Source organism: Heterodontus francisci, chromosome 19 (genome assembly GCF_036365525.1).
Source record: "Heterodontus francisci isolate sHetFra1 chromosome 19, sHetFra1.hap1, whole genome shotgun sequence".
Classification (NCBI taxonomy): Eukaryota; Metazoa; Chordata; class Chondrichthyes; order Heterodontiformes; family Heterodontidae; genus Heterodontus; species Heterodontus francisci.
In genome coordinates this window covers 86,014,935-86,129,738 of record NC_090389.1, presented here as the reverse complement: position 1 = coordinate 86,129,738, position 114,804 = coordinate 86,014,935, and the positions used below count along the sequence as shown (strand labels likewise).

General features: G+C 44.1%; 1 protein-coding gene across 2 annotated transcripts; it reads right to left on the bottom strand.

Moving 5' to 3' along the window:
• Window positions 1-24,075: 24,075 nt before the first annotated feature.
• On the bottom strand, window positions 24,076-107,729 carry abtb1 (ankyrin repeat and BTB (POZ) domain containing 1). 2 transcript variants are annotated; one of them, XM_068052153.1, is made up of 12 exons: window positions 107,517-107,729; window positions 80,498-80,560; window positions 72,305-72,360; window positions 70,677-70,821; window positions 65,923-66,082; window positions 63,686-63,731; window positions 59,908-60,024; window positions 58,426-58,541; window positions 54,015-54,113; window positions 49,294-49,461; window positions 45,521-45,721; window positions 24,078-30,962 (listed from the first exon to the last, which is right to left on the bottom strand). In XM_068052153.1, the coding sequence occupies exons 1-12, from the start codon at window positions 107,570-107,572 to the stop codon at window positions 30,756-30,758; spliced, it is 1,434 nt and encodes a 477-aa protein (XP_067908254.1). In that variant the 5' UTR covers window positions 107,573-107,729; the 3' UTR covers window positions 24,078-30,755. The 2 variants fall into 2 exon arrangements, with proteins under 2 accessions (XP_067908255.1, XP_067908254.1); XM_068052154.1 differs by lacking the exon at window positions 80,498-80,560 and having other exon boundaries at window positions 24,076-30,962.
• Between the last annotated feature and the right edge of the window lie 7,075 nt (window positions 107,730-114,804).

Below are 114,804 nucleotides of genomic sequence, written 5' to 3'. Positions count from 1 at the left end.
AAATGTCACTGAGGAGTTGAGCAGCTAATTGAGCTGCTGGAGGTGAGCAATACTGATGACAATGAAGAAGAGCAAGGGAAAATGAGCCCTCTTTTTAAATTATTTTCATTAGTTCTGAACTTTCTCACTGACATTGTAAAATCTGGGAAGTCATCTCCTGCAGGGATTCTCAACTGGAGTTCTGATGAAAGGTCATAGACCTGAAACATGGAGTCATAGAGTTATACAGCACAGAAACAGGCCCTTTGGCCCAGTGTGTCTGTGCCGGCCATCAAGCACCTAACTATTCAAATTCCATTTTCCAGCACCTGGCCCATAGCCTTGCATGCTAGGACGCTTCAAATGCTCATCTAAATACTTCTTAAATGTTGTGAGGGTTCCTGCCTCTACCACCTCTTCAGGCAGTGCGGTCCAGATTCCAACCACCCTCTCAGTGAACATTTTTTTTCCTCAAATCTCCTCTAAACCTCCTGCCCCTTACCTTAAATCTATGCCCCCTGGTTATTGACCCCTCTGCTAAGGGAAAACGTTTCTTCCTCTCTAACCTATCAATGCCCCTCATAATTTTGTACACCTCAATCATGTCCCCCTCAGCCTTCTCTGCTCTAAGGAAAACAACCATAGCCTCTTCAGTCTCCCTTCATAGCTGAAATGCTCCAGCCCAGGCAACATCCTGGGGAATCTCCTCTGCACCCTCTCCAGTGCAATCACATCCTTTCTATAGTGCAGTGACCAGAACTGTACACACTACTCCAGCTGTGGCCTAACTAGCCTTAACTTTGTTTCTGTCTCCACAGATGCTGCCAGATCTGCTGAGCGTTTCCAGCATTTTCCTTTTTAAATTTTCAATTGGGAGATCACCGACACCTAGGGGACCATGAGAAGATTTTAAGGGGTCGGCCAAATTTTCAGATTGTTTCTAAAATGATTTCAGGTTGACTATTGTTTTACATTGCATGATCACTGTGGGTATTACTGTCAATGACACAGTTCCCAGAACCGATTATCTTTGAAGTCAGATGCAGGGCATAAAGGATTGACAACTTCCTCTCTGTCAAGGACAAAGACAAATTTTAGTGTGTGTGTTTAGAAGAGACGAGGAGGTCCACTTGTGCAGAAGCAGCCTGCTGGTCAGGTGGGCGAAAGAGGCGATCTTGCTGCTTCAGTCTCCTTTCAGCATCCTGTGATACTGGAAGACAGGCTTCAGGGAGCAGCGAATATCACTCTTGTAAAGCAGCTTATTAAATAAAATGATTAATTCCTGTATACGTCAGAGCAATGCAAAGGAAATCCCCAAGCGTCTTACTCTGAGGCATTTAGTGATTACTTGTGTGTGTCCTTGCAACACTTCTCATTTTAATTCTACACACTAGCCTGAAGCCCGTGAAATGATTATCCAGTCAGTCTGTGTAATGCAGTAGTGGGCTTCTTGGCTTTAAATAGGATTGCAATGTCAGGGGTATTGATTTCCTGGGGACAGCTTGACAGACATTGACGTGCAATCTGCTTGATCTTTCTCTGGAGAAGCAGTTGATGTAAAAAGACATTTCATCTGAAAGAATGGCATCACATTTCTTGATTTTATAAGCGTTGATTCCTAGTTAAATACGTGACAGTCTAAGAACATTAAACTATAATTTTTCTGCTTCAAAGGCGCAAAACCACCCCGTCAAATGGCCAATCCTACTTCTGCATCATCCCGTTCAGTTCACAAATATGAACACTGAACACTGTGTTATTCGGCTCAACGGGTTTGGTGTTTCAGCAAGTTTTCAAACCTCAGAAGGGGAATCCCAATTTATCATTGTGAGACTACTGCAAGGAGTGGGAATTTAAATATTTATCCAAATGGGAAAGATTTGACAGTGGTATGGTAGTTATAAACCATTTTAAAGGTGCAAATTATTAATACACATAAAGGTTTATCTTACTGATATTGATGCAATTCCGTTTACAAAGAAGCGTGAATTTAACACTGCAGTTGCTTGCTTGTCATATTTTCAATAAACACAATCATGAAGAATCCTTCCAAATATAACAACCTTTTGCTTCTAACACAGATCTGTAAGTAAAACTTGTGAATTTTAGGAACTTGAAACCATACATATGGTTAAATGACTGTCCTGCAGGTCAACTAATCCTTTCCAATACATACATCCTGACCTCAACATGCCAGAATTCATCAAATCTTTGCATAAGTCATGTATTATTTGGAAATAAATGCTATCTACACATAAAGTCATTTGTTTAGATCCAAACTCAGACAGGGAAAAGTTAGAAAAACTTGCTCTTGTTCTTTATCCCCTTCCCCATTTGACCTACTTAAAACCTATTACATTTCTAACTTTTCCCAGTTCTGATGAAAGGTTACAGACCTGAAACATTATCTCTGTTTCTCTCTCCACAGATGCTGCCAGACTGCTGAGTATTTCCAGCATTTTATGTTTTTATTTCAGATTTCCAGCATTCACAGTATTTTAATATTGCCGGAAATTTTAGTGCCTGGCATGGGGACTGTTCCAGAACCATCATTAAATTATGGCAATATTCTGCTGTTGTTTCTGGATCACACAATTCCCTTTTATTACGATACCTGGTGAGCTGAGGTGGGGTTTCTGCGTATTTGCACCAAAATCATATACATGCTCTTTCTAAATGGATTCATGATATTATTACATGAAGTACTGAGGGGAGTCTTCCAGGTGAACTGTTTGAAGGATGATACCAGTTGTACTCAGACTGTAAAAAAAGTGATGGACTACTTTTCATAGAATCACAGAGCACAGGAGGCCAATCGGCCCATCGTGTCAGTGTTGGCTTTTTAATTGTATAACTAATTTTTACACAGAAAAAAATAGTGCGGTAGAGGGGATTGGTGAAGGATCTACTATGCTATCCACAACTGTTATAAAACACAAATTTACTAAATCTAATTTTATTTCACATTTTAAATATAGAACCTTTTACGACCACAAGGCATCCCAAAGTACTTTACAGCCGATTAAGTACTTTTGAAGTGAAGTTACTATGGTAATATAGGAATTATAACAGCCAATTTGAGAGCAGCATACTCTCACAAACAAAATATGATAATGATCAGGTAATCTGTTTTTGTGATGTTGATTGAGGAATAAATATTAGCTAGGACACCAGGTGTAACTCCCTTGCTCGGCTTCGAAATAGTGCCGTGGGATCTTTTACATTCTCCTGGAAGGGCAGATAGGACTTGAGTTTAACATGGACGTAGAGACATTTTAAAAAATTACAGCACAGAAGGAGGCCATTCATGTGCCAGTCGAAAGAGTTATCCAGCCTAATCCCACTTTACAGCTCTTGGTCTGTAGCCCTGTAGGTTACGGCACTTCAATTGCATATCCAAGTGTTTTTTTTAAATGCAGTGAGGGTTTCTGACTTTTCCACCCTTGCAGGCAATGAGTTCCAGACTGCCACCAGACCTCAATTTTATAGACCTCAATTAAATCTCTCCTCAGCCTCATTGGTTTCAAAGAAAACAACCCCAGCTTATCCAACTTTTTTCCATAGCTAAACCTCTCCATTCCTGGCAACATCCTTGTAAATCTCCTCTGTACCCTCTCTCATGCAACCACATCCTTCCTACGATGCAGTGACCAGAACTGTATGCAGTATTCTAGCTGTACCCCAACAAATATTTTATACAATTCAAGTGTAGCCTCCTTGTTCTTATATTCTATGCCTCGACTAATAAAAGAAAGTATCCTGTATGTCTTCTTAACCACCTCATCCACTTGTTCTGCTACTTTCAGGGATCTGTGGACATGCACTCAATGTCCCTCTGTCCCACTACACTTCTCAGTATCCTATCATTTATTGTGTATGCCCTTGCCTTGTTTGCTCTCCCCAAATACAGTACTTCACACTTCTGTGGATTGAATTCCATTTGCCACTTTTCTGCCTAGCTGATCAGCCATTGGTATCTTCTTGCAATTTATTGCTTTCTTCTTCACTATCAACCACACAGCCAATTTTTGTACCAACTGCAAATTTCTTAGTCATGAGAACAACATTTAATAAAATACTTTTATATACACAATGACTCCTGGCCCATACCAAGTCCCCTTCTCCCATCTCCCATACTTGTTGACCTACACTGGCTCTCGGACCAGCAAAGCCTCAAATTTAAAATCCTCATCCTTGTGTTCAAATCCCTCCCCATCTCTAACCACCTCCAGTCCTACAATCCTCAGATCTCTGCTTTACTCCAGTACATCTCATCTGAAAGACAGCATCTCCAACAGTGCAGCACTCCCTCAGCACTGCACTTGGAGTGTCAGCTTTGATTTTTGAACCCACAACCTTCTAACTGAGAGGTGAGTGAGATACCTGAACCCATTACGCCAATGTGACTTTTATTGTGGGTAGGTGAAGGAGGTAGATTGCTTCATTTGTTTCTACCCTCTTCAACGTTTAAAGTACCAGGTTGGCACAGTTGGTAGGGCTCTTAAGAGATCCAGAGCTGTGGGCTCCAGCTATGCCACAAAATTGAGCCCAGCATCCAGGCCAACAGAACAGAGGTTCTGTTCTTTGAGTGAGATATAGGCCATTCACTTAGGTGGATATTGAAAGTCTCTTGGCAATATTTGAAGATGGGTAAAGTTTTCTCCTAGTGCACTGGTTGAAACAGGACCTCCTTCAATCAGCACCACCAAAAGCTGACTAATTAGTCACTCATCTCATTGCTGTTTGTGGGATCTTGCTTTGTCAAAAATGGCTTATGCTTTGCAAACATAACATTATTGCAGTTCAAAGTAATTTCTAAGAGACATATTAAGTGCTATACCATAGCAAGTCTTCCTTCAAAATTAAAAGAGATGTAGAAAGTTTCTCTGTTTGCTTCCTGCAGAAAAAAAAATTTGCAAGCAGGAATCACAGGATAGTTTCTTTTAAAATTACTAATTTTCAGGACCTGAGCATTGTTGGCTAGGCTGGCATTAATTAGCCATCTCTAGTTGTCATTAGAAGGTGTGGGCGCATGGGCCTTCTTGTTACGACACATTGGCTAGCTAGAAAAAGAACATTTACATAGCATCTTTCACAACCTCAGAGGATCCCAAAATCTATGAATTATTGAAGTGTAGCCACTATTATAATGTAGGAAGAACAGCAGCTAATTTGCACACTTCCGAGTGCAGTTAAGAATCAACTAAATTGTTGTGGAACTGGAATCACATGTAGACCAGACTGGGTAAGGACAGCAGGTTGGCTTCCTTAAGGGACGTTAGTGATCCAGTTTTTTTTTTAACTATCATCTGAGAGCTTACATGTCACTTCTAATGATACCAGCTTTTTACTTCCAGATTTTAAAAAAAATTGAATTCCAATGCTCAACTACCTTAGTTGAATTTGAACTAATTCTCTGAATTACATGTGCAGCAATATAATCACTACATTGCTATACCTCACAAATCAGTGATCAAGTTAAATAAATCTGACTGATTTCCCCACTCCCTCCCCACTCCATTCCCCAATTGTCACGCAAGCCAAAATTAGTTAATGAAACAGACCAAGGCTTGAATCTGGCCTCCAGGGTATGTTATGACTTGTACTGGGTGTCAATTGTCACAATTTTCATCAGTGAGTGTGAACACACCTGAATTATGCCAGACAGAAAGAGCCAACACAAGGTAAATCATTGCTTGAACATAAGCCCTGTGGCTTTACCATATTATTCTCTTTGCAACAGGATAGTTTTGCAGAATTGCAGGGGTAAGGAAACCCATTAAACCTATTGTCTTTTCCATCTAAACAAATACTTCTAAAACTGGGTGGACAGTCAAACTAATTTCCTCAGGTACCAAGTTATCGGCCAGCACGCCAAGCTCGTGCAGCATCAGGCACACCAATTACCATGCACATCAATGGAGAATTGGAAGAGAGCTTTCAAACCCAATGCATTTTGATTGCTGACAGTTTCCAATTATCTCTAGAAGTTCTGGCAAATTGAATTTCCCAGGCTCAGCTAAACGAGTCAAAAGTGACAAGCACTGTTCATTCTGTCCAATGTGATATATCCCACATTGACCACTCGGAGTAAGCAACTAAATTATTCAGCAGCAGCTTGGGTGGGTCTATAAAGCACAAAAAGGAAATAGGGTGCAGGCATAGAAAATTTTAAAACTGCAAAGTTTAGATACATAAATGTGCAAACGTCATCATTTTTAAAAATTCTTTCCTGGGATGTGGGCGGTGCTGGCTAGGCCAGCATTTTTTGCCCATTCCTAATTGCCCTCGAGAAGGTGGTGGTGAGCTGCCTTCTTGAACCTCTGCAGACCATGTGGTGCGGGTACACCTACAATGCTGTTCGGGAGGGAGTTCCAGGATTTTGATCCAATGACAGTGAAGGAACTGGTGATATAGTTCCAAGTCAGGATGGTGAAAGACTTGGAGGGGAACTTGCAGGTGGTGGTGTTCCATGCATCTGTTGTCCTTACCCTTCTGAGTGGAAGAGGTCATGGATTTGGAAGGTGCTGTCAAAGGAGCTTGGTGAGTTGCTGCAGTGTATCTTGTATACGGTACACATTGCTGCCACTGTGCACCGGTGGTGGACAGAATGAATGAAGGTGATGGATGGGATGCCGATCAAGCAGGCTGCTTTGTCCTGAACAATGTTGAGGTTCTTGAGTGTTGTCGGAGCTGCACTCATCCAGGCAAGTGGAGAGTATTCCATCACACTCCTGACTTGTGACTTGCAGATGGAGGGCAGTCTTTGGGGAGTCAAGAGGTGAGTTACTCGCCATAGAATTCCCTACCTCTGACCTGTTCTTGTAGCCACAGCATTTACATGGCTCGTCCAGTTCAATTTCTGATCAATGGTAATCCCCAGGTTGTTGATGGGGGAATTCAACAATGGTAATGCCATTGAATGTCAAGGGGAGATGGTTAGATTCTCTCATATTGGAGATCGTCATTGCCTGGCACTTGTGCGGTGTGAATGTTACTTGCCATGCATCAGCCCAAGCCTGAATGTTGTCCAGATCTTGCTGCATTTGGGCACAGACTGCTTCAGCATCTGAGAAGTTGCGAATAGTACTGAACATTGTGCAATCAGCAGCAAACATCCCCACTTCTGACCTTATGATGGAGGGATGGTCATTGATGAAGCAACTGAAGATGGTTGGGCCTAGGACATTACCCTGAGGAACTCCTGCAGCAATGCCTGGGGCTGAGATTATCGGCCTCCAAAAACCAGAACGTTTGTATTAAATGTGACTCTAACCAGTGGAGAGTTTTCCCTTCGACTCCCATTGACTTCAGTTTGGCGAGGGCTTCTTGAGGTCATACTCGGTCAAATGTGACCTTGATATCCAGGGCAATCAGTCTCACCTCACCTAGAGTTCAGCTCTTTTGTCCATGCTTGGACCAAAGCTGTAATGAGGCCAGGAGCCGAGTGGCCCTGGTGGAACCCAAATTGAGCAACAGTAAGCAGGTTATTACTGTTTAAGTTGCACTTGATAGCATTGTTGATGACACCTTCCATCACTTTGCTGATGATCGAAAGTAGACTGATGGGGCAGTAACTGAGTGGATTGGATTTGCCCTGCTTTTTGTATACAGGACATACCTGGGTAATTTTCCACATTGTTGGGTAGATGCCAGTGTTGTAGCTGTACTGGAACAGCTTGGCTAGGGTCACGGCTAGTTGTGCAGCACAAGTCTTGTACTACAGCCAGGATGTTGTCAGGGCCCATAGCCTTTGCAGTATCCATTGCCTTTAGCCATTTCTTGATATCACGTGGAGTGAAATGGATTGGCTGAAGACTGGCATCTGTGATGCTGAGGACCTCAGGAGGAGACTGAGATGAATTATCCACTCAGCACTGCTGGCTGAAGATGGTTGCGAATGCTTCACCTTTTCCTTTGCACTGATATGCTGGACTCCCCCATCATTGAGGATAGGGGATATTTGTGGAGTCTCCTCCTCCTGTTAGTTGTTTAATTGCCCAACCTTCACGATTGGAAAAGGCAGAACTGCACAGCATTGATCTGATCCATCAATTGTGGGATTGCTTAGCTCAGTTTATTGCATGCTGCTTCCGCTGTTTGACATGCAAGTAGTCCTGTGCCGTAGCTTCACCAGTTTGACGCTTAATTTTTAGGTATTCCTGGTGCTGCACCAACAATGCTCTCCTGCACATCTCACTTAACCAGGGTTGATCCCCTGGTTTGATGGTAATGGTAGAGTGGGGGAATATGCTGGGTCATGAGGTTACAGATTTGGTTGCATACAATTCTGCTGCTGCTGATGGTCCACAACACCTCATGGATGCCCAGTTTTGCCACATCCATACATACACACAGACACACATGCACAAATCCTAACACATGCATACACACAAACCTCACCCTTCAAGTAGCAAACTGTAGACCTTTAACCCTGACACTGCCAACAGATAGAAGGAAATGACCATCGGTTAGTTTAATTTTAGTGCCAATTTCTCCGCTGCCCTCCTGAAGTGGGTGGCTGCCTGGGTTATGATTGCGGGCGTTGCACACCTTCCGGTAACTTCCCAAGTAGGCGTCCTTCATATCCCAGCTTAGTGAGCACTATCTGCAATCACAGCTAATGCCTGATCCTGTCCACACATATTCAGTTTGTAGCAGGTTATTTCAGATTTCCAGCATCTGCAGTATTTTGCTTTTATTTTTGGCTAGCCCATTGTCTATATTAAAACAGTGCCTACACTTCAAACAATTAAAGCACTTCATTGGCTGTAAAGCATTTTAGGACTCCCAAGATCATGAAAGACACTATGTGCAAGTCTTTCTTTCTAAACTGATCCCCCAAAAGAGTAAAAAGGCAAGTTTGTCCAATGGGATTTTTGGTTGATCTCAGCACTACAAACCACTCAATCCTTTCTCTGTTGCCTTTTGAATGCACTTAAAAATAATGTTCTTGGTATAGGGGTAAGGGGCAAGGCAGCATTTACTGTTGGTTCCTAGATGCCCTGAGGGCATTAAGAATCAATCGTGTAGTGTGGGAAGTAGGTAGTTTTGGGGCAGTTAGAATTAGCTTTACTTTATACTTTAATCTGATACTAACACATTAGTTAAAGGATATTTTATATTTTGCATTAATGTATTAAAAGTGGTCACAATAAATCTGAAAATCTTAATTGAATTATGAATTTTATATGTATTGGATTGTGTATGTCTTAACTATGTAGCTTTAATAATGAAAGTGTTTAAAGAATCATTTTCTGTGTAACTCACAGTAAATGTCAGCAAAAAGGCACTATGGACTGATAACATTCAACAGCTTAAAGCTAACAAAGAATCAATTTTTGTACAAATTCCATATTGTCAGCATAAGGAGATAATAATTAAAATGAATAGAGCTCTGCATAGTTTTTTTCATAATTACTGGCAGGTATCCTATCACAAGTCCCAATTAGAGTAGGGAAGCAACCAACATCACAGGGTCTGGACCCGATGGCCAAAAGGGTTAAAAGTCAGGGTCAATAATACCTCGTTGTGCAGATTCCAAAGAAGATCCACAGAAGTAGGAGAACTCCAGCATGTGAAAAATCCTCAACTCCAGCACGTGGCGGAGAGAGGACAAAAGAACTTAAGAGTCTTCACATTGTCTGTGACCAAAACTCAGTCGGAATGCGCAATTGAGAGAGCTGTAAAGTCACTACTTGAATTTTGTTAAGTATAAATTATTTCTGAATAAAACTTTTCCTGAATTACTACACCAAGTATTCTGTTACCATATTGGTTTTGTCAGGACAAGAGCTAAAAGTGAGAAAGACCCGATAAAAAGAAAAATCTCATCTATAACTGGTGAGCATGGCAGGAGAGGGCTGAAACAGGAACATACGGTTAGTAAGGAAGGATCTTAGTGCGTTTGTCTGGCCAAACAAACACGGTAAGAAAGGTGCCAGCTCATTGCGAACCCTGCCATCTCCACCAAAATTAAGGGCCATATCCCGCCGCCATAATTAGTTGTGCGGCAGGCGGCCCCATCACCGCAAAGGAAGAACTGCACGAAAAACTGTGCACGTTGCTTCCCGGTTCTGGTGGAGGAGGGGAGGGGGGGGTCCATGTTAAAAGGCACTCTCCAGAGACTGACTAATGAGGGCAGATTCTAATTTTAATCTGTCTCTATTGTTTCCTCCTATTTTTGGACTGGAAGGTTGTTTCTGCCCCTTTTTCTTAGGCAGTCCCTCGAGAACAAGGATGACTTCCTTCCACTCCAGGGTTGTGGGTCCTTAGGTGACTGAATAGTCCAATTCTGGATCCGCACACTCTGCCACAGGTGGGGGCGGTGGTTTTTGGTGAGTCGAGTAAATGGAATGTTCGAATTTTCGGACGCTTCTTCCACTGTTTGCACTTGGTTGCTGCCTGCACGTGTCAACGTTGTTTAAACTGGCTGGCATCTTCATGGATCCGTTTTCTCCATTTTGGGCGGTATCGGGCAATGGAGATATCACATTTTTTCAGGGAGGCTTTAAGGACATCCTTGTAGTGTTTCCTCCGCCCTCCTGGTAGCTTCTTGCCGTGACAGAGCTCAGAGAAGAAAGCTTGTTTTGGGAGTCTTGTATCAGGCATGTAGACGATGTGGCCCGCCCAACTTAACTGACCAGCCATGACCAGTGTCTCGATACTTGGGGTGTTGGTCTGGGAGAGGACACCGATATTGGAGAGCCAATCCTCCACTGAATTTGCAGGATCTTGAGGAAGCACTGCTGGTGATATTTGTCCAGGGCTTTGAGATGTCTGCTGTACAGTGTCCATGCTTCCGACGCATAAAGGAAGGCAGATAACACTGTGGCCCTGTAGATCATGAGCTTGGTGCCAGGTTTGAGGTCTTTGTCGTCAAATGCTCTTTTCCCCAGACGACCGAAGGCTGCGCTGACACACTGGAGGTGCTGCTGAGTTTCATTGGCGATGTCTGCCCTTGCTGAAAGCAGGCTGCCAAGGTATGAGAAGTGATCCACATTGTCCAGTGGTTCGCCATGGCTCATGATAGTCGAGGGGCAGTGTTGCGCTGGTAGAGGACCTTTGTCTTCCAGATGTTTAGCTTTAGGGCCGCTGACTACCTGGGCTTCTGAAGTACTGCTCTTGCTAAGTAAACATTTTTTGGTTCAAAGTGGTAAAAACCTTTTAAAAGATTGCTTAAGTTTGCATTAGATTAATTTGGGTGAGAGAAAGGATTTCCAACATTTATTAATGATCAATAAAAGTTTATTCTTGCTAAGTGTTTATTTTACCAAAAAACATTGCTCGTAATTAAAGTATGTTTCTATGGGGTAATTAGAATCTCATGTCTTTATCTTTATTGAAATGTTTATTTATTGCTTAACCTTAAACTTAACTGTTCACTGAGGTTTGTAACAAATGTGTTTGAAGTTTCCTAATCAGTGGAAACATTACCTGAATGAGACAACTGGCACTGGGGAATCGGGGAGGCCCACTGACAGCCCCTATGCCCTTGCTAACGACCCCCTTACACCCACCTCCTCTGTGACCCCCACCCAGCAGGACACCTCCCGCCCTCACCCACCTGGTCCATGCGACGCACCTGGACCTTGGTTAGGTGCGCCACCGGCGGCAGCCACCGCCTCCATGGTGGTCGTGCTCAGTGGAAGAGCTGCTGGCCTCTGATTGGCCGACAGCTCTCAGCGGGCGGGACTTCTGTCATTGGTGTCCTTGGTCCTGTGGAAGGCCCATTGCTGTCCACTTAAGTGCCTAATTGGCACTGGATTCAGCAGGCCCTCCATAGAAGAGGCAATGCTGGGATCTCAGCTGCACTTTTTCCGGACATCGACACCCCCATCGCCAGCATAAATCCCAGCCAAAGCATCTGACCCCAAAGTTCAGATATTACAGAGTGTTCAACAAAGGAAGAATGAGTCCCATTCGGAGAAGTAATAGATCTTATTCAGGAAGGAGGAGACAGTAAAAAGTTGAGGGGCTCAAAGAGCTCTTCTGGTGTAGAGTGCATATCATTATGCGGTAAAAGATGATGAGTTCATTATGTTACGACAGGTGAGAAAGGTGTCTAGTGATACCTCTCAACCTTCACCTGGTCTTACAGAAGAGGGTTTAATTTTAAACACATTGTTTTTTTTAGCTCCCCCTTGGTGAATCCTTGTTCACTGCTGTCCAATTATAAGGCAAAGAAACTAGCACAAACAGGCTTTCTTAGATTTAAAGAAGAAACGTTGAAATTTATTAAACTTGAACTTAAACTCTAATTCAGTTGACGCCTACAGATACACAATGCGCCCACGCTAGCATGCATACATGATACACACATGAAAATAGAAACAGAAAAGAGAAGTAAAATAAAGTGGAAAAGGTTGAGACAATACCTGAAGAGTTTTTGTTACGGTTCTTCGAGCTCACTGTAGAATCCTTGATTGTAGGTAGATCTTGCTTTTCATTGGAGCTGGGTCATTCTTCTTAAACCTTGTTTGCTGTAGGAGACTTTTCTCTCTTGGGGTTCATGTGTCTTCAGTGGATTGTGAGAAAGAGATGGGAGCAGGCAGGAGAGATCTTCTCTGTCCAGGAGCAAACAGACACGCTCTCTGAGTTCAAACTGTTTGCACAATTCAGAAAACCCCAAGTTGCCAAGCAGCTTAGTCATGTGACTCACTGGTCTGACCACATCTTGGATTGTATTACCTTAGCAGTCTCTGGAATGCTCCTCTTACATACAATACCTGGTTATCAAGGTCCATTGTGGGTTGAAAGTGTCAGGGAATGGTCCTTTGTCCTTCCAATCACTGCCTGTTAATATGCAAATATATTTTCCAGCCGCAGCTGATCTGTTTAATAAGTCCTTTCTTCACTCCAGTAAAATCAATGTTCATTACAAAATTCATGTGCCTCATTCTTGGCAGGCGGGAACCTAGCATGACACTTACACACCCAGCGAAATGAAATGCGATTTGAGAAAAGGCGTATTTCATTAAAAGGGTCAAGAGAAAACAAGTTACAGAACAAAAACATGCATTTCTCTTTCATTCACAAATCCTAAAACTTATTAAAATCGCCCCTTTTTTGGCATCCCAATAAACATGTCTCTTTTGGGGGGGGGGGGTTTCTCTCCCGTTTGCCAATCTCCATGGCTGCCTAGGGTCTTTGTTCCTGCTGAGGTTCCCTCTGCCCCCCTAGAGATCTTTTGTTGTCTCTGCAGGTTCCTGTACATGCTGTTGGCAACTCTGGTGGGGTGCTTCTAAAGTCTGCATTTACGGAGGAAGATGTGGGGTCTTACTTTTCACATTTTCCAGGGTTGGCTGACCAGACAGTAAGGGTTTTTATCCGGTATTCCTCCCGGACGTCCATTAACCTGCCCTCTTGGTCGCTTTTTCCCCTTCCCTTTCCTAACTTTTGCCAGCCTTGTGCCTGCCTGTCCCCTTTTGTCCTCGTCCGGGGTCCTTTACAGTTCACCAACCCTCTGCTGGAGGGTCCGCCTAATACCAGTACAGGACTTTGGGGTGCAGGTTTCACCGTAGGTTGGCGTTTCCCCTCAACCTGGCACATGTGGCAAGTCCTGCAGTACTCCACCACATCTTTGTGAAGTTTTGGCCAGTCAAACTCCTGTCTTATGTGCACTTTGGTCATTCGTATACCAGCATGTACAGCCACTGTAGTCTCGTGGGCCCTTCTTAATATTTCTCTCCAATACCTCTGTGGCACCACTAACTGGTGAAGTACTGTCCACTCCTTGCTCTCAGGTCTGTGAGGAGAACTCCACTTCCTCATCAGTACCTCATTCTTTAAATAGTAACAATCAGGGACTCTCTCTGCTTCACTTTCAGACTGGGCAGCCTGTGCTAACACTTGCCACACTGGGTTTGCTTGCTAAGCCTCACCTCGGGGAAAATCCATTTAATTCATTCCCTGGGTCTCCTAACTTTCCAAAGAAAGTCTCAGACAGACAGACCTGGTCATCTGCCTGCAGTGCCAACTCAGTCTCCTCTGGGGGAGCTGGCTTGATCATGGCCTGATCCACTACACATTCAGGGAAACTGCAGAGTTCTGTCTCCTGCTACTTCCCGGTCTCTGACCTCCTGCGGTCTTTCTTTCACTGCTGGGGGGTGGGGGGGGGGGGTGCTATCACCTTCACCCCTGCCACATCATTACCTAGAAGCAGGTCAACCCCGTCCACAGGCAAACTAGGGAAAATCCCAACTATCACCGGTCCCAAAACTAGGTCGCACTCCAGGTACAAGCATACACTGCCCTCCAATACCATTCACCACCAATTCTGGTGTTCACTGCACTCACTGGGGGAAAGGTCAGGCCTTTTCCCAGTAAAAGGGATCTAGTGGCCCGTGTCCATGAGAAGCACTATGGGCTTGCTTGCCCCATTCAAGGGATATGGGGTTACTTTCCCTTCCGACACAAAACGCTGATAACCTTCAGGAATCCTATCATATTTTCCTGCACTTGCAGCTGTAGACTTCTTGGGGCTCACTCTTACTGCAGTTAACGCCACAGCTTGTTCTGCTGTGCTTTCCATCAGGTTCTCTTCTTCACGGAGCGGGTGTACCCTGATTAACCCTACAGGCTTTCCCTTTAGTTTCCAGCAGTCAGTTTTAAATGCCCTGCTTTATTACAATGGAAGCACACAGGTCTCTGGGTCTCAATCTTACTGCTCACAGCAGCTTCCTTTTTGGCTAGAGGAGGGCCCCCTGTGTCTCCTGCTTTTCTTTCTTTCACAGGACTGCTTGGGCTCCTATCACCTTCCCACCCTTTGTCCTTTTCGGATTTGTGAAGGTGATTTGGAAAGGTTTTCTCCGGGAAACCAACTTATAAATTAAAGCAAACTCATCTGCCAAAACGGCCACTTGCCGGGCTCTCTGGACCCACTGTTCCTCTACGTGTGGCTTTATGGAGAGTGGAAGAGTGTTCAAATTTCTCTAACAGAATTACTTCTCTGAAATTCTCATAGCTGAGCTGTACTTTAACAGCCCTCAGCCACTGGTTAAAAGCCAGCTGCTTACTTCTTTCAAACTCCAGATAAGTTTGATTAGCTTGCTTCTTGATAGTTCTAAACTTTTGGCGATAGGCTTCGGGTACTAATTCATATGCCCCAGGGATAGCATTTTTGGTCAGTTCATAATTTGATGAACTCTCATCTAGCAACAGGAAATAAACCTCATGGGCTTTTCCAGTTAGCTTGCTTTGTCGTAAAATAGACCAGGTCTCAGCTGGCCATTTTAGCTGCCTTACCAGTTTCTCAAAGGACACAAAAATCTTCCTCATTGAATTCTGGAATTAGTTGAGCTAGTTTTAACAATTCTGTACCCAGCCCTGAATTACGCTCCTCCATATTGGCCATGCTTGTACTGGGGTTACTCTGTCACCCCGAGTTAACTCAAGTTGCTTCAGCTCTCTTTGCTTCGCATTCTTTCTGGAATATTCTCTCTCTCTCAATCCTTCTCCTGTCTGTCTTTCTTTCTCTCTCTCTCTCTCTCTTTCTCTTCAAGTTCCTTCTGGAAAGCTCTCTCTTTCTCCAAATTCAAGTTTCCTCTGTTCCAATTGTATCTTTGCTAACAATACCCTGTCTGGGTCTGCTTCTAAGCCTGTTTCTGCTTCTTCAGATTCAAGGGAAAAATGGTTGGTCACTAGCCTTAGCAGTTCAGACTTCCTAGCCTTGCCACATACAGTGATCCCACACTGCTCAGCCATTTTCCTCAACTCCTCCATAAACAGTGCTTTTAAACTTATCCCAAGTTATTTCACCCTGGCTTGGAGAGCTACTAGCTTCAGTCATCTTAATATTCAAGCACACACAACCACAAGAAAACCTATACTGAAATCTTCCTCTTTTTTGATTGGGAACAATTTGGCTTCCCACTTCCAATTTCTCTTGTTTGTCTGTGGGTCAATTCCGGATGCTAGCACCCAAATTTCTGTTATGACCAGATGAGAAAGGCGTCTAAGGGTCCCTCTCAACCTTCCACCTGGTCTTACCGTAACAGGGCTTAATGTTAAGCACACCAGGTTTTTAGCTCCCCCTTGGTGAATCCTTGTTTACAGCTTTCCAAATATAAAGCAAAGAAACCAGCACAAACAGGCTTTCTTAGGTTTAAAGAAGAAAAGTTGAAATTTATTAAACTTGAATTTAAACTCTAATTTGGTTGATGCCTATGGATACACGATATGCCCATGCTAGCATGCATACGTGATACACACATGCAAATAGAGACAGAAAAGAGAAGAACAAAGAACAGTACAGGAACAGGCCATTCAGCCCTCCAAGCTTGCGCCGATCTTGATGCCAGCCTAAACTAAAACCTTCTGCACTGCCAGAGACCGTATCCCTCCATTCCCATCCTATTCATGTATTTGTCAAGATGCCTCATAAACATCGCTATCGTACCTGCTTCCACCACCTCCCCTGGCAGCAAGTTCCAGGCACTCACCACCCTCTGTGTAAAGAACTTGCCTCGCACATCCCCTCTAAACTTTGCCCCTCGCACCTTAAACCTATGTCCCCTAGTAACTGACTCTTCCACCCTGGGAAAAAACTTCTGACTATCCACTCTGTCCATGCCACTCATAACTTTGTAAACCTCTAATATGTCGCCCCTCCACCTCCGTCGTTCCAGTGAAAACAATGTGAGTTTATCCAACCTCTCCTCATAGCTAATGCCCTCCAGACCAGGCAACATCCTGTAAACCTCTTCTGTACCCTCTCCAAAGCCTCCATATCCTTCTGGTAGTGTGGCGACCAGAATTGCATGCAATATTCTAAGTGTAACTAAAGTTCTGTACAGCTCCAGCATGACTTGCCAATTTTTATACTCTATGCCCCGACCGATGAATGCTAGCATGCCATATGCCTTCTTGACTACCTTATCCATCTGCGTTGCCACTTTCAGTGACCTGTACGCCCAGATCTCTCTGCCTGCCAATACTCCTAAGGGTTCTGCCATTTACTGTATACCTCCCACCTGCATTAGACCTTCCAAAATGCATGACCTCACATTTGTCCGGATTAAACTCCATCTGCCATTTCTCCGCCCAAGTCTCCAACCGATCCATATCCTGCTGCATCCTCTGACAATCCTCATCACTTTTCCCAATCCGCCAATCTTTGAGTCGTCCGCAAACTTACCAATCAGACCAGCTACATTTTCCTCCAAATCATTTATATATACTACAAACAGCAAAGGTCCCAGCACTGATCCCTGCGGAACACCACTAGTCACATCCCTCCGTTCAGAAAAGCACTCTTCCACTGCTGCCCTCTGTCTTCTATGACAGAGCCAGTTCTGTATCCATCTTGCCAGCTCACTTCTGATCCTGCGTGACTTCACCTTTTGTACCAGTCTGCCATGAGGGACCTTGTCAAAGGCTTTACTGAAATCCATATAGATAATATCCACTGCCCTTCCTTCATCAATCATCTTCGTCACTTCAAGAAACTCAATCAAATTAGTGAGACATGACCTCCCCTTCACAAAACCATGCTGCCTCTCGCTAATAAGTTCGTTTGTTTCCAAATGGGAGTAAATCCTGTCCCGAAGAATCCTCTCTAATAATTTCCCTACATAAGGCTCACCAGCCTATAATTTCCTGGATTATCCTTGCTACCCTTCTTAAACAAAGGAACATTGGCTATTCTCCAGTCCTCTGGGACCTCACCTGTAGCCAATGAGGATTCTAATCAACTGACGTTTGAAAGACTCCCACATGTCAGATGTTGATTTATCCTCAAACAGCCGCCCCCAATCTAAATTCTTCAGTTTCTGCCTAATATTGTTATAATTAGCCTTCCCCCAATTTAGCACCTTCACCCGAGGACTATTCTTATCCTTATCCACAAGTACCTTAAAACTTATGGAATTATGGTCACTGTTCCCAAAATGCTCCCCTACTGAAACTTCGACCACCTGGCCAGGCTCATGCCCCAATACCGGGTCCAGTACGGCCCCATCCCTAGTTGGACTATCTACATATTGTTTCAAGAAGCCCTCCTGGATGCTCCTTACAAATTCTGCCCCATCCAAGCCCCTAGCACTAAGTGAGTCCCTGTCAATATAGGGGAAGTTAAAATCATCCACCACTACAACCCGGTTACCTTTACATCTTTCCAAAATCTGTCTACATATCTGCTCCTCTACCTCCCGCTGGCTGTTGGGAGGCCTGTAGAAAACCCCCAACATCATGACTGCACCCTTCCTATTCCTGAGTTCCACCCATATTGCCTCGCTGCATGACCCTCCGAGGTGTCCTCCCACAGTACAGCTGTGATATTCTCCTTAACCAGTAATCCAACTCCCCCACCCCTTTTACATCCCCCTCTATCCCACCTGAAGCTTCTAAATCCTGGAACATTTAGCTGCCAATCCTGTCCTTCCCTCAACCAAGTCTCTGTAATAGCAACAACATCATAGTCCCAAGTACTAATCCAAGCTCTAAGTTCATCTGCCTTACCTGTTATACTTCTCGCATTGAAACAAATGCACTTCAGACCACCAGTCCCGCTGTGCTCCGCAACATCACCCTGCCTGCCCTTCCTCAGTCTTACTGGCCTTATTTACTAGTTCCCCCTCATTTATTTCACTTGCTGTCCTACTGCTCTGGTTCCCACCTCCCTGCCTCACTAGTTTAAACCCTCCCGAGTGACGCAAGAAAACCTCGCAGCCACAAAAATAAAGTGGAAAAGTTTGAGACAATATCTGAAGAGTTTTTGTTACGGTCACTGTAGAGTCCTTGATTGTAGGTAGATCTTGCTTTTTGTTGGGGCCCAGTATATTATTCTTAAACCTTGTTCGCTGTAGGAGACTTTTCTCTCTTGGGGTTCATGTGTCTTCAGTGGATTCAGAGGCTTGTGAAAGACAGAGATGGGAGCAGACAGGAGGAAACAGTTTATTTTTAGTTCAAACTGTTTGTACGATTCAGAAAACTCCAGGTTGCCAAGCAGCTCAATCATGTGACTCAAAAACAAGAAATGCTGGAATCACTCAGCAGGTCTGGCAGCATCTGTGGAAAGAGAAGCAGAGTTAACGTTTCGGGTCAGCGACCCTTCTTCCGAAGAAGGGTCGCTGACCCGAAACGTTAACTCTGCTTCTCTTTCCACAGATGCTGCCAGACCTGCTGAGTGATTCCAGCATTTCTTGTTTTTGTTTCAGATTTCCAGCATCCGCAGTATTTTGCTTCAATCATGTGACTAACTGGTCTGACCACGTCTTGGATTGTATTACTTTAGCAATCTCTGGAATGCTCCTCTTACACACAATACCTGGTGATCAAGGTCCATTGTGGGTTGAACGTGTCAGGGAATGGTCCTTTGTCCTTCCAATCACCATCTGCTAGTATGCAAATGTCTTTTCCAGCCACGGCTGACCCATTTAACAAGTTCTTTCTTCACTCCAGCAACAATTTAAAATCAATGTTCATGACTAAATTAATGTGCTTCATTCTTGGCAGTTGGGGGGTCTAGCATGACAATTAAGAGGAGAGAGAGAGAGATTATGGATTTAAAACATTTTTACAATAACAAAAAGAGCAGAGTGATCAGTAAGTATTAAACTTGCAAAGCTGGGTCCATGACCTGGAAAGAGACGCCGATCGAACGGCATCCATGCTGCGACAGCAGAGATATTCTAGTGCGACTGCTAGAGCCATAGCAGTAGAAGCGCAATAATTAAAAGAACTTAAATGCAAGGTTGAAAACGAAAAGCTCACACTAGACCTGGGAGACACTAAGGGTACTCTCCGACAATACATTAATCAGCACCTCTGAGGGGTAGAACACAGTGTTTTTGAAGGTTTAGGAGTTGGAAAGGAAATTAGGTAGACAGCGAGCTGTGATCACTGCCATTACGTGGGGAAGTGATTTTCTGATGTATGGCAGGATGACAGAGGCTTTTGTTTCTGACGAAGAGGTGGTTAGCCACTACACTCAACAGAGTAAATGGTCAGAAACGACTGAAACAAGGGATCCCCCTCTAGCACCATCTTATACCCTTCCCGTGGTAACACATCCCCTGAAGAAAAATCTGAATCACTTCCGTCACTGTGGTATCAAGAGTGACTATTAAAAATAAGAATGGTGTGTGTGAACGAGGAGCAGCAATCTGTTCCTCTCACCACCACTGAGATACAAGCTTATAGAAGAGTGTTGGGAACGATCCAGGATGGAGAGGATCCCCTTGAGGTAAATAGGCGAAGGGTAGATTTTAGACAGGGTCATTCAGAATTAGAGGACGAGGACCTTAAGCAAATCCTTTTGTCTTCTTATGCAAGGGATCTAAGAGATAATGCACACCCAGAAGTGTTTAATTCACATATGGTTGCGGAAATGTTGGATCACATTCTACATGCCCTCAACCTTATGAGCACATTATTATTTTATCTCAAGGAGGATATACTTGCCATAGAGGGACTGCAATGGAGGTTCACCAGACTAATCCCAAGGATGGCAGTATTGTCTTATGAGGAGAGACTGCAAAAACTGGGCCTGTATTCTCTAGAGTTTCAAAGAATGAGAGGTGATCTCAATGAAACTTACAAAATTCTTACAGGGCGTGACAGGGTGGACGTGGATAGGATGTTTCCTCTGGCTGGTGAGTCTAGAAGAAGACGACACAGTCTCAGAATAAGGGGCAGGCCATTTAAGACTGAGATGAGGAGGAATTCCTTTACTCAGAGGGTGGTGAATCTGTGGAATTCTCTACCCCAGAGGGCTGTGGAAGCTCAGTCATTGAGCATGTTCAAGACAGAAATCGATAGATATCTGGATACCAATGACATCAAGGGATATGGGGAAAAATGGCATAGAGGTAGATGATCAGCCATGATCAATTTGAATGGCGGAGCAGGCTCAATGGGCCGAATAGCCTACTCGTGCTCCTATTTCCGATGATCCTATCAATTTCAGCGAAAAGTGAATCAAACTAAATGCCCAGATGAGTAGCCTTTGCTAACCGGTTATAACAATTGTACGAGCACCCCTGAAGTGTTGCCCATTAACCAGTAACAGAGGGAAAAATTGAACTAATATCATTTTTTAAAGCAACTTCATCCACAAGTTTGGAATGCTCTGCGAATTTCAACTAAAGCAAGTGGTGTCAGGTAAAAACTAGTGCCGAGGCATGGGTGCCTGTAAAAGATACCTTAAATGCTCAATCAAGAGCATCCCCTCCCAAGAAACATATTGCAGCCGTGGAAGGGCCAAGATAGCCCTAAAATCTGCGTGCTCCGAGAGGATCAATGGTGTCCTGTTACAACTGCAGGAAAATGGGCCATATAGCTCAAGAATGTAGAATTCCACACAAGCCTTCCCCCTTGTTTAAAGAACAAGGTCCCCCAGACCTTGGACCAACAGGTTCAGAACATGAGGTAAAACAGTTAGTGTCTGAAGAGATATCTGAGATTATGCCCCTGATTGAAAACACATTTGTGAATGGGCAGTGAGCACCAGAGGTGAGAGTGGCAAAAGACCAAAAGGTCTGAAATTAGTGGCCAAAGACAAAAAAGTCTGAAATGTTTTCTTTGACAAGTAATCATGTAACTAGGACTGTTAATGCTTCCAGGCCTTTTCAAACGTGCAGTTTTCCCTTTGTTTACCATCGATTACTGTCAAGACGGTGGACCAATGCATTTGTATAAAATCACCAAAGTGACCTCAGCATTCCAACATTTCAGCATTTAAAACAATTAGTCTGCGCAATTTTAGCTGGTCAAACTCCAGCACTACTCCTGCATGTACCTGAGCAATCCTAAAAGCTTAGTTAAGAGGGATATTGCTTGACAGCGATTTCTTTATTAGGCAGAAACCATGTAGATTATACATTAGTTTGAATGGGAGACTCAAACATGGTGATGCATTGCCATGTGTGAAACATAGCTGATTACATCCAAAAAATGTCACAAAAGTGGTAAACCTACCTCAGGCACACAGACAATAATCATCCGTCAAGCATCAATTGCACAAAAAAGTCTCAATAGAAATCAAAAGGAGACACTGGAATATTATAGGACAAGTCGTTTCAAATTAAGGAAAGTACCCAAATAGAGTAAAATTCCAGATTCTAAAGTTTCTCTGCAAAACTGAGATTTCTACTGTAACGATTCATCAGGCGAGCACTAACTAGGTACTGCTGCTTCAGAGTTTCGGGGAAGCTTCGTGATTTTCCGGTCAGTTCAGTTTTTTTTTTTAAAAAGCCCACCAGAAAACCACAAAGCTGCCCGAAGGTCAGAAGCAGCAGTTGCTACTCGCAGCAACTGTCAGCTGTGAAACTGACAGTTGCAATTGTTTTTAAAGCCGGTCTGGGTCGGACAGTAAGAAGCCAATGGTGGATTTCCGAAACTCCAAAGTTGGAAATCCGCCAATAGATGGAAAATTTCTCATCTCTGGTGAGCACAATCCAACCAAGCCCACCTTTTTCTGAGGGACCCCAATCAGGGTCCAAATGAAGGAGTAAGGCCCCCTTCGCCTGGTCAGAAGTGAGGTTCCAATGTGATTGTGATGGGTGACAGATCATTCCTGTTGTTCTTAAAGGGGGCCAGATCATATTAATTGATATGGGTTCTGCCGTCACAATTATTCACATTCTGCAGCCTGAACGCAGCAGGCAAGAGTCGCACACTGCTTACAGACATTAATGTAATGATGCTTTTGCGTTTATAGGAGAGGCTTCCAAACTCTGGTTGGGAGGTCTCGCCTGCATTGTGCCATCGGTATATATGACCATACTGACAGAAGATGGAATATTGGGAACCGATGTGTTAGATCGGTCTGGGTCAATTATTGATTACAACCGAGATTGCACGTGGCTAGGGTCAGAGAGTAAGAATGTCATAGAAATCTCAGACACTCACGTTGTTTCCGCAGTCAAAAAGGCATGTTTGTATGAACCTTCTAAACATGATAATGGACAGATAGCACAGCTTATTCAGAACCACTATGTTGTCTTTGGCACTTGCAAACATGATTGTGGGCAGATGCAAGGAGAGGAATCCATCAATGGACCTCCTCATCCATTTGTTAAACACTACCTGATCCCCAAAGAACGCCACCTCTACATTGGGGAAACAATTCAGTCCCTCATTAAATATGGCATTGTAAGGCCAGGTACTTTCACAACTAACTTGTCCCGTAAAGAAACCAGATGGCAGTTGGAGATGAACTGTCTATTACGTAAGCTCAACTCCGTAATACCAGCCTGTTCTGTTGTGCGGGAAGCCCCCACTCTTGTATGGAAAGTACCTGTTGGTTCAAAGTACTTCTCCATCCTGGACATTTCTAATAGGTTTTGGAGCATTCCTGTTAAAAAGGAAGATCAGTATAAATTCGCTTTTGAGGATCAGAGTTACACTTGGACTTGCCTGCCACAGGGATTCCATAACACTCCTACAATTTTTTTTTTGTAAGCGAATGGCAGTAGCCCTGAAAGGTTTTTCTAGACCTGAGTGCCTGTTACAATATGCAGACAATGTGCTTCTAGCAACCGAGACCATAGATGGACATTTGTTATTGCTAGACGAATGACTAACAAATCTGACTCAGGTGGTCTTAAAGTTGATCCACAAAAGGCTCAATTATTCCACGAAAAAGTCTTGGGTGTTTTAATCTCTGTGGAAGGAACAAGCCCAGATGCCCAAAAAATAGAAATTATACAAGAGATTGCCAATTCCCAGATCTAAAATTGCCCTTCAATCGTGTCTAGGTTTGGTTGGGTATCAGTGAGACTTTATTCCTGACTTTGCAGAGATGGCAAAACCAGCGTATGAGCTTTTAGAAGTTCCAGGTGATGACATTCAGCCTGACTGGACAGAGCACCACACCGAAGCCAAAAGCTTAAAATGCAATTATGGAAGCTACTAGTTTAATAATACCTGACCCTTTTCAACCACTCCACCAACAGGTCGCATCTACAGAGCAAAGTTTAACTGCTGTGTTTTGTCAGGAATATGCTGGAAGACTGCAGCCAATTGCATATGCATCACGAGTCCTGCAAGGGGCAGAGACAACGGATTCTGCGTGCGAATGTCATCTACTGGCCACGTTTTGGGTGATCCAGCAGTTTCTGAATATCACAGATTTGCAGCAAATCATTTTACATTCACCACCCACGCCACTGAATTTATTGATAAAGCCAGGAGACTCGGTAGTCTCATCTCAATGACTGTGCAATAATTCTAAAATCCATTTACTCAGAGACATTGATATTACAACAAAAAAGACAACTTTGTTACCGCAGCTGATGTCTTATGAGGTGATCCTCCCAAATGTCCCTTACCTCTTATTAATTTTGATTTGCATCCTGTCATGAAAGAACCTGTCGAGAATGCCCTGAATGTGTATGTGGACGGTTCCTCCTGCCACCTACAAGGCTCACCCAACACAGGCTATGCTGTGATACTGCCTGGAAGAGTTATTAAAAGACATTGTATCAAATATTCTTCCCAGTATGCAGAGATACTTGCTCTTTGAATAGCTGTCATAGACTTCTGAATAAACAGTAAATAACTGGTCTGACAGTACCTATGCCATCAACACTATGTTAGCTCTTCCCCGTACCACAAAACTTCGTACTGTACCACAGAAGGTAAACCTTTAGTTCATAGCCCCTGGTTGCAAAAGATATGGAAAGCACTTAATAATCGTAGTCAACCCTGATACAGTGGGAAGGTAGCTGGCCATAAGGAAGGACAACCCCACAGTGAAGGCAATGCAAAGGCTGACAAAGCAGCCAAAGAGGCTGCAATGTCAGAAGAGTTGGAAACAGAATCTATTGACCACTGCGCTAATGTAGCTGCAGTGACAGTCACCGACCCCACAGATTTAAAAACTCTACAGCAACAGTACAAACCATATGCCGCTGTAATTGAATGGCACAAGATAGGCACCTCCCATAGCCTACCCCTTGGGCTGCAGACATTACCATGCTCGAAACACCTAGTTCAGGTCAATTGTTGATGCACCAATCAAGGGACAAAACCCCGCTGATTTATGAAGTGTACCACTCCCAGATGGGCCATGGACCCATTTCAAATTCTGACGAAATGTCACAGACCTGAAATGTTAACTCTGCTTCTCTCTCCACAGATGCTGCCTGACGTGCTGAGTATTTCCAGCACTTTTGCATTGCAATTTTACTTTATTGGCCCTCTGCCAAAAACTCAAAGCAACTATGAGCATGCATTAGTCAATTGATCAATCTACCAAGTGGATTGAGGCCTTCCCCTGCAGAACTAACAGTTCTAATTGCTGCTAAAATCTTATTGAGTGAAGTTATCTGTAGGTGGGGACTACCACTACAGGTGGACAGCAACCAAGGTTCACATTTTACAGGTAACATTTTCACCCAGTTGCAAAAATTGTTGGGAATCAGTCACAAGTTACATATCAATCATCGCCCCCAGTCTTTTGGAAAGAAGAAACTTTAAAAACAATGCTGAAAAAGTTATGTACAGATCACCATACTCAATGGGCTGACATGTTACCACTACGTGTCATGGCCATAAGATCTACACCTCACAAGACGACAGGAATTTCCCCATATCAGGCAATGACAAGTAGACTCATGAAAACCCCCGGCCATGACACTGTGACTGTAGTGACACAGGAACTATGCAGTTCCAAGTGGTTGGAACAGATGGTGGAACAAACAGCCATTATAAATCGCTTTGCAGCAAAGAATTTGGGAAGATCAAAAAGACAGGTCAAGAAGTATTTTGATACAAAAGAAAGACCATATGAACACCAAGTAGGGGACATGGTTATGGTACTCAATTATAGTAAAAAGGAAAATGTGTTTAATCCAAAATGGAAAGAGCTATTTCTTATCTTAGACAAGTTAAATTCAGCTGTATATCTGGTACAGACACAGCAAGGAAAGAAAGCAAAGTGGTACCAAATCAATCAGTTGAAGGCTGTGAAAGAGTAAATACTGTACTTGCTTTTTTTTTTAAAAAGATGATGGAACTATGGAAGGTCATCATCACGTTCTCCATCTTGGGGACCACGGACTATTCAGCAATCACTATTATCCAATCAGGGATGGACATGCCAGGACCATACAATGGAAACAGCAACACATGTTCTTCTGACAATTTTACTGGTTATCAGTGCAATCATTGTAACATGATAATCTTTTGTGATAAATGTGACTGGGCTACAGATGATGATGGTAATAAAAACGATAATTAATGATGAGGGAGAGGGATTAAGGGCACAATGTCAGTGCATTAGTTTTGGTATACCAAGACTACACACCTTTGCACTACAGGATAAAATATGTATTGGGCCAGCAAGACAAAAAGTGGGAATTCCTTATGTCAGCAGAGACCTACAGGGACCAAAAAACTGATAAAGAAAGGGAGAAGAGAATATCAACGTAAACTATCAAAAAAACATAAAAATGGACTGCAAAAGCTTCTATAGGTACATAAAGAGGAAATGTTTGGCTAAGACAAATGTGTGTCCATTACAGGCAGAGTCAGGAGAATTTAGAATGGGGAATAGAGAAATGACAAAGAAAAATCACATCCCAACTTTCATTAATGGTAGCATGATCAAGAAATGATTTGGAAATTGAGATAACGTAAAGAGAGCCCAGCAACTTGGGCTAGTCTATTTAGTAAAGGGAGATTGAAATTACCAAGGTAAGACCGTGGTACCTGCGGTCACCCCATCTAGAAGAGGGTACAGAATGGGAAGTCTTTAAAGGTAGAATCTATAGGAACCCTGGAACAAGATGTCCTGTATCCTATACATCTCATCCAACAATTTAATCCATCCAGGCTATATCATACAGACCCTCGAGCCTGCTCTACTATTCAATACCATCATGACTGATCAACTGCCTCAACTCAACTTTCCTGCCTGCTCCCCATATTTCTTAATTCTGAGAGATGTTACTATATATAGCTATGTAAAAATATATAAAATGAATTCAGTTATACTTTTTTTTTAAAATGGTGGGAACCAAAACAAATTGGTTGTGACACCAGTTCCGTGATCATTATTTCAAGCCAGGATTTTGATCTTCCCTGTTCTGGTACTATGTAGAAATGCTGGACTACTTAAATTTATACAATTAGTTAAAGTTTGTTAGTCTGTAAGAAGATCAAATTCCTACTCCCCGCTCCCAAAAAAAATCAACGCCGAAAATCTCAATGATTTTAAGACATCACAAGTTTTGTTTTGGGGGAGGAGCGAGGGAGTGTATATGTGACTCTTGATCCCACCTCCCCCAGTTAGTCTCTCATCTCCTTAGCTCCCATGCTGACAGCTGGTGACATTATGCGGAAGGGTCTTGAACTAATGCTACTCTTTGAAATAGACCAGGCAACTTGGTGATTACTTTCAATCCCACTCCTGTGGGGAGGCACCTGGCCTGTACACTGCAATAACTCAAAAAGGCATGTACAGCCACATAGTCCACTGGTGTAGTGGTTATGTTACTGGACTAGTAAACCAGAACATGGGATCAAAACCCCACCACAGTAGTTTGAGAATTTTTAATTTAGTTTTAAAAAGCTGGTATCAGCTGATGTAACCATCAAGTTAACACATTGTCATATGAATCAATAATATAAAAGCAAAATATTGCAGATGCTGGAAATCTGAAATAAAAACCAAGAAATGGTGGAAATACTCAACAGTTGAGTATATCCAGCATTTCTTGTTATATAAATCAATGTCCCTTAGGAAAGGAAACATATCATCCTTACCTGGTCTGGCGTTTTGTGACTCCAGTACCACACTAGTGTGGTTGACCCTTAGTTGCCTTCTGGAGGTGGCCTCGCAAACCATTCAGTTGTACCAAAAAAATTACCATTGATTCACAAAGGCGGCCCGCCATCACCTTCTTAGGGAAACTAGGAAATCCACAACACTACTTCAATATAAATCCTAACAGTAGCAGAGAAAATAGAGGAACAGGTCAAATTTGAGAAAGGCAAATTTAGGACTGATATCAGGAAGAAATTTTTCACGTAAAGAGCGATCAAAACTTTCATACTGTGTGCAAAACCACCCAGCAGGACCATTATAGATTCTGGCTCCGGGCTGTGTCTGACGAGTGTTGAGCTGCAGAACACTAGCATAAAATATTGGCAATTACTGCTGGTGACAGGTGGGTTTCATTTAAAGGTGGTGATGAATTAAAAGCATCACACAACTGTCATGCTTAGGCTGGAAGTATATTTGCATAAGTGTTACTTTTCCTAGTGTATTGATACCAATGTACTAAATATGTTTAGAAATCAAAATTTGCACATGCAAAGATTTCCAAAACCACACAGTCTATATAAAACCATGGAATTTGCAAGGTAAGTTTCAGCCATCACTAGTACTCGCAATGTTTGAGTGCATCAAACAGACACTTCCAATTTAATCACAAAGTGCCCACTCGGAACTGCACGGATTAGACTACCCAGTATGACCCAAACCCATTTTATACAAGCCCCTTTACAGCCAACAGGTCCCACTGGTTTAGGGTGAATTGTATCCTGTAATATCACTCAGTCTCTTCACAGTCCATTAAATAACTACCAATGAGAAAAGCAGTTTCTTCATCCAGGAATACATACTTCACAGTTTGTGCTGATAACAACATATTGAGGTTTATAAATAACTGAGCTTATAACATTCATTTGCATGGAGAGCAGATCACACTACATTTTAAATGTGAAGCCACCCTGGCTTATCTTTGAATTTCATTGCTTGAATACTACCACATATGTAACAAATCTGCATTAAAGTGAACCGGGAAGGAAGTACTGAATAATTAAGTAAGAGAAAAGTGCAACAAATGCTCTTACATGTAATCTGTTATCTAAACTGAAGGAGCGTTCTAATATTTTCAGCAGCTGCAATTGTATCTGCTGCTGGAAGATGGTCAAAATAGAATTTTATATACATATATATTTCATATATATGCATACATACATACATGCACGCATACACACATTAAATTAGATAAAACAAAAGTGTGATACTCTCTAGCTGCTTTGTGATAACAAATAACTATCTTAAAAGCATTCAAACTCTGTTTTTAAGTATGAATTTTAATTTTGTGAAGTATAGACAAACTAAACTGCACTGCAATAAGTTCCAAATTGTAATTTTTTTTTTTTAAAGTCTCACATTTTGTAAGCCTGCTTAGACTGAATTCTCTGTAACTAACCCTGCTGGTTTAATGGGGAAAGGAATGGAGTGGAGCTAGTATTGATGCCTCCAAACCAGTAAGATCCCAGGTTCAACCACTGCCACCTGCTGAGACAGCTCATCCAAGTTGGGTTAGAGAAAGGAAAATATAAGCTTATACGTGAAGAAATGGTAGAGAAGCAGGAAGACCACTGGTGCATATAGATGGCACCCTAGAAAGAATCAGCATCATCAGGCTAGGGTGGGAAGGGCATGGGAAGGAATTATCTTAAGTGGATTTACACACACCTTTCTATCAATGTTTTTTATTACAGGAATTGATCCAGAAAAGTCTCTTCACACAAAGGGGTGGTGAGAACGTGGGATGCTCTATCACTCAGTTTACAAATGGAAAGTCCATTGATGCGTTTAAAAGGGAGGCAGATATTTACTTGGAAAGCAAGAATATTAAGAGATATAGTAGGCAAGGTAAAGATTAGGATTTTAAAAAAGGATAGAGCTGCGACTAACAAAATGGCACAGCAGGCTCAATAGACCAAATGGCCCACTTCTGGCCCTATGTAAATGGCAGCAGGGAATCCGGGACAAAGTGCTTGATCAAAACATTTCTCATTTATCAAGAAGTTATACTAAACAGGTACAGGTGCAAAAGTCAATTTACAGGGAAGACATATTGTTGTCCTGAGAAGAAGTAGGGACATTCTAACCTCCCCCCATTTTGTCTTTGTTGGTTACATCATAAGAGCCTATCTCCAGATTAGATCAGGTTTTCTGCTTCTTTCGGCATTTTTTAACCTTATAGTAACACCACTGACATGTGACACATGGGTCACATGCAATACACGCCGTCACCAAAAATGAGCTGATCAGCATAAATCCCAACAGCAGAGACCCAGCTTTTCCAGGGCCTCCCCATTTGCCAACAGTCTCGAGGCCCCTAGGTCTTTGTGCTGAATTATGCAACTTCACAGGAGTTTAAAAAAAAGACTGCAAAGGATTGGAATCAGAATTTTAAAAAAACAAAATTGTTGCAAACTCACAGCAAGTCAGTTGCTGATGAAAGAAAACAGAAAAAATAAAGAACATTTTGGGTGAGGGCCCGTGATAATATGTTCACCCTGACTTTTCTCTTACAGATGTCAACAGATATGCTGTGAATACTCAGCATTCTCTATTTAAACAGTAGTTAAGATTCTTGTTTCACACTGCCAGGAGTTAGGATTCCAACATTTGATGACATTTTAGTAGTGTTTCTCAGGGTTTCTTTCAGTTCTCAGTGGTTTCTGACAAGTAAATTAAAATACCAGTCGAGATGCCGAAGTTGCCTGAATGGACACATCTAATGGGGAGCTGGGAAGAATGAGAGCTGCAAAAGAATAAGTACTAGGTCAGAAGGATGGAGAACACTTGCATGGGCTCCATCTTATTGCTTTAAACTTTCATTTAATGCAGGCCAACAAAATGGGACACTGTCTCTTGAATAAATGTCCTTGATCCTTACCACATTAAGATGTAGTCAAGTTTTAAAAAAATGAACCGTACTGCCAGAGCAAAGGGTTCATTGTTCTCAGTGCTGCTCTCCAACATGATCTACGTAACTAGTCACAACGGAAAAGTAATTATTGTCTTAACACTCAAGTTCCAATCTAGCCAAGAGTTCTTCAAGAGCTTTTAGTTTCTGGTTAGCCTCCTCGATGGCACTGTAAGTCTGCACATTGCTGGTGACATGGAAGCGTATATCATCCACGAGGGGAATAGAGTCAGTCTCCTGTCGGGCCTCCACAGCTGTAGCATCCTCTTTTACCACTTCAGCAAATTCTTCTGACTCCACAAGCTAGAAAAGTATGAACAAAATAAAATGCTGTTGAAATTGATGTAATTTCCTTCCCCTCTCCATCACAGCCAAGCCCAATTCTATCCTCGCCCTCGGCTCAGTGGGCAGCACTCTCGCCTCTAAGTCAGAAAGTTGCAGGTTCAAGTCCCCAATCCACTTTGGCAGGAAGAATAAAAAAGCATATTATCTAAATGATAAGAGATTGCAGAGCTCTGAGATGCAGAGGGATCTGGGTGTCCTAGTGCATGAATCGCAAAATGATAGTGTGCAGGTACAGCACGTAATTAGGAAAGCTAATAGAATTATCATTTATTGAGGGGAATTGAATACAGAAGTAGGGGGGTTATGCTTCAGCTATACAGGGCATTGGTGTGACCACATCTGGAGTACTGTGTACAGCACTGGTCTCCTTATTTAAGGAAGGATATAAATGCATTGGAAGCAGTACAGAGAAGGTTTACTAGACTAATACCTGGAATGGGTGGGCTGTCTTATGAGGAAAGATTGGACAGGCTAGGCTTGTATCCGCTGGAATTTAGAAGAGTAAGAGGCGACCCTGAGGGGTCTTGACGGGGTGGATGTGGAAAGGATGTTTCCCCTTGTGGGAGAATCTAGAACTAGGGGTCACTGTTTAAAAATAAGGGGTTGTCCATTTCAGACAGAGATGAGGAGATTCTCTTCCTCAAAAGGCAGTGGAAGCAGAGTCTTTGAATATTTTTAAGGCAGAGGTAGATAGATTCTTGATAAGCAAGCGGGTGGAAGGTTATCGGGGGTAGGTGGAAATGTGGAGTAATCAGTTCAGCCATGAGCTTACTGAATGGTGAAGCAGGCTCGAAGGGCCGAGTGGCCAACTCCTGCTCCTAATTCGTATGTTCGTATGTAATCCAGAGATTTGAGCATATAATCCAGGCTGACACTTCAGTATAGTACTGAACGAGTGCTGCGCCATTAGAGGTGCTGTCCTTTGGATGAGACATTAAAACGGAGGCCCCGTCTGCTCTCACGGGTGGATGTAAAAGATCCCATGTCAATATTCGAAGCAGAGCAGGGGAGTTCTGGTGACTGCGTGCCCTAATAAAATCTTGTCGATCTCAATTTTGAAAATTTCAATTGACCCTTTTAGGGGAAGGAGTTCCAGATTTTCTCTTCCCTTTGTGTACAAAAATGTTTCCTGATTGTACTTCAGAATGGCCTAGCTTTATGATCATGCCCTCTTGTTCTGGATTCCCTTATTGAAGGAAATCACTTCTCTTTATCTACTCTAGCAAATTCCTTTACTGTTTCAAGCACCTCAATTAGATCAGCCCTGAACTGTCGAAACTCAAGAGAATACAAGTCAAGTTTATTCAACCTATCCTCACAATTCAAGCCCTTAAGCCTGTATATCTTTCCAGTGAATCTGTGCTGCACCCTCTCCAAGGTCAATACATCCTTCCTAAGGTGCAGTGCTCAAAACTTGCAGGGCCATAGGGATAGAGGAGGGAATGGTACTGATTGGATTGCTCTACGAAAAGCCCACATAAACAAGATGGGCCGAATATGTACAAACGTACATACGAATTAGGAGGAGTAGGCCACTCGGCCCCTCGAGCCTGCTCCAATATTCAAAAAGATCACAGCTGATCTGATTGTAATCTCAACTCCACATTCCTGCCTACCGCCAATAATCTTTTACCCCCTTCCTCATCAAGAATCTATCCATCTCTGCCTTGAAAATATTTAAAGACTCTGCTCCCACTGACTTTTGAGGGAGAGTGCTCCAAAGACTCATAACCCTCAGAGAAAAAAATTGTCCTCATTTCTGTCTTAAATGGGCGACCTCTTATTTTTAGAGAGTGACCCTTAGTTCTAGATTCTCCCACAAGGGGAACCATTCTTTCCACATCCACCCCGTCAAGACCCCTCAGGATCCTATATGTTTCAATCGAGTCGCCTCTTACTCTCAAACTCCAGTGTATACAAGCCTAGCCTGCCCAACTTTTTCTCATAAGACAACCTGTCCATCCCAGGCAATAGTCTAGTAAACCTTCTCTGAACTGCTTCCAATGTATTTACATCCTTCCTTAAATGAGAATACTGCATACAGTACTCCAGATGTGGTCTCATCAATGTCCTGTGTAACTGAAGCATAACCTCCCTACTTCTGTATTCAATTCCCTCGCAATAAATGATAATATTCTATTAGCTTTCCTAATTACTTGCTGTACCTATATACGAACCTTTTGCCATTCATGCACCAGGACATCCAGATCACTCTGCATCTCAGAGCTCTGCAATCTCTCATCATTTAGATAATATGCTTCTTTTTTAATCTTCCTGACAAAATGGACAATTTCACATTTTCCCACATTATACTCCATTTGCCAGATCTTTGCCCATTCACTTGACCTATTTATATCCCTTTGTATCCTTCTTATGTTCTCTTCACAACTTACTTTCCTACCTATCTTTGTGTCATCAGCAAATTTAGCAACCATACCTTCAAGTCCCTTCATCCAAGTCATTTATATAAATTGTAAAAAGATGAGGCCCCAGCACTGATCCCTGCAGCACACCACTTGTTGCATCTTGCCAACCAGAAAACGACCCATTTACGCCTACTCTCTGCTTCCTGTTAGCTAGCCAGCCAATCTTCTATCCATAATAAAAACAAGAAATGCTGGAACCACTCAGCAGGCCTGGCAGCATCTGTGGAAAGAGAAGCAGAGTTAACGTTTCGGGTCAGTGACCCTTCTTCGGAACTAGCTTTTAATCTTCTATCCATACCAATCTGTTACCCCCTCACACTATGAGCTTCTATTTTCTACAATAACCTTTGATGTGGCACCTTATCAAATGCCTTCTGGAATTCTAAGTATGGTTTCCCTTTTATCCACAGCACGTTACTTCTTCAAAGAACTCCAATAAGTTGGTAAAACAGGATTTCCCTTTCACAAAACCATGCTGATTCTGCCCGATTGCCTTAATTTTTTTCTAAGTGCCCTGCTATAACATTTTTAATCATAGCTTCTAACATTTTCATGAACATTTTTGTTCATGCATTGGAACACCTAACTCCCTCTGCACCTCGGAATTCTGCAGTCCTTCTCCGTTTAAGTAATACTCTTTTTTATTCTTCCTGCCAAAGTTAACAACGTCACATTTTCCCACATTATACTTCATCTGCCAGATTTCTGCCCACTCACTCAACCTATCTATGCTGGTCTGCAACCTCCTTATGCCTTTGTCTCATCTGCAAATTTAGCTACCATGCCATCGCTCCTCTCATCTAAGTCATTGATATAAATTGTAAAAGGTTGAGGCCCCAGCACAGACCCCTGTGGACTCCACTCGTCACATCCTGCCACTCAGAAAAGGACCCATTTTTGCATACTCTGTTTTCTGTCAGCCAGTCAATCTTTTATCCATGCTAATATGCTACCGCTTACACCATGAGCTCCTACTTTGCACAATAACCTTTCATGTGGCACCTTGTCAAATGCCTTCCGGAAATCCAAGTTCAGTATGTCAACGGGCTCCCCTTTATCCATGGCACATATTACTCCTTCAAAGAACTCCAATTATTTGGTTAAACATGATTTCCCTTCACAAAACCATGCTGACTATTCCCAATTACCTTGAGTTTTTCTAAGTGCCCAGTTATAACCTCCTTAATGATTGATTTTTAATACCTTCGCCACGGCAGATGTCAAGCTAATTGGCCTATTGTTATCTGTTTTCTGCCTCCCCCCACCCCCACTTCTTGAATAGAGGGGTTACAGTTGCTACTTTCCAGCCTGATGAAACTTTTCCAGAATCTAGCGAATTTTGAAAAGTTAACAACAATGCATCAACTACCTCATTAGCCACCTCTTTTAAGACCCTAGGATGAAGTCCATCTGGACCCGGGGACTTATTAGCTCGCAGTTCCATCAGTTTGCTTAGTACCGCTTCCCTGGTGATGGTGAAATTTCACCAAGTTCCTTTCTTCCTTCCACCTCCTGATTTACAGCTATTACTGGAATGTTTTTTGTATCCTCTATATTGAAAAACAGAAGCAAAATATTTGTTCATTTCATCCACCATTTCCTTATTATCTATTAACTCCTCATTCTCACTCTCTAGAGGACCAACACTCACTTTACTTACTCTTTTCCTTTTTAAATACCTGTAGAAACTCTTGCTATCCATTTTTACATTTCTAGCTAGCTTCCTCTCATACTCTAATTTCTTTCTCCTGATTAACCTTTTAGTCATTCTCTGCCGTTCTTCATATTCTGACCAATCATCTGACCTGCCACTCATCTTTGTGCAATTAAATTCAGTTCAGTTGCATGGAAAAATAGGAAGTTAAAGGAGAAGGTAGGAGTGCAGGTTAGCAGTGAGGCTGTTTGTTACCAGAAAATAAAAGGAAGGGACAGAACATGTGAACATCATATTGCAGCAAGGAATCGTACAAAGTAGAGAAAATTAATAATAGAACAAGCACTTGGAGTTCTGTGCACAGTTCTGGTCGCCGCACTACAGGAAAGATGTGATTAAGCTAGGGAGGGTGCAGAAAAGATTCACAAGGATGTTGCCTGGTTTGGAAGGCTTGAGTTATAAAGAGAGATTGGATAGGCTGGGTCTGTTGGATAGTGGTTCCAGCATTTCTTGTTTTTATTTTGGATAGGCTGGGTCTGTTTTCCCTGGGCGAAGGAGGCTGAGAGGGGACATGATAGAGGTATATAAAATTATGAGAGGCATAGATAGACTCTGGCTATCTACCCTGTTTCCCATGGTAGGGGTGACTAAAACTAGAGGGCATAGATTTAAGGTGAGAGAGAGGAGGTTTAAAGGGGATCGAAGAGATAAATTTTTCACACAAAGAATAGCGTGTATCTGGAATGAGTTGCCTGAGGAAGTGGAGGAGGCAGGAACAGTAGCAACATTTAAGAGGCATCTGGACAGGTACCTGAATGAGCAAGGCATCGAGGCATATGGAATTAATGCAGGCAGGTGGGATTAGAAGAGATAGGCATTATGGTCAGCACGGTGGGCCGAAGGGCCTGTTTCTATGCTGTACAACTCTATGACTCTATAACAAACTTAAAGGCTTTGCATCTGAATGCACAAAGTATTTGGAATAAAATAAATGAGTTAACAGCGTAAATGGAGACGAATGGGTATGATTTAGTGGCGCTTACTGAGATGTGGTTGCAGGGAAACCAGGTTTGGGAATTGAATAGCCAAGGGTACTCAGTATTTCAGAAGGATAGGCAGGAAGGAAAAGGAGGTGGTGTAGCTTTGTTAGTGAAGGAAGAGATCAGTGCTGTAGTGAGAAACGATATAGGCACTGGAGATCAAGGTATAGAATCAGTCTGGGTAGAAATAAGAAATAGCAAGGGAAAGAAGTCCCTGGTGGGAGTAATCTATAGGTCCCCAAATAGTAGTTCCGCAGTGGGGCACAGTATAAACCAGGAAATACTGGGCGTTTGTAAGAAAGGTACAGCAATAATCATGGGTGATTTTAATAAGCATATAGACACTGGATTAATCAAATTGGCAAGAGTAGCCTCGAGGGAGAGTTCATTGAATGTATTAGAGATTGTTTTTGGCGCAATATGTTGTGGAACTAACCAGGGAGCAGGCTATTCTAGATTTGGTGTCGTGTAATGAGGTGGGATTAATAAATGATCTCATTGTTAAGGATCCTCCAGGGAAGAGTGATCATAGCATGCTAGAATTTCAAATTCAGTTTGAAGGCGAGAAGCTGGAGTCCCACACGAGCGATCTGGAGTTAAACAAAGGTAATTATATAGGCACGAGGATAGATTTGGCCCTAGTGGACTGGGCAGAAGACTACAAGGTAGGACAGTTGAATAGCAGCGGCAGATGTTTAAGGAGATATTCAATTTATCCCAACTAAAATATATTCCAGAGAGGAAGAAAGATTCTAAGAGGGGGATAAAACATCCATGACTAAGCAAGGAAGTTAAGGATAACATAAAGACAAAAACTAAAGCATACCATATTGCAAAGGCCAGTGGCAGGCTGGAAGATTGGGAAACTTTTAAAGATCAACAAAGGGTTACTAAAAAAGAAATAAAAGAGCAAAGGTAAATTATGAAAGAAAACTAGCGCAAAATATAAAAACGGATAGCAAAAGCTTCTATAAGTATATAAAAGGGAAGAGAATCGCTAAAATGAATGTTAGTCCTTTGGAGGATGAGACTGTGGAGTTATAGAAGGGAACACAGAAATGGCAGAAACACTAAATCAGTATTTTGCTTCAGTTTTCATGATGGAGGACACTAGTACCATCCCAATAGCATCAGGTAATGCAGAGGTTATAGAAAGGGAAGAACTTAAAACAATCATCGTCGCTAGGGAAAAAGTACTGAGCAAACTATTGGGGTTGAAGGCAGACAAGTCCCCAGGGCCTGATGGCCTACATTCCAGGGTCTTAAAGGAAGTGGCAGTGGAGATAGCGTATCCATTGGTTATATTCCAAAATTCTCTGGATACGGGAATGGTTCCAGTGGATTGGAAAAAAGCTAATGTAACATCCTTATTCAAAAAGGGATAGAGGCAGAAAGTAGGAAACTATAGACCACTTAGTTTAACCTTGTCGTTGGAAAATTGTTAGAATCCATTATTAAGGAAGTAATAACAGGACATTTAGAAAGTCAAAATGCAATCCATCAGAGTCAGCATGGTTTTATGAAGGGTAACTTGTTCTTTTGTTCTTTTGGGCCTCCTTATCTCGAGAGACAATGGATACGCGCCTGGAGGTGGTCAGTGGTTTGTGAAGCAGCGCCTGGAGTGGCTATAAAGGCCAATTCTGGAGTGACAGGCTCTTCCACAGGTGCTGCAGAGAAATTTGTTTGTTGGGGCTGTTGCACAGTTGGCTCTCCCCTTGCGCCTCTGTCTTTTTTCCTGCCAACTACTAAGTCTCTTCGACTCGCCACAATTTAGCCCTGTCTTTATGGCTGCCCGCCAGCTCTGGCGAATGCTGGCAACTGACTCCCACGACTTGTGATCAATGTCACACGATTTCATGTCACGTTTGCAGACGTCTTTATAACGGAGACATGGACGGCCGGTGGGTCTGATACCAGTGGCGAGCTCGCTGTACAATGTGTCTTTGGGGATCCTGCCATCTTCCATGCGGCTCACATGGCCAAGCCATCTCAAGCGCCGCTGACTCAGTAGTGTGTATAAGCTGGGGGTGTTGGCCGCTTCAAGGACTTCTGTGTTGGAGATATAGTCCTGCCACCTGATGCCAAGTATTCTCCGAAGGCAGCGAAGATGGAATGAATTGAGACGTCGCTCTTGGCTGGCATACGTTGTCCAGGCCTCGCTGCCGTAGAGCAAGGTACTGAGGACACAGGCCTGATACACTCGGACTTTTGTGTTCCGTGTCAGTGCGCCATTTTCCCACACTCTCTTGGCCAGTCTGGACATAGCAGTGGAAGCCTTACCCATGCGCTTGTTGATTTCTGCATCTAGAGACAGGTTACTGGTGATAGTTGAGCCTAGGTAGGTGAACTCTTGAACCACTTCCAGAGCGTGGTCGCCAATATTGATGGATGGAGCATTTCTCCATGGAGTTTTATGAAGGGTAACTAGTGTTTGACTAATTTGCTAGAGTTCTTCGAAGCTGTAACAAGTAAAGTGGATAACGGGGATCCCGTAGATGTAGTTTATCTGGACTTCCAGAAGACATTTGATAAGGTGCCGCACAAAAGGTTAATACACAAGGTACGTTCACATGGGGTTAGGGGCAATTTATTAACTTGGATAGAGGATTGGCTAACCAACAGAAAATCGGGATAAATGGGTCTTTTTCTGGTTGGCAAGATGTAACTAGTGGGGTACCACAGGGTTCAGTCCTCGGGCCCCAAATATTTACAATCCATATAAATGACTTGGATGCAGGGATAGAAGGTACAATATCCAAATTTGCAGATGACACTAAAATAGGTGGAACAGTAAGTTGCAATAAAGAAATAAGAAATCTACAAATGGATATGGATAGATTAGATAAATAGGCCAAAATTTGGCAGATGGATTTTAACGTGGATAAGTGTGAGGTTATCCATTTTGGTCAGAAGAATAGAAAGGCAAATTATCTAAATGGATAGAAACTTCAGTGTGCTTCGGTGCAAAGGGATCTGGGTGTCCTCGTGCATGAATCGCAGAAAACTAGTTTGCAGGTACAGCAGGTGATAAGGAAGGCAAATGGAATTTTGGCATTTATTGCTAAAGGAATAGAGTATAAAAGTAGGGAAGTGTTGCTGCAACTGTACAAGGTATTAGTGAGACCGCACCTGGAATATTGTGTACAGTTTTGGGCCCCTTACTTGAGAAAGGATGTAGTTGGATTGGAGGCAGTTCAGGAGGTTCACTGGATGATTCCAGAGATGGGGGCCTTGTCTTATGAAGAGAGATTGAACAGTTTAGGCCTTTACTCTCTAGAATTTAGAAGAATGAGAAGAGATCTAATTGAGGTATATAAGATGATTAAGATGATTGGCAAAGTAGACATAGAGAGGATGTTTCCTCTTGTGGAAGAATCTAGAATGAGAGGTCATAGTTTTAGGATAAGGGGCAACAGATTTAAAAACAGTGATGAGGAGAAGTTACTTCTCTCAAAGGGTCGTGAATCTGTGGAATTCACTACCCCAGAGTGCAGTGGATGCTGGGACATTGGGTAAATTTGAGGAGATAGACAGATTTTTAATTAGAAATGGATTGAAGGGTTATCGAGAACGGGCACGAAAGTGGAGTTGAGGCCGAGATGAGATCAGCCATGATCGTATTGAATGGCGCAGCAGGCTCAAGGGGCTGAATTGCCTACTTCTGCTCCTAGTTCTTATGTTCTAAATGCTTTCCCCTTAAATTTGATGCTTTCCTTAACTTCTTTAGTTAACCACGGATGGTGGGTCTTCCCCCTTAGAATTTTTCTTTTTCGTAGGAATATACTTATTCTGAAATATCCCCTAAAATGTCTGCCACTGCTTCTCTGTTGACCTATCTCCTGGCCTAGTAACCCAGTTCACTTCAGCGAGCGCAGCTTTCATGCCACACAGTTGCCCTTATTTAAGTTTAAAATACTATTCTGAGGCGCACTCCTCTCTTTCAAACTGGATGTAAAATTCAATCATATTGTGGTCGCTGCTACCTATAGGTGCCTTTTCTCTCAGGTCATTAATTAATCCTGTCACATTACACAATACCAAATCTAATATAACCTGCTCTCTGGTTGGTTCCAGAACACGCCGCTCTAAGAAACTCTCGAAAGCATTCTATGAAGTCCTCATCCAGGCTACTATTGCCAATATGATTTTTCCAGTTTATATGGAGATTAAAATCACCCATGATTATTGCCATGCCTTTATCACAACCACCCAAATATTGCTTCTTGTATACTTGGTCCTACGTTGTGATTACAGTTAGGAGGCCTGTAGACCACTTAGGGGGACCTGTACTGAAGCCCCATCTGCTCTTTAAGGTGGACATAAAACATTCCATGGCACTATTTCAAAGAAGAAAAACAGGGGAGCTCTCCCCAGTATCCTGGGCCAATATTGTTCCCTCAATCAAGATCACTAAAAAAAGATTACCTGGTCATTATAACATTGCTGTGTGCAAATTTTCACATTTCCTACAACAGTGACTACACTTCAGAAATACTTCATTGGCTGTGAAGCACTTTGGGACAGTCTCAAGTCATAAAAAAGGCTGCATAAATGCAACTCTTTAATTTATTTGAGACTTTGCTGAGAGATGCAATCAATGTTATATAAATGCAGGTATTAAGTATCAAAAGTATTAAGTTGCATTTTGAACCCAAACGGTTAATAGTTCCAGTTCTGTGTAATGAGGGGCACAGCTGGGGATTTTCTACAAGTCTATTTGATAGTTAATCGGATTGAAAGGTTTTTATGGCTTAGGCAAGTAACTGCACGTTCGCAGCAAACAATATTTCCCGTCCAGAACTAAGTAGCCTTCAAATGAAGAAATTTTTCATTTTAAAACATTAATTGTATTTGCTTGACACATCCTTTCGTTAAATAATTTTCAAGCATTGCTACACTGCCTTACACTTTAACAAGTGAACTCTTAATAACTGGAACAATAATTTTCGAATTTAACATTAGTGCCAAGCATTATGTACCCGTTCAGTTAACTAACTACCTGATGCTGTGCCAGGTCTTAATGAGGTCTGAACATATAATAACCCAATCACTGTAACCAGCCTTAGTTTCCCAAGAGACACAGGCCTTGTAATGAGAAGTATAATAAAGAGGCTATTTAAGTTGGAAAGAGAGCACAGAATGTGAAGAGACAACTGCAAAGTTCATAAACCTCAAGCAAGATTAGAAATCGGAAGATTATCTGTCCTTTCACTGCATAAATGGACAAAAATGTCGTTTGCCTCGTGATGGCCCCATGCAAAAATTAGTTTGGGTCCCCTACGGCAATAAAGTTACAATCATTAAACAATAGCACAGGGCTAGAAATGCATGCGTGGAACAGACTACAAGACAAAGTAGCTCATTATGGGTCAGCTGGCGACTTTACAATGGAACTGAAATCAATACCCATTGAGTTGTTGTGTGGTGGAGTTCATGATTCATGTGATTGTGTATGGACTGTGGAAGGAGTGGGGTTTTGTGAGGCAGAAGGCCTTTTCTCAATTCAGGCTTTTTTATGGGAAGGCAAACTCCACTACAATCCTCCCTCCAGCCCGAAAAACATCCATTAACCACTACTCTTTGTTTCCTGTCACTCAACCAATTCCATATCCATGTTGCTACTGTCCCATTTATTCCATGAGTTATAACTTTGCTCACATGTCTGTTGTGTGGCATTGTATCAATCGCCTTCTGGAAGTCCATGTTCACCACATCAAATGCATTGTCCTCATCAACCCTCTCTGGTATCTTTGCAAAAAACTTTTGGGCGGCACAGTGGCGCAGTGGTTAGCGCCGCAGCCTCACAGCTCCAGTGACCTGGGTTCGATTCTGGGTACTGCCTATGCGGAGTTTGCAAGTTCTCCCTGCGTCTGCGTGGGTTTCCTCCGGGTGCTCCGGTTTCCTCCCACATGCCAAAGACTTGCAGGTTGATAGGTAACTTGGCCATTAGCAATTGCCCCTAGTATAGGTAGGTGGTAGGGAAAAATATAGGGACAGGTGGGGATGTGGTAGGAATATGAAATTAGTGTAGGATTAGTATAAATGGGTGGTTGATGGTCGGCATGCGTTCAAGTCTTCAGAAGAAGGAATTTTCCTCCACACAAGATCAGGTGGCAGGTTGTTCAACCTTGCCCGTCACAGACTCGGTGGGCCGAAGGGCCTGTTTCAGTGCTGTATCTCTAAACTAAACTAACAAGCTCCTCTGCCTCAGCCAATACTGCTCTTTCACTGATAAGCCAGTGCAAGTTAAGAATGGTTTCTCTTTGCTATAAAGCAGTACCAAGTTTGGGAAGGCTCACTATGTAGGAGTGGGAGGCAGGAATTGTGACCACAGCCCCACATTCCCAGCTTCTCCAAAGAATGATTAAATGGGTCAAGGCACCACCCAGTGCAGCACTAAGCCATATAGTTTAGGAAGTCCAAGGTTTTCCTGGTCCATATCAATTTAGCTTATGTCAACTAAGACAGTAGGTAGGTTATTAAGACCAGCTTCAGCCTCGAACAGAGATCTTAGAAGTATAAAGTAACTTCTATGCCCTACGTTCAAAAGTACCAAGATACCAGAACAACACAAGTTCAGAACTAGGAAGGATAAATTTACAACAGACACAGAGAACAAAGAACAGTACAGCACAGGAACAGGCCATTCAGCCCTCCAAGCCTGCGCCGATCTTGATGCCTGCCGAAAAGGGTGATCAACAATTTGAACGGGAAGGGTAGTTGAGACTAGAACACCAGACCCACAATTACAGTCTTTCATGGGGAAGACGGTAGAGTTGGCATTTTGGATAAATGAGATCAAACGGACTGAATGGTCTTCTGCATTTAGACACATCTTGTGGCCTTCCTTACTGGAATAGACTAGACTACCAAACTAATTAACACAGCACTTTTCCTTTCCTCTCCACTGTCACTAAACTAATTAGAATTTTCCTACATCATTTCATCAAAGCTCCTAAAGAAAACACTTAACATTACAGAAAACTTTACCAATGCCTTTCCAGACTAGACAACTAAACAATATGCAGCCAAAAGACTGGTTACTTCATATTGAAAGGTCTCCAACTGAATAAATGAATCAAGATCACGATTCCCTCCAAGTCACACACCCTCCTAAATTGGACACCATTCTTTCAGTGTTGCTGGGTCAATATCTTGGAATTACCTACCCAATGCAGTCACATTGGCAGAGGAATGTAGTGGTTCAAGAAGGCCCAATACCAAGGCTGATAAGAACGTACACAGGAAAAACACAGAAAAGGCCATTAGGCCACAACAAGCCTATATGCTTTTGATGCACTAAATCTATCTATCTATGCCACTACATGCCTCAATCCAAGTCTTCTCTTTCTGAGCATTTAACTGTATCTTGAATCAGCTTACATTTCAATTATCTTTCCTTCATTACTTTTCTACCTGACCCCATCTTCTCACTCTTAACATTCCAATGTTTTACTTGCGACCCCGAGCATTTGAACTCTTAATGTACAGTGAATCATTTGCATGGAACTATTTTATTAATTGCTTTAACAATCTTAAACTAAGGTCATCTTGAAGTCATTTCCTGTTAAAACAAAATAACTGTAACTTTCTAAACCTGTTCTCATAACTAAATCCCCCAGTACCCAGAACCATCTTGAGGGTTTGAAATTGTACACTCAAGGGCAACAAAAAGCTTCATGTGATTAGGTGATCAGAACTACACACTATTCTGGTCACCCAATACAGCTGGGATCTGAACAGCATCTGATATTTAATTTTATACACCAACTGAGAAAAAAAATTGGTTTGGTATTTAAGCGAAGTTTTGCTTATCACCAGTTTTATATTTCCTGATTTTGCATTTTTGAGCTAATAAACGTTATTAATTCTCACCAAAGCCTATGACCTCGTCAGCAGACGTGGTCTCTTCAGACTACTAGAAAAGATTGGATGCCCACCAAAGCTACTAAGTAACATCACCTCATTCCATGACAATATGAAAAGCACAATTCAGCATAGCGACGCCTCATCAGACCCCTTCCCTATCCTGAGTGGCGCGAAACAGGGCTGTGTTCTCGCACCTACACTGTTTGGGATCTTCTTCTCCCTGCTGCTCTCTCATGCGTTCAAGTCTTCAGAAGAAGGAATTTTCCTCCACACAAGATCAGGTGGCAGGTTGTTCAACCTTGCCCGTCTAAGAGCGAAGACCAAAGTACAGAAAGTCCTCATCAGGGAACTCCTCTTTGTTGACGATGCTGCATTAACATCGCACACTGAAGAGTGTCTGCAGAGACTCATCGACAGGATTGTGGCTGCCTGCACCGAATTTGGCCTAACCATCAGCCTCAAGAAAATGAACATCATGGGACAGGACGTCATAAATGCCCCATCCATAAATATCGGCAACCACACTCTGGAAGTGATTCAAGAGTTCACCTACCTAGGCTCAACTATCACCAGTAACCTGTCTCTCAATGCAGAAATCAACAAGCGCATGGGAAAGGCTTCCATTGCTATGTCCAGACTGGCCAAGAGAGTGTGGGAAAATGGCGCACTGACACAGAACACAAAAGTCCAAGTGTATCAAGCCTGTATCCTCAGCACCTTGCTCTACGGCAGCGAGGCCTGGACAACGTATGTCAGCCAAGAGCGACATCTCAATTCATTCCATCTTCGCTGCCTCCGGAGAATCCTTGGCATCAGGTGGCAGGACCGTATCTCCAACACTGAAGTCCTTGAGGCGGCCAACATCCCCAGCATATACACCCTACTAAGCCAGCGGTGCCTGAGATGGCTTGGCCATGTGAGCCGCATGGAAGATGGCAGGATCCCCAAGGACACATTGTACAGCGAGCTCTTCACTGGTATCAGACCCACCGGCCGTCCTTGTCTCTGCTTTAAAGACGTCTGCAAACGCGACATGAAGTCCGGTGACATTGATCACAAGTCGTGAGAGTCAGTTGCCAGCGATCGCCAGAGCTGGCGGGCAGCCATAAAGGCGGGGCTAAAGCATGGCATGTCGAAGAGACTTAGCAGTTGGCAGGAAAAAAGTCAGAAGCGCAAGGAGAGAGCCAACTGCATAACAGCCCTGTCAACCAATTTTATCTGCAGCACCTGTGGAAGAGTCTGCCACTCTAGAATTGGCCTTTATAGCCACTCCAGGCACTGCTTCACAAACCACTGACCACCTCCAGGCACTTACCCATTGTCTCTCGAGACAAGGAGGCCAAAGAAGAATTCTTACAATGCCAGCCCACCTGCCCCTTCAATTCTCATGTTTGCTTCCAATGGATCCCATAGTGTTGGTCACTCTGATTAGCTCATGTCGGTGCGTCAGAGATGCTGGTCCCTTCTGAGGATACCTAAAGTTAAAAGTCACACCTGTTACATTACCAGTCTAAACAAAAAAATCACCTTTTCTATGATTTTAGCCATATATTCCGTGCACTGGTCCTCAAGTCGGGAAAGCCTGAAGAGCTTTGCAGTCTTCCAAATGTTAACAACGTTGTCCTCGGTCAGCATCGTTGCAAGGGTCTTCCCACACAGCCTCTTCAAGCCTGGCAGAAGATACATGTCAGCAACACACAGCACCTCATATACGTTTTCTGTGGATAACTGTAAGCAGGAGAAAATAAAAAAGGGCTATAATAGTCTCTCGTCAAGATGCAGTGACTTTTTCCTTTCTTAATTTTTTTCGTTTACTTTTTCCTTTTCTCTCATCCTCCCCTTATGAAGGCCCACTGGTGACATTAGTTCAATGGTGCCTTGCCCAAGAGGTCATTCTTTGACAGCGAGCATTTTCTAGTTTATGGATCTATTCTACCCTGAAAGGTGGCCTGGGAGTGCTCGTAAAGTCTTTGAGTAGCTTCTGGTTTACTCAGGGTATGGTTATGTAGAAATTATGGTCCTAGACTAGACCAGATGTCACTAGTTCAAAGTCCACTTGTGGCAAGTTATGAAACTGAATTTAGTAAACCTGATTAACGTGTGGGCTGGCCAGGAAAAATAACTAAAAAGCTGCAGGATTGCCCAAAAAAACCCAACCAGTTGACTAATGTCCTTTAGGTCTTGACTACACAGTTGACTTTTGCTACCCTCCCATCTACTCAGTTGTAAAAGCAATCCCTGTCGCACCTTCTCAGGACAGATGGGCGGCACAGTGGGGCAGTGGTTAGCACCGCAGCCTCACAGCTCCAGTGACCCGGGTTCAATTCTGGGTACTGCCTGTGCGGAGTTTGCAAGTTCTCCCTGTGTCTGCGTGGGTTTTCTCCGGGTGCTCCGGTTTCCTCCCACAAGCCAAAAGACTTGCAGGTTGGTAGGTAAATTGGCCATTATAAATTGCCACTAGTAGAGGTGGGTGGTAGGGAAATATAGGGACAGGTGGGGATGTGGTAGGATTATGGGATAAGTGTAGGATTAGTATAAATGGGTGGTTGATGGTCGGCACAGACTCGGTGGGCCGAAGGGCCTGTTTCAGTGCTGTATCCCTAAACTAAACTAAGACAACTAGGCAGAGGCAATACATTTGACTTTGCCTGAGTAGCACACATCTTGCAAAAGTCTTTTTCTTAAAAAAGATGTGCTTGCTTGCATCTTGGCAGGAGAGCTGCTCTCCAAGAAACTGCAGTTTTTTGGATCACCTTGTATGACCCATCACACTCTTAATTGTCTCCTAGAATCACTAACACAATTAGAATGGGTGTAGTATTCTGCTGTTTCAGCCAAAGTCCCTCCAGCAGCCAGCCTTCCCCGCACCCCACTAACCCCCAAAAAAAGAGTGGGATCAGTTAAGTGTCTTAGGGGCATGGTACATGTGATAAATTTCCCCAAAATTACTTTACTTCCTCTGCAACTACAGCCTCAAACACTCACTTTCTGCAGCTAAACAGGTGGTCGGCAGACCTACTCCCAGAGTTTCACCAGTGCTACCCTACATTCAATTATTAGAGGAGTAAAATCAGGAAACACTTCTCCCTACACAAAGGGTAGTAGAATTTGTTCTGCTCCAAAAGATTGTGGATGCTGGGGGTCAATTGGAAGTGAATTGGAAATCACTAAGATTTTTGTTAGATAAGGGTAGCAAGGGATATGGAGAAAAGCTGGGAAAATGGAGTGGAGGTACAGATTAGCCATGATCCAATTGAATGGTGAAACAAATACGAGGAGTTGAATGGCCTCTCTCCTGTCCCTACTTTCCATATTACAGTGCAGGCTTTCAAACTAGGATCTGTGTATCTGGGGTTGCGCATACTGTAGTCTGCATTTTTCAATTCCTGCTTTTGTTGATGAACTAACATATTCTTTCTGCTGCTGTAAACTAATAAGCATTTTCTGAAATGATAACTGTTTGCTTTGGGTAGCTGACACTATCTTAATAAATGAGAACTGGGTCTATAGATCACAGCAATATATTTAACAGGCAATACATTCTAGTTACTCAATCTGAAAGCTGACTTGGGAGACTCTGCAATCTGGTTCAAGTTCACAAATCATTACTGCTACCTAGTGGCAAACTGAAATGCCGCACTGTAAAAGCGCCACAATTCCTTTTAAAACAAAGTTGGTTGTACCTGTCTACATAGGGACCATTGAACCTGTTTATTTTGTTCCTTCTCACTGGATTATGCCCCTGTTTTCTCCTTTCGAATTGCTGTTTTCTACAATACAGCCACAATGCCATTCCCAACCCAGGCTCAAATTGAGAGGGAAGCATTTAAGTATAGTGTTGCTTTAAATGTTGAATCCTGAGGATGGTGCATGATCAAATTGTTCCCAAGAAAAAGATAGAAAGAAAAAAACATTTTTATACAGCACTCTTTCATCCTTAGGACTTCTCAATGAGTTGCTTTGAAGCATATTTACTGTTATGTAAGTAAATATGACAGCCAATTTACGCAAGGCAAAGTCCCACAAAGGGCCAATGAATGAACAGCCAGTTAATCTGTTTCTGTTATGTTGGTTGAGTGAGGGATGTTGGTTAGGACATTGTGAGAACACCCTGATCTTATTTGAATTGGTGCTGTGGGATCTTTCACTTTTACTTGAGCAGGCACGCAGAGCTTTGATCTAAAAACTCATCCAAAAGATAGCATTGGAGTGCCAGCCTGAATTACTTGCTAAAATCCTGGAGTTGGACTTGCAACTACAACCATCTGATTCAGTGGACAAAGCAACTAAACCAAGCTGAATAGTCAAGATTGATTCCAACTTGCAACTCCACTTCCACCACTATTGGCATACAGGTGCCTGTGCCACAAAGCTCAGATTTAATTTAAGGACCAATTTCACACCACATCCAGTCCTGTTCGTGCTTCGCTTCTGGCTCTTCCTTGCATTAGAATATAAAATTGACAAGAAAATGCTCGAAACCTTTACAATAGCATTTTCTGAATTAGAAATGCCTCTAGCATATTTCTCTATAGTAGACCCAGTAGCACAGCTCCACTTAGTATTTTTCCATAGGGCGATTGAGTTGCTAATTTTGATGTTCCCCACAACGACCAATAAATGCTTGTCCTCTCTCCCTGATCCCTTCCCTCAACGGTTCTGTTTTTGTAATGTATTCTAATTGTTTACACCAGCAACATTGCTTTCATAGGATCTTACAGCACTGAAGGTGGTCATTTGGCCCATCACACTTGTCAAAGAACCATTCAACCCTGTTTGCTATGTCTGAATTCAAAAATAATCGGCAATGATTCACGTTGATAAGCTCTAGAAACACTACCATTATACAAGTTTGGAAGGTGATTTGAATAAAATGCCTGAGTTTTGGTCACACAAAGTGATTGCAGGGAACGAAAGATGCAAATTAGATTGTTCTATTCTTTTTGATGTTTTAATTTTCATTATAAAAGCTATACTCAAAACAAATGGTAAACAGGTGTACCCCCACCGTACAAACTTTTTTTTAAGTGTGGTATATCAGTGGAACTAATTTATTTCCTATCTACGTGCACTGGATGAGGAAAATACTATTTAATTACCTCCCAGGAACCAACGGAAAAAAAAACTTAATTCACTGTCTTTGGGGAAAATCTGTCAGAAACTGTTCCAACATCACTTTGCAAAAGCACTCCTGATTTACCTCATCTTCCGCTGTGCTCAAACAATCTTAGTGATATTGGTCTTGCCCCTGCCCCTCAGCTGCATAAAACATTTCTGCTGGTTACTGTACCCAATCTTACCTCAGTATCATCGCTGTAGATATAGTAAAGGATTCTGATGAAGATTTCCTCTGTCATGTTGTGGAGTGTCACCATGGGGATACTGGGCTGACTCTGAAGTTCCTCGCTTTCAGAGAAATGATCCTGCAGCAATGCTCTGAAATAATCACTGCGACTGCAAAAAAATGCCTGCAAGTACAAAAACAAGATACCAACATCAATCCTGCGCAACCACACAGTATTTACAGCACAGATGAAAGTGATTCAGCCCATCATGTCTGTGCCAGTTCTTTGCGAAAGCAATCCAAAACTATTCCCACTGCCTTGCCCTCCTCTCTATAGCACTACTAGTTGTCAGGAGGAGCAGTGCATGAAGTTGAACAGCCTAATTCAGGAGTTCTCCACAGAGTCTGCAAGAAGATTTCAAGGGGTCTGGAAGGGGACTGCGGGTGCAGGAGGACAAAGAAGGAGCAGTCCCTGTTACCACGCCCTTTCGCAAAGGCTGCACTCATTAGATCCCTGTTGCCTCCTCTCCGGTGACCACAATGCTGCTTTTGCCTGGGCTTCCTATGCGTGATGCGTCATTAAAGCTGAGGCACACGGTGGGGACCAGCCGGCTCTGCGCTTTCCACCATCCCTCATTCACTCACTATTGGCTGCCTGCACCCTCCCAGGCTGCTGCGTCAGATATTGGGAGGGGAAGCAGCAGCACCGAGGCAACATTAACCACCATAACAGTGGTGGGACTCCAGCGGGGGGACTTCCAGCGGAGAACATTGAAAATAACACTGAGAATGAGCATCGAGAGAAATTAAACTTATTTTGAAATTAAAACAACACTAAAGCAGTTTTAAATACAAAGTGACACCTGACAGCGCAGAGCATGCGCAGAGCGATTGCGGACATTTGCCAGCCCGCCAGCGTGAATGTGCACATGACCTCACCACACAATGACGTCCTCACCCCTCATAGACATATCCATTCACCCGAACAGTACCCCGCTCTCTCCCACCATTGATGCTTCAATCGCCACTTAACTCCGCTTCCTGCCACGCCACTGTCTTCCCTCAGCCACTCGCACCCCCCCACCCGCATCCCCCTCCACCCCCATCCCTCAGCCACTCGCTCCTCATGGCCCGCCTTGCTTCTTCGGGCAGCATGGTGGAAAACGATCGAACGTGGGAGCAAGTGGTCGAGAGGAGGGAAGCGGGGCGGCATGGAGCTAGCGGCTTTGTGGGGGGGGGAAGCAGCCAGAGGCAGAGGGAAGTGGCGAGGCTGGAGTGAGTGGCTAAGGGAAGGCAGCAAGGACCCAGCAACAAGAAGACGGGTGGAGGAGAGAGCGGCAAAGAGAAGCACAATGGCAGGAGGGAGCGGGGGACTGCTGGGGGTGGGATAGAGGTGGCGATGGCAGCCATTGAGGGAATTTCGGGTTGAATTTGTTTCCGGTAATAAATTGAGCAGTGCCATCTTTAACCCTGGCAGCTGCCTGAAACATCACAGACAGTGACTTTTCAGTGGAGGAGGCTGCATTTGCGCACGTGCTGGTAAACGCCTGCTCAGGTCTGCAAAAAAAAAAACCCGACCTGAGCCCAACAGAACCACATCAGACACGAGCCTGACCTGGCCCGAGTCCTTCCATTTTTTCCCCGTGCCCGACCCGACCATCAGTTAACTTACCTTTCGTTTTGCACTTTGTTGCTGATCTGCACAAGCTTAAAATAACTAACAAAACGACCTTTCTCGTCCAAAAATTAAAGTAGCATAGGAGCCACTTACCTGTGGCCCGACCCGAGCCCCGGACCCGGAAGTGCAACCCAACCCAACCCGACCCTGACATGTCGCAGGTCCCGTCGGTTAGCCAGCCTTTATGTGCTGGTACTGCGCCACCTAGTAGTTGCGTTGTCAGCAAACTCAGCCTTTTAAATATAAAACAGGGCTGGTGCATAAAAACTGCCAAGCCCAAATAGAAAAGGGGCAGGGACTGAAAGGTCCAATCAGAATGTGCATCATTTTGTGACCTGGCACAGAGGCATGCTGGCAGCAGTTGAGCACCTGGCAGGTGATGTGTGGGATATGTTAAACATTGGCCAACCTGAAACTCTCACCAGTCCTCCACGTTCTGTCACAAGAAAAAGACAGCAATGCCTTGGACGGTGCAGGCATTGCCAGAAAAAAAATTTTTTTTTTCAATTTATTCATGAGATGTGGGCATCACTGGATAGGACAGCATTTATTGCCCTTCCCCAACTGCCCTTGAGAAAGTGGTGATGAGCTGTCTTCTTTAACCACTGCAGTCCATGTGGGGTAGGTACACCCACAGTGTTGTTAGGAAGGGAATTCCAGGATTTTGACAGTGAAGAAACTGCAATATAGTTCCAAGTCAGGATGGTGTGTGACTTGGAGGAGAACTCCCATGCAACTGCTGCCCTTGTCCTTCGAGGTGGTAGAGGCTGTGGGTTTGGAAGGTGCTGTCGGAGGCTTGGTACGTTGCTGCAGTGCATCTTGTAGATGGTATATACTGCTGTCACTCTGTGTCGATAGTGGAGGGAGTGAATGTTTTTGGATAGGGTGCCAATCAAGCGGGCTGCTTTGTCCTGGATGCTGTCAAGTTTCTTGAGTGCTGTTGGAGCTGCACCCATCCAGGCAAGTGGAGAGTATTCCATCACACTCCTGACTTGTGCCTTGTAGATGGTGGACAGGCTTTGGGGAGTCAGGAGGTGAGTTATTCATCGCAGGATTCCTAGCCTCTGACCTGCACTTGTAGCCACAGCATTTATATGGATACTCCAGTTCAGTTTCGGATCAATGGTAACCCCCAGAATGTTGATAGTGGGGGATTCAGCGATTGTAAAGCCATTGGATGTCAAGGGAGATGGTTAGATTCTCTCTTGTTTCAGATAGTCATTGCCTGGCACTTGTGTGGCGCGAATGTTACTTGCCTCTTATCAGCCCAAGCCTGGATATTGTCCAGGTCTTGCTGCATTTCTACATGGACTGCTTCAGTATGAGGAGTTTCAAATGGTGCTGAACATTGTGCAATCATCAGCAAACATTCCCACTTCTGACCTTATGAGTGAAGGAAGGTGATTGATAAAGCAGCTGAAGATGGTTGGGCCTAGGACGCTACCCTGAGAAACTCCTGCAGTGATGTTCTGGAGCTGAGATGATTGACCTCCAACAACCACAACCATCTTCCTTTGCGCTAGGTATGACTCCAACCAGCAGAGAGTTTATCCCCCGATTCCAATTGACTCCAGTTTTGCTAGGGCTCCTTGATGCCATGTCAAGGGCAGTCACTCTCACCTCATCTCGAGTTCAGCCCTTTGGTCCATGTTTAGACCAAGGCTGTAATGAGGTCAGGAGCTGAGTGGCCCTGGTGTTAAAGGAGGTCTGTGGAACTTTTATTACATGGAAGAGGAGGGCGGTGCCACAGAATCAAAAAGGTTCTCATTGATAATGCTATTTCTTACCCTTTATTTCATACAGTTGACTACCTCACTGGACTCCCGGTGTATCTGGGAGCATACTGGAGACCAGTTTTCAACTTCCAGTGTTGTAGCAAATCTCCTGATTGGAGCTGGGAAGAGAACACATTACCTGGAGTGCTCCTGGGTGACTTCAAGGATATAAAGCTGTCTAGGATCAGTTAGCACACATCAACGAGATCCCCAAATAACTATCATTGTACTTTTCTTTCTCGGTGTGACTCCTGACAACGCAGAGCATGCACAGAGCTATCGCACCATCAGTGCATGCGAACATTTGCCAGCTTGCCAGTATAAATGCGCACGCTGACATCACCACGCAATGACATCCTCACCCCTCAATAGCTGCGATCGCCAGCTCCATTTCCCCTAACAGTACCCCGATCCCTCCCACCATCCCTGCTTCAATCACCGCTTTCCCACCTCGGCTGCTGCCTTCCCTCAGCCACTCGCTCCAGCCCTCACTGTTTCCCCACCTCGCTGCTTCTCGCCCCCACTCAGCCACTCTCTCCCACACCGCCCCCCCCCCCCAGTCGCTCTCCAACGCGCCACCCGAAGAAGCAGTGGGGGTTGGGAGGCAGGGAACGAACCGATGAAGCAGCGAGGAGGGCAGCAAGTGGCCGTGGGCAACGGGGGAGCGTGGGTGGGGTGGTGGGATGAGCGGGGAGCGAGTGGCCAAAATGACAAGACGGGAAGCGAGTGGCCAAGTGGGGGGAAGTAGAGAGGCCTGAAACGAGTGGCTGGGGCCGCGGTTTGGGGGGTGAGCGGGGAACAAGCGGCAAGACAGGGAGCGAGTGGCCAAATGGAGGCAGCAACGAGACGGGGAGCAAGTGGCGAGTAGACGGGCACGGGAGGGAGCAGCAAAGAGAAGCACGATGGCAGGAGGGTGCAGGGTACTGTTGGGGGTGGGATGGAGGTGGTGATCACAGCCATTGAGGGAGTTCGGGGGGTTTTTTGTGATAAATTGAGCAGCGCTATCTTTATTACTGTCACCTGCCTGAGACGACGCAGACAGTGAAGTTTCAGTCGATGAGGCTGCATTTGCATCGGTGCCAGTATTGCCTTTCTTTTTAAAGTGTGCACAGAAATGTGCATGCAATTGTCTTTAAGCGGGACACACTACATGCTAAAATAGGTATATTGGACGAGCGCTAAATTAATTTGTAATGACTTCTTAAAAAGAATCAAAAATTCCAGCCAGAACACATATTTTAAATAAAGGTAACTAATAGGCAGTTTCAGCATCATCATACAGACCTTGTGACACAGGAAAATGTAGCCTTCCACTCTGAAACTTAGATCAGGGTAACTGCTAACGTTGTCTGTGCTGTCGAAAGGCAGCTCACCAAAACCAACCTGGGACAGAAAGAGTAGGAGAAAATCAACACAATTTTATTACAAGCAAAACAAAAAGACTGACATTACATTTCCAGGCAAATGAAATAAACAAAAAGGGCACAATACATTCTGCAGGGGAGGCTTCCCTGACTAGAAAGAGCTCCCTCTCTTACCCACCCCGCCAGTCTTTGCTTCCCCCAACCCCACAGCCAAAATTCAAGCCTGGACCTTCACCTTCTAATTATAAGTTCCATTGCGGGATATAAGCATTTATTGTCCACCCCTAGTGAGAAGGTCGCAGTGGGCCTCCTTCTTGAACCACGTCAACCAGCGTGCTCAGTCGCAGTTTGATACAACAAAGTGGCTTGCTAGGCTACTTCAGAGGACAGTTAAGAGTCAACCACATCAGCTGTGGGACTGGAATCACATACAGGCCCAGACCGGGTAAGGACAGCAGGCTTCCTTCCCTAAAGGGACATTAGCGAACCAGTTGGGTTTTGAATGACAGTCTGCCAGCTACTTGGTCATTTGTAGTTCAACTTTTTAAAAACTCCATTCAAATTCTGCCATAGTGCGACTTGAGTTTACATTCTCTGGATTATTAATCCTGGTCTTTGCATACAAATCCACTATCACACCCCTTCCACATCAGTAAACTAGGATTGTGCAACACTAAGTTATTGAAGAGCAAAGCAACCAAAGAAATGAACACCAGGAAACAAGGCTGCACAGATCAGAAATACTTACAAAGGAAGAAAGAATTTTAAGGGGAGAGCGATGAATTGTAGTTTTTTTTCAATTTAGCAAAATGAGGCAGAGTAAAATTTTAAAGCCAGGTGAATTCCCAAAATTATGAGATTAGTGCAATTGATTTGCTTGGTTACACTTAAATGGCCCCTTTCATGAGCTTTCCTGATCTCGTGCAACATTGCAGTACATGGCAGCAAAATATACTACATGCAGTGAGTGTAGAGATTGGCAGAATCTGCTGCACTGTGTCAAATTGCTGGCTTTTCACAAGATCCAGCATATAAAACCAATCCCCTACATCACAGCTGCCATTTGGAACATGTCAGGCAGCACCTTACCACATTCAGTGGGTAGAAAAATATGTACAAAAGTATCACTTACATACCCACATTTAAGGCTTTAAAGAACCTTCTATATGTGGCATTACAATGTATGAGCTAGTGTGAATTATATAGGCCAGTAAAGTTATAAAGCAACAAGGGATTATGGATTCTTGAATAAATTTTCCAAGGATTCTAAACTTTGAACAAGCATAGAAGCACAAACAGAAACATTCTAGATCCAACTGCAAACATCTAGCCAGTACTGTTTTACAAATGCAAACTAGGTGAGTATCTCGAAATAGTTCATAGTCAGCTCTTAAATCAAATTGTTCAAACCTTAGTGAATCACAGACATTATTTGCTCAGGACTACCCTCCTCAAGAGTTTTCTTTACCACATAACTTGTTTGGGATTTTTTGAATGTTGCTCTCAACTCCAAAATGAAGAGTGAAAGCAGGGAGGTTGAAGGTAGAAAGATGAATGAAAGGTTTTAAAATTTAGACTGCATCTATGTTGGCACTTTCACATTGATGCAGAGTAGTTTTGGATGTGCATCAAAAGCAATAGTGGCAGGGCAACTCAAGACCAAGTGCGCCAAAGCACCTGAAAATGGTCCCACTGCAGGTGGTCATCTCACATGCGACTGAGTTGCTAAAGATAACAGATCTCAAAAAAAGAAATAAAAATGATTAAAACAAGTGCAGGGGAGAATATTTGGTTTAGCTGGTAGCTTTTTCGCCTCTGAGTCAGAACACTGTGGGTCCAAGTCCTACTCCAGACACTTGCGCACATAATCTGGGCTGACACTCCCAACACAGTACTGACAAAGTGTGGCACTGTTGCAGGATGTGTTTTTTTGGATGGGCACGTTAAACCGTATGCCTTTCATGTGATGTAAAGGATTCCACGACACTATTCAAAGGGCAAAGGCGTTCTCCCCGGTGTCCTGGGCCAATATCTACCTCTCAATCAACATCACTAAAACAGATTATCTAGTTATTTACCTCATTGTGGAACCTTGTACTGTGCAAACTGGTTCCTATATTTCCCTACATTATAACAATAACTACACTACAAAAGTAATTTATTGGCTATAAATTGCTTTTGGAGATCTTGAGATCATAAAACGTGCTATATAAATGCAAGTGATTTCTTCGATTTAGTTAGAAAAAGTAAAATTACAGTTAAATTAAACAAAGAAATATTGTACATACACTTGCAAACATTGGATTTTTGAGACCAATTTGTTAGGCTTAAATTGGAGGGCGGGGGGGAGGGGGGAGTCGAATTTTGCAGGAGTAATATTTTCAAGGGGTTGAAATCCATGCTCACTTTGAGGTCACAAAACATGAGCAAAAGCCCAATTGACATCAAAAAGTGAGGGGTGCATGCTGGGGGGGGGGGGGGGGGGGGGGGGGAGAAAGAGTTGGGTATGTGACTATCAACAAGACAGAACTCAACAGTAGGTCTACACCCGCCACCCCCCAACACCACCTCTCTCCACCGATGTCCATGGGATTGTTGCTTGCCATTTTTCTTTCTCATTTTTATTACCTAATTTACATTAACAAAATAGCAGCCACCATGGAGACATAATTAGTGTACACAAATTTAAACAAAGGTCATATGCAATTTTACATACTTTTTGTTACATTACATGGAGCAATTTAATAATGAAAACTAGTCAACACTGAACGCACATTAAAATGCATCAAAATCATTCTCATCGTTGTCTGCAGCTCTGAATAATTCTTCCCAATCACCTGCTGGAATTGCATCATCACATGGACCATCAGCAGCAGTTACGCATCATGTATTTATTGTTCTTCCTTGACGCCATATTGACAAAATGTGGGAGTCCTAGTTGAACGTTTGGGTATTTATACTAGTGTGTAATTAGAATATTCTGTCTGCGTTCTGAAAATGTAAGGTTACTATCACTGAAAAACTACGGTCAACCTTTACACGAGATATACGAAAAATTAAAGATTTTTTGGCCAAAAGTCATGGGTCAACTTTTACACAAGATTGATTTTTACTCAAGTATTTACGATGGAGCGTGTCCAAGGAAAAGATGAAAGGGACAACTACTTGAGCTCAAGCAAAGTATTTACATTTTCGAATTTTTATGTAAAATGTTTATTTTAGTAGTTTGGGATTAATATTGCAATACATATTGTAATCTTTACTCATATTCCTGTGCATTCATGGATCATTGATTCCCCAATCACAGAACGATACAGCACAGAAAGAGGCCACTTGGCACATGGTGTCTGTGCCATCTCTTTGAAAGAGCTATAGAGTTAGTTCCACACCACTGCCCTTTCCCCATAGCCGTGCAAAATTTTCCCGTTCAACTATTTATCTAATTACTTTTCCAAAGATATTATTGCATCTGTTTCACTACCCTTTCACAGTGCATTCCAGATCTTAGCAACTTGCTATGTAAAAAAAAATTCTCATCACCTCCCCCTGGTGAGACCACATCTGGAGTATTGTGTGCAGTTTTGGTCTCCTTATCTGAGGAAGGATGTTCTTGCCATGGAGGGAGTGCAAAGAAAATTTACTAGGCTGATTCCTGGGATGGCAAGATTGACGCATGAGGAGAAATTGGGTCAACTAGGTCTATATTCACTAGAGTTTAGAAGAATGAGAGGGGATCTCATAGAAACCTATAAAATTCTAACGGGACTAGACAGGCAAGATGCAGGGAGGATGTTCCTGATGGCTGGGGAATCCAGAACCAGGGGGTCACAGTCTCAGGATACAGGGTATGCCATTTAGAACTGAGATGAGGAGAAATTTCTTCACTCAGAGGGTGGTGAACCTGTGGAATTCTGTACCACAGAAGGCAGTGGAGGCCAAGAGATTAAATATATTCAAGGAGGAGATAGATATATTTCTTAATGGCAAAGGGATCAAGGGATATAGGGAAAAAGCGGGAACAGGGTATTGAATTAGACGATCAGCAATGATCTTTTTTGAATGGCGGAGCAGGCCCAAAGGGCCGAATGACCTACTCCTGCTCCTATTTTCTATGTTCTTTTGCCAAATACATTAAATCTGCTCTCAGGTTACCTATCCTTCTCCCACTGGAAAGAGTTTCTCCCTATTTACTCTATCAAAACTTTTCATAGTTTTGAAAAACTCGATTTCCCCTCACCTTAACCTCCTCTGTTCCAAGGGGAAATCAATTCAAAAACTTTGAGGTCCTTTGCAAAACATATTTTATCCAATTATTAAAAATAGAAACATACCCGCAGTTCAGCGGGCAGGGCACAGTCAGCGAGCATGGCCAGATCATCCTGCAGCCTGCAGTTTCCATCAGGTTCCAACGTCAACACTTTCACCCAGGTCCCAGGTTTTGAGGAGACTGCATTAAAAATAAAATCAGGAAATGTAACAGCTCCAGCATCTACTTCTAAATCAAAAAAAAAACAATTGTTTTAATACAGCACTACTCAGAACACAGCCCAGAGGATTATTTTCCACCCTCATCTCCTTCAACCTGGGCGGCACAGTGGCGCAGTGGTTAGCACTGCAGCCTCACAGCTCCAGCGACCCGGGTTCAATTCTGGGTACTGCCTGTGTGGAGTTAGCAAGTTCTCCCTGTGTCTGCGTGGGTTTTCCCCGGGTGCTCCGGTTTCCTCCCACAAGCCAAAAGACTTGCAGGTTGGTAGGTAAATTGGCCATTATAAATTGCCCCTAGTATAGGTAGGTGGTAGGGAAATATAGGAACAGGTGGGGATGTGATAGGAATATGGGATTAGTGTAGGATTAGTATAAATGGGTGGTTGATGGTCGGCACAGACTCGGTGGGCCGAAGGGCCTGTTTCAGTGCTGTATCTCTAAACTAAACTAAACTAAACCTGTATCAGTCCAGCAACTCCATAAGCCTTTTGGATCTATTCACATGCTTGCTGTGGGCTGTTGCCTGAGCTGGTTTCAGTACTATTCCATCTCCCTTAAATTGCTCTTTAGGAAAAGAAAATGCTATTAGGAAGCAAGTCAATTCCAGCAAGTGACAAGGACCCATGTTAACAACTTTTTAATATAATTAGTTTCTTTCTCCTCTTTCCTTATGGGAAAGTAACTGGCCTCCATTTAGCCACTGACCACTGCCCACAGCAACATGACTGAGATCAGGAGTGCGCTGTATGGGGGAATCCCAGAGGCAGAGCCAAGTCCTGTCCATGCACTGGTGTGGCCGCAGCATTCCTGAGTTACCTTCATGTGTGCTTCACAACAAACAAGTTAGAGATGTGATTCTAGACCAGACAGCAGCGGAAGGTTTCAACTTCAATAAACAACTCTACAATTAACACTTGAAAGGATCTTATTTTTCACCTCTTTCCCTTTCACTCTCATAAGTGAGCTTAGACAATGAGTGTCAGCAAGCCAGAAGAGCAGGGGAGCTTTCACCGGTAATCTGGCCGATATTTATCCCTCAACATACATCACCAAAAAAGATCATCTGGTCATCACGTTTTACAAGATCCTGCTGTGCAAAAATTGACTGCTGCGTTTCCCTACATTACAACAGTGACTACACATCAAGAACAGTTCAATGGCTCTAAAGTCCTGAGGTTGTGAAAGGTTCTACATGAACACATCTTTCTTGTTAGGTTTGGTCACCAGGAGCCTACAAAAGGGAGGAATTAGTGATAATCAAAGAAAACATAAAATTCTACTTTTAAGAGATTCAGTAAGTTAGGAAAGTGAGTGCTGTAAAAACTTACCAAACTCATACACTTTTTTGCATTTGCTTTCCAATTCACTGATGAGTTCTTCTAACTTGCACTGCTTTGCTAAGATTTTAAAATCTTCAACATTTTCCACTTCAATATCTAGGTGGCCTGCGGAAACAGAAATAACCATGAAAATTGGTAAAATCTCTCCTTATGAAGGACAAAATTGGAAAAAGATGGGTCAATAAATGACAGACAACACAGATTTTCTTTTATAGACAAATCATTTCCCATAAATGTGAATTGTGAAATACTGGAGACGACAATTGATGTTGTGTATAGGGACTTTCAAAAGGCTTTTCATAAAGTGCCACATAATAGACTTGTTACCAAAATTGAAGGCTATAGGATTAAAGAGAGCGACAGCATAGTTACGAAATTGGCAGGGTCCGAGACAGAAAGCAAAAAGAGTAGTCCTGAACAGTTGGTTTTCACACGGGATGGAAATATGGAGTGGTGTCCTCCAGAGATCAGTGTTACCAGTGCTGTTCTTTTCATATATATTAAATGGACTGAACCTGTGTATATGGGGCACAATTTAAAAGTTTGCAAACATCACAAAGCTTGGAAATGTATTAAATAGTGAGGAGGATAGTAGCAGATTTCAGGAGAACAGAGACAGAAGTGCTGAGTGGATGATCCATCTCGGCCTCCTCCTGCAGGTCCCCAGCATCACAGATGCCAGTCTTCAGACAATTCTATTCACTCCATGTGATATCAATAAATGGATACAGCAAAGGCCCTGAAAACATCCTGGCTATAGTACTGAAGACTTGTGCCGCAGAACTATCTGCGCCGCTAGCCAATCTGTTTCAGTACAGCTACAACACTAGCATCTACCCGACAATGGAAAATTGCCCAGGTATGTCCTGTCCATAAAACGCAAGACAAATCCAACCCAGCCAATTACCGCCCCATCAGTCTACTCTCAATCATCAGCAAAATGATGAAAGGTGTCATCAACAGTGTTTTCAAACGGCACTTACTCAGCAATAACCAGTTCACTGATGCTCAGTTTGGGTTCCACCAGGGCCACTCGCTCCTGACCTCATTACAACCTTAGTCCAAACATGGATAAAAGAGCTGAATTCCAGAGGTGAGGTGAGAGTGACTGCCCTTGACATCAAGGCAGCATTTGACCGAGTGTGGCAGCAAGGAATCCTAGCAAAACTGGAGTCAATGGTAATCAGGGGGAAAACTCTCCACTGATTGGAGTCATACCAAGCACAAAGGAAGATGGTTTTGGTTGTTGGAGGCCAATCACCTCAGCCCCAGGTCAATCTCAGCTGCTTCATCAATGACCTTCCCTCCATCATAAGGTCAGAAGTGGGGATTTTTGCTATAATTGCGCAGTGTTCTGTACCATTTGCAACTCAAGTACATTCAATGGCATTACCATCACTGAATCCCCCACCATCAACATCCTAGGGCTTACCATTGACCAGAAACTTAACTGGACCAGCCATATGAATACTTTAGCTACAAAAGCAGGTCAGAGGCTGGGAATTATGCAATGAGTAACTCACCTCCTGACTCCCCCTAAGACTTTCCCCCATCTATAGGCACAAGTCAGGAGCATGATGGAATACTCTCCACTTGCCTGGAATGAGTTGCAGCTCCAACAACACGCGAGAAGCTCGACACCATCCAAGACAAAGCAGGCTACTTGATCAGCACCCCGTCCACAACCTTAAACATCCACTCCCTCCACCACAGGAGCACAGTGGTAGCAGTGTGCACCATTTACAAGATGCACTGCAGCAAACCGCCAAGGCTCTTTTAACAACACCTTCCAAACCCATGACCTCTACCACCTAATAGAACAGGGGCAGCAGACACATGGCAACACCACCACCTGCAAGTCACACACCATCCCGAGTTGGAATTATATCCCTGTTCCTTCAATGTTGCTAGGTCAAAAACCTGGAACGCCCTCCCTAAAAGAACTGTGAGTGTACCTACACTACATGGATTGCAGCGGTTCAGGAAAGCAGCTCACCATTATTTTCTCAAGGGCAATTAGGGATGGGCAATAAATGCTGGCCTTGCCAGTGACACTCACATTCCAAGAACAAATTTTTAAAAAGACACATGGTAGATGAAATTTAATGCAAGAAATGTGAAATGATGCATTTTGGATGGAAAAATTAGGTGATCAATAATTAAATGGTACAATTTTAACGGAGTGCAGAAACAGAGAAGTGGGAGTTCACATACACAAATCTTTGAATGTGACAGGACACATTGATAAAGCTGTTTTTAAAAAAAACATACAGGATCCTTGGCTTTATAAATACAGGAATAGAGTACAAAAGCAAGGAAATTATGGCAAACATTTACAAAATCACTGAGATTTCAGCTGGAGTACTGTGCCTAATTTTGGGCAACAAACTTTAGGAAAGATATCAAGGCTTTGGAGAGGGTGCACAAAAAATTTACCAGAATGGTAAAGGTACTTCAGTAATATGGAGAGATTGGAGAAACTGGGATTGTTCGCCTCAGAGCAGAGAAGATTAAGTAAGGGTTTCATTCAACAGAAGGATTCAAAATTATGAAGGGCTTTGATAGAGTAGATAGGAAGAAGCTGTTAATGCAGCAAGTTACGATAAAATGGAATGCACTGCTTGCTTCCACCAGATTCAATTATAAATTTCAAAAAGGCAAATCAGATAAATACTTAAATAGGAAAAAAACTGCAGGGCTATGGGTGAAAGAGCAGGGGAGTGGGATTAGATGGGCAGCTCTTTCAAAGAGCCAGCACAGACATGATAGGTAAATGACGAACTTCTGTACTGCACAATTCTATGTAATATCAACAGATTGGGTAACAATGAAAAACGAGCCCTTGGATGGCACACCAGCACAACTGAAATAAAAGGCAACAAAAGCACAATCAGTTGCTCAGACAAGTGAGTAACAGCATGAAAGACCTCTGAAAAGGAGAAAAATACTAAATAGTACAGGAAAATGGGACAAGCGCAGCTAGTTCCAGTTGGGGAGCGAGTAAAGACACGATGGACTAATTGGTCCTCATTTCCACCAAACTCCTGTAATTCTTTAAAACCTTTTCCTACCACTTTCTAAAGCTGCATAATTAAAGAAAGACTTTTATTTATGTAACATCTTTCATGGCAATGAAGTATTTTTGAAGTGTAGTCGCTGTTGTAATATAGGAAAGGTTTTAGTTTAGGCAGACATCAAGATCGGGGCAGGCTTGGAGGGCCGAATGGCCTGTTCCTGTGCTGTACTGTTCTTTGTTCTTTGAAACACCGCAGCCAGTGACATTTGCGAACGGCAAGGTCCCATAAACAGCAAAGTGATAATGACCAGATAATCTGTTTATAGTGATAAAAACAAGAAATGCTGGAACCACTCAGCAGGTCTGGCAGCATCTGTGAAAAGAGAAGCAGAGTTAACGTTTCGGGTCAGTGACCCTTCATCGGACCCTTTATAGTGATGTTGGCTGAGGGATTAATACTGGCCAGGACACTCTCCTCCTCCTCTTTGAATAGCGTCATCAGATCTTTTACATCCACCCGAGAAGGTAGATGGGGCCTGGGCTTAATGTCTCACCTGCAAGATGGCACCTCCAACAGTGCAGCACTCCCTCAGTACCACACTAGGAGTATCAGCCTAAATTTTGTGCTCCCTGGAGTAAGGCTTGAACCCACAATCGTGTGACTTGGAGACGAGAGTGCTACCAACTGAGCCTATTACCTATATTCCAATTTCTCTTAATGTATAACAGTTGAGGTAGCATATTACATACCTGTGTAGAAATACTGCAGAATTGCCCTGAAAGCCATTGGGTTAATCTGTCGAACAGGGGGAAAAGTAAACAACATGAAACAGGTTTGTACTTTGACAGCGTAACAGAATTATTCTGTCAATCATAAATAAATTCTATCGATGCTATACATGGATCTGAAATAGATTTTTCTTAAACATGACAAAGTTGAATGTTTTTCCTTTCACAGTCAAACAGCTTAACAGCTCAAAATTAAGGTTGGCATGTGAAATATAGCCACCAGAGGGCAGCCAGCACCTATAATTATACCCCAGTACAAGCCAGCACCTTGAGGTAAGGAAGTGGGGAGAGGAGGAACAGAATGTAACTAACTTGTTCAAACCTGTGTGTGTTTGTTTGTACTAGTTAATATGTCTGATAAAAAGAAAAAAAGACATCAGGGAAAAGGGGCACTGAGGGGAATCAGAGTTCAACTGTAAGCAAAAAGTTATTAAACAGAAAAGCTGTAACAGGAGTCCTTCTTTGGCCTCCTTATCTCGAGAGACAATGGATAAGCGCCTAGAGGTGGTCAGTGGTTTGTGAAGCAGCGCCTGGAGTGGCTATAAAGGCCAATTCTAGAGTGACAGACTTTTCCACAGGTGCTGCAGAGAAATTTGTTTGTCGGGGCTGTTGCACAGTTGGCTCTCCCCTTGCGCCTCAGTTTTTTTTTCCTGCCAATTACTAAGTCTCTTCGACTCGCCACACTTTAGCCCCGCCTTTATGGCTGCCTGCCAGCTTTGGCGGATGCTGGCAACTGACTCCCACGACTTGTGATCAATGTCACAGGATTTCATGTCGCGTTTGCAGACGTCTTTAAAGCGGAGACATGGACGGCCGGTGGGTCTGATACCAGTGGCGAGCTCGCTGTACAAAGTGTCCTTGGGGATCCTGCCATCTTCCATGCGGCTCACATGGCCAAGCCATCTTAAGCGCCACTGGCTCAGTTGGGTGTATATGCTGGGGATGTTGGCCGCCTCGAGGACTTCAATGTTGGAGATACGGTCCTGCCACCTGATGCCAAGGATTCTCCAGAGGCAGCTAAGATGGAATGAATTGAGACATCGCTCTTGGCTGACATACGTTGTCCAGGCCTCGCTGCCGTAGAGCAAGGTACTGAGGACACAGGCTTGATACACTCGGACTTTTGTGTTTCGTGTCAGTGCGCCATTTTCCCACACTCTCTTGGCCAGTCTGGACATAGCAGTGGAAGCCTTTCCCATGCGCTTGTTGATTTCTGCATCGCCATACAAGTTACTGGTGATAGTTGAGCCTAGGCAGGTGAACTCTTGAACCACTTCCAGAGTGTAGTCGCCGATATTGACAGATGGAGCATTTCTGACATCCTGTCCCATGATGTTCATTTTCTTGAGGCTGATGGTTAGGCCAAATTTGTTGCAGGCAGCCACAATCCTGTCGATGAGTCTCTGCAGACACTGTTCTGTGTGGGATGTTAATGCAGCATCATCAGCAAAGAGGAGTTCCCTGATGAGGACCTTCCGTACTTTGGTCTTCGCCCTTAGACGGGCAAGGTTGAACAACCTGCCATCTGATCTTGTGTGGAGGAAAATTCCTTCTTCTGAAGACTTGAACGCATGTGAGAGCAGCAGTGAGAAGATGATCCCAAACAGTGTAGATGCGAGAACACAGCCCTGTTTCACACCACTCAGGATGAGGCACCGCTATGCTGAATTGTGCCTTTCATATTGTCATGGAATGAGGTGATGATACTTAGTAGCTTTCAGTAGATCAGGGGAATCTAAATGCCCCCATTGGCAAGTTGGTAGCCAAAGAACTCATGGTAGAAACGCATGGAGTTTTGCCTGCTGTAATTTCAGAAATCCTGGAGGTTTGGCAGAAATGGCCATTTAGCTGAGGAATCCACCCAAGTTACTTTGGGAAATTGGCACAGCCCTGCAGAAATTCCAGATGCACATCTTTAATATCAACACCAAAAGTATGGAGGCAGAGGTTCAGAGAATTTATTTTAGGCAGATGGTTGCAAGGACATGGAACATATGCCTTACTAACAATAGCAGTGGGAGCAGAACCTGTAATACCTTTTAGAAAAAGGGAAGCCGAAAAATATTTTTCAAAGAAATAAATTTGTTGGGGAATGGGACCAAAATGACTGTTCTTTCAGAAAGGCGGCACAAGGTACAAATGGGCCAATTGGCCTTCTTCAGTGCTGTAAAATGCTAAGGAGCTATTGAACATCTTACCAGCGGGTGCTTTAGGGCTATCACCTTTTTGTCCTTCCACTTTCTCTGAAACATTTCTGCAAAGTATGTCGAGCGTGCATTCAGCACACAGCGATGAGCTCGGAACGTCTGGCCGTGAACCAGGAAGGAAACGTCACTATAATACCCTTGTTCCAATAACCTGTTCATGGAAACGGAAAAAATAGAAGCCCCTCGAGTTAAAATAAAATTCGCAACATCTCCCAGAAGCCATATTCTTCTCTGTTTTCCTTTGTTCTCACCAGGGTGAAGAATGTCAGTTTTGGGTAATGAACCTCTTTTGAGGCACCTCAGTATCACCATCAATCACTCCTAGGTCAGTGAAGCTCAGCTAGATGGTCAGAAAAGCACACTCTGATTTGCCCCAACACTGTCCTACTTTAACAGTGTGGCATTTTTTCTAACACCGAACTATCCTTGCACCTGCCTGAGTGACAATATCTGGCACAATGAGCTGAATGGCCTCTTCCTGTCCTGTAGGATTCTCTGAACCTATGAAAAGAACCGACTGCGAAATCAGCTCTTAGATAACATTAAAAATATCACCAGCCAATAAAGATTGCTGCTTTCAAGTGTTATTGCGCATCGATACAAGATAGATTCCATGTAACTCAATAGCTACTTAAAAGATCAAATAAAGAATTTATTTAAAGAATGGTAATAATGGAAACCTTGCTGCCACATGGAGCTACTGAAGCAGTTAGCATTGACCCATTTAAGGAGAGGCTACAACCATACGTGAGGGAGAAAGGAATCGAGTGATACATGGGCAGAGTGGGAATTGGTAATTAGAGTGGGAGGAGGAAGGTGTGGAGTGTAAACACTGGCAGAGACCAATTAGACCAAATGGCCTGTTTCAGTGATGGAGATTCTATGTAGTGCCAATTTACTGCAAATTTAGGGCACTTAACTGCCCCATGGCCACCATGAAACACATAGAGACAGCCCAAACTCATTAGAAGTGCCCCATTCACAGGCAGCAGGAAGGAGGTGAAGAACAACTTGCATTTATATGATGCCTCCCACATCTTCAGCATGTCCCCAAGCGTGTCATTTAGGCAAAAGCGGAGACTTCCAATTCATCAGTCTGTGCTGAATTTGAACAGGGGTCCCGGGGTGAAAAGTTGGTGATTAACCCACTTCATCAGCCCATTCTAGACTCACGGATAACACCTGGCATTGCTCATGAATAACACAGACTAGCTGAACAGTATGTGTGACACAAGCAGAACATGGCTAGGCTGGGAAGTAGTGAGCAAGGCAACTTGTCTATTTGCCTGGCATGATTCTCTGGGCCTGACTGATTTTTGTTGATATTACCATTGGACAGGGGAGACCAATTAGCAATGCTAATGGAATCTACAATTATATCGCCTTATAGCCAAGATTTTTATTGTTGTAATTGATCACACATCACGTAATTTAGACACCCCTGGAATTTAGAAGAGTAAGAGGCGACTTGATTAAAACATATAAGATCCTAAGGGGTCTTGGCAGGGTGGATGTGGAAAGGATGTTTCCCCCTGTGGGAGAATCTAGAACTAGGAGTTACTGTCTAAAAATAAGGGTCGCCCATTTAAGACAGAGATGAGAAAGTTTTTCTCTCGGAGGGTCGCGAGTCTTTGGAATTCTCTTCCTCAAAAGGTGGTGGAAGCAGAGATTTTGAATATTTTTAAAGCAGAGGTAGATAGATTCTTGATAAGCAAGGGAGTGGAAGGTTATCAGGGTTAGGTGGAAATGTGGAGTAATCAGTTCAGCCATGAACTTATTGAATGGCGGAGCAGGCTCAAAGGGCCGAGTGGCCTACTCCTGCTCCTAATTCGTATGTTCGTACGTATCACAATCTTCTTTCTGAAGTTGATCTATGAATATTGGGTTCTTGTCCTACTGTAGCTACCTACCTAGTTTATATTGCCATAAAATTTGATTCTGCAAGCCAGAGGGGAGCTCTGTACATGTATACTTACACCACAAGCAGAGCAGAGCCGCTCCAAGGAACAATCAGCACCCAACTGGTAAATGTGAAATGATTTGGAGATTGGGGAACAGGGTACACATGCGTTCCAGACATTCAGATAAACTTTGCTTCAGCTTATCAAACACCTACGGAGGTCCAAAAGGTTTCAAAAACACTTTTCAAACCTGGCCCGACATCCCACAGGAACCATATTTCAATACATTCTTACTAAGCCAAGGGAACTATTCTGCAACAGATCAAAAGTGGGTGCACTTAATAGCTCCAACAATGAGAAATGTGTGTACTGTCCAATAATGTATTTAATATGCTGTACAGCATAATAAAGAATATAATTATATCAAAGTTTACAAGAAAACAATTTGTTTTCAATTATGCACTCAAGGCTCTGTAATGGGACTTGAACCCACAACCTTCTGACTCAGAAGTGATTGTGCTAGCCAACGAGCTACAGCTGACACTTAAATGAGAAGAGAATAGGGTGGGTACATCAACGCGGACTGGTTGGGACAAAATAACCTGTTTCTGTGTTACAAGTGCTATGAAACTGGAGACTTAGAACTTGACCCCTCCCTTCTCATAATATGTTGTCGATTTCCCCTGTATTTGCCCTTGTTTGGTCCTTCTGTGGTTTGGGAAGTTTTCCTGCAAGGAGATGGGAGCAATTTATTTCTCCCTTTGTACAGCATGGCAGCCCAGATCTTGGGTTAGTCAAATTCAATAACAACTTGCATTTATGTAGCGCTTTAAACATAGTAAATCTTGCCAAGGCACTTCACAGGAGCATAATCAGACAAAAATTAACAGTAATTCTAGGGGCAACAATGACTTCTTTAGGTGATACATATAAATGGTAAGGCACTTTATTCACACAAGTTCATCTTTTTAACAAATCAGTTTGAGGTGAATCTACCCTCATGTTATCCCATTATTGTTACCATTCCCATTGTGCTCTAAACAGCTGCTGTAAATTCCTACAGAACAGCTTTGGCTGTGTATAACATAGAAAAACATTGCAAAGGAACTTCACAAATGAATAATTAGGGATGGGCAATAAATGCTGGTCTAGCAAGCGACACCCACATTCCACAAAAAATATATCAAAAACAAAATCAGATTTAAAAAATGAACGCCGAGCCAAAGGAGGAGAAATTAGGAGGGGTGACAAAAAATTTGTTCTAGAGGTGGGTACGAAGAAAAGTGCTAAAGAAGGAGAGGGGCATGGAAATCCAGAGCGCTGTAGGGAGCAGTCTAGATGGCTGTCAGTGGTGGATTGAAGGAAAGGGGGATGCATAAGAGGTCAGAGATGGAGGAGCAGAGACAGAGGGACCTGCACTGTCAGGAGTTATTCCGCTTCAAAAACTGCTTCACTGTCTTGAAAGGACAAGAGAACACATTCCTGACTAAGATGCATTAACTACACCAATCCTGAAACCATCAAGAGACATTCCTGAATTGAGTGGTTCTCTTCTGAGACAAAGATGATGTGAAGTAGCCACACCATAACAGAATGGTACCTATCCAGACATCAATAGATAACCATGGGTTCCACATCCTGGTCCATTGTGTGGTCACACCAGGAGAGAAGGCCATGTCTCAATGCTAATATGATGGATCTTGACCTTAAATGGTAGCCCACAGAAAGCAATCCAATGAGAGACTGTGGAAACAGATCCAGCTTAAACAAGGAAGAAGCAAGAGGGTGGAAGTTTATCGGGGGTCGGTGGAAATGTGGAGTAATCAGTTCAGCCATGAACTTATTGAATGGCGGAGCAGGCTCGAAGGGCCGAGTGGCCTACGCCTGCTCCTAATTCGTATGATCGTAAGGCTTTCTGCTAATTCTGCCCTTCAGCTTGCTGCAGCAGGGAACTGAAAATGACCATCACATCCAGTCTGAAATCTTAAAAATCTACAACACCTCCACAGATTCAAGTCTACAAACACTCAGGCCTGCACCTTTGAAAGAGACTGTCCTTCTGAGAAGATTCAACAGGTTTACCATAAACCACAAGCACCTACTTCACTTTAAACCACTTACCCCTATTCCTCTCTATCTATCTATTCTTGTGTATGCGTGTGTGTGTGAATGTGTGCATGAGTGAGATAGCGACTATTTCGGGAATTGTGTAAAAAATAGTTCGCTTTTGTTTAACCTTGAGAAAACCTGTCATTTGTCTGTTTATTTGATCCGAAAAAACACTCGGGGCTAATTCATCACTTTAAACAAAACAGAGTTACGGTGAACAGTTTCAGAATAAGAGTCTCCCATTTAAGATGGCAATGAGGAGGAATTTCTTCTGAGGGTCATTAATCTTTGGAATTCTCTACCCCAGAGAGCAGTGGAGGCTGGGTCACTGAACATATTCAAGGTTAAATTTGACAGATATTTGGTCTACAAGGGAGTCGAGGGTTACTGGGGAGGGGGGGGGGGGGGGCAGGCGGTGGTGGGTATAGGCAAGAGAGTGTGGAGTTAAGGCCACGATCAGATCAGCCATGCTCTTACTGAATAGCAGAGCAGGCTTGAGGGGCCAAATGGCCTACACCTACTCCTATTTATGTTCATATGTCACACCCCTTACCACCTGTCCGTAACAATGTGAAGTGGCTGGGAATCATGATGCATAAAACCCCTTCCAGTCCTTCCTCTTCAAGCATGCATTTGCCCACCCACCCCCACCTCACACCCCCAATCCGACCACTAAGCGGCTGAGTTTGGACTTAATAAATGCAACAGAAACACAAGTTATTGCTGATTTCCTACCTTTGCAGAAAGTCATCATAATAATCTCTCTGCATAGACTTGGCAGTGATCTGTTTGTAGTCCTTCAGCAGCCTCCGAATGGAATCATTTAGAGCTCCATACAAGCACCGCTCACCATCAAACGTATTGGCTTCACATTTTGCTCCTGTAACACAATAGATTTCAGTTTGAGAAGACCAAGCATCAGGAATAATTGGTTTAGAGTCATTGATCATTGGGGTAAAACAAACAATTTAAACTGTTAAAATCAATGACAATTAATCTGCTTTATTAAATTACTATCTGAGTGTGAAACTGATTGCCTTTGTGTTAAATGTCATATAGTGAGTGCTGCTTTGCAATACAACCTCACCACTGGAGAGCTTTATTAAAGTAAGCAAGTGTCTTAGCCAGTTGCATAAGCTCTGGGTGACCACCTCAAGACCTACTCCCATAAATCTAACAAAAAATTAAACCCAACCTTTACATGGCTGCTACACAGTGCAGGGGAATTCCTTTTATATAACTTGAGTACTGCATCTCACATGAAGCACAGCTTTCCTCATACAAAACTCAGTTCTGATGAAAGGTCACAGATCGGAAATGTTAATTCTGTTTCTCTCTCCACAAACGCTGCCAGACCATCTGTGTATTTCCAGCACTTTGTTTTTTCCCTAAAATAAAATTACCTGAAAAACAGATTACCTGGAAAAAATGTTACCTGGTCTTTATCACATTTGTTAGTGGGATTGTGCTGTGTTTAAATTAGCTGCCGCCTTTTCTACTTTACAGTAGTGACTACACTTCACAAGTACTTCATTGGCGGTAAAGCACTTTGGGACGTCCTAAATTTGTGAAAGGTGTCATAGAAATACAAGTCTTTATTTTCCCTGAGGAAGGCAAAATGATTGCAGACTCTGCATTGGAGTGTTGGGGAAAGAAACATTTTCCACTTCTGGTATCCAGTTTCAGTAGCAAACATTCTGAGGTTAGGTGGAATAATAACTTCCATTTCAAATGCAGGACATGAGAATAAATGCCTTTTTTTGTTTTAAAGAGGAAAAGGATCAACACCAAGCACGAGGGAAAGGGGAAAATTGAGGCAGGACAGGATTCAATACAGAATAATGTTCACCCTACTCATCATGGACAACTGTCCCTCAGTTCCAGCTTCAGAACAGCACCCTCCTCCTGCACCAGTGTGAAATGCTAGCACTTCCCACACCAGTCATCTGCTGGCTTCAATGAGATTGCCAATTTAGTGCCATACCTAGCAGCAATTCTGCACTGTGGGCCAGAGAAACAGACTTAGGAGTAGATGGAGTCTCCCAAACACAATTTATCATGGGGCCTTCACAGCAGCACACATAGGAGACTTCCAGCCCATTAGGTCAGCTGAATCTGAATCCTGTATCTGAACCCACTGCATTGACTAAACCCCAAGTAAAGTGCTTTATACCTTTCAACCAGAACCTTGTGCTTTTAGTCAAAGATCTTCTTGAACCTTCAGATTTCAAGAACTTAGCTTACATTAAATTAGTGACCCAATTTTTGCAAGAGTGGGAAGGAAAAAAAAGCAGTATAAAAGGTACAGAATACTGCCCAACCATCATCAAAATCAAGCTAAACAATTTAAGAAGCATCCATACCATTGGCAAGTAGATATTGAACAAGGTCCTCATGCCCACAAAGACACGCATAGTACCTGTTAAACAAATTGAGAAGTTCGTGTTATATTGCAAATATTCTGATCTAATGTATTCCTTGAATTAAAAGGGCAATAATGTGACCATTCAAAAAATTGCTTTTTAAGTAAATTCAACATTTTTGCTGGACTTGAGAGAAACAATTAAATTTTTCGAAAAGCTGAATGAAATTTCAGTTACTGTTCAAATGTGATGTTGAAATTTCTAAGCGCTGATTTACAGAGCCCCAATATATTCGTGACTTTAACACATTTGTCATCCTGCACAAAAGGCAATGCGGTTACATTCATGAAGAAGTTGAAAGGAGCTTACTTTCATAAAATAGCCTAAAATTACAGCAAACTGTTGCGGTAGGTCGTTTTTCAGCTAGACAGCACCCTGTTTACATCCATCCCCTTACCATGCTGCTGTTGATACACTTTAAGTGGTGTCAAACTGAAGTGGTGCAAGATAACCTGCTCCAGGGGCCCTCACCCAGCTTCTCTCTGGAGTCAGCTCAGTCCCTCAACTTTAAATCTGCACTCCAAGTTTAGCAATGGTGAGAATCCAAAACCACTTCATGCAGACTCTACAGTTGGAGCGTGAACGCATCCTTAAAAGTCTTGAACCAACACAAGAACAAACTGCTTGTCCCTTTACTGTGTGCAACAGCTTCATTTATCATTAATCTTAAACCTACAATAATAAAGGCAACTTGCAGTCCCCGAGGCAACCTGGTTTAATCTTAGCATTTTTAATCTTTCCTTTCAGTACCATTGTAACATGTGCCAACACACAGCCCCATGTCTAAGGATACGGGGTAAACCTTTCAGGACTGAGACACAGTCTAAGGATACGGGGTAAACCTTTCAGGACTGAGATGAGGAGAAATTTTTTCACCCAGAGAGTGGTGAGAATGTGGAATTCGCTACCACAGAAAGCGGTTGAGGCCAAAACATTGAATATTTTCCAAAAGGAGTTAGATATAGCTCTTGGGTCTAAAGGGATCAAAGGGTATGAGGCGAAAGCCGGAACAGGTTACTGAGTTGGATGATCAGCCATGATCATAATGAATGGCGGAGCAGGCTTGAAGGGCCAAATGGCCTACTCCTGCTCCTATTTTCTATGTCCCTTGCAACATGTATCCAAACAATACCAACAAAATAATGAAGCCATCTAGCATTTGGCACAGACCCACAGATTGCTATGGCAATGACAAATAGCATCTTCAGCATTAGTGCATTGTTAAAATATCCTTTCAAGGACTAGAGGCATTAAACACCAACATAAAATTAACACCTTGTACTTATAGAAAGTACTCACACTCACAATAGCAGTTTATCACCTTTCTCAGAAGTTCCATGCAATGAAATGCTTTGAAGTGCAGTTACTGTATGAATCAGCTATTTTGCACAAAGCAACTTCACAAAGAGTAATGAGACAAATGGACAGTTAATACGTTTTAGATGGTATGAGTCAAGGGAGGAATATATGCTACGACACCTGGAGAGCTTCTGCTTTTCTTTGCCATGAGATCTTCAATTTCCACCTGAACTAGCAGTATAGGCAAGTGGATTTGGAGCAGGGAAACCATAATGAACAAAAAGATGTTGAAACATCTCAATTTGGTCATCAATTTGACCCCGTGAGCAAACTGATGACAATCTCCAAATGTAATAGGTAGTGCCTTCAACACAGGAAACTGGCTCAAGCCACATCATAGGAGGAAAGGGGCAGGGACACCAAGCAGGAGTAGGGGGGACAAAGAGGTATGGAAGGTAACTGCAGATATGATTTTTTAAAAAGTTAGGCTTTAAAAATGATGCTAGATATAGAAATGTTTAATCAGAAAATTCCAGAACATAGGGACGTGATGGCTGATGGTACTGGCCCTGAAAGAGGTTTGGTACCACCAAAACACGATTATAAATTTTCCTTACAAGTTAGTATGTTTCTCTACTGGTAGTTTAGAACATTTATCAGTCAAATTACTTTTCTCCCCCCAGAAAGGAACTTGTATTTTAAAATCTAAAAAGAATCATGGAATAGCACAGTATGGAAGGAGGCCATTCAGCCCGTCGACTATGAGCTGACGCTTTCAAAGAGCAATCTAGTCAATCACACTCCTCGGCTCTTTCCTCATATCCCTGCAGTTTTTTTTCTCTTTCTAGCATTTATGCAATTCCCTTTTGAATCTACTACTGAATCTGTAAGCAACACTCCATCAGGCAGTATTTTCCAGATCCCAACCACTCACTGAAAATGATCCTTCAGTATGAGAAAGGTTAATAGATCTTAATTATAGCTTTTTTCTAAATTAAGAAATCTGGGTGAAGGACTAAAAGCCATTGTGCATGAACAAGATTGAAAAGGAGGAGGAAACGGTAGCGACCCTCTGCACTTGTTTTTTATTCATTCATGGGATGTGGGCGTCGCTGGCTAGGCCAGCATTTATTGCCCATCCCTAATTGCCCTAACTGAGTGGCTTGCTAGGCCATTTCAGAGGGCATGTAAGAGTCAACCACATTGCTGTGGGTCTGGAGTCACATGTAGGCCAGACCAGGTAAGGACAGCAGATTTCCTTCCCTAAAGGACATTAGTGAACCGGATGGGTTTTTACAACAATCGACAATGGTTTCATGGCCATCATTAGACTAGCTTTTTAATTCCAGATTTATTAATTGAATTCAAATTCCACCTTCTGCTGTGGTGGGCTTTGAACCCATGTCCCAAGAGCAATACCCTGGGTCTCTGGGTTACTACTCCAGTGACAATACCATTACGCCACTGCCTCCCCTAAGTAGCACTTCAGATGGCTACTACCCTTCCTGCCTGTCTCCATTGATGGTGGAATCTTAAACCACTTGAAATTTCTCCCTGAATTCTTGTGCCTTCCAGTTTCATCTCCTAGTTCAGAAAGTCTATTCAAAATTTACCTCTTGTTGCTTTCCATTACTTGCCACAACTATCCCCTACTTCCTGGCTAGTCTCCTTCAGTAAGCCATCTTGGGATGCTTTGTTGTGTGAAAGGTACTATAGACCAATTTGCAGTTGTTTAGGTGATGTCAAGCTTCTTTGGAACAGAGGAGGCTGAGGGGAGATGAAATTGAGGTGTACAAAATTATGAGGGGCCTCAAATGGATAGGAAGGGCCTAACCCTGTTAGCAGAAAGAAAGGAGACAATAACCACGGGGCACAGATTTAAAGTAATTGGCAGAAGGATTAGAGGGGAGTTAAGGAGAAATGTTCTCCCCCAGAAGGCAGCTGAGGTCTGGAATTCACTGCCTGTAAAGGGTAAGAGAGGCAAAAACCCTCAGTGCATTTAAAAAATTCTCAGATATGCACTTGAAGTTCTGTACCTAGAGGGCTATAGGCCAAGAACTGGAAGGTGATAAGTTGCAAGCTCACTTTCAGCTGGCACAGACACGATGAACCGAATGGCCTAATTCTGTGCTGTAAATTTTCAATGTTTTCTAAGTTTCTAAGCTAATATTCCAAAAGCCTGAAGGTTGTTGACTCAAATATGTTAAGAAATAAAGCACTGACTGCTTTAGTTTAAGGATTTTTTCACTCAATTAATGGATTGCTCAGCATTCCAATTAGCACGGACTCTTTTTTAAAAAAAGTTCACACTTTCTAGGATAGTTGTGAATTGAAAAATCTGACACTGTGGTCTGATACTAAATACATTCTGGCATTACTTTGTCATTGAGAGACTCAGTCCCTAAGTGGCAGCTAGCAAATGATGGTAAAAGATCAGGGCAAAACACTGGTTGGGACTGGGCAGGGCAGGGCTGGGAGTGTGCAGGATCAACGAACTCCCCCTATGGCTTAGTATTGTTGAATACGCTTCATGTCCAACATGCATGGGCTGGGCTTACACATGGGTGAGATACTGAAGGGCAGCTTTTGTCCATGGAACAGTACCCTGGAAGTCTACCATCAGAAGACAAAGTTTGGAAAAATAAATTGTAATTACAGCATGTAGCTTCTTTAAGCTAACATGAGTTTTTATATTAAAAAATTAAAACACATGCTGATTAATTGCACACTGCACACAACACAGTAGCAGGACACAAGAGTTTTAATACCCTCCGTCATATCACTGCTTGGATATCTCAGCTGCACAACAGCAGAAAAATCCTTCCACAGGACTTAGTACAGGATGCATGCGTTCCAAGAGGGTTTGGGGGTACTACAGAGAACAAACATGTATTGTTATATAAATACACATATAATTTAATTTGCGCTGGTGATATTTTTGGGGAAGTCAAGATCTAGCATAATCTTCAACAGCAAGAACTTAAATTTACATAATGCCTTTAGGTAGAAAAACGTTCCAAGGCGCCTGAAGAGAGATAATCAGAAATAAAGGATGTCGAACCTAAGGAAGAGAGTTTAGGAGGGGTGTCCAAAAGCTTGATCAAAGAGATGAGGTTTAAAGGAGTGTCTTAAAAGGAGAGGGAGGTCAGAGATTTCTGGTGAATGTGAGTGGTTTAACTGAACAAGGATATGCAGATATAATTCTCCAATGGTGGGAAGATGTAATTACAGCATGACAAGTTTACACAAGCAGAATCCATTATAAATATGTACATAGGAATTTAAAATGGAAACGTTGTCAATAGTCAATCATAGGCTGGGATAATAGCAGTGTAAAGGGCAGTGAAGGGCAAGAGTTCCTAGAGTGTGTTCAGGAAAATTTTCTACAACAGTATGTTGTTAATCCAATGAGAAAGGAGGCACTGCCAGAGCTGTTTCTTGGGAATGAGGTGGGCCAAGTGGATCAAGTATCAGTCGGAGAGCATTTAGGGGATAGTGATCATCGTATCATAAGGTTTATGGAAAAGGAGAGAGAAATCCAGGGTAAGAATAATTAACTGGGTGAAAGCCAACTTCAATGGGGTAAGAATGGAACTGGGGCGAATAAATTGGAGTCAAAAGCTGGCAGGAAATCCAGTAGATGAACAATGGGATAGCTTCAAAGAGATAGTTCGGGCACAGTCAAGGTATGTTCCCTCAAAGGGGAAAAGTTGAGCAAACAAATCCAGAGCTCCCTGGAAGAGAAAAAAGGTAGAAATTAAGATAAAGAAGAAAAAGTGTGCTGTGACAGATGCCAGGTAGAAAATACTATTGAGAACCAGGCTAAATATAGAAGGTCCAGAGAGGGTGAAAAAGCAAATAAGAATAGCAAAGAGAGAGCATGAAAAGAGACTGGCAGCTAGCTTTAAAGGAAATCCCAAAGTTTTCTATAGGCATATAAATAGTAAAAGGGTGGTTAAAGGAGTAGTGGGGCCGATTAGAGACCAGAAAGGGGATTTACACATGGAGGCAGAGGGCATAGCTGAGGTATTAAATGAATATGCATCTGTCTTTACCAAGGAAGAAGATGCAACCCAAGCAATGTTGAAAGTGGAGGTAAGTCAGACACTCGAGGGATTTAAAATTGATAAAGAGGAAGTATTAGATAGGCTGTCTGTACTTAGAGTGGATAAAGCACCAGGGCTGGATGAGATGCATCCAAGGATACTGAGGGAAGTAAGGGAGGAAATCGCAGAGGCACAGGCCATAATTTTTCAGTCTTCCTTAGACTCAGGGGTGGTGCCAAAGGACTGGAGAATTGCAAACAAAGAACAGCACAGCACAGGATTAGGCCATTCGGCCCTCCAAGCCTGCACCGATCTTGATGCCTGCCTAAACTAAAACCTTCTGCACTTGCAGGGTCCATTTCCCTCTATTCCCATCCTATTCATGTATTTGTCAAGATGCCTCTTAAACGTCTCTATGGTACCTGCTTCCACCACCTCCCCCAGCAACAAGTTCCAGGCACTCACCACCCTCTGTGTAAAGAACTTGCCTCGCACAACCCCTCTCACCTTAAACCTATGTCCCCTAGTAACTGACTCTTCCACCCTGGGAAAAAGCTTCTGACTATCCACTCTGTCCATGCCGCTCATAACTTTGTAAACCTCTATCATGTCGCCCCTCCACCTCCGTCATTCCAGTGAAAACAATCCGAGTTTATCCAATCTCTCCTCATAGCTAATGCCCTCCAGTCCAGGCAACATCCTGGTAAACCTCTTCTGTACCCTCTCCAAAGCTTCCACGTCCTTCTGGTAGTGTGGCGACCAGAATTGCACGCAATATTCTAAGTGTGGCCTAACTAAAGTTCTGTACAGCTGCAGCATGACTTGCCAATTATTATACTCTATGCCCCGACCGATGAAGGAAAGCATGCCGTATGCCTTCTTGACTACCTTATCCACCTGTCTTGCCACTTTCAGTGACCTGTGGACCTGTACGCCCAGATCTCTCTGCCTGGCAATACTCCTAAGGGTTCTGCCATTTACTGTATACTTCCTACCTGCATTAGACCTTCCAAAATGCTTTACCTCACATTTGTCCGGATTAAACTCCATCTGCCATTTCTCCGCCCAAGTCTCCAACCGATCTATATCCTGCTGTATCCTCTGACAATCCTCATCACTGTCCGCAACTCCACCAACCTTTGTGTCGTCCGCAAACTTACTAATCAGACCAGCTACATTTTCCTCCAAATCATTTATATATACTACAAACAGCAAAGGTCCCAGCACTGATCCCTGCGGAACACCACTGGTCACATCCCTCCATTCAGAAAAGCACCCTTCCATTGCTACCCTCTGTCCAGCATTTACAGGCCAGTCAGTTTTAACTTCGGTGATGGGAAAACTTCTAGAAAAAATAATTTGGGACAAAATCAATAGTCACATGGACAAATGCGAGTTAATTAAGGAAAGTCAGTATGGATTTCTTAAGGGAAAATCATGTTGAACTAACTTGCTGGAGTTTTTTAAGGAGGTAACAGAGAGGGTTGATGAGGGCAATGCTGTTGATGTGATGAACATGGACTTTCAAAAGGCAATTGATACAGTGGCACACAACAGACTTGTGAGCAAGCTTGTAGCTCATGGAATAAAAGGGACGGTAGCAACATGGATATGAAATTGGCTGAGTGACAGGAAACAAAGAGTAGTGGTTAATGGATGTTTTTCGGGCTGGAGGAAGGTTTGTAGTGGAGTTCCCCACGGATCAGTGTTGGGACCCTTGCTTTTTCTGATATAGATATTAACGACTTAGAGTTTGGTGTACAGGGCACAATTTCAAAGTTTGCAGATGATACAAAACTTGGAAGCATTGTGAACTGTGAGGAGGATAGTGTAGAACTTCAAAAGGACATAGACAAGTTGATGGAATGAGCAGATGGGTGGCAGATGAAGTTCAACGCAGAGAAATGTGGAGTGATTCATTTTGGTAGGAAGAACATGGAGACACAATATAGGATAAAGGGCACAATTCGAAAGGGGGTACAGGAGCAGAGGGACCTAGGTGTATATGTGCATAAGTCAATAAAGGTGACAGGTCAGGTTCAGAGAGCATGTAATAAAGCATACAGTATCCTGGGCTTCATTAACAGAGGCATAGAGTACAAGAGCAAGGAAGTTATGTTGAACTTGTATAAGACACTAGTTTGGCCTCAGCTGGAGTATTGTGTCCAGTTCTGAGCGCCACACTTGAGGAAAGGCGTGAGGACATTGGAGAGGGTACAGAAGAGATTCATGAGAATGGTTCCAGGGATGAGGAATTTCAGTTATGAAGATAGATTGGAAAAGTTAGGACTGTTTTCCTTGAAGAGAAAGCGGAGAGGTGATTTGGTGGAGGTATTCAAAATCATGAGGGGTCTGGACAGAGTAGGTAAAGAGAAACTGTTCCCACTTGTGAAAGGATCGAGAATGTGAGGGCACAGATTTAAAGTATTTGGTAAGAGACGCAAAAATGGCATCAAGAAAAACTAGTTCACGCAGCGAGTGGTTAAGGTCTGGAATGGGCTGCCTGAGAAAGTGGTGGAGGCAGTTTCAATTGAAGCATTCAAAAGGGAATTGGACAGTTATATGAAGAGGAAGAATTTGCAGGGTTATGGGGGAGAAGGCAGGGGAATGGGACTGAGGGAATTGATCTTTCAGAGAGCCAGTGCAGACACGATGGGCCAAATGGCCTCCTTCTGCAATGTAACAATTCTGTGCGTGACAAACACCAAACAGTAAACAATCTTTTGCTGTTGGGAAGTGTGCACAGATATAAAAGATTTATAATATATTGTAGATGATCTGTACTTACAATGGGGTACTGTCCCATTTATCTTTTACATTTAATTCCACATCCCTCTGTTCAACCAGATAGCTGAAAAAATAAAATACAACTCTATTAAATACCTTATCTAAAATTGCATTCGTTCTTTTTATGTCACAAGACCAGCATACTGTACCCTGCACAAAGATAAAAAGTACATAAATGCTGGACATCTGAAATAAAAACAGAAAATGGGAGAAAACACAACAGGTTGACTAGAAACCTAAAGAGCAAGTTACACTTTTGATTGCACCCTACCATCAGAACAAAGATTCTGTGTATTTTCGATCTTTATTATGCAGATGTTATAGCAGAACAAAGAAAAAAAAAAGGAAGGAGTCTTCAGCTCTCTCCATCATTCCCTCCTCAAAGAATGGAAATCAATAGTATTGAGACAGTGGACCAAAGCATTCAGATTCGATCGACCTTCAACAGCACCTATATAATTTTTAAATTTTGCATTTTTTTATCCATTTCATGTGATGTGGGCATTGTTGGCTGGGAAAGCATTTATTGCCCATCCCTAATTTCCCAGGAGAAGGTGGTGGTGAGCTGCCTTCTTAAACCACTGCAATCTATGTGGGGTAGGTACACCCACAGTGCTATTAGGAAGGGAGTTCCAGGATTTTGACCCAGCAACAGTGAAGGAACGGCGATATAGTTCCAAGTCAGGATGGTGTGTGGTTTAGAGGGGAACTTGCAGGTGGCTGTGTTCCCACGCATCTGCTGCCCTTGTCCTTCTAGGTGGTAGAGGTCACGGGTTTGGAAGGTGCTGCCTGAGTAGCCTTGGTGCGTGGTTGCAGTGCATCTTGTAGATGGTACACACTGCTGCCACTGTGCGTCAGTGGTGGAGGGAGTGAATGTTTGTAGATGGGGTGCCAATGCTTTGTCCTGGATGGTGTTGAGTTTCTCGAGTGTTGTTGGAGCTGCACTCATCCAGGCAAGTGGAGAGTATTCCATCACACTCCTGACTTGTGCCTTGTAGATGGTGGACAGGCTTTGGGGAGTCAGCAGGCGAGTTACTCGCCGCCAGATTCTTAGCCTCTGACCTCCTCTTGCGGCCACGGTATTTATATGGCTACTGCAGTTCAGTTTCCGGTCAATGGTAACCCCCAGGATGTTGATAGTGGGGGATACAGCAATTAATGCCGTTGAATGTCAAGGGGAGATGTTTAGTTTCTCTCTTGTTGGAAATGGTCATTGCCTGGCACTGGTGTGGCATGAATGTTATGCCAATTATCATCCAGAGCCTGGATATTGTCCAGGTCTTGCTGCATTTCTACACTGACTGCTTCAGTATCTGAGGAGTTGCAAATGGTGCTGAACATTGTGTAATCATCAGCGAGCATCCCCACTTCTGACCTTAAGATTGAAGGAAGGTCATTGATGCAACAGCTGAAGATGGCTGGGCCAGGACACTACCCTGAGGAACTCCTGCAGTGATGTCCTGGAACTCAGATAATCCACAACCACAATCATCTTCCTTTGCGCTAGGTACAATTCCAACCAGCAGAGAGTATTCCCCGATTCCCATTGACTTCAGTTTTGCTAGGTCTCCTTGATGCCATACTTGGTCAAATGCTGCCTTGATGTCAAGGGCAGTCACTCTCACCTCACCTCTGGAGTTCAGCTCTTTTGTCCATGTTTGAACCAAGGCTGTAATGAGGTCAGGAGCTGTGGGGCCCTGCCGAAACTCAAACTGAGTGTCACCGAGCAGGTTATTGCTAAGCAAGTGCTGTTTGATAGCACTGTCAATGACAACTTCCATCACTTTACTGATGATCGAGAGTAGACTGATGGGGTGGTAATTGGCCGGGTTGGGTTTGTCCTGCTTGTGTACAGGACATATCTGGGCAATTTTCTATATTGCCGTGTCGATGTCAGTATTGCAGCTGTACTGGAACAGCTTGGCTAGGGGCGCCGCAAGTTCTGGAGCACAGGTCTTCAGTACTGTTGCCGGAATGTTGGCATGGCCTGTAGCCTTTGCAGTATCCAGTGCCTTCAGTCATTTCTTGATATCACGTGGAGTGAATCGACTTGGCTGAAGACTGGCATCTGTGATGCTGTGGACTACAGGAGCAGGCTGAGAAAGATCATCCACTCAGCACTTCTGGCTGAAGATTTTACAAATTCTTCAGCCTTATCTTTCGCACTTGTGTGCTGGGCTCCCCCATCATTGAGGATGGGGATATTTGTGTAGCCACCTCCTCCTGTTAGTTGTTTCTAATTGTCCACCATCATTCACAAATGGATGTGACAGGATTGCAGAGCTTAGATCTGATCCGTTGGTTATGGGATCGCTCAGCTCTATCGCATGCTGCTTACAATGTTTGGCATGCAAGTAGCCCTGAGGTGTAGCTTCACCAGGTTGACACCTCACTTTGAGCTATGCCTGGTGCTGCTCCTGGCATGCCCTCCTGCACTCTTCGTTGAACCAGGGTTGATCCCCCAGCTTGTTGCTAATGGTAGAGTGGGGGATATGCTGGGCCATGAGGTTACAGATTGAGATTGAATACAATTCTACTGCTGCTGACAGTCAACAGCGCCTCATGGATGCCCAGTTTTACATTGCTAGATCTTTTCGAAATCTATCCCATTTAGCACGGTGGTAGCGCCACACAGCACGACGGAAGGTATCCTCAATGCGAAGATGGGCCTTCGTCTCTGTAAGGACTGTGCGGTGGTCACTCCTACCAATACTGTCATGGACAGATGCATCTGCGGCAGGCAGATTGGTGAGGATGAGGTCAAGTATGTTTTTCCCTCTTATTGGTTCCCTCACCACCTGCCGTTGACCCAGTCGAGCAGCTATGTCCTTTAGGACTCAGCCAGCTCGGTCAGTAGTGGTGCTCCTGAGTCACTCTTGGTGATGGACATTGAAGTCCATGGCTGGTGGTTGGTGGTAATCAGCAGGAGGTTTCCTTGCCCATGTTTGATCTGATGCCATGAGACTTCATGGGGGCTGAAGTTGATGTTGAGGACTCCCAGGGCAACTCTCTCCTGACTGTATACCACTGTGCCGCTACCTCTGCTGAGTCTGTCCTGCCAGTGGGACAGAACATAGCAAAAGATGGTGATGGCTGTATCTGGGACATTGTCTGTGCTGTTGCTCGACTAGTCCGTGGGACAGCTCTCCCAACTTTGGCACAAGCCCCCAGATGTTAATAAGGAGGACTTTGTAGGGTCGATAGGGCTGGGTTTGCCATGGTCGTTTCCGGTGCCTAGGTCCATGACAGGTGGTCCGCCTGGTTTCATTCTTTATTGACTTTTCAGCGGTTAGGTACAACAGAGTGGCTTGCTAGGCCATTCCAGAGAGCATTTTAAGAGTCAACCACATTGTTGTGGGTCTGTAGTCACATGTAGGCCAGGCTAGGTAAGGACAGCAGATATCCTTCTGTCAAGGACATTAGTGAACCAGATGGGTTTTTGTGACAATTGACAATGATGGCCATGCCATCATTAGACTAGCTTTTTAATTCCATATTTTTTTATTAATTGAATTCAAATTCCACCTTCTGCCATGGTGGGATTTGAACCCATGTTCCCAGAGGAATACCCTGCGTCTCTAGGTTACTAATCTAGTCATATAGAAGCGCGAGTAGTTACTTGCATCTATTGTGGCTCAATGGGTAGCACTCTTGCCTCCAAGTCAGAAGGTGGTGAATACAACTCCACTTCAGAGATTAATGCTCATAATCTAAGGGGAGACAGTGGTGCAGCGGTAATGTCAGTGGGCTACTAATCAAGAGGCTCAGGCCAATACCCAGGTTCAAATCCACCATGGCAGCTGGTGGAATTTAAATTCAATTAATTAATAAAGTCTGGAATTCAAAGCTAGTATCAGTTTCATGGCCTCATTACTATCATTGATTGTCATAAAAACCCATCTGGTTCACTAATGTCCTTTAGGGAAGGAAATTTACTGTCCTTACCTAGCCTGACTTACATGTGACTCTTAACTGCCCTCTGAAATGGCCTAGCAAGCCACTCAATTCCAGGTCAATTCGGAATGGGCAACAAATGCTGGCCTTGCTAGAGACACCCACATCCCACGAAAGAATTAAGCACACCTGAGGGAGTACGGTATTGTCAGAGGTGCTGTCTTTCAGATGAGACGTTAAATTGAGGCCCCATCTACCCTTGCAGTTCGATGTAAAAGACCCAACTGCACTATTTCTAAGATGAGCAGGGGAGTTCTACCCAGCCTCCTGGCCATTATTTACCCCTCACAGTAACTAGCTGTTTGTACTCCAGTGACTGTGAAGCACTTTGAGATGCCCTGAAGTCACCTAAGGCGCTATATAGATTAAAATGCTTTCTTTCTAGTGAAACCAAGGATTTAAAAGCTTGTAGCTTGTAACAAGAGAATACAGATATAGATGAGTGCAGGTTATTACAGCCTGAAGCTTTCAGGCTACCAGCACATTGGACAATCTGCGTGTTAAGATATGAGCCGCAGCTGACACTGTGGTTTCATGGCTGAGAAGTGTTGAACAGTAGTAAACATGAGCTCAGCTGTATTCCAACTAAAGCCTGGCTCAGGTATAAAATTAAAACCCGACCCGATAACAGCCAATCTGAACCCGACCCAAGCCCCGTAATTTTTTTCGCGCCTGATCAGTCACGAATTTCCTTCATCTGTTCCGGCAGCTGACAAGTCCTGCAGGTGGAGTTGTGGGGAATCATGGGTAAGCCCGATCCCATGACTTACCGGAAGCAGCGCTGTCCAGCCCGACCCGAGCCCAAATGCTGGACTCAGAATTTCGACCCAACCCGAACCCGACACATGCAATCGGGTCTAGTCAGGTTCGGGTCGGGTAGCCAGGCTTTAATTCCAACACCATTTTCCATAATCATATTTTACAGTAAGCTACAGTGGGCGGCACAGTGGCGCAGTGGTTAGCACCGCAGCCTCACAGCTCCAGCGACCCGGGTTCAATTCTGGGTACTGCTTGTGTGGAGTTTGCAAGTTCTCCCTGTGTCTGTGTGGGTTTCCTCCGGGTGCTCCGGTTTCCTCCCACATGCCAGACTTGCTGGTTGATAGGTTAATTGGCCATTATAAAAAAATTGCCCCTAGTATAGGTAGGTGGTAGGGAAATATAGGGACAGGTGGGGATGTGGTAGGAATATGGAATTAGTGTAGGATTAGTATAAATGGGTGGTTGATGGTCGGCACAGACTCAGTGAGCCGAAGGGCCTGTTTCAGTGCTGTATCTCTAAACTAAAACTAAACTAAAAAGTGCAACGCTGTGGATCTTCTGACTCTGGAGGTGACATTTCCAATTACCAATCCTAAGGAAATTACAGCAATACACTATACTATATGCTTATTAAAAAACATTAAAATACATTTTGACCTAGAAATTACTGTTGGTGATATCAGGCAAACACTTCAATATAAACGAAGTGGTGGAAATGCTCAGCAGGTCTGGCAGCATCTGTAGAGAGAGAGAGAGAGAGTGTTAATGTTTCAGGTCTATGATACATGCGCGTATCACATTCCTCTGTCTACTTTTTAACCAGAGCATTAAACCTTTACACTTTAAATGGGTCAACGCCGCTACTAAAATATCAGGCAGAAGCACGCTATAGAAAAGCCTTAGATGTCCGTCTGTCAACATCATCAGTAATCTCCAAGCTTATGGATTTCGGATTTGAAGCTTAGCTGCAGAATTACTAGCTAGGTCATTTTGAAATTATCAGGTATTTCTTATAAATTATCCTTTTGCTGCTTCACACATTCCAGCTTCCATCCTATCGTCCTCAGGATACAATCACTGTCACTGGCAATTTTGTTTTGATATTGAGCTACCCATGACAAGCCAGCAGCTGACAGAGGTCCTGCAATATTAACTGACAGAAATTCAAGCTTCCGACAGGGTCAAGCCCCAAATTTTCATGGGTTCTCAATACTGCCAGCAGAGGCCTCTCAATTTGTTGACCTCTCTAATGAGATCAGTAGAAAACCGGCACGACATGCAAGCAAAACAGAGGGTGGATCTTCGCTCAAGTATTGTGACCCCAGTGTCCTAACCCATAATGCTAAAATGGCTGAGTTACACCTCCATACGTGGCAGGAGTTATACACAACTTTTTCACATCAGCAGCTAGGCCAGCATACACTATCCATCCCTACGTAACTGAGTGGCTTGCCAGGCCACTTCAGAAGGCAATTAAGAGTCAACTACATTGCTATGGGCCTGATGTCACATGTAGGTCAGACCGGGTAAGGACAATGGATTTTCTTCTCTAAAAGGCATTATTAAACCAGGTGGGTTTTTACAACAATCTGGTAGTTACATTATTACTGATACTAGCTTCTTATTTCAGATTTATTTATTAGCTGAATTTTAATTCTCTGTGGTAGGATTTGAACTCAAGTCTGCAGATCATCAGTCCAGGCCCCTGGATTACTAGTTCAGTAACATAACAATCCCTCAACTTAAGTGGAGCAACTGGAGAAACTGAAGGGTTGTTCCCCTTTGAGCAGAGAAGGTTAAGAGGAGATTCAAAATCATGAGGGGTTTTGATAGAGTAAATAAGGAGAAACTGTTTCCACTGGCAGGAGGATGCAAATTAAGAAGCCAGGGATACTTGAAGAGACTTCTTCTTTAAAATGCAGCGAGTTCTCATCTATAATGCACTGCCTGAGAGATAGAAGCAGATTCAATAATAATTACACCAGGGAATTGGATAAATACTTAATAAGGGGATATCTACAGGGCTATCAGGAAAGAGGAGGGTGGGATTAATCGCATCTCTTTTTCAAAGAACCGGTAGAGACACGATAGGCCGAACGGTCGCTTTCTTTGCAGTTAGATTCTATGATCTCATGACAACTCCAAACAGACGGACAGCTAAAAATTAGCAAGATTAAGCCATGTTGGCAACAGTAATCAAAGTGCGTGCTTGATATAGCACATGAATAGTCTGACATCTTCACTTATTGTTTGAATCTTTATGTAGTCGCTAATAGTACTCACCTGCAGTACTTAGAGCAATGTGGCCACCAGGGGTATTTAGAAAGTTGGTGCCAAAACAATGAGGGAAAAAAAAATAAAAATCACTTAATCCAGTATGTTTTAATGTGTGTTATCAACAGTCCACCCACAACCTACAATACTAAAAATAGATTAGGTAGTCATTCATTTTAACCCTTTTTTATTTATATAAATAATGGATTATCACATCCTCTTTAAAAGGGGAGACTGCTGCCCCTTCCCTTTAAATACTTGTTCCTTTCCCCTCTCACAGGGTTCTTATGGTTTACCACTTGGTGGGGATAGGGAAAATAAAAGTTTTCTCCCATAATTCGTGGAATCTATTTTAACTGCTTATTCAAGTAAATACTAAGCCCAGACACAGCAACACATGCCTTGCACTGCTAATGTGTTGAGCAAGGCCTGACCATATGATTTTTATCATAGATACACCACAACCAGAGAGATCAGGGTCTTTCTTCCATTAGACTTTGATGAAGTGTCCAAGTACTCAGAGGTTCTTTTGTGCCAAAAGAACTCGCTACCACATGGAGCGGTGGGGACGAAGAGAGTGGGAGCATTTAGGGGGAGGCCAGATAAACACAAGAAGAAAGAAATAGAAGGGTATGTTGATGGTGTTAGATGAGAGGCAGGAGGCTCCTGTGCAGCATAAACACTGGCACAGACCTTTTGGGCCGAATGGCCTGTTTCTGTAAATTACAAACAATTCTCTCTCATTCCTGTTTATGAGGCCTTACTACGGGAAAATGGCGTTCACCTGTATAGTTCCTTCGGCAGTACATTCCAACCCGCAACCTTTAACACCCAGAAGGTCAAGGGAAGCAGGTGCAGCGGAACATCACCATCTCCAGGTTCCCACTAAGTCACACATAATACTGGCTTGGACACAGACAATTTTTCAACATTGCTAGGTCAAAATCCTGGAACCTCCTACCTGACAGCACTGTGGAAATACCTACACCACATAGCAGCCATTCGAGGTGGCAGCTCACCACTACCTTCATAAGGGCAATTAGGAATGGGCAATAAATGCTGGCCTTGCCAGCCATACCCACATTGAGAATATTTTTTTTTTTAAACAAGGAGAACTTACAAAAAAAATTAATTCTTTGTGAAGTGCATTGGGACTCAGAGAAACAGTACGGCACTGTAAAAATGCCAGTTCTTCCTTTCCTCCTCATGTATGATGCTCTTTTTTGTTCCCACCGCCAGCAGTGACAGACCTGTAATCACCAGTTCTTCAAACTAGCACTACAGGAATAGGATTAGGCCATTTAGTCCCTCGAGCCTATTCCACCTTTCAATGAGATCATGGCTGATCTACGACCTAACTCCAGTTACATCTACCCTACACCTCTAATACTTTTGCTTAATTAATCTTAGATTTAAAATTAAGAATTGACAAAGCATTAATTGTCATTTGTGGAAGAGAGCCCCAAATTTCTACCACCCTTTGCATAGAGAAGTATTTCCTAACTTCGCTCTTGGTCTGCTTCTAATTTATAAGACTATGCCCATCTTTGCATCGTCAGCATATTTGGATGTGGCTTTCTATCTCATGTCTTAGACTCCCCAATCAGTGGAAATAGGGTAGATGGAGAGAAATTCAGTTCCCCTTAATACCTTGAAAACTTTGATCAAATCACTCCTTCACCATCTACATTTCAGGAGATACAACCTTAGTTTGCGTAATGTCGCCTCGGATTTTAACCCTTAGAATACAAGCATCATTCTGGTAATCTATGCTGCACTCCCTCCAAGGCCAATATATCCTAAAGATGTGGTGTCCAGAATTGCTACAGGTGTGGTCTAACCAGGGTTTTGTATACCTGCATAACTTCTACCCCTTGTATTCTAGTCCTCGAGATATAAAGGCCAGCATTCCATTAGCTTTTTTTTGATTATTTTCTGTGCCTGCCAAGGACATTTAATGGCATTGCTGAAAACAGACATTCTGTCAAAGCTTTTCATCTTACACTCATCAGGACAATTCGCAAGAATACCAATGTAAGGGAAACAACAAATTTATACCAAATGAGAAGAGTGCACTGTTTGGTTGACAAGTGGACTCTGATTGGTAGAGGTGTTGCCATGGAGAACGTACCAGAAATGCAAGAGGAAAAGCTTCAACAAAATGTCTAGCTTTTCACCTTTTAAAAAGTGCTCTGTTCTACACTTTCTTTGGTCCAACGTGGATGACCTCATATTTGCCTACCTTGAAATCCATTCGCAACAGTTTTGCCTGTTCAATTAATAAATTAATTTCTCTAATTTTATGCATCCTGCTGCATTACGCTGCTTACAATGCTGTCCATCTTTGCATCGTCAGTATACCTGGACCTGGCTTTCTACCCCATCATCTATGTCGTTCAGTGAATAGTTGATGCCCCAAACAGATACTTACCACTAGTCATATCCTGCCAATTAGAGTACTTGCCCATTATCTCTATTAAATGTCTCCTGCTACTCAGCCAATTTCCTAACCAGGTCACTAAGTTGCCTTCAATTCCATGAGCTGCAACTTCACCTAACAGTCCCTTATGAGGGACTGCATCAAATGCCTTCTAGAAGGCCATATAAATAAAATCCACAGACATTCCTCTGTCCACTACTTTAATCCCATCTTCAAAAATTTCAATCAGATTCATCAGACAAGGCCTACCCTTTACAAATCCATGCTGGCGCTCTGTGATCAGCTGAAAATGTTCAAGGTGTTCAGTCACTCTATCCTTAATTATAGACTTTAGTAATACAGACTCTATGCAGCTGAAGATGCTCCTTTGAGGTGACAACACAAGTTTGATAGGACACAAAAGATAATTGTACTGCTATATCTATTTCATACTACAAGAGCTTCACAAAACCATTAATTATTCTTAAAGAATCAGACAAAATCTCACATAGCCATTGATTGCACTTCACTAAAACCTTAGTTTCAAAATAAGCTGGGCAAGTGGATGAAGTAACAGCGGGTGACTATTTTGGAGATAATGACCATAATACAGTTTTAGCATAATCATGGACAAGGACAAAGACAAAACAGGAGTAAAAGTTCTAAACTGGGAGAAGGCAAACTTTAAGAACCTGAGGTGACCTGGCGAAAGTGGATGGATACAGCTACTTGAAGGAAAATCTGTGGCAAACCAGTGGGAGGCATTCAAAAGCGAGATACTACAGCAGTGTAGGCATGTCCCCACAAAGATTAAGAGTGGTACTGCCAAATCTAGAGGCCCCTGGTTATCTAGAAGCTTACAGGGTAAGTTAAAGAAAAAGAAAGCTTATGATGATCACAAATTATTTAATACTTTAGAAAGCCTAGAGGAGTATAGAAAGTGCAGGGGTGAACTAAAAAAGGAAATTAGAAAAGCAAAGACAGGACATGAAAAATTATTGGCAGGTAAATATCAAGGAAAACCCAAAGATGTTTTATTAGTACATTAAGAGCAAGAGGATAACTAAGGGAAGTGCCTTCAGTGATGTACAAGGGAGCTTATGCGTGGATGCCAAAGATGTGGGCAGAGTTCTTAATGAGTTTTTTTCTCTCCGTCTTCACAAAGGAGAGGGTTGATGCAGACATTGTAGTTAAAGGAGTGTGAAATATTAGATACGATAAGCATAATGGGAGAGTAAGTACTTGAGAGTCTGACATCCTTGATAGTGGATAAATCGCCAGGATGGACTGCATCCCAGGTTGTTAAAGGAAGCCAGGGAGGAAATAGGGGATGCACTGAGGACCATCTTCAAATCCTCACTAGGTACAGGCTGTCCTCACAAGGTACCAGACGATTGGAGGTCTGCGAATGTTGTACCATTGTTTAAAAAGGGTACAAGGGATAGGCCAAATAATTACAGGCCAGTCAGTCTGACCTCTGTGGTGGGTAAATTATTAGAATCAATTCTGAGGGACAGGGTAAACTGCCACTTAGAAAGGCACAGATTAATCAGGGATAGTCAGCATGGATTTGTTAGGGGAAGCTCATGTCTTACTAACTTGATTGAGCTTTTTGAGGAAGTGATGGGGAGGATTGATGAAGGTAGTGCAGTGGATGTGGTGTACATGGATTTTAGTAAGGCAAGTAAAATTTGCTGATGACACAAAAATTGGCTGCATAGTTAATAGTGAAAGAATAGCCGTAGACTCCAGAATGATATCAATGGTTTGGTTCAGTGGGTGGGAAAATGGCAAATGGAATTCAATCCAGAGAAGTGTGAAGTAATCACTTGGGGAGGGCAAATAAAGCGAGGGAATACACAATAAACAGGAGGATATTGAGAGGAGTAGAAGTGCATGTCCACAGGTCCCTGAAAGTGGCAGGACAGGTAGATAAGAGTGAAGAAGGCATGTGGATTGCTTTCCTTTAATGGCCAAGGTATAGAATACAAAAGCAGGGATGTGATGCTGGAACTATATAAAACGCTGGTTAGGCCACAGCTGGAGTATTGCGTACAGTTCTGGTCACCACATTACAGAAAGGACATAATTGCTCTGGAGAGAGTACAGAGGAGATTTACAAGAATGTTGCCAGGCCTTGAAAGTTACAGCTAAGAGGAAAGATTGGATAGGCTAGGGTTTGTTTTCCCTGGAACTGAGGAAGCTGAAGGGAGACTGAATTGCGGTGTACAAAATTATGGGGGGCCGAGATAGAAGCGACAGGAAGGACCTGTTTCCCTTTGCGGGGAGGTCAGTTACCAGGGGACAGATATTTAAGGTGAAGGATTAGAGGGGACAAGAGGAAAAACTTTTTCACCCAGAGGGTGGTGGGTGTCTGGAATTCACCGCCAGGAACGGTGATGGAGGCAGAAACCCTCAATTCTTTTAAAAGGTACTGAACATGTACCTGAAGTACTATAACCTGCAAGGCTATGGACCAGGTGATGGAAAGTGGGATTAGATTGGGCAGCTAGTTTTTTGGCCGGCACGGATACTATGAGCTGAATGGCCTCCATCTGTGCCGTAATTGTTCTATGGTTCGAAAACATAAAAACCAAGAAAAGGCCATTTGGCCCATAAATTCACTGCCTCATCTGGATTGTGATTTAAGACTCAGGTGATCATTCTTCATATGTTTCCTGCACACAATCACTCCCTCCCCCCCGCCCCACCTAATTCTGTTGAATTAGGAATTGCTTTGTTCAAATGCATCAACTGACACCGTATTACGAGAGATACAGTAAAGACCATGAAATCTCAAATTAAAGCAGAAACAAACAGCATTTATAAATAGCTTCGTTATTTACCCTACAGCTGTAGAGCCAGCATGAAGAGGTTGCACTTGTCACCAATGCTAAAGCTATATTATAAAGCCAGAGCTAGTGCCCATTTTTTTTCCCAAAATAAACTTTATTCATAAAAATCTGTAAAAAATACATTACAAAACAGTTCCGAACAGCATCAAGTCAAACAATACAAAAAGTGCAAAGGAGATCAGTTTCCTTCAATACAGGAGTAAGTTGCCTCACAACCCTTCCATTTCATTTTACATGCCATGTACATTTTACAGCAAACAAATATTTTCCGGATACAGTTCGACGGGTTTTCCACGGATCCAGCCCCTCAGTTCAGCTTGGTGGGGGGACCTTACACAGTGGTCTTTCCCCATTGAGCCTTTGCTGCAGCTGCCCCAAGCTTTATTGCGTCCCTCAGCACGTAGTCCTGGACCTTGGAATGTGCCAGTCTGCAACATTCGGTCGTGGACAATTCTTTGCGCTGGAAGACCAGCAAGTTTCAGGCAGACCGAAGGGCATCTTTCACAGAATTGATAGTCCTCCAGCAGCAGTTGATGTTTATCTCAGTGTGCGTCCCTGGGAACAGCCCGTAGAGCACAGACTGCTGTGTTACAGAGCTGCTTGGGATGAACCTCAACAAAAACCACTGCAACTCTTTCAACACCTGCTTTGCAAAGACACATTCCAGAAGGAGGTGGCAACTGTCTCTTCCTCACCACAACCACCTGGAGGGCATTGCGTGGAGGGAGTTTGAGTTCAGGCGTGCAGGAAGGATCTGACGGGGAGGGCTCTTCTCACCACCAGCCAAGCTACATCTTGGTGCTTGTTTGAAAGTTCTATCGGAATCCAGCGCAAACCTCCACTTTGCTCCAGAGTCTGATTGACATCTGACTATATTTGCCCTACAAGTCTGAACACATTGCAAAGTGAAACTGCTTTGCACAGACGCTACAGGTGAAGCTTAATTAATCTTAGTAATGTCTGAAAGTGCTTCACATACAATGAATTATTTTGAAACAGTAGCTATTGCATATGCAAATCCACAGCATGCCAGATATATCAATGACATAAATGGTGAGTTAATTTGTTTTTGATGAAGTACATTGGCCAGGACACCAGGAGATACCTCTGCTCTTATGTGAATGGTGCTGAGATGTTTAACCTACTTCTGAACTCTTGGAATAGAGCTTTTAATGCTTCATTTAATATAGACCACCTCCTACAATGCAGTACTCCTTCAGCACTGCACTGGAGTGTCATCTGATATTCTCTGCTCAAGTTCTGATGGAGACCTGAGTCTAAAGCCTTCTGAGCCAGAAAGCAGTGCTACCAACTGAGTCAAGCTGAAAAGATATGGCAGGTTGGGTAGCATGAGAAAACCAAGTTAACATTTTGGGTATAACCCTCTATCGCTCCTAAAGGGTTACACCCAAATATTAGCCGAGTTTTCTTCTCTCACATGCGGACTCCCCAATAGGCGAGTGTGATTGCCCTTGATATCAAGGCAGCCAAGGTGTGGCATCAAGGAGCCCTTGCCAAATTGAAGTCAACGGGAATAAGGGAGAAAACTCTACAATAGTTGTAGTCATATCTAGCAGAAAGTAAGATGGTTGTGGTTTTTGGAAGCCAATAATCTCACCCCAGGACATTGCTGCAGGAGTTCCTCAAGGTACTGTACTAGGCCCAACCATCTTCAGCTGCTTCATCAATGACCTTTCCATCATAAGGTCAGAAGTCAGGGTTTTTGCTGATGATTGAAAGATGTTCAGTAGCATTCGGGATGACTCAGATACCAAAGCAGTCCCTATCCATTTGCAGCAAGACCTGGACAACATTCAGGCTTGGGCTGATAAGTGGCAAGTAACATTCGCACCACACAAGTGCCAATGACCAACGACCATCTCAACAAGAGAGAATCTAACAGTCTCCCCTTGACATTCAATGGCATCACCATTGCTGAATCCCCCACTACCAACATCTTGGGGCTACCATTGACCAGAAACTGAACTGGAGCAGCCACATAAATACCATGGCTACAAGAGCAGGTCATAGACTGGGAATTCTGGGGTGAGGAACTCCTGAATCCCCAAAGCCTGCCCACCATCTACAAGGCACAAATCAGGAGTGAGACGGAATAGTCTCCACTTGCCTGGATGAGCATGGCTCCAACAACACTCAGGAAGATCGACAGCATCCAAGCCAAAGCAGCCCGCTTGATCAGCACCCCATCCATCACCGATGCACAGTGGCAGCAGTACCATTTACAAGATACACTGCAGCAACTCAACATGCCTCCTTCAACGGCACCTTCCAAACCTGCAACCTCTTCCACCTAGAAGGACAAGGGCAGCAGACGTGTGGTAACAAGTTACACTCAAAGCCACACACCATGCTGACTTGGAAATATATCACTTTTCCTTCACTGTCGCTGGGTCAAAATCCTGGAACTCCCTCCCTAACAGCACTGTGGGTGTACCTACACCTGATGGACTGCAGCAGTTCAAGGCTGCAGCTCACCACCACCTTCTCAAGGGTAATTGTGGATGGGCAACAAATGCTGGCCTTGCTAGCGACACCCACATCCCATGAAATGAATTAAAAAAAATTTACTGGAAAGGTTGGCTATGCTTAGAGTGGATAAATTGCCTAGTATAGATGACTTGCATCCCAGGTTGCTAAAGGAAGTGGGGGGAGGAGATAGTGGAAGGGCTTGCCATAATTTTCCAATCTTCCCTAGATATGGGGGAGATGCCAGAGGATTGGAGAGTGGCACATGTGACATCCTTATTCAGGAAAGGGTGTAAGGACATTCCTAGTAACTATTGGCCTGTCAGTTTGTCTTTTGTGGTGGGTCAGGTTTTAGAAACAATAATCAGTGAAAAGGTCAACAGACACTTGGAGAGGTTTGAGTTAATTGAGAGCCAGCAGGGATCTGTAAAAGGCAGATCATGCTTGACTAATATAACTGAACTTTTTTATTCGTTCATGGGATGTGGGCATTGCTGGCTCAGCCAGCATTTATTGCCCTTCCCCAATTGCCCTTGAGAAGGTGGTGGTGAGCTGCCTTCTTGAACCACTGCAGTCCTCGAGCTGTAGGTACACCAACAGTGCAGTTAGGAAGGGAGTTCCTGGATTTTGACCCAGTGACAGGGAAGGAATGGGTTACAGTTCCAGGTATGTGGCTTGAAGAGGATCTTGCAGGTAATGATGTTCCCATGCATCTGCTGCCCTTGTCCTTCTAGGTGGTAGAGGTCACGGGTTTGGAAGGTGTTGTCGAAGGAGCCTTGGTGAGTTACTGCAGTACATGTTGTAGATGGTACACACTGCTGCCACTGTGCATTGCTGGTGAAGGAAGTGAATGTTGAAGGTGGTAAATGGGGTGCCAATCAAGCGGGCTGCTTTGTCCTGGATGGTGTCTAGCTTCTTGAGTGTTGTTGGAGCTGCACCCATCCGGACAAGTGGAGAGTATTCCATCACACTCCTGACTTGCGCCTTGTAGATGGTGGACAGGCATTGGAGAGACAGGAGGCAAGTTACTCGCTGCAGAACTCCCAGTCTCTGACCTGCTCTTGTAGCCACAGCATTTATGTGGCTGGTCCAGTTCAGTTTCTGGTCAATGATGACCCCCAAAATGTTGAAAGTGGGGGATTCAGCGATGGTAATGCCATTGAACATCAAGGGGAGATGGTTAGATTCTCTCTTGTTTAAGATGGTCATTGCTTGGAACTTGTGTGGCATGAATGTGACTTGTCACTTATCAGCTGGATGCTGTCCATGGGCTGCTTCAGTATCTGACTTATCGCGAATGCTGTTGAACATTGTGCAATCATCAACAAACATCCCCATTTCTAACCTTATCCTGAAAGGAAGGTCATTGATGAAGCAGCTGAAGATAGTTGGGCCTAGGACACCACCCTGAGGAACTCCTGCAGTGATGTCATGGGACTGAGATAATTGACCTCCATCAACCACAACAATCTTCCTTTGTGCTAGGTATGACTCCAACCGGTTTATCCCCCGATTCCCATTGGCTCAGTTTTGCTGGGGCTCCTTGATGCCACACTCAGTCAAATGCTGCCTTGGTGTCATCTCACCTCTGGAGTTCAGCTCTTTTGTCCATGTTTAGACCAAGGCTGTAATGAGGTGAGGAGCTGAGTGGGCCTGGTGGAACCCAAACTGAGCATCAAGTGAGCATATTATTCCTAAACAAGTGCTGCTTGATTGTACCGTCAATGACCCCTTCCATTACTTTGCTGATGAAGAGTAGACTGATAGGAAGGTTATGCTGAACCTTTATAAAGCTCTGATTAGGCCACAACGAGACTATTGCATCCAGTTCTGGTCACCACACTTTCAGAAGGATGTGAGGGTTCTTGAGGGTGCAGAGGAGATTTGCCAGAATGGTTCCAGGGATGAGGGATTTTAGCTACAAGCTTAGGCTGGAGAAGCTGGGTTATTCTCCTTGGAGCAAAGGTGATTGAGGGGAGATTTGTTAGAGCTGTACAAGATTCTGACAGGTTTGGATAGGGTAGACAAAGAAAATCTGTTCCCATTAGCTGATGGTACAAGGACTAGGGGACACAGATTTAAGGTTTTGGGCAAGAGATGTGGGGAAGAACTTTTTTATGCTTAGAGTGCAGCTCCAACAACACTCAAGAAGCTCAACACCAACTAGGACAAAGCAGCCCACTTGACTGGCACCCCATCCAGCACCTTCAATATTCACTCCCTTCACCAGCGACGCACAGTGGCATTGACCTCTTTCCAAGTGGCCTCTTTCTGTGCTGTAAACTTTCTATGATGATACTATGACCTGGAACTCATTGCCTACGAGAGTGGTGGAAGCAGAGACGATGAAGGATTTCAAAAGGGAACTGGAGGGAAATTGAGGGAATAAAACTTATAGGGCTACGGGGGTAGAACCACGGAATAGGACTGATTGGATTGCACTGCAGAGGGCCAGCATAGACCCAATGGGTTGAATGGCACTTGGTGTGGATTGGTTCAGGACAGCCAGCACAAATTTGTTAAGGGCAAATCGTGTTTAACTAGCTTGATTTGAGTTTTTTTGATGAGGATAACGTGATTGATGTAATGCACATGGACTTCCAAAAAACATTTGATAAAGTGACACATAATAGGCCTTCCAGCAAAGTTGAAGCCCCTGGAATAAAAGGGACAGTGGGAAGCATGGAGATGAAGTCAGCTGAGTGACAGGAAACAGACAGTAGTTGTCAACGGATGGTTTTCAGACTGAAGGAAGGTATATAGTGGAGTTCCCCTGGAGTCAGTAGTAGGACCACCGTTATTCTTGCCATATAATAATCTAGACTTGAGTGTGCAGGGCACAATTTCAAAATTTGCAGATGACACAAAGCTTGGAAGTATTGTGAACTGTGCAGAAGATAGTGAGACTTCAAGAGGACATGAACAGGCTCATGGAATGTGCAGACACCTGGCAGATGAATTTTAAAGTAGAAAAGTGTGAAGTGAAACATTTTGATAGGAAGAATGAGGAGAGGCATATAAAATAAAGGATACAATTCTAAAAGATGTGCAAGGAGCAGAGAGACCTGGGGATATATGTGAAGAAATTATTGAAGGCAACAGGGCAGGTCAAAAAGTAGTTAAAAAGGCATACAGGATCCTGGGCTTTATAGATAGAGGTACAGAGTACAAAAGCAAGGAAGTTCTGATCAACCTTTATAAAACACTGGTTCGGCCTCAACTGGAGTATCAGGTGAAATTCTGGGTACCACACTTTAGGAAGGATGTGCAGGCTTTCAGAGAGGGTGCGAAAAAGATTTACAAGAATGGTTCCAGGATTGAAGAACTTCAGTTATGTGGGTAGTTTGGCAAAGCTGGGACTGCTCTCCCTAGAGAAGAGAAAGTTGAGAGCAGATTTGTTACAAGTGTTCGAAACTAAGAGTGTCTGGACAAAGTAGATACCACCGCACCTCAAAAGGGAATAGATTTCCTTAACCAGTCTTCATTTCCGAGCAACTACAGCCTGTGGTTGTGTCTGTTGATGCTGTGTCTTTTGCGCTGCCCCTAAACTCTAATCACAATCGGATACAACACACCAGGAGTAATTTTTCAAGTTCACACACTGATCACTAATGACTTTCAGCCAACTCGCATTAGAATTGTGGGCAATACACATCCGAATTTCTTTCAGTCCATTGATGGAAACTGTGCAATAGATACTGGTCATGAATCTCAGTCATTAAAAAAAAGGTGCCTTGGCCAATACTTATCCTTCAACCAATAGCATTAAAACAGATTATCTAGTCATCATCATAATGCTGCTTGTGGGATCTTGCTGTGAACAAAATTGGCTGCTGCATTTCCGACAACAGGGACTCCACTTCAAAAGTACCTCACTGGCTATAAACCACCAAAATGTCCTGTGGTTGTGAAATGTGCTATAGAAATGCAAGTCAGTCTTTTCTTTGCGTTACTTTGATAGCTCTGCTGCTGTCCCTCAACGCACATTATCATAACGACACCTGCTACTTTTGCGTCAATGAGAGATGGTTCTAGATTTAAATCGACAGGAAATAAGCAGCATAACTTCAGGCAATTCAAGATTTCACATTGGAAATGCACCAGAGCGGAGTAGTGGTAAAACATGCTCACAGGCAAAGGTGCAGTTATGTTACACCACTTGTGCTCATGCCCCTAGCCAACATGTTCCAGCATAACTACAACACTAGCATTTACCCGACAATGTGGAAAATTTCCCAGGTATATCCTGTCCACAAAAAGCAGGCCACCTCCAATCCACCCAATTACCACCCCATCAATCGACTTTCGATCATCAAAGTGATGGAAGGTGTTGTCGACAGTGCTATCAAGCAGCACTTACTCAGCAACAACCAGCTCACCAATGCTCAGTTTGGGTTCTGTCAGGGCCACTCAGCTCCTGATCTCATTGCAGCCTTAGTCCAAACATGGACAAAAGAGCTTAATTGCAGAGCTAAGGTAAGAGTGACTGTCCTTGACATCAAGGCAGCATTTGACCGAGTGTGACATCAAGGAGCCCTAGTAAAATTGAAGCAAATCGGGGGGAAATTCTCCACTGGTTGGAGTCATACCTAGCACAAAGGAAGATTGTTGTGATTGTTGGAGGCCAGACATCTCAGCCCCAGGACATTGCTGCAGGAGTTCTTCACGGTAGTGTCCTAGGCCCAACCATATTCAGCTGCTTCAACAATGACCCTTCCCCCAGCGTAAGGTCAGAAGTGGGGATGTTCCCGGATGACTGCAGTGTTCAGTACCATTCACAACTCCTCAGACACTAAAGCAGTCCATGCCCGCATGCAGCAAGACCTGGACAACATTAAGGCTTGGGCTGATAAATGGTAATTAACATTCATTCCACACAAGTGCCACGCAATGACGATCTTCAATAAAAGAGAATCTAACCATCTCCCCTTGACATTCAAAGCATTAACTTCACTGAATCCCCCTTTATCAACAGCCTGGGGTTACCATCGACCAGAAAATAAGCACTGTGCCTACAAGAGTACAAACAAAGGCCTGTACGTCACTTTTGTAGATTTCACCAAGGCATTCGACACTGTGAGCAAAGATGGACTTTGGAAAATCCTTGTAAAACTTGGATGCCCAACCAGGTTCCTAGCCATGGTGAAGCAGTTTCATGAAAATCAGTACAGACAAGTTAAGCAAAACAGCGACCTCGAGTCTCTTCCATATCTCCAATGGCATGAAGCAGGGATGTGTGCTGGCCCCAACCTCATTCACCATCTTTTTCAGCATGAACAAAGAACAAAAGAACAAAGAACAGTACAGCACAGGAACAGGCCATTCGGCCCTCCAAACCTGCGCCGATCTTGATGCCTGCCTAAACTAACACCTTCTGCACTTCCAGGGCCCATATCCCTCTATTCCCTTCCTATTCATATATTTGTCAAGATGTCTCTTAAACGTCGCTATCGTATCTGCTTCCACCACCTCCCCTGGCAGCAAGTTCCAGGCACTCACCACCCTCTGTGTAAAAAAACTTGCCTCGCACAGCCCCTCTAAACTTTGCCCCTCGCACCTTAAACCTATGTCCCCTAGTAACTGACTCTTCCACCCTGGGAAAAAGCTTCTGACTATCCACTCTGTCCATGCCGCTCATAACTTTGTAAACCTCTATCATGTCGCCCCTCCACCTCCATCGTTCCAGTGAAAACAATCCGAGTTTTTCTAACCTCTCCTCATAGCTAATGCCCTCCAGACCAGGCAACATCCTGGTAAACCTCCTCTGTACCCTCTACAAAGCTTCCACATCCTTCCGGTAGTGTGGCAACCAGAATTGCACGCAATATTCTAAGTGTAGCCTAACTAAGGTTCTGTACAGCTGCAACATGACTTGCCAATTTTTATACTCTATGCCCTGACCGATGAAGGCAAGCATGCCGTATGCCTTCTTGACTACCTTATCCACCTGCGTTGCCACTTTCAGTGACCTGTGGACCTGTATGCTCAGATCTCTCTGCCTGTCAATACTCTTAAGGGTTCTGCCATTTACTGTATACCTCCCACCTGCATTAGACCTTCCAAAATGCATTACCTCACATTTGTCCGGATTAAACTCCATCTGCCATTTCTCCGCCCAAGTCTCCAACCGATCTATATCCTGCTGTATCCTCTGACAATCCTCATCACTGTCCGCAACTCCACCAACCTTTGTGTCGTCCGCAAACTTACTAATCAGACCAGCTACATTTTCCTCCAAATTATTTATATATACTACAAACAGCAAAGGTCCCAGCACTGATCCCTGTGGAACACCACTAGTCACATCCCTCCATTCAGAAAAACACCCATCCACTGATACCCTCTGTCTTCTATGACCGAGCCAGTTCTGTATCCATCTTGCCAGCTCACCTCTGATCCCGTGTGACTTCACCTTTTGTACCAGTCTGCCATGCGGGACCTCGTCAAAGGCTTTACTAAAGTCCACGTAGATAACATCCACTGCCCTATCCTCATCAATCATCTTCGTCACTTCCTCAAAAAAACTCAATCAAGTTAGTAAGACACGACCTCCCCTTCACAAAACCATGCTGCCTCTCGCTAATAAGTTCGTTTGTTTCCAAATGGGAGTAAATCCTGTCCTGAATAATCCTCTCTAATAGTTTCCCTACCACTGATGTAAGGCTCACCGGCCTATAATTTCCTGAATTAACCTTGCCACCCTTCTTAAACAAAGGCACAACATTGGCTATTCTCCAGTCCTCTGGGACCTCACCTGTAGCCAATGAGGATGCAAAGATTTCTGTCAAGGCCCCAGCAATTTCTTCCCTTGTCTCCCTCAGTATTCTAGGGTAGATCCCATCAAGCCCTGGGGACTTATTTACCTTAATGCTTTGCAAGACACCCAACACCTCCTCCTTTTTGATAATGAGATGACTGAGACTATCTGCACTCCCTTCACTAGGCTCATCATCCACCAAGTCCTTCTCTTTGGTGAATACTGATGCAAAGTACACATTTAGCACCTCGCCCATTTTCTCTGGCTCCACACATTGATTCCCATCTCTGTCCTTGAGTGGGCCAACCCTTTCCCTGGTTGCCCTCTTGCTCTTTATATATGTATAAAAAGCCTTGGGATTTTCCTTAATCCTGTTTGCCAATGACTTTTCATGCCCTTTTAGCCCTCCTAACTCCCTGCTTAAGTTCCTTCCGACTGTCTTTATATTCCTCAAGTGCTTCATCTGTTCCTAGCCTTCCAGCCCTTACAAATGCTTCCTTTTCCTTTTTGACTGGGCTCACAATATCCAGTGTTATCCAAGCTTCCCGAAACTTGCCAAACTTGTCTTTCTTCCTCACAGGAAGATGCTGGTTTTGGATTCTAATCAGCTGACGTTTGAAAGACTGATGCTGCAGCAGACAACGGAAGTCCTTAAGGAGGGAGTTTATGTAAGCTTCTGGACTGATGGAGGCCTTTTCAACCTCAAGCGTCTTCAGGCTCACACAAAGACACAACAAAAACTCATGCGTGAATTTCTTTTCGCCAATGACTGCTCTCCTGACCCACAGTCAGTCAAACCTGTAACATATAACATTTCTCCAAGGCGGCACAACTCTTTCGACTAAAAATCAGTTTAAAGAAAATTGAAGTTCTGCATCAGCCTGCACTCCAAGAAGAATACAGCCCACCAAGCATGGTCATCGAGGAAACTGAACTGAATGCCGTCAAGCAATTTACATATTTGGGAAGCGTTATCTTGTTTGATGCCACCACAGACAAGGAAGTGGACAACAGGCTCTCAAAAGTAAACAGAACATTTACAAACGAGTGTGGAGCAACCACAGCCTCAGAGCACAGATCAAATTCCAAGTGCACAAAGACATAGTCTTCACCACCCTTCTGTATGGCACAGTCATGGGTCCTATACCACCATCATGTACGCCTTCTAGAGCCCTTCAATCAGCGCTGCCTCCACAGTATCCTCAAGATCCACTGGCAGGACCGCATCACAAACATTGACGTCCTGGAAACAGCCAACATCACCAGCATTGAGGCCATCGTCCTGCAAAGTCAACTGCATTGGGTGGGTCATGTTGTCCGGATGGACGGCAGTTGCTTGCCCAAGATAGTGTTCGATGGAGAGCTGACCAATGGTAAAAGGAACAGAGGGGCCCCATGCAAACAAGAACACAAGATACAGCAACAGAAGACCATACGGCCCATCTAGCCTGCTCCGCCATTCAATACAATCACAGCTGATCTGGGCTTCAATTCCACTTTCCTGCCACTCCCCATTTCCCTTGATTCCCTGCGAGACTAAAATATCCATCTATCCCAGCCTTAAATGTATTCAATGATGGAGCACCCACAACCCTCTGGGGTCGAGAATTCCAAAGTTTCAAAACCCTTTGAGTGAAGTAATTTCTCCTCATCTCAGTCCTGAATGATTGACCCCTTATGCTGAGACTGCGGCCCCAAGTTCTAGATTCCCTGACCAGTGGGAACAATCTCTCAGCTTCTACCCTATCAAGCCCTTTCAGAATCTTGTATGTCTCAATTAGATTGCCTTTCATTCTTCTAAACTCCAGAGAATACAGGCCCAATTTACTCCCTGAAGAAGTCCCTCTCTGTGTGCCACATCGACCATCGCCAGTGGGAAACGCAGACCATAGATCGTGTTGTCTGGAGATACTACATCAGGAAGGTTACAGACACCTTTGAGACTGAGCGAAGAACCAGCATGGAAGAGAAAAGGAGGAATAGTATAGTTCTAATTGCGCCCAGCAGTGACTACACCTTCACTTGTACCTGCTGTGGGAGAATCTGCTGGTCACGGATAGGCCTGACTAGCCACCAGCAGGCCTGCAACCGGTGAGTACAACCTTCCCAAAATCTTCATCCGCAAAGAAATGCCAAGAACAAGAGTAGGTCAGAGGCTGGGAATTCTAGGGCGAGTAACTCACCCCCTACCTCCCCAAGGCCTGTCCACCATCAATAAGGCACAAGTCAGGAGTGTGATGGAAGACTCTCTACTTGCCAGGATAAGTGCAGCTCCAACACTTGAGAAGCTCGACACCACCCAGGACAAAGCAGTCCATTTGATCGGTGCCCCATCCACCACCTTAAATATTCACTCCCTCCACGACCACCAGCAGACTGCAGCAACATACCAAGGCTCCTTAGACAGCACCATCCAAACCCATGAACTCGATTGCCTAGAAGGACAAGTGCAGCAGATGCATGAGTACACCACCAACTGCAAGATCCCCTCCAAGCCACACGCCATCCGGACTTGGAACGTAATCGCCATTCCTTCACTGTCGCTGGGTCAAAAAACCTGGAACTCCCTTCCTAACAGCACTGTAGGTGTACCTACCCCACATGGACTTCAGCGGTTCAAGGCGGTAACTCATCACCACCTTCTCGAGGGCAATTAGGGATGGGCAACAAACGCTGGCCTAGCCAGCGACATTCACATCCCTTGAAAAATTATCTCCGGATGAAGATAGTGAAGCACTGTAGTAGTTATCTTCTCATCTCATTAACTCCCCTCCTTCCTCTGCCCTGATACCCCCTTCCCCTCCTATTTATACATTCCCCTCCTTTACTTTTCACACCAAACATCCCTCCCTCCAGTCAGCTCACTCTCACCTCCCATCCTCCACTCACTCCATCCCTTCAGTCACACCTTCCCACACACTCCCCTTTCCCCCCCACCAAACACACACACACACTCCCCTTTCCCCCCCACCAAACACACACACACACTCCCCTTTCCCCCCCACCAAACACACACACACACTCCCCTTTCCCCCCCACCAAACACACACACACACTCCCCTTTCCCCCCCACCAAACACACACACACACTCCCCTTTCCCCCCCACCAAACACACACACACACTCCCCTTTCCCCCCCACCAAACACACACACACACTCCCCTTTCCCCCCCACCAAACACACACACACACTCCCCTTTCCCCCCCACCAAACACACACACACACTCCCCTTTCCCCCCCACCAAACACACACACACACTCCCCTTTCCCCCCCACCAAACACACACACACACTCCCCTTTCCCCCCCACCAAACACACACACACACTCCCCTTTCCCCCCCACCAAACACACACACACACTCCCCTTTCCCCCCCACCAAACACACACACACACTCCCCTTTCCCCCCCACCAAACACACACACACACTCCCCTTTCCCCCCCACCAAACACACACACACACTCCCCTTTCCCCCCCACCAAACACACACACACACTCCCCTTTCCCCCCCACCAAACACACACACACACTCCCCTTTCCCCCCCACCAAACACACACACACACTCCCCTTTCCCCCCCACCAAACACACACACACACTCCCCTTTCCCCCCCACCAAACACACACACACACTCCCCTTTCCCCCCCACCAAACACACACACACACTCCCCTTTCCCCCCCACCAAACACACACACACACTCCCCTTTCCCCCCCACCAAACACACACACACACTCCCCTTTCCCCCCCACCAAACACACACACACACTCCCCTTTCCCCCCCACCAAACACACACACACACTCCCCTTTCCCCCCCACCAAACACACACACACACTCCCCTTTCCCCCCCACCAAACACACACACACACTCCCCTTTCCCCCCCACCAAACACACACACACACTCCCCTTTCCCCCCCACCAAACACACACACACACTCCCCTTTCCCCCCCACCAAACACACACACACACTCCCCTTTCCCCCCCACCAAACACACACACACACTCCCCTTTCCCCCCCACCAAACACACACACACACTCCCCTTTCCCCCCCACCAAACACACACACACACTCCCCTTTCCCCCCCACCAAACACACACACACACTCCCCTTTCCCCCCCACCAAACACACACACACACTCCCCTTTCCCCCCCACCAAACACACACACACACTCCCCTTTCCCCCCCACCAAACACACACACACACTCCCCTTTCCCCCCCACCAAACACACACACACACTCCCCTTTCCCCCCCACCAAACACACACACACACTCCCCTTTCCCCCCCACCAAACACACACACACACACTCCCCTTTCCCCCCCACCAAACACACACACACACTCCCCTTTCCCCCCCACCAAACACACACACACACTCCCCTTTCCCCCCCACCAAACACACACACACACTCCCCTTTCCCCCCCACCAAACACACACACACACTCCCCTTTCCCCCCCACCAAACACACACTCCCCCTTCCCCCCCACCAAACACACACTCCCCCCCCCCACTCCACTCACACACTCCCCCCCCCACTCCACTCACACACTCCCCCCCCCCACTCCACTCACACACTCCCCCCCCCCCACTCCACTCACACACTCCCCCCCCCCACTCCACTCACACACTCCCCCCCCCCACTCCACTCACACACTCCCCCCCCCCCACTCCACTCACACACTCCCCCCCCCCACTCCACTCACACACTCCCCCCCCCCACTCCACTCACACACTCCCCCCCCCCACTCCACTCACACACTCCCCCCCCCCACTCCACTCACACACTCCCCCCCCCCCACTCCACTCACACACTCCCCCCCCCCACTCCACTCACACACTCCCCCCCCCCACTCCACTCACACACTCCCCCCCCCCACTCCACTCACACACTCCCCCCCCCCACTCCACTCACACACTCCCCCCCCCCACTCCACTCACACACTCCCCCCCCCCACTCCACTCACACACTCCCCCCCCCCACTCCACTCACACACTCCCCCCCCCCACTCCACTCACACACTCCCCCCCCCCACTCCACTCACACACTCCCCCCCCCCACTCCACTCACACACTCCCCCCCCCCACTCCACTCACACACTCCCCCCCCCCACTCCACTCACACACTCCCCCCCCCCACTCCACTCACACACTCCCCCCCCCACTCCCCAACTCAACTCTCCACTCCCCAACTCAACTCTCCACTCCCACACTCTCCACTCCCACACTCTCCACTCCCCACTCCCACACTCTCCACTCCCACACTCTCCACTCCCACACTCTCCACTCCCCACTCCCACACTCTCCACTCCCTACTCGCCCCCTCAACTCCACTCCCTACTCGCCCCCTCAACTCCACTCCCCCCTCCCCACTCCCTCCTCCCCCGGACTCTGAACTAGCTACTCTGCCTGCCTACAGTGTCCCTGCGCTTTGTAGCAGGGGCTGTCCGTCTGCCTCAGCATTTACTTTGCACTAACCCACTGGACCTGGGCCTCAGTCGGACTCACCGGACTCTGTAGAGTTCCCCCTTCCTGCAACTGATGAATAATTCGCTGGTGTCCATCTCTCTCCTCGGCTAACGCTGGCATTCGATGCATCGACCCCGATATTCCGAAGCCCGGATATTATTAATGTTTATAGCTCACCCTCAGGAGGCGGTGCCCGCAGCCGTCCAGCCCTTCGAATGTAAACACAGCCCCGCCACACAAACTGCTCGTCACAGCGCCACCTGCCGTCCGGGAAGAGCAACGGGTCCTCCCGTCACATGGCCCGCCACAGCGTCACCTGCCGCCCGGGAGGAGCACCGGGTCGTTCCACCACGCCGCCTGCTTCAGCGCCACCTACTGCCCGGGAGGTGCACTGGGTCCTCCAGCCACACTGCCCGCCACAGCGCCATCTGTCGCCCGGGAGGAGCGCCGTGTCTTCCCGCCGCTCACTCTATGTAGGATGTATTGCGGTTACAACAACAACTTGTATTTATTTAGTCTTTTTTGGCAATTACACATCCCAATATGCTTCACAGGAGCATTATGAAGCAAAATTTGATACTTAGCCACATGGACTGCTCTCCAGAGAGCTGCTTGACTATGTCTATGACTCTATAAGGTGATATTAAGGTCCATGCGAAAAACTTGGTCAAAGGGTAGGTTTTAAGGAGCGTCTGAAAATTGGAAAGCAAGGTGGAGAGGCGGAGCGGTTCAAGGAGGGAATTCCAAAGCTGGGGCCCAGGGAGCTGAAGGCACGGCCGCCAATGGTTTAGTTTAGAGATACAGCACTGAAACAGGCCCTTCGGCCCACCGAGTCTGTGCCGACCATCAACCACCCATTTATACTAATCCTACACTAATCCCATATTCCTACCACATCCCCACCTGTCCCTATATTTCCCTACCACCTACCTATTCTTCTTTTGGGCCTCCTTATCTCGAGAGACAATGGATACGCGCCTGGAGGTGGTCAGTGGTTTGTGAAGCAGCGCCTGGAGTGGCTATAAAGGCCAATTCTGGAGTGACAGGCTCTTCCACAGGTGCTGCAGAGAAATTTGTTTGTTGGGGCTGTTGCACAGTTGGCTCTCCCCTTGCGCCTCTGTCTTTTTTCCTGCCAACTACTAAGTCTCTTCGACTCGCCACAATTTAGCCCTGTCTTTATGGCTGCCCGCCAGCTCTGGCGAATGCTGGCAACTGACTCCCACGACTTGTGATCAATGTCACACGATTTCATGTCGCGTTTGCAGACGTCTTTATAACGGAGACATGGACGGCCGGTGGGTCTGATACCAGTGGCGAGCTCGCTGTACAATGTGTCTTTGGGGATCCTGCCATCTTCCATGCGGCTCACATGGCCAAGCCATCTCAAGCGCCGCTGACTCAGTAGTGTGTATAAGCTGGGGATGTTGGCCGCTTTAAGGACTTCTGTGTTGGAGATATAGTCCTGCCACCTGATGCCAAGTATTCTCCGAAGGCAGCGAAGATGGAATGAATTGAGACGTCGCTCTTGGCTGGCATACGTTGTCCAGGCCTCGCTGCCGTAGAGCAAGGTACTGAGGACACAGGCCTGATACACTCGGACTTTTGTGTTCCGTGTCAGTGCGCCATTTTCCCACACTCTCTTGGCCAGTCTGGACATAGCAGTGGAAGCCTTACCCATGCGCTTGTTGATTTCTGCATCTAGAGACAGGTTACTGGTGATAGTTGAGCCTAGGTAGGTGAACTCTTGAACCACTTCCAGAGCGTGGTCGCCAATATTGATGGATGGAGCATTTCTGACATCCTGCCCCATGATGTTCGTTTTCTTGAGGCTGATGGTTAGGCCAAATTCATTGCAGGCAGACGCAAACCTGTCGATGAGACTCTGCAGGCATTCTTCAGTGTGAGATGTTAAAGCAGCATCGTCAGCAAAGAGGAGTTCTCTGATGAGGACTTTCCGTACTTTGGACTTCGCTCTTAGACGGGCAAGGTTGAACAACCTGCCCCCTGATCTTGTGTGGAGGAAAATTCCTTCTTCAGAGGATTTGAACGCATGTGAAAGCAGCAGGGAGAAGAAAATCCCAAAAAGTGTGGGTGCGAGAACACAGCCCTGTTTCACACCACTCAGGATAGGAAAGGGCTCTGATGAGGAGCCACCATGTTGAATTGTGCCTTTCATATTGTCATGGAATGAGGTGATGATACTTAGTAGCTTTGGTGGACATCCGATCTTTTCTAGTAGTCTGAAGAGACCACGTCTGCTGACGAGGTCAAAGGCTTTGGTGAGATCAATGAAAGCAATGTAGAGGGGCATCTGTTGTTCACGGCATTTCTCCTGTATCTGACGAAGGGAGAACAGCATGTCAATAGTCGATCTCTCTGCACGAAAGCCACACTGTGCCTCAGGGTAGACGCGCTCGGCCAGCTTCTGGAGCCTGTTCAGAGCGACTCGAGCCTACCTATACTAGGGGCAATTTATAATGGCCAATTTACCTACCAACCTGCAAGTCTTTTGGCTTGTGGGAGGAAACCGGAGCACCCGGAGAAAACCCACGCAGACACAGGGAGAACTTGCAAACTCCACACAGGCAGTACCCAGAATTTTCTGAGAACATCATTAGCTTCATCTTTGATACCCATTGTTTGGCTGACAGTGGTTGGTCCTCTGGATAAGAAAAGGTTAGCGACCTGAATCGTTAACTCTGTTTCTCTCTCCACAGATTCTGCCAGACCTGATGAGTACTTCCAGCATTTTCTGTTTTTATTTCAGATTTCTAGTGCCTGCAGTATTTTGCCTCTGTGCTTGGCCAGCAGTCGCTTCAGTCTATTATCATGCCCTCATCTCCTGAGCCACGTGTATAGTGGTTCAGTGGGTAGCATGCTTGCATCTGAATTAAAAAGTTATGGGTTCAACCCCCACCAGGGACTTGAGCCCAAAATCTAGGCTGACACTCCAGTATTGAGGGAGTGCTGCCTTAGAGAGATACAGCACTGAAACAGGCCCTTCAGCCCACCAAGTCTGTGCTGACCAACAACCACCCATTTGTACTAATCCTATATTAATCCCATGTTCCCTACCACATCCCCACCATTCACCTACCACCGACCTACACTAGGGGCAATTTACCTATCAACCTACAAGTCTTTGGCTGTGGGAGGAAACCAGAACAACCAGTGGAAACCCACACAGTCAAAGGGAGAACTTGCAAACCCAGAACTGAACCCGGGTTGCTGGAGCTGTGAGGCTGCAGTGCTAACCACTGTGCCGCCCATCTTCTGGATGAGATATTAAACAGGGGCCTTATTTGACTTCTCAGGTGGGTGTAAAAGATCCCATTGCATAATTTGAAAAAGAACAGAGGAATCCTCTTAGTGTCCTGGCCGATATTTATCCCTCGATCAACATTGTTTGTGGGCGTTTGCTGTGTGTGAATTGTCTGCTGCATTTCCTACATTACAACAATGACAAAACATTCTTAATTGGCACTGTGAAGCACTTTGGGATGTCATGAGGTCGTGAAAAGTGCTATGTAAATATAAGTCTTCATTTTCTTTGGAGCTTTATTATGTCACGATTCTTCCTCAGCATCCTACTGTTTGTTTTGACATGTTTGTCCCTGTGTGGTTATATTCATTACAAGATGGTTTTCAGTTTAGTTGAATTTAAAAAACATGAATGACATCGATTTCAAACTCATTTAAATAAATGGAGTTGCACTGAGGTTTTTGGGAGTGAGGTATTTCACAACAATTGCACCGTTGTCCTCCTTATTTTCCTTTCTGTCAGCTCAGTGGGTAGCACACCTGCCTCTAAGTCGGAAGCTTGTGGGTTCGAGTTCCACTCCAGGATCTGAGCACAAAATCTCGGCTGAGACTCCCAGTGCAATACTGAGACAGTGCTGCACTGTTGGAGATGCCAGCTTTCGGTTGAGACATTAAACTGAGGCCGTGTCTGCTCTCTCAGGTGAATTCCATGGCACTATTTCAAAGAAGAGCAGGGGAGTTATCCCTCGTGTCCTGATGAATATTTATCCCTCAATCAACATCACAAAAAAAAATTATCTGGTCATTATCACATTGCTGTTTGTGGGAGCTTGCTGTGCGCAAATTGGCTGCTGCATTTCCTACATTACAACAGTGACTACACTTCCAAAGTACTTCATTGGATGTTAAGTGCTTTAGGAAGTCTTGAGGTTGTGAAAGGTGCTATAGAAATACAAGTTTTTTTTTTCTTTTCTTTCTTTTACCAGCTGCGATGCTGGATGAAAAGAGAATGTGTATTTGTACAGCACTTTACCCCTTCTCTCAGAAATGTCCCAACGTGCTGCATCAGCAATCAATTACTTCAAAGTACAGTTACTGATATAGGCGACCATGGTAGGAATGTTACAAAAAAAATGCCACATACCTACATGAAATGAGTAACCAGTTGAACTGTGAGCAGAGCTTCTCTGAGTCGTTTCCACCTTGAACAGTGTGAGAAAGGAGAATACTTGAGGGGAAACATCGCAGCGAAGTAAATATTCACTGTTTGCTCATTTTAGCACAGATGCGGATTTGTGTATTAAGTGAGGATATATGCTAAAATCTTAGTCGCGCCTTTGTCTTAGCCTCCTGATGCTCCAGCTATGTATAATTACTTAAACCTTTGGATTCATGTAGTGCAAAACCCTTAATTTTATTTACTATAAAACCAGGAGTTCATATGATGTAAAAGGGGGTAACATATTGGCATGGATAGAAGAATGTCTAGCTAACAGGAAACAGACAGTAGGCATAAATGGGTCATTTTCTGGTTGGCAAGATGTAACGAGTGGTGTGCTGCAGGGCTCAGTGCTGGGGCCTCAACATTTTACAATTTATATAAATAATTTGGATGAAGGGACCAAAGATATGGTTGATAAATTTGCTGATGACACAAAGATAGGTAGGAAAGTAAGTTGTGAAGAGGACATAAGGAGGCTACAAAGGGATATAGATAGGTTAAGTGAGTGGGCAAAGATCTGGCAAATGGAGTATAATGTGGGAAATGTGAAATTATCCATTTTGGCAGGAAGAATAAAACAAAAAGCATATTATCTAAATGATGAGAGATTGCAGAGCTCTAAGATACAGAGGGATCTGTGTGTCCCACTGCATGAATCGCAAAAGGTTAATATGCAGGTACAGCAGATAATTAGGAAAGCTAATAGAATGTTATTATTTATTGTGAGGGGAATTGAATACAAAAGTAGGGAGGTTATGCTTCAGCTATACAAGGCATTGGTGAGACCACATCTGGAGTACTGTGTACAGTATTGGTCTCCTTATTTAAGGAAGGATGTAAATGTGTTGGAAGCAGTTCAGAGAAGGTTTACTAGACTAATACCTGGAATGGGCAGGTTGTCTTATGAGGAGAGGTTGGACAGGGTAGGCTTGTATCCACTGGAGTTTAGAAGAGTAAGAGGTGACTTGATTGAAACATATAAGATCCTGAGGGGTCTTGACAGGGTGGATGTAGAATGGATGTTTCCCCTTGTGGGAGAATCTACAACTAGGGGTCACTGTTTAAAAATAAGGGGTCGCCCATTTAAGACAGAGATAAGGAGAAAGTTTTTCTTTCAGAGGGCCGTGGGTCTTTGGAATTTTCTTCCTCAAAAGGCGGTGGAAGCAGAGTCTTTGAATACTTCTAAGGCAGAGGTAGATAGATTCTTGATAAGCAAGGGGGTGAAAGGTTATCAGGGGTAGGCGGGAATGTGGAGTTGAGGTTACAATCAGATCAGCCATGACCTTGTTGAATGGTGGAGCAGGCTCGAAGGGCCGAGTGGCCTACTCCTGCTCCTAATTTGTATGTTCGTTAACCCTTGTATAAGGTGTCAGCTGGCTACTTAGTGAGTAGCTGACTGTGATTTGACTAGAACCATAGAAATGTAATGGCATAGAAAGAGGTCATTCAGCCCATCGTGTCTGTGCCGGCTGAGAAAACTAGCCGCCCAATCATGATCCTTCCTTCCAGCGCCTGGTCCGTAGCCTTGCAGGTTACAGCACTTCAGGTGCATGTCCAGGTGCCTTTTAAATGAGTCATTCATTATCATCAACAGTCAGTTACAGTGCATAGATTGGATGGATTGAGTTCCAAGGCAGTAACAGATTTCTGATTTAAGATGATATATGCAGTCCGTAAGAGAAAAGCTTGATCAGTTTATCAGTGTCAACCCATCCCAGAGATTGATGGCTGCCTTGAAACACACTCTAACTGATTGTATCAAAGGTGCAGTTTGTGGGAAGTATGTTTTGTCCAAATGGCAAGCTTGGTGCCAATGGTGAATGAGTTCCTGTGATCAAATTACAAGATTTAACATAAGGCAATATTAATGAGACGTGATATCACTTATTTATTTATCAATATGATACTAGGGACTATCTGACCCTGTGTACTTGTGAAAGCTGCAATTTGTTATTAGGTAGTAACACATTAGCACTTTGAGATAGTTAAAATGGAATGCATTCACTCATGGCGGAGAATAATTACCCAGATGCTGGCTACTTCCAGTATCTTGTCCAAGAGTTCATTCGTCATGTGTAGGGCTGGGCAATGGCTGTTGCTAAGCCACTGATCTCACTGTCACCCAATATGCATGTTCCAACTGGGGTCACTGCAAAGCAATGCACAGTAGGAACCAAAGTGAAAGAATCAGCATTTATAGAGAACCTTAAATGACAAGCTGATCCAAAGTGCTTTACAGCCAATGAAATATTTTGGAAGTGTAATCACAGTTGCGATCAGCAAGGTTCCACAAGCAATGAGATAACTGACCACATAATCTGTTTTAATAATATTGGTTGAAAGATAAATATTGGCCAGGACACCAGGAAGAACTCCTCTGCTCTTCATTGTGCAATGTGATCTTTTACATCCACTGAGGGGGCAGACAGGACTTCAGTTTAATAAAAGTAAAATACTACAGATGCTGGAAATCTGAAATAAAAACAAAAAATGCTGGAAATACTCAGCAGGTCTGGCAGCATCTGTGGAGAGAGAAGCAGAGTTAACGTTTCAGGTCAGTGACCTTTCATCAGAACTGGCAAAGGTTAGAAATGTAATAGGTTTTAAGCAAATAAAGTGAAGGTGGGGAAAGAGATAACAAAAGGGAAGGTGTTGATAAGACAAAGGGTCACAGAGAATAACAGAGCAGAAGGTCATGGGACAAAGGCAAAGGGTGTGTTAATGGTGTGGTGAAAGACACATGGACGTTCAAGACACATGGACGTTCAATCTCTCTACACCTCCATCCCCCACCAGGACGGTTTGAGGGCTCTCCACTTCTTCCTTGAACAGAGGCCTAACCAG

Coding starts and splice junctions, on each gene's coding strand:
- abtb1 (XM_068052153.1), bottom strand. CDS start 107,572: ATGGACACCAGCGAATTATTCATCAGTTGCAGGAAGGGGGAACTCTAC. Junction 66,083..70,676: donor TATGATGACTTTCTGCAAAG/GTAGGAAATCAG, acceptor TTCCATGAACAG/GTTATTGGAACAAGGGTATT. Junction 63,732..65,922: donor TAGCCCTAAAGCACCCGCTG/GTAAGATGTTCA, acceptor CCTGTTCGACAG/ATTAACCCAATGGCTTTCAG.